Source organism: Alosa alosa, chromosome 9 (assembly GCF_017589495.1).
Source record: "Alosa alosa isolate M-15738 ecotype Scorff River chromosome 9, AALO_Geno_1.1, whole genome shotgun sequence".
NCBI lineage: Eukaryota > Metazoa > Chordata > Actinopteri > Clupeiformes > Clupeidae > Alosa > Alosa alosa.
Genome location: NC_063197.1, coordinates 18,316,086 through 18,433,173, shown reverse-complemented (window position 1 = coordinate 18,433,173; position 117,088 = coordinate 18,316,086). Strand labels below are relative to the sequence as shown.

Genomic DNA, 117,088 nt, shown 5'->3' with positions numbered 1-117,088 from the left:
TTTGGATATTATAAAATAAAATCTAAAATTCAACATTTCACATAAAAGTCAACATGAATCACTCTTGCTTACGCATGAACAGTATTATGGAATGGAACTACAATCACAATGAACACATATACAATAGCAAACCTTGTATGCTACATTGCCCCCACCTGACCAATCAATTAGGCATTCCAAAGTTGCTCACTGACGTTAATGTTTTCACTGACGTTGAGAGTGTTCCATTCTGGTCTTTAAAGCATACACGGAAGCGGTCAACCCACTTGCACACTACAGTCTATAAGGTGGTAGTGGTACTATTGCATGATTTAGATTTATTTGTGTGAGGTTTTGCTGTCCTCGGACACTTTAGTCACTTTAGACAAATCAGTCCTCAACATCTGATAGTGATTTTTCACACAGAGTTCAGGAAGTTACTGTGTACCGAGACAGTGAGCATTTTGTTTACTGCAGATCAGCACCCAAATGTGTAAGAGTACTATTAACCTGATGTTAACCCTGATATTGATTGTCTCACTACACCCCAGAGAATAAAAAGGAAGTATTTTTACCCCCATTCTTTAATGGCCAAAGTGTGGTTATTGTTAAGTGTAACACTAGAGATGATGTCACCTCCCTCTTAGTCTGAATGTCAGCCTGCACCTAAGCAGCGCACTCTTTCCTCCAATTGTGTGTGTGGTGATTAATCTCAAGACTCCGTGCTATAACAACTGATTTGCTGATTAGGAAGACGAAGGCTAATTGAGCATGGACATTATCAACAGGTGTGTCTGAGACTGATGCTAGGTCGTGTCGTGTCATGTCCTAGGTAGAGTGACCACAGCCATGGCACTGAAAATAAGGACACTTGTGCCCAAAAGTTAGGACAAAGGTCCAAAAGTGAGGACACACACAGAATCGGGGGAACATTAGAGGGGAATAACATTACAAAAGAAACCGTTGTGCTTTTTTCACTGTAGTCTACAATTTCCAACATTTGCATACAAGGCAACTTTTTGTTATAACAACATAGTGACGTAGTTTTTGTTTGTGTGTAACAAACCCACCTTTATGACACAATACCTTTTTAGTCACTTAAGAACTTAGTGACCTCTGCAGCTGTGGTTATCATCCGTTATTGCTGCTGGAACAAAAAACGATGCCACAGAGGATTGCCTGGCAGATCTAGCTTTCTCCTTGCACCTGTCTGTGAAAGCTTGTGCCTGCCCCATGGAACTGACATCAATGCCTGTTTAGCACAGTTTACAAAATGCATGGTATGCATCTGTCCATCTAAAACATCTTTCATTTCGGCATATGCAACTTGCTTAAGTAGTGCAGCAACGGTATTGATTCATTCAATCACGAGGGGTGTTGATCGACTACTTTGCGAAAAGGAAATCAGAGTTTTGTGATGTTCCGTGCTACGGAAATTATGACATGTAACAGCGGTGAGTGAGTACAGGCCTTGAAATGTGTGCCCATGAAATGCGGACAGGTGGCCACTCATGCCAAAAATCCCATCAAAAATATCCCAAAAGGAGGACACACCCTCTCTGTCCGGACAGAGGGCTCAAAAACTGGACTGTCCGGACGAAATCCGGACGGATGGCCACCCTAGTCCTAAACCACCTCCAAGCTGCTGGGGCTGCTGTGGTGGGGTATAGCCTCACGGTGCCTGTGAATGAAACATGGGGGAGACCAGGCATCTGAAACCTGACTATCCCTACTGCTCTGGAAACAGCTTCATGGCTACTTTGCACACTACTGGTATCATCCTAACCATCTTCATGAGAGGGTCATCTTCTAATACTTCTTGATTAACACAAGTAAACAAAAGGCAGCCAACAAGTGCTCAGTGTGTATGGGAACACCTACAGAACTGTTTTAAAACCATTCCCAGTGTCTAATTTGGTGGTTGAGAGAATTCCAAGAGTGTGAAATGCTGTCATCACAGCAAAAGTTGGCTGCTTTGAATAGCCTAAAATAGAACAGATCGAATGTGTGACTTCCAGGGAGTTCTTTGTCAAAACTAACTCTCACACACACACATTTACAGTATGCCTTGGGTGTTCCCATTTCTGAAGTAATTAAAACAAAACAAATATTCTTCTCCCTGTGAGGTTCACAGAGACGCAAGCTGGCTTCGCTTGTCAGTCAGGCCCTGGCTTATCATCTCTGTCATGTATACAGGTCTCTAGAAACAGATGTCAGACAGGCCAAACTGAATCAGATCATAGAAAAAATATGCAAAAACATCCACACATACATACACTCACGCACACCCACACACACACACAACACACACACACACACACACACACACACACACACACACACACACACACACACACACATGCACGCACACACACACACACACATTGTTTGTCTTTTCTACAGTCTGCATTTATGCGTACATTTAACTTTTCTGTAAATAACATGAATCTTATTTGCATTGTGTAGGCATGTATTGGGTGAATACATCGTAATTGACGTTTCATATTGGGTTTTTACTGTAAAGCTGCCATCATGTGAAATGGTATTTATTATTAAGTTTTATGTATCATTGGCCCTTGCTTGACACAGAAAAATGTCAATTCATCTTTAGCTATGTACTTCGTTGTGCTGTGGTCAGAATTTGGAGGATGACCATAGTGTCAATAATGCTCGATAATGTCAATAATGTTTGCTGTGGTCAATTAGTCTCAGTATTAGAATTAATAAGAACTGTGATTGATAAGAATTGTGAATTGTGAACAACTGTGTGAATGAGCCCACATTTCAAAGCCTTATGGCTTTATCATCATATAGATGAGCTTGGTGTGTAACCTCTGTGCACACAATAGCAGGAAAGACTGTGACTCAGAGGTGCTCAGAATCTCAGAAGAAGAGGGAGGTAATCTCAAGTAAAACATGACTGTATGTTTGGCCAAAAACACTTTCACTTTGCTCTCTTCTGAGTATTAAACAATACATTTTATCGCTGGGGTGATATAAAAAGCCTAAACGTGCATGCACGCGTGCGCACACACGCACACGCACACGCACACATACACACACACACTCATTTACAGGTGCCTTGGGTGTTGGATAACGGTGATGTCCGTAAATGTTTTGATGTAGGCAATGTGTGGTATGTGGATGGGGTAGGATGCCCTGCATATCTGTCTTTAAACATCAATGTATTTTTGAGCTGGAACTGTAATTGTGGAGACAGACAATATTTTGCTAAATGTTTCAAACACAGCCATAATTGCCGCATGCAAGTCAATCTGACACAATGTAATGCTTACATTAAGTGCAATGGTTTAAAAATCAATATGAAATACCTATTCAAATGACCTACCACATAATTTGAGCTTGGCTAGTAATTATGCAATATATCAACAATCCAATGAATATAAATTCCTAGTCATTATATTGTGTGTGGGGTTGTGTGTGTGTGTGTGTGTGTGTGTGTGTGTGTGTGGGTGGGTTGGGGGCGGGTCTAGGATCCGCCCTGAGCTGGAGCCAGTGAGTTCATATAAAAATGGTCCAGTAGTCTACCTTTCCAAAATAGTATAGGAGAGAAGTGCGCTTACAATCTATCGCTACTTGACTGTAATAATTTGCGCCGATATGCGTTGATTTGCGGTCAGTAGCAAAACTGCGTTATGCAAACCTGTTCGCGAACTTGCCGTTTCCACTATCTTTGATAATTTGTCATACTTCCTCGGATCTGCAATGGCAAATGGATGTGTCCAAATTGTCGGCTGCATGTCAGCGTTTGCGGGACTTATCTGCCTGATGGTAGCAACTTATGCGAGCGAATGGAAAATCCTCAGCCACTCAACAGAAGGTATGGTGAAGTCAGTAGTGGTCCGCATCGGGCTGTGGATGGCGTGCTCAGTGCCCGTCTCCAAGAGATGGGAATGCACTGTGTATGACTCAGTTCTCCATGTACCGTGTAAGTGTTTTAACCTATGCTTACTGCTGCGTTTGAAAGTAACCTTAATTCTCTCTGGTTTAGTCATGTCAACCTCATCATTCCCTAAAACACTCTACCCTCTCACTCCTTTCTCCCAAACTGGTTTTCTTTTTCGCCCCCCTCAAAAAAAAAAGCAATGGACACTCTATTACCACTTCAAAAACGTTTGCCTTGTTTTATCCCTACAACCCGTTTTGCCTCAATACGCTAACCTGCTTCCATCTAACTCTCAGAACGCCGAATTTTCACTCTCTAAATGGATTCATCCATCCCAGAAAATTGCATTCCCTCCCAAATAACTGTAGAATCAATGAGGTCAACTGATTTTAACATTTAGCATTTAATCCCTGCAGTGGACATCCAAGTGACCAGAGCCATTATGATCATCAGCATCATTCTATCAGCGTGTGGCCTGGCAGTGGTTGTATTGGGCATGAAATACACACTGTGCCTAGACAAAGACAAGCATGTGAAAAACAAGGTGGCATTTGTTGGAGGGATCCTTATCACTGTGGCAGGTAGCATGACATCTTACATTTCATCAGATTTCTGAAATGCCATTTAGATGCTCAATTTTCTAGCTCACTAGGCATTGGTGAGATGATATCTGTGAAAAATAATGCAAATTCATTCATTACCATGGTTCTGATATCTCTGCAGTGTTGTTATCGTATAACTTATCTGAATCTGTCTTTCTGAATTATCATCTGACATCACTACAGAACATTACAGGTCTTTGGTATTTTTGGTATTGAGCTCATGTGCTTTGAAAGTGACATGATAGAAGCTTGTGAGTGAAACAGTGAATTACAGTCAACGAATACTTTCTTTCCCCCACTATTTTACAGGTGTCTGTTCCTTGGGAATAGTGTCTTGGTATGCCCATGCTGTGGTCAACACACAGAAACCCAGGTGGAAAATTATTGAATTTTACCCATGTTTAACTGTAATTTCAGTGTCTATCATTATATTCCTCTTAAAGGCCAATGTGTTTCCATATTTTGGGAGATGTACACGCATCTCTGAGATAGAAATTGTGCTGAATGTTTGAGTCACTGACTAACTGCCTGTGTGTTGTCATGACACAGACCCTTCCTGGGCAAGTGCCTGTTTCTGGGTTGGGGTGGAGCTCTGCTGTCCATCACGGGAGGTGTGCTCCTCTCATGCTGTGGCTTGTCACAGTCCACACCACGCAGAGGCTACACATCGCCGCATTCAGTCCAGTTGGCCTCCAGCAAGGTCTACGTGTAGGAATCCTATAGAAGATCCATAAAGCAAGTTGGTGCCATGCTCTGCAGACAGAGAAGGAGTACTGTAAAGGGAGACCATGTCCTACCAGCTTGCTGCATGGTGTCTGGTATGCATGTATGAGATTCAAGAACAGAGATTCTCCATCAACTCACTGACACAAAGGCTGAAAGACGAGTCTAAAATTAAGCCATTAATAATGATTAATATGTGGAATGATTTAGGTGTACTTTTTTCTACTGAGATTATTTTTTCATATTTCAGCACATTTTTTTTCATATTTCATCTATCAAGGACTGCTCATCCTTGAGTTGCTATCCTTAATAATGAGTCCTTTCCTCAACTTGTATCTTTCTGTGATGTCCCTTGATGATGAGCAGACTGAAACAAAAAAGGTCATTGCGATAACTATTTGATTAGGTTTATAACTTTGATCATATTGTTGCAGCTGAAAGAGTTTATAGTTCTTAGGGTCCTGAAAATCATCTGCATCTTTGCAGAGTATGCTTGCACTTTTTTGCTGATGTTTATTAATGAGTTGTTGAGGTGTAATGAGGTGTAGAAATTACTATTGTATTATGTAAATAGAATGGGTGGGACATGCAGTCTCATGTCAGCCAGTGGCACTCGGTCACTAGGCATGCTAAACTTGGAGAATAAATCGTCTTCAAATCAACTGCACCAGAGCATGCATTGTGCTACAATGATGTGGTCATCATAAGTATAAGTATATATACTTTTTTGATCCCGTGAGGGAAATTTGGTCTCTGCATTTATCCCAATCCGTGAATTAGCGAAACACACTCAGCACATAGTGAACACACAGTGAGGTGAAGCACACACTAATCCCCGGCGCAGTGAGCTGCCTGCAACAACAGCGGCGCTCGGGGAGCAGTGAGGGGTTAGGTGCCTTGCTCAAGGGCACTTCAGCCATGCCTACTGGTCAGGGTTCGAACCGGCAACCCTCCAGTTACAAGTCCGAAGCGCTAACCAGTAGGCCACGGCTGCCCCAAATGTAGGTTTCCATCTTAGACTGTCTGCCATATCTTGATGATGCATAAAAATACTGACACTGAATGGAACACACATAAGGGAAAACTAATCAAACTAATCTACATAACACAATTGGTAAAAGTGGAGAAAAATGCTAATGCACACAGAAATAAACAGGCAAATGCATTTCAGACAGACTTTAAATGATTACAGAATTACAGATAAACATTAATACAAGAAGGAAAACGCAAACTACATTGTACATTTGGACACAGAATTACACATCAACCATTCTCATTTTCAAAATGCACTATGGAAAAAATGACTTCTCACACACTCACATGCACAACCTCCCTGCACAATACATAGCCTCAGCCCCACCTGACTGGTCAATTGTCCCCAATGACCGAGATATTCTAGATAGGCTAATGTCTCTCAAGTGCTTGGGAAGTTGCTGCTGACGTCGAGAGGGCTCCATGTCCGGGTGATAACCCAGTCAGTAGAAGTGGGACCGGAGCCAAGGAAGTGACAAGGTGATTCCATTCTGGGTGCCCTTGGGTTTGAGTCCGGCCAGGGTCATTCCCAATCCCACCCCGTCTCTTACTTCACTTGCTTCCTGTCATTCTTCACTTTCGTGTATCAATAATAACAAAAATATATTAAAAAAGAAACAAACATAATATTTCTTAAGCATTATGGATCCTGTCTTATTCCCAGTGCATTGTAGCACCATGCAGGTGTGACATCTTTGCTAGTTTGTGGCCAATGCAGTTATCATTATCTCGCCAGGCACATAAGTTGTCTTAATAGCAAATGAACCTTGTGAACAAGGTGTGATGAGCCACATGTTCACAAATTGCAAATTTTGGTTCCACCGAAAATTATGAAGTGTTGCTTTTTTAGGCTATATTGCTTTTTTCAGGTTATGTTTTCAATTGTAACCCCTGGCAAAAGTAAAAAACCTATTGTAAGACTTTGTTTTGTTGTTGCCTACGACTTCAATTACTAGGCGAGTACAGATGTGTGTGTACTCTTCTTGTTTCATACACACACACAAACACACACACACACACACACACAACCTGTTTTAACAATGTTACCTCCAAAACACACCTATGACACCGATGATTCATTAAGAAACATACTGTAATAACAATCCTTTTGAACCATGCACCTGGCTTCTGAGTAATTATGCTGCCATCAAACTAGCAAAAGTGGACTAGACACACCTTAAATGCACTCAAACCATAGGCTTCGGAGTGGGACCATGCATTTTACATCATCAGCATATGGCTCAATATCTTATTATAATCATAAATATTAATATTAAACATGATACATTATTGAAACTTAGCTAGTCAAGGTCTTTATGAAAAGTTGGTAATGCTGGTAAAAATCTTATCTGGTATAGTCAATCAGGGGATCATGTTTGCACATGACATGACACACTTGATATCCCCTGGGTAGCAAAAAAATGCTGCTTAAATGTTCTAATTAGAGTATTATCATTTCATCTCAAGAATTAAATGTGAAGAATTAAACATTTGTTAACCGGTGTTGAGATTAAAAGTGGATTGAATACATCCATATGCATACTGTATAACACATTTGATAAAACATTTGTTTCTTTCAATTTGATCTGTGATATGCAACCTGCAGCCATTTTTGCCTTTTCCGGCCAGGATGTATTTTCACAAGTGGCCAAAAAAATGTGGTTCACTACCTGTCTTATCTCCACCCTCGCTTCAGTTTTTGAGGGGGACATAGAACTGGTGTACCGTCACTTCCTCACCCGTATTCCTTCGAATACAATTGCATTCTTCCCCCTATGAACTGACAAATGTGTCCCTGGAGGTGTACACAAATTGATTGTTTCGTAGGATTAGTTCATAACAACAAATGTGTCTCATGAAGGTTACATCTCACAAAATATTTATTTTGTGATTAACTTTTTTATTGGGAACTGACATCTCATAACGGGAAGTGTTGTATTGTCTTAACAGATTTACAAATTCTGTTAAATAACAAAAAAACATGAATATAGAATTACAATGTACATATTATTACTCATTGTTTTTACACATATTTTACACATTTTTTTAAATATGAATGTCAGAGTGATAAAAATTATCATAGCTACCTATCCAGGTGATCAAGGGAGGTGAAACCTGTGTTAAGGGTATGACTAGTGTTGTTGGTTTTATGAAGTGGTATTTCTATTATTACTGCTATTTTTTGCTAATGACAATGTCTGTGCAAGTGTGTGTGTGTGTGTGTGTGTGTGTGTGTGTGTGTGTGTGTGTGTGAGAGAGAGAGAGAGAGAGAGAGAAAGAGAGAGAGAGAGAGAGAACCCTACCTTGTGGCAGTGAAAAGTAGATAAGATTGTTGGTGTAAGCAAAGGTTTTGTTAAGAAACACCAAGATTTTTTTAATTAAGTCAGTTAGTGCAACTAAATTTCTTCATAGGGAGAACTTGATACGATCTATGCTTTGTGTATCTTGTACGCCGAGGGCCTCCATAGAATCAGCATGAGATTTCACAATGAGAGCTTGTTTACCTTGTATCTTCAATGACATATCTCACCAAGATATCGAGAAAAGTGTATAGTATAGTATAAGTAAGTATACTCTTTTGATCCCGTGAGGGAAATTCGGTCTCTGCATTTATCCCAATCGGTGAATTAGTGAAACAAACTCAGCACACAGTGAACACACAGTGAGGTGAAGCACACACTAATCCCGGCGCAGTCAGCTGCCTGCTACAACAGCGGCGCTCAGGGAGCAGTGAGGGGTTAGGTGCCTTGCTCAAGGGCACTTCAGCCGTTCGTACTGGTCGGGGTTCGAACCGGCAACCCTCCGGTTACAAGTCCGAAGTGCTAACCAGTAGGCCACGGCTGCCCCCGAAAGATGAATGCCATATAGGTCCTGCCTAAGTAGACAGCGGTCATAGCAAACACTGTGTGGGACTGCTGTGGAGACTGCAATGAGACAAGTCTAAACTGAGCAAGTACTGTGGTAACTTTTCCGGTGACCACCCACCCAACTCATGTCTGATCTCCTGAAACAATAGAAACATGAACTTTGTAACTAGAAACGCAATTCCCAAGGAATTACCAGTGCATGCAATGCAAAAGTTGTGATGTAAAATATCATGTATAGTTAAAATAGATAATACAGAGCTGGTTACTGCGGTGATGCTAGGACAGACATGGTGGTTGCATAGCTTAATAAAAGTTGATAGTTTAAAAGTGTACCATTTAAAAGTTGAATGTAGATAGCTTTAAAGTTTAAAAGTTGAATGTATATAGTTAAAGTTTAAAAGTTGAATGTAGATAGTTTAAAAGTTGTTGATATACAACTATTTTAATAGATAGATAGTTTAATGGTAGTTTAAAAGTAGACTGTTTAAAAGTTGAAGGTAAATAGTTTAAAAGTTGTTGACAGACTGGAAGTTTAATGAATGTTGATATTCAAATAGTTTAATGGCTGTGTATAGGTAGATATTTGACGATAACTGAAAGTTAGAATGGCTCTAATGTTTGCTAGCAGTTATGCTAACATTTTTAACTATGCTAACCATGGTACTTAGCTAATGTTTTCTAGCAGTTTTGCTAAAAATGCTAACTTTGTTAGCAATGCTAACATGCTAACCATGCTACTTAGCCAGCTTAGCTAATGTTTTCTAGCAGTTTTGCTAAACATGCTAACTATGTTAGCAATGCTAACATGCTAACTATGTTAACCATACTACTTAGCTAACTTAGCTAATGTTTTCTAGCAGTTTTAATAAAAAATGCTAACTATGTTAGCAATGCTAACATGCTAACCATGCTACTTAGCTAATGTTTTCTAGCAGTTTTCCTATGGCAGGTGTTCAGGCCACCTGGATCAACTGCCAGTCTCAGGCTTTAAGCATACAAACTGGCCCTATTAAGACTACACATCCTGTTCAACTGCTTCATCTACCAAAACCAGTTTCAAAATAAAAGTCCTCACTACAATATTTCACTGTTAAACAATTTAACCCTTTAAACTACTGAACTTATTAACTGTTCAGCCATTGTAACTGTTACTTGTCATCAACTATGACTCCTACCCACTGTAGCTAGTTAGCATGGTTAGCATTGTTAACATGTTTAGCAAAACTGCTAAAAATGATTAGCTAGGTTAGCTAAGCACTGGTAGTTTACTTACAAGACGATTTATACAGACAGTATCTTCACGAAGTTTAACGTTTGCAGCCATCTTGAATTTAGTCACGATAAGTCGAGCGACAAGTAAGAATGAACAGGTATGATAAGGGATCAGATTCCAAAAATAATTCTGTGGAAATACATGGATTCCAGTTGCTGTTACTGGAAGAAACTGGAATCCATGCATTTCCACTGAATTATGTTCATTCTACTGTTCATTCTAAATCGTCTTGTAAGTAAACTACCAGTGCTTTTTCACAGTTCTCAATGTCTCGTTTTAAATGTCAGGGCCCTCGGAAGTCTACCAATGAAGTGTGGAGATACATTGAGCCTCGTAAATGGTGTAAAACAGTGATTTATTTGCATGGCTAGCCCGATGCCGAAGCACCACCATTGAAAAAGCTGTTGGTAGCATCGGCTAACTAGCGCCAGATTTTGGAGTGCAGGGGAAAAGCCGAGATGGGCTATGAGACATACGTTCACACTCGGTCTCATGTTTCAACACACTTTAGGTCAATATCACACCGGAATTCTCCTTTAATAGGGCCAGTTTGTATGCTTAAAGCCTGAGACTGTCAGTTGATCCAGGTGGCCTGAACACCTGCCATAGGATTCTAATTGCTTAACGGCCGTATTATGATGTCACAATCGGCAATGTTAAGTCTATGGGGATTTTTAAAAAGTTTTTCTTTAATAGTTTAAAAAGTATAAAAGTTTCAAAGTTAAAAAGACATAGCAGCTTGGTCCCTTTGAAGACCTACGTTACAAAGTTTGAATGAAGTTAAACTGTTCAAGAGAAATTGCATACGGAAAAAGTGGTAAGCGGAACAATAAGAAGAAGAAGTTGCCTAGGAAGAACAGTACAGTGCATTTTCATGCACTGTAATAAGAAAAAGTTGTTGTTGCCTAGGAAGAACAGTGCAGTGCAATTTCATGCACTGTAATAAACTGAATCTGTGTTCATGGCTATGACTTCAATCAATATCCATATGGAATTATTGAGTGTCATTATTACCATTACTCATTCTTTGTTGGTACTAATATCTAATGATCATGTAGCTCCCTCAGGTTAACTGACAACGTGAAAAGTTATTTTTACTGGCTGTTTATTTAACACACACAGTAGAAATAGGCCTTGAGAATTAAAAACAAAGTGAATATATACAATATTCAAAGAAGCACATAAGGGACACAAAGAAACACATATAGAAACTTAAATGACATTACACATACCTCATTGGCCGCATAATCAAAGGGAGTAAAACCAACTTTTTTGCACTTAAATCCTTCTTAAAAACTGAATTAATTTTTTATTTGAAACTTTACTACATGCTTCTCATGAGTGGCGGGGCTGCAATTAATTGTCCCACTAATAAAATCCCCCCTTGCAACCCATACCAAATTCCCACTTCCCACTATACATTTGTACAGGGGTAATGGGAAGAGTAATGTCACTGAAGAAAAAAGGCACAAAAAAATGCAAAAAAACACAAAACTGACTGGCAGTTACAGATCTTTTTAACGCACATGCATGTACTCAGAGTATAGGTGGTAAACCTTCTAATAGAAGAACTGTATGGCTTCATTCTCTAACAAAACAATACCATAGGGCTCTTGTTGTAGGAGGTTTACCACTTACTCTGAGTTAACTTACCCAGGTTTGTCACTAAACCACATACTTGGAATACCCCCCTGGTGTAGAGAGGGGTCAATGGGTAATGTTTATACTGTGTTATAGCTGCATCTCCTGTTGGGGCATTTGGGTATTTTATGTGGGATGGTTTAGAAAATTATGATGATGAAAAATCCGAATCACTGGTCCTACCTGTTTATCAATCATAGATAGATTAAATAGTTGATCGGGTTAATAGTGTTTGTTTTGTTCTCCTGTACTCCTTTATATTATTATTATTATTGTTGTTGCTGCTGCTGTTGTTGTTGTTATCAAGCCTATTGGTAGTAGTAGTGGTAGTATAGTAGTAGTAGTAGTGGTACCTAGTAGAATCTCTCCGTAAAACGCAAGAGCCATTGTATCAATATATTTCACAGCCGGGGGGGTAAATAGTAGGCTACCAGTAGAGGGAGCTGTCTTCTATACTATAAAGAAGTTGGTTCATCCCAGTGCATGGTGCTCTGTTTGTTGTGATTAGTAGTCACGTGAATAGCATATTCTACTTCAACCAGTTTAATTCTGGTACAAATTATATTTTCCTTTCTGTCCTGGTTTCCCATGAATAATTCACACGTGTCCGGAAACTGTAATTAGTTTGTTCGTATAATTCGCAAAAACATTGGATTTATCATAGGCTACAACACAGGAGTAACTAGCCTAACTCATGGGCTGCTGCGCAAGAGAAGGACATTGGATTCGGTTAGATAATATATCATCGCTTCAATTACAGTGACCTACCTACCTGTAACAGGTGCACAGCCCACATGAAGTAATTTTACACTTGTAAATAGGTGGGCTTTCTCTTCTTGTCGTTTGACTGGGGGCTGACCTACAAGCGTGAAGTTGTCACGGCCATTCATTTCCTCGTTGGATCTGACGGGGGAGGAGTTTGAGGAGAGGGGAGGGGGTCACTGCCGAAATGTGTCTCTGGTCATCGTCATCAAATACAAATAGCTCCCATTATTGCCATCAACACTCCAGTGATCGGACGACAAACTTGTTGAGATCACTTGTTAAATTGCTTTTAATGGTCACTTATCCAACTTGTTTCAGGTTTGCCTCAGGATCATTCTGGAAACGGGGATCGCACATTGTGACCGACCGCTGAAACGTGAGAGCAGTAACGCAGACTCAAGCTGTTGAAGATGGATATGATCAGTTCCTTCAGTAGCACATTACTACTAATCTTCCACTCAATTATCTTGTCGTCATCCGCATTAGAGCCTTATGATCTGCTATATGACAACGCAATTGACGCTTTCCACAGCGGTGACTATGCGAATGTAGCGCGATATATGGAGGGAGCGCTCAGCAGCTTCTCGGAGCTGCGTCAGACTAAAGTGCGATGTCGGCTCAAATGTAAGGAACATCGTTTCGAAGCCGACCCATTATCGGACCTTAACTTTTTTGACGTGGTACTGCGGAGAGCGTCCTGTCTGAACGACTGTATGGAGAAACAATTGGGACCGCAGTCAATGCACAAAGTCAGCGAGGATGTCATCCAGGACTTCAATAGACGGATACCTTACAACTACCTGCAGATGGCTTATCTCAAGGTAAATGAACGTTTTAGAAGTAGCCTACGTTAAGCATGGGACTTGTCAGCAGCCAGGTCACTGACTCTTGGCCAAATCAGCTGTGCATAACCCAATAGGTTACAAGTGTTTGAGGTGCAAAATAACGCAGAGGTAGGCTAGCTATCATGTGTCGGCCAGGTAATTGCGAGATATGATTCAAGAAAAGTTCCATAAAAGCAGGCTTCTCTGTTCGGAGTCGGCCACCTCCCAGGACACCAGATGTTTTGCTAATTTTGTAGACTGTAGACCAGCTCCTGTAATTGGTGGCAAACAACACGGTCCCAACGTTGTGTCTGACAAAAGCCCAGGATTCAGTTCACGGCAGTGTCAGACATTAATAGTTAGACTACTAGTCAGTATTTTTAAAGGTCCTTTAGGAGATGGCCTCGCGTCAGGCAGATATGAGACAAATAGGCTGCGCGCTGATTACAGCTGTCATGAAACACCGCAGGGATTGGGTGATATTTCTATGCCACTCCCTCCATTCATAATAGCACGAGACAAAGCCGCTTGCGCGCCAATCTCTTCAGGTAGCCTATCTGATTCTTAATTGAATGGAAACTGTCCTTTCTCATCTTAAAGGGACAATTCTACCCTTAGCATTAGCCTACCCTACACATAGGCTACTCACTATAATCCGTGGAGTAGTGCTTGCGGTTTGTCAGTTGGTTTACAATTACAAGTCTTCCGAGACGCTGCTTCTAAACAATATCTTAAATTTTATAAGCCACGTGATGCATTGTGAATGTGTTGTTCTATAATTATATAGAGAACTTATCCCCGTTTTCAAATGTTTGGTCTCAACCAAAAACGAATATTAAGGACTAAATTAAAAGATGCTGTGTAATGAACTTCACAGACAAAGGTTTGGGCAACCTCTTGAGATAGCTTTGTGTTTTGCTTTTAGTTGTCTGTCCATGATGGTACTCAGTGAGCAAACTCTTTAAACTGGAATGTGTCCAATGGATATAATTGTTATGTAATGTCCTCTGTTTAAACTAATCAGGTAATTATGATGCACTCACGACATCCAATCTTTATCAGATGTTTTTATCCACTAATGTCTAGATGTCCCCCTACTTCATGTGACACTTATGTGTATACAGCTCTGGAAAGTAAGAGACCACTGCACATTTTCTGACGTCATCTGACTGTCAACTCATTTGAATGTCACTCAGCATCAGAAAAAATTGCAGTTTTCTTTTTCAATTATCAAGACTGGCGGTCTAGTTCAAAATGCTAAAAAGAGCAGAAAGACAGTTTACCACTGTTTACCACTGTCAAATTGTTCTCTCCATGGGAAGAATTGAGAATGTTTGTATCAGTTAGCCTACTGTAACTTGACTCAATAAGGATTACCAAGTTAAAGCATCACATTAAGGATGATGCATGAGGATGCTGCCCTGCTTTCTCTCTCTCTCTCTCTCTCTGTCTCTCTGTGTGCCCATTGCAACTGCCATCATGTATCATTTTCACAGCAGTATTAAATGTACCCATGACTGTCAAAGCTGTATTTCATCTTTAAAAATATTTGAATCCTTTCTCTAAGAAATATGATCGGTGGATTCAAATAAATAATTTGTATGTGTGTTGCGGGGATGGGGGTTCTGTGGTTGAAATATTACCTGAGTGACACATCTCTTAAAGTGAATTCTTTTCTGGAAGTGTGAGTAATCATCCTTCATATCTCAAGGTCAAGATGTTCTGTTCCTACTAAATTGGGTGTAGATGTTTGGGTGGGTTTATCATGTCTGCAGATCGCAGTCATGCACTAGACTTTCTTTTTACTTACTTACTTTCTTTCTTTCATTGTTTCTGTCTTTTCTTTTCTCTCCTTTTTGTCTGGATTTGAAGGGCTTATATAGATTAGAAATAATTATCGTTCATTTGATGGGGGAATCGTAAGTGTAAGAAAGGGATTTTTCAGTTTCTCGACATGCAACTCTCAATATCCCACACTTACACCTGGGTCAATAGCCTCAGATAGGTGCCTTACTGACCTTAAGTCAGGTGTGGAGATCAGACACAATCCTTCATTCACTTTTATTCCCCGCATAAAAAATAGAACTAGAAAGAGCTGCCTATGAGGCATGTGTTGGTAGTTGAACATTTATAAAAATAAACAGCATTCCACTCCTATTTAACATTCCGCTTTTACACACGCTTCCCTCAAACTCACCTCTGGCATAATGCAGCCTTCAGGCCTTCGGCTGCGGGTCCCACAGGGCTTGACTGTTCACTTTCGTTCTGACGTCCAGCACACGTGTGTGTGTGTGTGTGTGTGTGTGTGTGTGTGTGTGCGTATATGTATGTATGTATGTATGTATGTGCCCACACATGTCCTGAGTTCACTCAGTCTTTATCTCTGTCAATATTTTGTTTTCCTGTTGTAGCCTGCATGCCATTTTAGCAAGGAGCAAAAACGTTGGGGGGAGAGAGAGAGAGAGAGAGAGAGAGAGAGAGAGAGAGACGCCACCTAGATTGCCGGGTTTTTAGAAGCAACATGCCTGGAGGAGCTCCAAGTTGCATTGGCCATTCCTCTCTGTTAGTCCGACTCCTCTTAGATCCAATGGCCTAAAACCACCACAGGATCAAAGAGGCTTTCCAGGGCAGTGTGGTTCACCTTGCCTTGGGGAGAGACGCCAGGCCTGGAGCTGTTTGGATGGGTGTGTGTGTGTGTGTGTGTGGTTGTGGGTGTGGGTGGGCGGAGGGGATAAGAGCAGTACAAGACCAAAGCTAACCAGGACATTCTCAACCCGGTCGGAGAAGCTAGGTCTTAATCAACAGGTTAGAAGATTTAGGAATAAATTAAACTGATGGAATCTGTATACAACACGTGAAATTTACATGAGCTGTGCAGTTGAGGGGACATAAACAGGCACTTCAATTCCTCTTGGAATAATGTTGATAGCTAGGATACTGAAGTGAATTAACTGCCCCATGTAAAAAATGGGATCATAATACTTTGTGTAAGTGTGTGAACTTGATCTAATATCTGTTCAGTTTTGTAATACTTATTGAATGTTTGTTCACATTGGGATAAAACAGTCATGTCAAGAGGACTTTGTGGGCATTTACTATGGGCATTGTCTCAAGGAACACAAGATTAGCTTTATAGATTTAAAATTCCATTTCAGAGGAACTGAAGACTGTCGATTCTCGGCATCCACAACGCTTGGTAAATATTTGGGGGTGTTTCGTCGCCCCCAGGAATGTGGCTCAGACTGCCCAGTATCTGTTTACCTCATTGTAGTGGAGGCGTAAGACAATAGAGCAGTTACTCAGCTGGCTGCACTGTAAAGCGCAGTCATAATGAATCCCACACCAACTGGTGGATCGCGGCCACAGAGGCCTTGGATAGACAGTGAGGCCTTGGCATGCGGTTCATCACTAGAAGGATTCCAGTGAGTGGAACTATGCTCTTGCAGGGGACTGGCACAGGCGGCGTTGCAGGAGGTGAAAGCTTAGAGTCTGTCGTTTTACTATTGAGTTTGGCCCAAATTGTCGCATCTGTTTGGTTCAAAGTGCCGTCATACTGTTATAATTAGTCAGCCAGGAGGGAGAGAGGGAGGAGGGAGAGATGCATGTTTCCAGTTTAGGATTAGAATTAAATTACCAAATTAAATCTTGGATAAAGAATGTTAGAAGGTGATTGTGTGTGTGTGTGTGTGTGTGTGTGTGTGTGTGTGTGTGTGTGTGTGTGTGTGTGTGTGTGTGTGGAAGTAACCACCATTACTCATGATATTCCATCTCTTTGGCTCTGCATCCTCAGCTCAAGGATCTTTTTCCCCAGTGCACAACTTCAAAGAGATGTCTGTGTCATGAATGATGATGCCCCATCTGTGTGGTAAGGTGAAGTTAGGTGACCAATGTTACTGTTACACTTCCTCCATACAGAAGCAACATGCAGTGTGGAAGTGAGGAGAATGTGTGTGTGTGTGTTTAATGCATCAGTCTCCCCACCTCACCATAAACCACCAGAATTTGACATGAATCCCAAGTCGAAGGAAGTTAGCAGGTAGTTAGAAGTTAGAAGGGAAATGTAGGGCATCAAGGCTATTCAACTGAGGGCCGACTGACTGGCTTCCGAGTCTCCTGTCTTTTGTTGTCGTCTGTGTCTGAGTGTGCCGACCGCAAGACACCTGCAGTTGGAGTGGCGTGCGTGTGTGCTGACCCCCTGGCCCTGCCCCCACCCCTTGTGAGTATGCTTGGCCAGACAGCATGGCATGGCCCCTGCCAAACATTTTCTGGATGATTGGGCATAAGCGGATAACAGCACAGCAGGAATGCAAGGGCACGTATTCATTTATTTCATTCAGTTTAAAAGCGTCCAGCAGCACCCACCCCTTTAACAAGCAGAGGAATCTCCCCATTGCAGGGCTTCTGTGCTGTAATGTGTATCCGATGTGCTTCCTCATGTCGGACAGCCACCCCTAGGAGTCCATAATCTTTCCTCAGAGTCTAGCCAGCTAAGATGGACTTGAATGTTGTTGTTCCCTAAAAGAACCTGTATTTTGTGAAGAGGAATTTGGAGAAGCCAAAAGCGGCATTTTTGTTAGAGTTTAATTTACGACACTTCTCAACCCTTAAGGGGCCAATAACATTAAAAGCACATCTTGGGGCTAGTAAGACATACCATCACCACGTACCAATGGATGACATACGAGATGGGAAGATCAATAGAGAAGGAGAGAGTGAGATCGGGAGTGCATTGAGCTCTTTTATTGCTCCAGCAAGTTCTCACAGCACACTGGCCGGCCGCACAGGGGAGGTGAACCCCAGGGTTGCTCTTGGCCAGGCCAGGGAAGGGGATTCTGCGAGTGGAAAAAGGCAGATGCCCCTGCCAAGCAAACATCTGTTTGGTGTGATGAATGGTTTGTCTGGAGCTTGGAACTGCCGCATGTCACATTCTGCCTTGCTCGGCTCTCACTCACTAGAAGATTCATTACCTCCAACCCCATACACATGTGCACGTGCACATACACACACACACCTTTCCAGTTTGTCATGCTATCGAGCTGTGACCATGTCTTGAGGGCAGATTTAAAATATGTATCACCACAGATAAAAAAAGATCCAAGTACTTTATTTCACACCAGCATGTTTCAGGACCTGTAAATAACTAAGTTGCATTGGCCTGTTGCATTGACATAGATGGAAAGCTAAAATGATAGCTAACATCATTTTCCCTATGTCGGGGGGCAGGAAATGATGTATGGCTATTTTGTTCCTTGCGGTGGAGCTATTCCAGGGCGTATCTGTTTAGGCTTTGGTTTACCATGCTGGTGCGAGGAGTGGGTGGATGGCCGTGCGTCCAGGTGATGAGTAATGGAAAGGAGAGCCAGACGTAGACAGCAGCGTACCCACGGTGGGCGTCATGGCGGGTGAGAATTGTGCCCTGGAGGCAGGGAGGGAGTGAGAGAGATGCCAGTGTCCACAACTTGATTCAACTTGATTTTATGGAAGAGCTTTATCTAACAACCAAAGCAGGTTTGTTGTTTAAACAGAGGACATGCAGATGTTTGTCAAACTAGAAAAGCACACATTTGTTGGCTCTTCCTCTCATTTTTTTGAAATCTTATTTTCGTCTAATGGTCCCCCTTGTGCTCCTCCTACTACACAGACACACACACCCACAGACACACCTTGCCCTCTGTGGTATGTAGCTCATTGGTGCGATCACTGTAATATCTAATGTTCTTACAGTGTCACTACTCTTCTGCCCAAATCCTGATGCAGACATCAGCTCAGCCCCCCCCCCAGCCCCTTCCTCCACCCCCACACACAGCGCTTCCAGGAAGCCCAGCGCTGCACGGCCTCAGAGGGGGGCCGGTAATGTGGGAGAGGAGGGGGTAAGGTGGAGACCCACAGGAAGCAGTTTCTATTTTCGGACAGTTTAGGACAAAAAAGGTTCCCAACAAAGGGTGAAATGGGAGCTTGTTTTGGGCGTAATAACATTGAAGGGCATTGAAGGATTGCTTTATTCATAGAGTAGCAATCAAAGTAACACGCTTTTTGTGTGTGGGCCCTGTTCTGTTAGCAGGCTTTTAAAATTGGAGGGAGTCACATATAAATAAAAATAGTTCGGAGCAGGATAGATGAGCCCAGATAGCATCTGGTTCCAAAACCCAGATAGTGCCATCTGGTTCTGTAACCCAGATAGTGTCGCCTGGTTCTGTAACCCAGATTGTGCCGTCTAGATTGTGCCGTCTGGTTCTGTAACCCAGATTGTGCCGTCTGGTTCTGTAACCCAGGTAGTGCTGTCTGGTTCCGGCACCCAGATATTGCCGTCTGGTTCCGAAACCCAGATATTGCCGTCTGGTTCTGAAACCCAGGTAGTACCATCTGGTTCTGAAACCCAGTGCATCACATCAAATCACTAAGCACAGTATGGCCACGTCCGATTTCAACTAGTGTTTAAACACCTCTGCATGACATAAACTGGGTCCCCAGCGAATGTGTCAACACCAAAGCCAGCCCCCCTCTTTCATGAAACATGCCAACACACAGAGGCCATTGTTACAAGCTCCCGAGTTTTTGCAGTGGAAACGTTTCCAAGCGTTTGGGAAATAATCTTTCAGTGGTGGGCAAAGGGGAGTAGGGGTGTGTGTGTGTGTGTGTGTGTGTGTGTGTGTGTGTGTGCAAAGGGAAAGTTCTGAATGAACTTAATGTGTTAAAGTAAGAGACCACAGCAGACCTCTATATGCAAGTTTTCTTAAAATGGAAAAGGCTATGAGGCCATACTAAAAGTGTGTGTTAAAATGCAGCATTGTCGTGTATGTGCATGTGTGTGCTGCTGGAGTCTGGTAAATTCGGCTTGAGGTGTGTTTTTACAAGTTTTACATGTCAAGATGAGGAATCAGGTGAGCTGCCTAAATTGAGTGTGAGCATGCAATCCTGGATGGGGGTTACAGTGGAAGTGTTCGTCTTTCAGTTCCCCCCCCCGTTTCAGTGTCCTCCTTTTCCCATACCTCCCCCTCTCTTGCTTTTTCCCCACACCCTCTCTCTGTCTCCCTCTTCCCTTCCCGGGACTCTTTCTTCATACTTTTTACTGGGAGAAATCTTTACTTTTTTTTTTCTCATACAAACGGTCATATCCCCCTCAGCTTTGTCTCAGTCTGTCGGGATCCCTTCTTCTCCCTCCCTCCCCCCCTCTCTCTCTTATCCTCATAGTGAGTGGCGAGTGCCTTGTTTGCTGACCTGGCTCTGACCCCTGCACACACTTCAGTGTGCCTCCACATGTGTATCCAATAGTGAGCCACCTCTCTAAATTGCCCCAAATGTCGACGTTGGACAACACTCCACTCTCGGTTCTGTGGCCGTCCAGCGAGCTTGGGACGATGACGGCGGCCTTGAGCATGCTGGAATGCGCCTGTGGAGACAACAAACACCAGCTTTGTTCACAGGCCCATATCAGGAGGATATTTGTCCAGTTGACTTCTCTCTCTCTCTCACTCACACACACACACACTCTCTCGTCCTTTTGTCTCTCCATGTCTCTCGACCAATTGCTGTATAACGCACAGTAATCTTAATTTCCCCCAAAATTGCACCCTGTAATGTGTTCACACTGCCTGTGAGGCCGATAAATGCCTTCATTTGGAAACAGACCCTTATTTCTTCCTCTTAATTCTCTTAACTTTGAAATACTCCTAATTATTCCATAATTATTAACCTTAGGCACATGTCGTTTTATTACATCGTTGAGGTGTTGTAATGTCTGCAGGGGTTTAAATGTGGTTAAATTGTGGGTCATTTTACGGGTCAAAAGAAAAAACTCCATGCACAGCAATGCAATTATTCCTTCTTATCACCCTAAATTCTGTTTCATTGTATGAATCACTTTTTCACTCTTCATCCTTTCTAACAGGCTGTTTCCTTAGCACCCCTCTCTTCCTCTCTTCCTCCTTGATAATCTAACTCTCCTTTCTCTCTCTGTTGATAGTTGGTCTTTGACAGGCATTGTGACACTGAACTGATGTATGAATGGAGTATGACAAATGGAACCTTACACAAGGCATGACCATATATACAGTATATTTGCATCCTTCATTGCATCATACCAATGCTTCAGCACTCCAAAGTGCATGGCATGATGACAGATGGTGTCAGTGGAGGACAGAGAAAATAGATTCAAGCTGGTGTTAGTTAATAGGCCCCTTCTGAAGGAAAATGGGGAGGGGGGTGCTAGTGTTGCCATGTGTTCTGCTGTGACACTGGTCCAGATCGAAATAGAACAGATGGAAAATTTGCTGGTGCCATGGTAGATGTCCCTGCCAGCACAACTTGAGGCACAAGAAGAGCAGAGTCCAAGGGGGAGCAGCGATCAGATCTTCGCTGAACACCATGCCACATTGGTTAAGCAGCACTACAAATACCTTTATTGTTGTCTTAATAATCCCTATGTATGGCCGTGTGTATGCTCTGTGTATGCTATCTTGATGTCATGGTTGAGCGACCACTCATTGCCCTGTTTTTCCAAAGGCTGAAGACTAAATGGAGGGCTGAGTTGATCCCATCTTAACGCGACTGCCTGAAACATGAGCTCGCAGCCTCCCTCCAAAGACTCTCACTTGAATGACTGCACTAAGCACACTGTTCCATTGTTAGAGGAAGATTAAAGTTAGACTAATCTCCTGGTATGCTCCTTTACAATTCTGACACCCACAGAAATGTTTGTTATGTAAGGACAATAGTTTGCAGCATAACATTTTGTCACATAAAATGGCATGCATCTACTTTCATTGTGCATGTTTCTATTAAGTTGCCTGAAATTGTGGCAATGTATCTGTAATATACAGTGTGCCAGACCATTAAGTCTTTAGCCAGTTTAACTAGCTTGTTAATTTACTATTTAGGAGTATGTGAGGATATGTGAGCTTACTTTACTTGAGTAAAGGTTTTCCAGCAGCTACCTTAATCACAAAGGTGAATAAATGAAGCATGTAAGTATTTGAGATGTGCTTTACTGTAATGAGAGAAAGGGCTTGAGACTTACATATTCCAGTATAATGTAGTCAAACGGAGACATACACCTTAATGAACAATCTTCCTTTGCTCAGGAAGTGAGTGAATGAGAGAGAGAGAGAGAGATGGGAAGTGTTTAACTTGTGAAGAGTGCTCTTATGACCATATCCACCTTGTGTCATGGGTCATCAGTTGTCTGATGGATTTGACCCCTCTGGGCCTGATGCTTAGGTTCCGGCTGTCAGGATCAGTCTGACCAGCCGTGCCTGACCTGACGGGGCCTGCCTCTCGCACGCTGCTTCCCAGGATGGTAGATCCCGGAACCCCGCAAGGCTGAGCAGACAGTCTGTGGGTATTAGATTTCCTCCTGAAGAGATGGGATCTTTACTTTACAGCTTCCTTCCCAGCCTTAGTTTTTTTAGTTTGTCTGGTAGACTGTTAATGTGTCGTAAGTCTACTAGTCTGTAAACAGAAGAGGAAAGCAAAGTACTATATGTGCCCCCCCCCACCACCACCACCACCACCTTCTCCCTCTGCACCCTTAATGTCTCTTTCATCCTATCATTACCCCACATCAAGAGGAATGTTATGGCAAGGCACCAATTGTTGGCATTTGTACCAGATCACTAAGTCGAACATTTCAAAGACACTCTGGGAAAGGGATGACTCAAGCCATTGCAGATGACTTCACAAGGACATCAGAGTAAAAGGAATGGTGAAAATAAACAAAATGTGGGTCTCCACAGAGCAAAGTCACAAATATATTGGCACCATGACCATTCCATAGAAAAAAAGCCCCTGAAGGACCCATGTTGTGACGGAGGACCTGCATGTAGTGACAGGCTTGGGGTTTCACTGGAACAAACACGGCAAGTCAGCGAGAGCTTCTTGTAAACAGGCCTCAGTGATGTTGCATACCCCTCTGCACTCCGCTTAAGAGGAAGAGATTTATTGTTGTGGTTGTCTTGGACTGTTTTTTCTTTGTTTTTTTCCCCCTCTTCATTTGAGACATCTGGTCCCAATTTGTATTTTTTTACGGTGCTGTTGTGAATCACATAGATTAAGGAACAGGCTACCCCCTACTTGCAATAGGCAGGCTTTGTTGATTATCGTCACGTCTGCTAGACTTTAAGATTAAGAAGCTTCAAACTTCATCAGAAGCATGTTATGTAAAACAACACACTATAAATGTCTAAGGTGAGATTCTTAGATGCACATTTATGAGACACTGTCAATACAGTAAATGTGCTGTGTATGTTGTTCCTAGGAATGGTATAAATATATTGGGAATGTGAAAGCTTGGCCAGAAGAGTTCCAGTAGGGCTCTCTGCTAATCATCCTGAAATGAGCCTGTTGAGCGGCCGTGTGAACACGCGCACCGTTTCACGCTGTTTACTCACGCAGTCCAATCAATCTGCCATCGGCATTTGCAGCTGCCTCCGTATCATGTTCAGAGATGTCAGGCATACTGCAGCAGATCAGCTGGAATCACAAGCTATTATAAACAACACCCCAGCTTCTTCTACAGGTACAGGCTGTAATTGTCATGGAGATTTCCATGCTATGAGCATGCCTTCTGGCTTCACTTATTGTACGTGCAAATGCATGACAAATGTAGAGCGTTGAGAGCTCATGTAAAAGAGAAGGAATATGTACCTGACAGTGATGGGGTCTTCAAAATATCCATGAGTCCTGATAAGATCTTCAAATGGCAAAGACAGGAAGAGGTGTGCCAGGGGATGAACAACCAATGTCTTGACTTGGAGTTTGGCGTTGCTTTCCTGGGATCTTTTTTGTCTATTTCAAAATCCTTTTTTATTTAGATAATTAAGGGAGGTTGAGAATTGTGTGTGAGTGTGTGTGTCTGTGTGTGTGTATGTTAATGTTATTCTTTATTCGGTGGTCTTCTCAAACTTATAAAACCACTGTCGGGACACATGAATATTTATAACAATTTACCCCTCCCCTTTTCAGAAAGTCATCTGTTGCTTGTTGCATCTTCATTCTCTCTCTGTCTCTGTCTCTCTTTCTCTCTCTTTCTTATGGGAGACACAGAGCCCCCCTCCTATTTGTTTTCCCTCAAAATACTCTCCCCCACATGGAGAGACACCCAGGCAGGGGGGTTGCATCATGTCTGAGAACCACTCACAAAGAGTGCCGGAGTCCTCTCAAACGCTTTCAGCTGATTTGTGCCTTTGAAGCTTGCGAGTGTATTGTTTTCCAGATTCCCCTCCCCCACCACCCACTTTCAAACAAAAACAAAACTGAGGGTTGGATTAATTCCTGCTGGCCTGAAGCTAATAAGTGATCTCTGCATGTGATCAATAGCAAGACTGCATGCGGAGGAAGATTTGTATCTGTAAGGAAAACAATGCTTCCTCTCTTCCTCTCTTTCGATTCTATCCACTTCAACAGTGATATCAGATCTCACGGAAAATCTCTGGGCTTTTTCCTCCTGGCCTCAACGTTCAAACAATCACTCAGGCTTTTACTTTGAAAAGCAGACACATGGAAAGCCTATCTGCTAACATGGAAACATTCTCCTGCGATTGCCTAGCTCTCTACAGTTCTCTTTTTGGGCGCCATGACATGAACCACAGGGTTTTTTTCAGGTAGATACTGAATTTTGGGGCCTGTAATGTGGTTGCTTCCCTCAGTGGCTTCCACTGACATGTTCATCACATTGTTTTAGGTTGAATGACTGATGTTCACTGGAAGAATGTAATGCTATTCGTCTAGTCATTATCAACTCCAGAAACATTGAGTCTCTAACTGTAGTCAATTGAAGCCATTAAGCATCCAAAGCTTAAACACATTGTGGTGTGAATGTTAATGTGCGGTGTGGCTATACACATTGTAATTAAGAGTTAAATAAAGTCTTTCATGAGGTATTCATCATTCATTTATTCTGCTTGGTGGAGATATGACGTGATGTGAGGTAGGACAACTGACGCCTGTGAACATGTGCAAGCAAACCCAAACTGACCTAGAAAACAGGGTAGTATAACCTTTCAGGAAACGGTAGGTCTGTCGGAAAGAGCAATATGAGTCTCTCACATACAGTAGCCCTTTATGTCTTTGAGGAGACCGCTTGCAGAAACGTTAAATTAATATCTATATATATCCTGTTTTCTTTAGACGGTTGCTAAGTGATGGAGATACAAACAGTGAGAGCCAATAAGGACGTTGATGTCTCCCGGCATCTCTTCATCATGGTGGAATTTTTATGAGCTAAGTGGGTACAGTCAGTATAACAGTCTGCGAGTGGTGTGCTGAGCAAAAGGAGGCATTGCGCTGATAGATGACTGCATTCCAGGGAGCACAGTAGATGGGGAAATGTCAGTGATACTGGGAGGCTCAAAGGTAGCCAATTCCAGTGGCGTCTAGGATTTTGAGGGAATGAGATGGTGCAGAAATATGGTAGAGTCTTTGGATGAGTGCGACATGTGGATGCCATTACAGCTGATGTTGCTTAGCTCAAGGGGCCGAGACGTGTTTAGCATGAAGTCATTTTACCTCAGAAGTGTGATGTAGTAGCCTAATTAAGTGAAGGCATGAGATCACAACTTCTCATGAACTTCTTAACTTTTTTTCTCTCATGAACTTCTTGAACTGTAGAATTAAAAATGATGTCCATAGTGAATAGGTAAGCTTTAAAATGTTGGTCCTTGCCTTATTTCTGTTAGAAATGTGTAAGTAGGCCTACTATATGTGTAGTGGATGAAGAATGTTCTGATGAAGCCAATAACAATAGCTGATACCACATTCTGGTCCACACAGAATGATGCTGTGGTCAGCGTCCTACGTGTGGGCATGTAGCACCACGAAGAGACCTCAAGAGAAACCCTCGAGCATTAGTTACACGTGCACTTTTTAAGCCCCTTAAGAGATGTCGATGGAAAACACACGTCTTTGTCCATATCCTTGTGCTTACCCAGCAAAAAATGTTCTTCAAGTGGAAAATGAGATTTCAAGGTGAGTGTAATTCTTCGGAAATATGTTTCTTTTAAATCTGCTGTGCTAATCAAATTTTCAATGAGAAGCAGCCATCTCCAGTGCTTTGAAGCCCAGTCAAGCCAGAGGTCTGGTAAAAAGAAAGGATGCACAAAAATAGTATGCTATCCCTTCAGTGTGTTCATAAACTGTGTGTCACACAATATAATGACCCAGAATAGAAGTGTGTCAGTGTGTGTGATGCTCCTGGGCCAGGGTTGACCTCACTGGTGCAGGCCTTGAGCCAGGCTGGCTTTGGGACGGGACAGAGCAGAGCAGTGGACCAGACGGCACAGCTGTTATGGGGGGAAAAAGGGAGAAGAAAGAAAAAATGACATCATTTCCTGGTGTCATCTTCCTCAGGGCCCTGGTCAGGAAGACTCCCACCATAACAGTTTTAATCAACAGTTTCTCACTTTTTCCAACCTCCATTTAACCTCATTCTCTATACCCCCCCCCACACACACACACATAGACACACACAGATTCCTACCCCCCAGCTTTCTTTCCTTCTCCATGTGGCTGTCTAGACCTCACTGGTTGCCTGTTTGGTTTTCATTTAGTGGAGTGAATGGCCCCTGCTCCTATGTCTGTATCCTCATTTGACTTTCATTACGGCTCGGTGAGTATTTTCCCTGCTGCTCCCAGGAGGTCTGTGTGTGTGTGTGTGTGTGTGTGTGTGTATGACTGAGAATTCATGTGGGTGTGAGTCACAGCAGGAGTGTGTGTGTGTGCGTGCGTGCGTGTGTGCGCGCGCCTTTCTAAGGGAAATGTCCTTCTGTGCTGACTAAAGCCATGACTGTGCTCAGCTCTTTCCAGACACTAATGGCTCTTCCTCAGCAGTTGAACAGCTAGACTCTTTCATGAACCAGTTTACAAACTCAAATCAAAAGACTTGTGACACACTAGAGCTCCTCCAAAAACATTTACTCAGTTTTTTTTCATCCTCATGAGATGGCACCAATGCTCATGGTATTCCGCCATTGCAACTGATGTTATGACTGAACTATGACGCTATTTCTTATCCATTTCTCCATCGGTACTGGCTACACAACAGATGTGCAGACCAGCGAAGTCCCTATGTGTTTTTAATGACCACTCTCTCTTCCATAGGGATTGGTTTAAGCTTCCATAATGGCAGTCACCTCAAACTTTACCTGACCACCAAAAGGCCCCATTCTTAGTGTGCTCTGACACGTGCAAGTAATGGACAACATTAGCCACTGCCCAAGCTTTATAGAGGGCCAGTAACTGTCCCTTAAGGCTAAAAAGCAGTATTAATGGCAGTTTAAGAAAAAAAGGGCCAACATTGTCTTCCCTGTGGAATGAGTTTGAACTTACAAGAAATAGTTAAATTGTCATCAGCCAGTTAGTCAAAGCACATTTGTGTTATGGCTATTTGCCTGTTATCAAATGACACTAAAGGGCATTTGTATTTTTCCCCACAGCTCTGCAGCCATTTATGTCTGTCATGAATGTTTTTTGAGAAATCTGCTTTCATAGTTAACCTTCCCCTGTTGGCCTGAGGCAGGGAACAGAAGCCAGGTATTATGAAGGGGCCTGTAAGTCTATTTCTCTGGCACAGAACACCGTGTGCATGGTGGCCCCATGAAAGTGGAGCCTCGCTGATCAAGCATTTTGCTTGTCAACTGCTCTGTAATTAAATTTGGCCTTCTGGAATTACTCATGATTCCGGAGCTTGTCCTGAAAACCCACCCTGCCCGTGGCATTCCATCGTTAGGCGTTCGGCTTACATCATCTTTCACCTTTCTAAGTCATGCTGGCCAACCCATTTTTCCTCCAGGCTGTCCAGACAAGGGCAAGGTTTGAGTCAGCTGAAATCGAAACTTCAGAATTAATCTTTTCAAAACAGTCTGTATACCACGGACTAATCTCGGTGATAACTCCCATAAAGAGAGGCAGGGGTGCATGTGCCACTGTTTTGGCAAAAGGCAGCTGCCTGTTATTCACTTAAGCTGCACGCATGATGGTAATGATATTGCCAGAGTTTGTGTCCAGAGCATAGGTCCAGAGCTGTCAAGTAAGGTCATGCCCTCCTGGTTTTTGGAGACTGTGCGTGCGTGAGTGTGTGCATGTGTGCGTGCGCGTGTGTGTGTTTGTGTGTGTGTATGTGGAGAGACTGCTGTTTACTACTTTTTGGGCCCTCATTTTGTCCTGCATAAATGGAGGAAGTAAATGCTGTCAGTTGTTCATGTCAGCTGTTCGGAACTGAATTGTGGGTAAGACATTTTCACTGCAGGCATCATCACTTCAGCTGGGGTCCCCCTAAAGCTGAATGTCAGATGGTGGCAACACATTCCCAGGTTGAATAGACTTTCTCTCTCTCTCTATCTCTCTCACACACACTCTCTCCCTCTTTCTATCTCTCTCTCTCACTCTATCTCACTCTCTCTCTCTCTCTCTCACTTTCTCTCCCACTTTATTCCTCTCTCACTCACTCCTTTCTGCTGCGGGTGGTTTAGAATGACAGCCATGATTCAAGTGCTCCTCTGTGTCCAGGGTGAGTGGATACGGAGTGTCCCCCCCCCCTCCTCCTCTCCACTTCCTGTCACCCTTCAGCACAGCAGGGTAGCTGATGTGATTCTCCCATCTGTCTTCTGCCTCTCTGCACGCGGTCACAGCTTTCACTTGGTGGGAGGCTTAATTCAGGATCATCCTCAACCAACAACACACACACACACACACACACACACACACACACACACTCCCTACACTACAACTACACACATACACTCCCTACTACAACTACACACATACCGACACACACACACGCACACACACATACAACAGCAACAACTACTGTACACACACACACACACACTCCTCACTCACACACACTACTAGTTGCTTTAGTCATTAGTCATGTTATTCATGGCAGAGTGCTTCCACAAAAAGAAATGTGATGTTACTTGGGGCAAGGAGGAATTAGAGGAGCTAAACCACAGGAATGACAATGTTGTTGCTGAGACATGTTACTTAAATATTACTGCTACGAATGTGAGAAATTGTTGTTTTATTTATTTTTCCTGTCAAAGGACAAGCCCTCACCAGTGTAGAAACTGTATATTGGCTGTATTGTGTAACTTGAAGAGCACATAGCTGTTTTAAAGACCTTGTCACACGCCTGTTGTGTGTGTCCAGAGTGATCTATGCAGCTCCGTATTTGTTCCTGTCAACTTATGAACCTGAACCCCCACCCTCCCGTGGCTCACCTTGACTTTTGGTCGATTACTTAAGCGTGGGCCTCTGCCGCTCCAGTCCACTTCAAGCCCTCCCTCTGCTCCAGCAGCACGTTTCCAGATGGCCATTAAGACCGCACCGGTGATTTAAGCTGCACTTCTCTGTAGCCCGATGTCCAAGTCATCCATTACCTCTATTAAACTGTTTCTAGACCAGGCTCCACGGTGTGACATGAGTCAGGTTATGACTATCAGGCACCGTTTGTCTGTGTTGTCCCTGTAAATAGGAGCTACCCACTGGTCCACACGTGATGGAGAGGTTGCGAGGTGTCAGCACAGGTTGCCTTGCGTCACCCGCACGCTTCCACATGAGTAATTAACCTCCCTGATCCCACTGCAGAGAGCTGAAGTTCCAATGTGAAACAGCTGGGGAGTATAAACTCTACTGCATTTCTAGTATAGGCCCTTATTTCCCATACCGTACAGTTCTCATGGATGTGTTTTTTCCTGTCTTTAACAGCTACCGTTTAATACTGCTTATTGTAATACCTGCAAATGTTACGGTCAATTATGTGTAATCACAATCGCTCTGAGGGCTTAGACGGCTGTTGGAGGATGGAACATTGGTATAGCGTAGCATTGTCGCATTTACAAGCATTCCTGTGGTGTGTGTTAACGGAACATTGTAAGGAGGAAAATATCTTTCCAGGCTCTGTCTGGTCGTCTCGACTGAATCATCATGTTACCCAGACGCTAGAGGAAGGGGCCTTTTTTTCTCCCCCCACCATTATTGCCTTGTGCTTTGGGGTTTAGAGTCGACTGCTTGTCAGCAGTGAGTAAAGTTAACTGTATAGCCTCACATGCTTTTCTCTCTGTAATGCACATCAGGCTGTACCTTGAGCAGGCTAAAGGCCAGGTCCACCGCCACTTCCCACTCATCGCCGGGTCGGCACGTGCCTGAGATGTTCTGCTTTGTTACGAGGTCCTCCAGAGCCTGACCAAAGTCGGAAATCGCACAGGGGCAATGTTTGGAGTTCCAGTCTGGATCGCACCTTGTAGACAGACAGTATCAGGAAGGGAGGGTGTGTGTGGGTGCGTGGGTGGGTCTAGGAGGAAGTGGGCCACAAGCCGTGGGATTATGGGATCGTGCGAGCTGCCTGCCTCTGAGTCTGTGCCGACATGTGCTTTAGTCATTGGACTGTTTACCGTCACCATTGCACTTGAAATGCATCTCCTCTCCCAGAAAAGCAGCTCACAGTGAAGATGATATATAGTTCACGTCACGTGTGATGTCACATGAAAGAGGCTTTTGGTTTTGCAATCCATGCGTAGCACTCTGGCTGACTGAAGCACTGGATGCCCCAGCAGCCAATCTGCCATCGCCATTATAAGCAGCAAGTCTGCGATAGTAATCGGACACAGACGTCTTAAGGCCTCGGGTCACTGCGTTGAGGTATTTAAGCAGACAAGTGCCCCTGGTGGTCCTGTTAGTATGGTTAACATTCTCCTCCGATTGAGTGAGATGTCTATTCGCAAAGCCGCTCATCAAGTTTTATTGAGCCCCTCCTGTTTTACAAGGTGAAACTGGGCTATACATTTCCCTCAACCACTGCACTTGACTCCTGAGCAAGTGTGCCTGAGTTAGAAATGAGAGTGAAATTCAGGCTCAGAATGTGAAGTATTTAAAGGGGTCTGAAAATGTACGAGATTTTGACAAGGCTCAGAGAGAGAGAGAGAAAGAGAGTGTAAAAGAAAGAAATAGAGGGAGGGAGATCAGGGGGGCATTCGGAAATGGACCTTTAATGACGAATCTGTCTCAGTGGTCCATTGCATTTTTTGGCTGCCAGATTTTTATCATGAAAGCAGCCCATTCAGTCGAGCTTGCCCCCTCAGACCTGGCAGTGCTTCACAGTCTGCCAGTGACGTCCAACACACCCCTAAATGCTTTTAAATAGCCCTGGCAGCTCCCTGCAACCATTTCACTTTCAGAAAGAGTATATATATATATATATATATTTAAACTTTTACAAGAGCCCCTTTGCATTTCTCAGATATGGGAGGGGGCAGTGGGGATAGGAGTTTCTAAGAAAAGGGTGGACACACACTGTGAAGTCAGATCAGGTGAGGGAACATGCTGGTTGTTTTCTCAAGGTACACCGCGTGTGCGAAGACCTGGTCAACGCCCTTTTTTTCCAGGATTTAATTTGTAGTGAGCGGGGTGGGGCCAAAGGAAAACAGCTGGCTCACTGTTAGATGAACAAAATATTTCTCATCCCCGCTGAAACGGCCCAAACATTCGCCCACCACCTTCCAATTCATGCAGCCTCTGCCGGGTTCGCACGCGCCCTGTTTGGTTTATTCTTTAAATAAAACATGAACTGGTGTGTAAATGGTTCCAAATGTTATGGAGGTGATAAAGTCACCACACTGCTGGCTGTGCACAGGGCCCTCAGCTTACCTTCAAAAGAAGGAGCCGGTTGTTTAAGGCGCCGCAGATGTCTGACTGTAAACCTCCTCCCTGCGCCCTCCGGTGCCAGCCAGGCCACATCCTGACAGATGTACACTCTATGGATATAGACAGGCACAATTCTACTGTACATACTATAACAAACTCTGCTTTCATTCATTCCTGCCTCAAATAATGCGAGCCATTATTTTAACTCACTTAGGTTGACACCAGCCAACAGAACTGTATTAATCCATTTTTTTGTCTTTAGCTTAATTGGTTCCTGGAATGCTCTTCATCCAGCATAAACATATCTGATTGACCATTACCTGCATTGTTTTAGTGTGCCTGTTTACACAGACCCAGTTGGGTGATACACCTAGTGAATGAGCATGTTAAAATGCTGAAAGAGTTATGTGTGTTTCAAAGTTGAATAAAGAGTTGCACTGTTGAGCATAAACAAGATGTTTAGTGTCGGAGTGATCATGGAAGGAGCAGAATATAACAGAAGATGCCATTGCTGATGCTCCAGCGGAAATAAATGTGCTCGCTGAAACAGTCTTCCGTGGCATAGTCCACTGACCAACCAGTAAAGGAAGGTGGGGAGTGGGGTAGGCTATGTGACAGATAGGGAGAGGATGTTTGGAATTGTTGGAGACTTAATCCCTGGGATTTTTGGAGGGGACAAACACTTAGAAACCTTGCACCGTTTGAGCTGGAAACCCCCCCCTGAGATTTGTTGCACCGGAGAGGGACGTTTGAGGAGAGAATGTCCAAATATTTATGAAGCGCTGGCCCTCTCACTGAGGGTCATTGATGGTGTTGTTTGTTCTGCCCGTTCAATTAGTACATAGAGTCCGTAACTTCTCGTCGGATGGGCTCCTTCAGCCGAGCCCAGTGTGTGTCGATAATAGGTTTTCTGTCGGACAAAGTCCCAAAGCATTAACTCAGACCAGGGGCAGAACTAAATCATGCAACACGAGCTGAGCTTTTACTCCTTCCCCTGCTGTGATGAGGGATTGTGCCCTGTGCTATGGCCATGCTTTAAAGAGCTTGGATGTTTGCTTTTCTCTATCCCTGAGGGTTTTGCTATTTTGTTTAGCTCGCCTTGTACAATATGCAGAAGAAAAAAGTGACTTGTCATTATGAGTTTGGCATCTGGTGATAACATCTGGTGGATTTTTTTATTATGCTGAAAGACTTTTTATCGTTTTTTTTTAATTTGATGTGCTTAAATGAGAAGTGAGTTTTCAAATGAAACCTTTGCTTTGCTGGTATTTGGGTGATGCTATTAGAGGGGTGAAAACATGATCCCTTTCTTTTACTGCTGACCCCAATCGATGTGCTGCGTGTAGTGTGAAATTACACAGTCCCTTCACTGGCAGCCCATCAACAAGCCTTAATCAAAATGTGCCTTTGTGCCACACTGCCAATCTCTTAACAGCTTACCCCATACACTGCCAGGCTTTACTGACCTAGGAAACAATTTTCACAAGAGAGATAAAAGGTACAGATGACTATTTGAAATGTTTTAGGGGGTCCATTGAATCTCTAGCTGTGCATGAAAACCATTTCAGTGTCAGCTCATAACCACTAAGAACCAAGCTGAAAGAATGTTGAGTGTAGGGCACATGAGGAAAGGGTTAGCATACAAAATCTCTTCTTACAGACTGTTATATATGTTATAGTTTAGGGGAGTAAAGTATTTGTAAGTACTCTAGTCACATTTTAGGAGTTCCAATGTGGAAGAGCTGGCAGCCCTGGATTTTTTTGAAAATAAACACAATTAGGTTGTATAGACCTTATCTCAGATTACACCTGGAAACTCGAATGTATACTGTAATTGTGATATTATAAGTTGAACGCTCTGCCAACCGTCTTCTACAAGACATAGATCCCTGTATTTACCCCAGAGCATGTAAGCATGCCAGTCTGTCAAGGATGTGTAACGTCAGTATCACTCTCTCCTCTTTACCTCCATTGTTTCTCTTGTTGGTGTTTGGGAGCAGTGGATCGAAGGAAATGACACTCCTGGTTTACTGTTGCGGTCACCAGTTGTTGGTGGCTGAAGGCCTCAATTTCACCCGGTAATGGGTTTAATCTGAAGAGAACAGCCCCATATCTGTTTCCCTCTTCGGCTGCAATGACAACCAAATGTACGGTGCAAACCATGACCAATTGACTGCCATTAGGAAATGTCAACGTTTGGTCTCTGTTATATTTCTACTGGTTTTTGTTTATATATTTATTCATGCAAGGATTTGTTCCTCATAAGAGAAGGCTTTGTTGGCATTGACAATGAACAATAGAGGGAGGACGTTGGAAGTAGTGGAAATTGGAAGCAGACAATGTTTGTCAAAATAGTACATTAAATGGAGGATTGCATTGTTATTGAAATCCGTCTGTGTTCTCATTAAAAGTGCAGTGTATTCCAAATAGGGCTGTCAAAATAACTGATTAATTTCGATTAATTAATTTGAGAAAAAATAACTGATTAAAAAAATTAGTGCAGATTAATTGATTCCATATGACCTTTGACCCCGAGTCGTTCTAGTCAGTAAAAATTAGATTGTAAAATGAAGGAGAGAGAAGAAAACGTGCTGCCTGGATCATTGATTGGAACATTTATCAATGGCCTGATGGTGTTGATAAAAAATAAAGTGTTGAAAATAAAGTCCTCTGCAATGTCTGCAGCAAGGAATTTGCATATCACTGTCATCAACTCTATAGTCGCACATCAATGCAAAGAAATAAGTGTTGACATTGAGGGGAGTGTTAATTCATTTTCATTGTGTCCCCTAGGTTATATCTGTGGCCTGAAATGCCTTGTATGTGAAAAAAAAAACTTCTTCCCGAAGCACATTGAATTTATTTTCTCAGCATATTGGGTCATATCATAGATTATAATGGCAATTATGTGAACAGTGAAAATAATAATAAAAGAGTTTTTGAACTTTAATGTCAATAATGCTGATTATTTAATGATTCATTTGAATTTGAAAAATGTCAAAAATTATATATGCGATTAATTTAGATTAATTAATCACAGAGTATGTAATTAATTAGATTAATGTTTTTAATCGATTGACAGCCCTTATTCCAAACAGACTGTTCAGATCCCTGTAACTCTCCAAGATCAGTTAAGGTGACGTAACTGCTTTTCGTATTTCTCAGACCTTCACATAACCCCTAAGTAGCGAAAGACAAATGACAGTAAAAGTAAAAGTGTTGTGCTGTAATTACAAGCAATCAACATATGGTTTCATCAGTCCCTTGGCTGTTTTTTTCCTGCGACCAATTTAAAATGTTCTGATAGTAAAAAATTACAAGCCTGAAGCCACACACATCCCTGCACCATGTGCTCTTACATCTTAATTACAGAGAGTTAATATTGGCCCACATTATTGACTTTGAAGTGCCATTCTCAAACAGACCGAGAGGGAAAAATTATCTCTGGCTTTTGGGGGCTGTTAGGGGGCCTTTAAGAGGGCTTAGGAAAAGCAACCTGCCACCAGGCTATGGAGAACTGCGGACCATGACTGCATTATAACTGAGAGAGTAATCAAGACAGGGTTGACTCAAAGAAGCTGAATGAAGAGAAGAGACCAATCACAAATATGTGTAAGAATGTTTAGCAGAAGGGTTTTAAGCATTGTGAGATCCATAAACCATGTGGATTTCCTACATCCAATTTGCATGAAACTGAATTAAGTAAATGCATATGTGCAGAACAATAGCCCTCAAAGGCACCCAGCTACACATTGAGTACACATTGACATGTTTCACATACAGAATGGCATGAAGGCAAAAGATGACATCTGGACAGAGTTTAGACAAAACACAGGCTTAACAGTCTCATCTCAATGTTGAATGTCCAATCGTAGAAGGACTTCACCTAATCAGTTGAGGTGATCAATTACTTCCAGATAATATTTCATGTTTACAGTAGTGCTCTTGGCAAATATACAACAAAGACAAGGGACATAATTGCCACCGGTGGTTAGTAGGCCAGATCTTTCCATGACAGGAGTAAAGGAGCAGGGAGGCCTCAGTAGAGGCGCTCGCAGTGGCCTGCAGAGCCTCAGCTCCCCCATTTGTTTTTGTAAGGGGAAGCATGTCAGATCCCAGCGGATTTTGACCTCTGACCCCACCCCGAACGACACCGCTCAGGTATCCCAGGAATCCCAGCTACCGCCAGCTTGAGGAAGAAACAGTGGGGGGCTGGCCGCTGATGAGGTCATCATCAGGCAAGCAAGGTCACAACCCTTATCTGGCACACAACAGGAGAGGGTCACCCTCCCCCACCCCTGCCTGGGTGAGGTCACAGAGCCTAGAGACAAAAAGGTTATTTCATTATCCACATTATCCACAGTACATCACCACCGTCCCCTCTCCACCTCTTTCTCTCTTTCACATGTCATCTTGGAGTGTTGTTGCTACAGAAGAACGACCTCTGCCCTGAATAATTTGATTCATATAAGTGTTTTGTTATTGTGGAGAAAGAACATCTGCTACTTGTGCCTCCCTTGGATCCAGCCCAGTAATTATTCTTGCAAATTTGATTTGCAAGAGCTGGTGTTAGCCTGCTGATGGGAGCATATGTTTGTTCGTGTGTAGTGTGTACTGAGAGGACGTGGAAGTGACCGTTTCAGCCTTAAGTAAATTGGGCAAAGTAGGGGGTTCTTTCTACCCCCTTTGCACCTTGAGTAAGCATTGCTAAGAAGAATGAGGCCTGGTGGAAGGATCTGGACTTCTGGATCAGAGCTGTGTTGGCTTGAATCAGTGTCAGCAGCATTGCCTCGTGAGGGAACTTGGCTGAAAGTGTGTGTCTTTGCTTTCAGTATCCTCAGGCTGCATAAGGAGATGACTGGGATGCTTGGACAGCAATCCCTTTCCCACAGACACAACCTGTGCAGAATTAAAAGTACATAATTAAAAGGTGTCCTGGCTTGAAAGGTCATTGATTCAGAGTATGCTTTCTGTTAAAAACATCATGATTGACAGGAAGACCTGCTCAGTGAGATGCCCGGTGCTGGTTCTCTGTTTTTGTGCTGGGGGATGATTTCAGGGCTCATTCAAGGGGCTTTCCTTTATCCTCAAAAAGTGTGTCCGGCAATGTCTACTGACAAGTCCAGTGACCCGTGCCATATGACCTTCCCCAATGCTGCAACGCTGATTCACCTGTTATTAACATTCATGTTGGCATTATGTGGTTAGATCAGTAATTTGCTTTCATCCATCTGTAGTTCTGTTTGTGAAATAGTTATGTTAAAGGCACCCTTAAAAAGATTTGCTCTCGGAGTCCCCCTACAGTTGAGAAGCACAATAATAAACTAAATATGTGTCTTTTATAACAAAGTATGGACAAAACTCCAATATAATATGGAGGGAATGCTGTCTGTAGAAAAAGATCTCCGAATTCCTGTAGCATAGCAGCTCTTTGTTAAAGAAGCCCTATGGTCTGGTTATTCCTTCGCTGCTAAAATGGTCGAGCAAACACATTGTTCAAGAGACTATCAAATCACATTACAAAAACGAAGTTCACCCAAGGGTAGGCTACTTACAATTTCAACAGCAACAAAGCCAAGTCAGAGTCCGTTTTGCAGTCTTCTTAGAAACTAGATTCTGACTACATTTTCGAGGCGTGATTGGATACTTCCGCTGAGTTACATCTGAGTGTGTTCGGACCGCGACCAGAAAGTTGCATATTCGTTTTTTCCGCGGAGAAGCACTAGGGGGAGACGAACCACGACCCAAAAAGTGTTGTAGAACCATCAGAACGACCTGCATAATTAAGGTCATTTTTGCTAAAATTGTTGCATAGGGCTTCTTTAAGAGTGCCTTTAATCCAGTTATGAATTGGATTGTTATGAATTGGATATGAATGGGATCTACCGCCTCACAAATAGCATCTTAACAGCAAATAAAATTCTACATGTTTTGAGTACCATGCATTCCCAGCATGTAACCATTTAGGCATTATGAATTCATCATTATTCATGCTGAGAACAAACTGAGAATCTCTTAATGAAATGTCTGTTGAGCAACAGGAAGTTAGTAGGCTATGGGGTTATGGTTATGAGATTTGGCAGACACTTTTGTCCAAAGCAACATACAAATACAAAACCGTATAATATTAAATTTAACAAGGAACAATTTCAAATGTTGGTCAGACTACATTAAGGAGAATAGCAATAATAAACCACAATATCAATTCAATAATAGCCTAATGAAATAAACAATGAAATTGAAGGACAATATCAATAATAAACAACAATGTCAAATTAATCAACAGCCTAATGAAAATAGACAATACTATAATTTACAAACCATAGTATGGAGGTTATGATAGAAAAAAGAAAATTAAGCTACACAATAACTCTTTCCTGACATTGCCCCTGCAGTCCCTGAGAAAACGGACCTTGATAGGTATGGTCTCTCTTTCAGCGTTTTTTCTTTCTTTCTTTCTTTCTTTTCTCTCTTTCTTCCTCTTGCTCCTCGTCCCTCTGTTTTGTTCCAGCTCTGTGTCTCCAATAAAAGTAATAGTAGATATTTGTCTGGCACATTCCAAAATTCCATGACCGTGTCAGTCCTTTTTATGGCTCTATTGGCGTCATGATGAATGTGCTCAATTAGTTTGGGCAGCTCTGTAATGAAGACCTTTGTTCGGTCATAGATGGATTGCTGTTCACTGTTCCTCGGTTTGATTTTACAGCATGTCTGTTCAATGATGGTTACTGTCACTCAACATACACAGGTTGTAGTTATAGTATTTGTGTTGGATGTTTTGGACAAGGCCCCCACGGTTTGCCTCCTCAGACCGAGTCCATGTAAGTTCAGGCCAGCGTGCGCAGAAGCGAGTACATTTCTATTCATAAATCAACAGGAAATCAAAGGGGGCGTGGTCCAAGATGAGATACGATTTGTGCCATGTTGAACTCCAGTGCCATGAAATAGGATTAGCGGTGTGTGCTGATGGCTTATGTCAGCGTAGGTGCCAGAGATTCCTGATAGGTGACTTCAAAAGACTCTTAGCAACAAGCCGCTTTGCATGCCACTGATAGATTTGCAACATTTCCCTCTCTGTTTCCTCTCCTCAATGTCCTCTTTTGTTGACTTGTACTAGATTTTTTCACTTTACATGACATGTCATGAACATTTTACCAAGTCATAAGTAATCCTATGCTCATCACTTATAGATACATATTGTTGCATATTAGTATCAACCATAAGCATAAGCATAACCCAGACCCTAATACCCATAACCCTAACCTTAACCCTAAGTGAAGTTCATGAGGAATTGCACTAGGCCTACTAGAAGTGCATTGCATTTACCAATGTTTTATTAAATATATTAGGACACTTAAAGACCTTAATCAACTACACATAAGTCAAGGCCAATTGTTAAAAAAAAAATAGTGTGTTATGTTGTGTGGTGTTATGCTGAGTCATGTGCTATGGGATTTTGAAAAATATCCCCAACTCCCACATAAATGAGTTTTCACCAAGTCATTTTTTTATGATTAACCTCTCGCGTCTCCATGTGATCCATGTCTCCCGCATTGTGGGTGTGTGTGGGGGGTGTCTCCTGGCTCTGCTTCCCTGAGCCGGACTGTTCCTCCATGGGGCCTCATCATGGGATCCCGCCTGTGGCCTGAGCCAAACCAGCAGCCTGCCTGCCAGGCTACTGTCAAAACCCCAGCGCTCCACTCGTCCAAAAATAACAGCCCCCTCCCCCCTCTCTCTTGCCCCCTAGTCTGTTTTCCCCTCAATATGTCTTTCTGTTTATCCCAATATATCTAGGTCTCTAGATCTCATGCATTTTTCACCACATTCTATCCTCTATCCTATCCATAACTCTTTGTGTTACAAACTCTTTTTTATATATTTACTGCTTTGTGTCTGCACACTAAGGACAGAGAATATCAGCCAGGTAAATAACTGCCTTTGATTGGTCGGTCCTCTGAGGTCTTGCATCCTAGGCCCTGAGCAGTGTATCCAGTTGTCTGAAATGCAGGATTAGTGTGGTGATAAACACATAGTCTGATTATGGAGCTTGGCGTGTGCTGCTGCTATGTCTCTGTAGATTTTAAGACACATTTACAAATTTGAAAGAATTCACAAATCATCTTTCCCCCCACCCTGGACCCCTTCCAGTTTGCATTCTGAGCCAAAAAAAGGGAGTCTCTGGAAAAAAGAGACTCATATGTGAGATTGCTGTTTATAGACTTCAGTTCTGCATTCAACACCATAATACCACAACAACTCATCTGCAAACTTGACAAACTGGGACTCAGTACCTACCTCTGCAACTGGCTACTGGACTTCCTCTGTCAGAGGCCTCAAGTAGTACGTGTTAGCAACAATATCTCAAGCAGCATCACACTGAGCACGGGGCCCCCCAAGGCTGCGTGCTCAGTCCACTGCTCTTCACCCTGCTGACGCATGACTGCACTGCAACCTACAGCAACAATCACATAGTGAAATTTGCTGACGACACAACTCTGGTGGCGACGAGACTCAATACAGGTTGGAGGTCGACCTTCTGACCATGTGGTGCAGGGACAACAACCTCCTGCTGAACGTCAGCAAGACCAAGGAGATTGTTGTTGACTTCCGGAGAGGTCACACCCAACACCTGCCACTGACCATCAACGGTGCTGTGGTGGAGAGAGTGAGCAGCACCAAATTCCTGGGGGTGCACATCAGTGAAGACCTCTCCTGGACCACCAACACTGCATCACTGGTGAAGAAAGCTCAGCGCCGCCTCTACTTCCTGCGGAAACTCAGGCGAGCAAGTGCTCCACCAGCCATCATGACCACATTCTACCGAGGCACCATTGAGGGCATCCTCTCCAGCTGTATCGCTGGAAAGCCCTGCAGCGCATAGTGAACACAGCTGGAAGGATTATTGGTGCTTCACTCTCCTCCCTGAACGACCTTTACACCACCCACCTCACCCGCAAGGCGACTACAATTGTGAGTGATGCAAGTCATCCCGCTCACAATTTATTTGATCTACTGCCCTCTGGGGTGCAGATCCTGCTGCGGCTGCGCTCCTGCACCACCAGACTCACCAACAGCTTCATACACCAGGCTGTTAGGATGCTGAAATCTCTCCCCCCTCTCCCCCCTCCACCCTCAGCTACATAACATCCTGGACTTTGGACCCACAATGGCTGCCTTGCACTACTCCACTTGTACACTTGCACACTTTGCAACTTGTTGTTGTTGTCCTGTTGTCCTGAAAACACAACACTTCTGCTGCTCTTACATAACTTGCACCACTATGCCACTTGCTTACTTAGGTCAAACAGAACTACCTCAGCCATTTATTGCCCTGACTTTGCACTATTATATTGACTGTCTATGCACAATTTCAACCCAATTTTGCTGCTCTTATTTCTTCATTGTATGTGCCTTCTTATTTACTCATTTATTGTTTACTTGAATGTTATGTTTGTCTGTGGACTTAATTGGTAAAATATGTCTCGTCTTCACCGTGGGATAGTGAGAAACGTAATTTCGATCTCTTTGTATGTCTGGGTATGTGAAGAAATTGACAATAAAGCAGACTTTGGCTTTGATCTTTTTTTTTATTTTTACACAGATTTAAATTGAAGAAAGTGGTAGCTAAGACCAAAAGTAAAAGGATTTTTCTTCAAGATTTAGTGTGCCTAATTTACACTGAGTTAGAAGATAATTGTTACATTATGTGGGAAAATATAAGTCATAACTATTTAGACAGTTTGTCTATTTTATTTTTGTAGCCCCCCCATTTTTCCTCCCCCAAGAACAGTAGCTCAGAAAGAAAGCAGTAGATGAGAGCCAATCACACATCTGCAGCCGACAAGAATTGACGCACAAATTTGGAGGAATTTTCCTGATGGATTACTCAGTGATGAAGCCTTCGCTTATCTTTGCCATTGGAGGCAGAACTATCACCTAAATCAGAGAGAGGGATCACACATGATGACTGATAAGCCTGAGCTTAATTACTGTCATCAAAGGTCAACTCTTAATCATGGCCGTATTACGCTGACAACAGACATCCATCATATAACAGGAATTCAGTTTTCCCTGCTGAAAATCTTTGATTGCTTAATATCAGGTCCAAGGGCTGAAGTTCTGGCCTGACTATGCCAAGACATTGTTCATTTAAATCTGCCATAAAATTCTGAATATCTAGGATCTAGGATTTTGTTTTCACGAGGTGTTGGCGCCTTTCCACGGGAAAGGATTTGGACGGAGTCGACATGCCTGATGCATTTTTTCAGATGGTTTGTATTATGGTGAACGGTGCGTGTCAATAGATTAAGACATGAAATCAGGGCGCTTTTCCGTGCAGTACAGTAGGCTATGAATCTCCAGAGAGGGCAAGCGCCTGAATAGCATCATTGTGTGGACTGGGAGACAAAACTGCCATCTCGGAGAGTTTAAAAGGCTCTGTTGTGTGCGTGAACAAAGTACAGGGCCACCAACTGTTTAACACTTGAATGAGATGGTGAACCCACGGCTGTTCTATTCACCCCCTTCGTTTCAAGGCCACAATGGTAAAAATCGGATCATGTCCAGCCTAGTCACACACAGTGAGGAACTCTGTGACCCCAATGAAGAGCTCCGAACTTTTAAACCAGTGGAAAGTTTTACTTACAGTATTTCCTTTAATTGGCTCACAAAGCTAATGTAATTTCAAAGGCTGCCTTGTGATGTGACCCTGTCACACTGTGTCCTTGGTTTTTATGTAAGCCAACCAAAATGGAAAGAGTTGATGGTGACCAATGAAAATTGAAGCTGAGAGATTTTCTGGATGCTTCTCTGTGGGATTGTGGGAACAGCAGGACTGGGACATTGAGGGAGGGAGTGTGTGAGATGGTACTGATTCATAAAACATGACTGAAGAGTTTGTGAGTGTGTGTGTGTGTGTGTGTGGGGGTGGGGACCCCGCTTCTGAATTTCTGAGGGTGTGGAGGAATGTGAGGGGAGGGGTGGGGGTGCCCTGTAAAAGCCATGCTATGTTTAGCTCCTCTCTTCTCTCTCTATTTTCTGCCCCCTTTTTCCCCATTCTCGTTCTCTTGTCAAGGAGCCTCACAATGCAACACCAGAAGTGAGCGTGATTTGGGCATGGTGGTTGTGGGAGGGGGGGTGCCTGGGGGCACATGTCTGAAGCAGATTACTAATTTACTCTGATTTTTTTCACAGCGCCTAGCAGAAAGGTCCCCTTCATATGAGTGGAAACCACAGGTGTTTTAAAAGGAGACGTAGGGGTGTGAGGGGCGTCCACACAGGGCCATGTTGTCAGAGGCCACTGGGGGAGGGAGAGCAGGGGTGCAAAGCGCCGTTTTGACAGGAGCATGTTTTTAGTGCGCTTCTCAACTCAGCACGCATCTGACGCAAGCGGCACGGTTTTCCCAGCAGAGGAGACATGCCTCGTATAATTTTTCTATTCCTTTTGAGCAGCTGGGGTGGGGCGGGGTGGTGGGGGTACGGTGATGAGAAAGTGTTTCATTCCCAACTGTGTCTTTTTCTCCCACTGTGATCCTACCATTTTATCCTGCTGTCAAGTAGATCCTTCTAGAATTTTCCGAGATCTCTGGCCGAGGAGCTGACAGGGCTTTTCAGCTGTGCCTCGCCACGGAGTGACTTCCTCACGCCACCCCAGAGTCTCCGCCTGCGGCTCTCCCAGGCACAGGGCTGGAGGGAGGGTAACTGATGGTGATCAAAGCTAGCGGGAATCCCCCGGTTGAAAGGCCGACTGTGCCCATCCCACACCTCACGTTTCCCACACAGAGAACCCCATTCATTCAACGCATGGCAGTCGGTTCTGTCGGCGTACAGTGGCAAGATTATTCCAGCGCCACTTTGCCTTTGCACCCCGTGTCGTCTGGTGTCTTCACAGCTCATAGACGCCTATGAAAGCGGGCTGTGTGTGTGTGTGTGTGTGTTGCCTCCAAAAGCATTCCTCAGACGTTACCTTACTGGATCAACATGTGTGTGGTGAGAGGGTGGGGTGCAAGGGGCACAGCTAAGAGACCCCAGTGTGCCGAGCTGTCATCAGGCCCAGGGGGGAGAGAGGCAAGGCACAGTCAAATATGGGCACGCTGAATGACGACATCGTGGGTATGGTGATGAGTTCCCATCATCCCCTACCCAACCGGAGGGTCAGGAGGTGAGACGCCATCATGCCGCCTGGGCTCTGCAGCTGTTCCCAGGCTTTCTAGCTGTGAGGCATACGTGTGTGTGTGTGTGTGTGTGTGTGTGTGTGTGTGAGTGAGCTATATACATATTATGTGTATTCGCATATTAGCTTGTATGTTTATCACTTATTATAGGGGTGTGTAATGTGTAGTTAGCATGTGTGCATGTGCCTGTAGGCAAGGGACTCGTGAAGTTAAAAGAAGACCCTTTCAAGGCCATGACTGATGACATACACTCTGTAAGTGACAGCTGGCTGAGGTGTCAGCTGATCTGTATGGGGGTGATAATTAGTTTGACATTCTGTGTATCTGAATTGGAAGGACAAGTGATAATGTTTTCACAGGATTATCCGCTTGCTGAAATGTTGTCCGAAAACAAAAATTGGCAGGTATTGTGGTCAGTGCCACAGTCTGGATTGAGTGAGGAAAATGTGTGATGTTGGCAGTGGGTGGGAAAGGTAGAGGTAACTAGGAGGTGAAAATTGAAAAGGGTAAAGTTTTTTTTTTTCAGAATTTTGTAGAACTGAGAAAAATTTTTCTCTGTATCCATGGAGACTATCTGTGTAACTAGTGGAACAAACTTTCTTGCCATGCCATCTGTTTGTGTGTGAACATGTTTGTATGTGCACATGTGTATGTTTGTGTGTGAGTATTTGTCAATTCAGCTCATGCTAAACTCCTCAAGTTTTAGGGAGATCAGCAATCTGCATAAGAGCACTCAGCACTCTGCATTTGCATTTGTACTTACCAAACATATCAAAACTGAGACAGTTTTAGCCAAGTAGCTTTTGTTTATTTACACAGAGGAAAATTGTTACAATTGTAAATTGTAAATATACAGCAATCCCTCCTCTGCTAACATGCTTGGCTCAATCTCAAACATCTTTTTTAATTCTCTTAATGCACTCAATGTGTTCATGACACTGTCTGAAAACTTTAATGCCCAATTTATTTTAACAAAGTAGTGAATATGCAAAACCTGATATCCAACCTTGTTACCCAATTTCATCTGCTATGTAAAGCTTCACCAAAAACGTATCTGCCATTCTTACTGAGTTTTAGATGGAAAATGTAAACTGAAATCTGTTGAGGTGAACACATCACCCTTATCCTAATGCCAGAACTGATGGTGTAAGACCTACTGTTTCACAGCAAGCGGGAAAAGGCCCAAACATACGCCCACCATAAACCGTATTACTTACACTTTGGCTCAAGTAAACTTTCAAAATGAGGCTTGAGGCTTTTTCGAAGAGCTCATACAGTATACCTATCTCGTTGTCACACAGACCACTCAAGCACCCAAGTACAGGGAATGAAATCCAGACAGCAAGTGTGGGCAGCAGCCAGTTTAAATGAGCGCTAATGGGGAAAACAAGCTATGTGTCACAGACTCCTTGAGGTAACACAGGCTTACATACAGGCCACCCTCACCGTTTTTGACAGTTTCAACACTGTTTTTTTTTTTTTTTTTTTTTAGCAGATTTCTCTCTGAAAACGACAATTAACAGAAATGCGTGGACAGCGTTTCCGCGTTTGTTTATCTTAACAGCTTTGGCATTTCCCAGATGTTTAGTCTATTTGTGCTCCGAGGTCTGACGACCATCTCTTGCGTGCTGCGGATAGGAGTTGACATGGTGCGCCACGTTTGTTTTAGTTACAGATGCCTTCACCATAAATAAAGCTCATAAACTAAATATTGGGGCCAGCAACAGTGAAGGTGTTCTTGTGGCCAGTGGTGTCAACCAAGTGTGGTGTTTATAATGCTGAGGTTAAGGCAACAATAAAAAAGGCTCTTGAATTTCCCGTAGAAAAATCATCACTGTGCACAGTAGACTCCATGGTGAGTTTGTATTCTGATTGAGTACAGTCCAAGGTGTCAAAGCAGCTTTATTGATAAATCTGTGTGTATACAGGATTAAGATTTGTTATGATTTGATAATGTTCTGTGCACACAAAAATGGTCAGCGATTCCAAGATATGATGCAATTATGACTGTATCAAAGCCTTGACAGCTTTGAGACAGTGTTTTGCAAGCTCACATATTCCCCTGTGTGGTCTAATGCTATTTCTGGCCTGTTGTTATCTTACAGATGTTTGCACTCAGGGAGGCAACAGAAATGCCAAGAGCTTGAAGGTGTTTAGGAGGCCGTATATCCTTTAGCAAACAAGTAAAAGTGAGGCACCTGTTAAGTGATGAAACAGATGAAATGTTTTGGAACCACGCCACCATCATTTCAACTGTGGTCTGACATGCTTTGCTTGACACATAAATCAGCATGATTGTATGCAAAAGCCATCATTCTGAACCATTTTGTGATCACTGTGCACCATCTTGAGTTACTGGTAGCAACCCCAACATTAGCACTCTAAATATGTGAACTTCTGCTCGTTGGAGTGGAGTTGAATTTGAGTGGAGTTGCTACTCAGAGTTCAGGTGTTGCTTAACCCCCCCACCCCCTCCAATCTGCTGCTTTTTGAGCTTATACAGAGCTGGGAAACCTCTGGCCCCTTAGGTAAACAGTATGACCATGATGGCTGTGCCCAGGCAATTCAACTAATTCAACTCATTAGGCCCATTCCATCAGGGCTCCATTGGGCTACTGTAATCAGCCACTCCAGATGGTCTTCTACTTTCTAAATATGAGGAAACTTATCTTGCTCCAGTGGGATTTCTCTGGGATGCCTGAACCATTCAGCCCACAGACTAAACTGAGTCTCAAGTTTTGAACACAATGGTTTTTATTAAATCAAAACAACTCAAAGCTTAGACAAAGCATTCATTTTATCAAGTCTTCTACTCTGAGAATTACCCATATTATCCCATTGCAGGGCTGCCAACTCTATAGACTTGTAGCCTCTCTCACACCATCAAATTCCATACCAGAACAAAGGCCGTAGCCAATGGCAATATAGTTTTGCTAGAGAGGACAAGTAACAGGATAACTAGGCCCCCAAACACCTGTGAATGGTCTCTAATCTCCTAGAAATGTCAGTCACTCAAGTGAGAGAGATCTCTTGCCAAATCTTCCCTTGGAGGCTGGCACGTCTTCCGTCATTGCCAGCACCCTCCGCTTGCAGCTGAAGCGGCAGCTGAGGAACAGTGTGACCTTGGAGCTCTGTTGTGGAGGAATGTCTGTATGTCTTGCTGTGCATGATATCTGACATCCATTATCAGTCTCGGAGCTTCTATCTCATCCAGTGCCCCTCCGAGACAGACACCTGTGCGCGGCATTAATATCCTGTCAGTGGCCTTGGTAGGCCTCACACCACCCTCTGCTCTGAGGGCTCCAATATGCCTGTCAGTCTTCTGACAATACTGACAGAGACGGTGAAGTTGGGTTAATATTACCTTCAACAAATGCCTGTTAAATCCTCTTTAAAAAGGGCAGAGAAGACTTTTCCTACAGGCAAAGGGGAACAGTGTATTAGTTGTTCACCCTGTTGCCCTAAATCTTCGCTTTCTTGTCAGAGCCCTAGGCTTCTAACTCACACAGGGGACCCTTCCTTTCTCAACCTGGAATACCTTCTGTGTCCTCACCTATGATCTCATACAGTTGCAATGCTGCAGGATATTGAATTCTGAGGGTATATTGAATCAGCAGAAGGTCTTTTTCCATATTAATGTGCCCTTCTGAAGTTGTGCTTTGTGTAGTGAGTGTAGGGCTTAAAACCAGCATAGAGCAAAGCCAGACGTTATCTGAATTCACTCCCTATTCCATGATGGAGATGTTAATTTGTCTGGTCAGTCTTGGCAGGTGGCTAAAAGATATGAACCAGTAGTAGGAAGTCTACTGAGGCAGCCTTTAGAAGCTACAGAGTGAAGCTGTGTGGGCACCTTTTAATGTTTCCTCTCCAGGATCGAGCGGGCGCCATCATTTTCATGTCCAGCACCCATTCTTGAGATGGGCGCCGAGGAAAGTAAATATGCAAATGTTGCGGCTTTGCCTTGGCTCAGGCCGGGCGCCACATCAAAGGTTGTGTTATTTTTGCTTCAAGAGCCACTGGGCAGTCTGACACAGGTCTCTCTGTGGTGCAACTGGCACGAACCACATCGCAAAGGAGGCTACAGGTGCTCACTTCAGACATGCCGAGGGAAGGGAAAACATTTGAAATGTTCATGGCTCTCAGGAACTCGGCTATGATTATCTTCCATGCCTGGAGTCCTTTACAGAAAAGTCATATGAATAAAATGTTTAAGCAGTAGAACAAGAGGGAGTGTGTTTGAACCCACAAATAATATTACTGCTGCTTTATTATTACAACTTAAGCAGGGTTTCATATCAAAATATTCCTGGGGGTCTCTCACTACAGTATGATAATTAATAGCTTTTAAGATCAGATTGTTATGTAATCTAAGAATTAGGCTGCATTTTTCCATCAACACCATGTGTATTCTAAGCTAATTATTTGGACAGTGATAAATATTGTCATTCTTATCACATCACACTCAATTAACGACTTGATGGAAAAGAATCTTCATGTTCCCCCAAGACCTCCTTAAAAAGAAATAGGGATTAGTTTAGGCATTAATGTTATTTATTTATTTTCTGACTGGAGATCGGGAAAGCACAGAAAAATAGATGTCCTTACATGTCCCTTTTGAATCTGCTGATGAAGTCACTCTGTTTTGTGTAACCGTAGAAACCTAACACAGCTGCTCTTAGTGTAGGCTGCTGAAATACAATAATGCTAATTCAACCCTATCCAAATTGAGGTAGCCTAGAGGTAGAAAAAATATAGTGGTAATAATATAGAGGATTATATATTTTGGTAGTTAACTTTTAAATATTTGCTTAAGGATCATTAACCCTCATCAAAATCTGATTAATCTTTAATTAATTACATGGTACTTCCTCTAGAAATAATTTCCTGCATGAGTGGTCGTGAGTGAGTGGTGATTCTCCACTGGTACGCACCACAGAAGGATGGACTCAGTTGATTTTATGAGCTCAGCGCAGTGGGACAGGGCTGTAAATCAATCATCATGACCAAATTAGTCACTGCGCATGCAAAAGTGCCTCCAAGATCAATATATCAAAGTTGAATGTCTTCCTTTATTACTCGAGTGAATCATTTTTCTAACAACAGTCAGCTGCATGGGGGAGTGCGGCTGTGTTGTTTTTATTTGCTCATTCTGGAAAGAACACCAGAATGAAAATGTGAGTGACACCATGCTGATCAGTCTCTGTGGATGTGGACTCATTAACTGTAAACCAAATGTACCTAATGGGTAACCTGAACCTCCACCCGAATATGACGTAGGACGGGGTGGTGAAATATGTTTGTATTGTGTACACAGTTAGTTTTTCAGTGCCAGGGCCCAGGTTGGTCTTGTGTGGTGCTGCATGGGCTGCAGTCTGACTCTTGTCCAGTCAGTGTGCATTCTGTCAGTGGTTATGAGCACAGGGTGCCACAGAGGAGCAGGTGGAGTGGGCAAAAGACGTCTTACCCAGGTGTTCCAGTCCCAGCAACTCTCCCTTTCCCTCTCTTCTTTTTTTCTATATTTTTTCTCTGTGTCTCTCCCTGTTACTCTTTTCCCCTCCGAGACGCCACTACAGTTCCCGGAATTTGACGCGTTTTGAAGAAAACTGAAGAGGTCAGCATTTGGATGGGACACAAAAATGTCCAGTCCCCCCCAACACCACCACCACGGCCCCCAATACACCCCCAACTTAGCCTTTTAGTCCAGTGCCAGTGGAGGGAAAGTGAGAGAGACAGAGACGGAGAGAGAGAGAGAGGCAGAATGAGAGAGACAGAGAGAGGCGGCCTGTGCAGGAATGCAGTCGACGCCAGCTTGCTCTTTGGCCTTTCAGGGGTAACCAAGCATGTCCCTCTCAGCTTTTCATCCTCTACTCCTCTCTACTGGAGATAAAAGAGCCAAACCTTGGCTGTATTACAGAAAAACAGGAAAGGGGGAGAAAGTGAGGGTGTGTGTGTGTGTGTTGTGGGGGTTGGGTTAGGTGCTGGGGTGAGTATGTTTGTTTCAGTACCCTCTAGCCAAGGGGCAGTAATCAGTAGCCAGATGACATCTGGGAAATAAGTGAGAGCTCAGAGCAGACAAAGAGCCTCGTTCTCTCTCAAGGACTCATGCTCTAGCTGTCACAGATGACCTTTACAACACATCAGCCACCCTTAAACATTGGGGACTAACGTCATTATGCATCCGAAGATTTAGTCAAAGGTTAGACGAGGGTTACGGTGCAGAAAAAACAGTTGCAGGTCCCTGGTATTTAGTATTTTGTCTAGGTTAAAAAAGTTTTTGTGATCATTTCTTGCTTTTCAGCCCGCATATAGATAGGCAGGGAGAAGTGTCTGCCTGGAAAGTGAAATCTAAGACATATCTGTCCTGTGCCATATCTTTTGGAATCATGTTTTTTCATCTGATACAGGCGGCCACATGTTATAAGCTTTTGTTATCAGCTAGTTAAAAGTACATTCACATCATGGCAGTGCCTGCATGATATCTTCAAATAAACAAGCCAAAAGAGCTTTCAGCCCTTCGTATTTTTAAGACCCTCTACTTGATAACAATGAGTGGTTACACCCTGGAAAATAAACATCATGAATCCTCATTCAGACTGCTTTTACAGTTCTCCACCTGTTTAAGCTTAGATGATGATACACACATGAGCTTGTCCTTTCCCTCAGCAGCCAGCACATACAAATATGATTCCAAATGGCATCCATCATGTGAAGGTAAACTGTTTTTGTTCAGTTTCACCCAAATAAGGGCTTCTGACATCAACAGCAACCACATGCTGAAGCCTGGTTCAGCTGTTTGTTCCTCATACTGTATGTGCACATTTGTATTCATTTGCACTTTCACCTTTCTGTGTTGATGTGACTTTTTAGTGTTGTTATGTTGCTAGACCAAATGCTTACTTTAGTCAAGCTAAGCAGAATATGTTTGAGGTCAACATACACGTTAGAACATCCCAGCTGCAGGCTTACTGTTTATTCAAAGGATGTTATTCTCATAATGTCTTTCAGAACCCAAAACTAAATAGTAGAAGATATGTTTTCCCTCTTTTTTGCTTTAAAAGGAAAGGTATATCAGTTTCAACACCAAGAAGTGTACAAAGGCAAAGCAGCACAGATGTTCTTTTGTAATGCGCATGAGGGTTAATTAAAATACTCCGCCACTGATTTCATTAGTAACTCAAGAAAGACACAGATGATCAAAAGACTATTTTTGTCTGTGTCACATCATGTCTATCTGTCAATGGTTCTTTAGATTTTACCATCATTGTGCCTCCTCTCCTTTACTGCGCTGAGTTAAGGACTTCCCCTCTGTGTTTATGAGTGACCTTTGTGGTCTCTTCCGTAGTTTAGTGACCTCATTTCTGAAAGCCATCACCAGCACCAGCCGGCCAAGTGACCTCCTCTTTCACCCTGTTGTGTGATTGGCAGTTTTAGGGTCACTGTTCCTGTAAGGGGCAGGACCTGCCTTGTTGGACTCCTTTCCCCCCTGAAGGGACCCTATAGTTGAGAAGAATGCTGTTATTATGACCGCCGCGCAGCGAAGCGGCGGTCATATAGGTTTAGTCAGATTTTTATTTTTATTTATTTATTTTTTTTTTTGTTTTGTTTTTCTTTTTAGCATGTCCAAATTTCCGTCAATGATTCCCGGGACACTGAAAGACCGGGGGGTAGACAAAACTTGGTGGGCATGTAACCCCATATGGATAGCATGGAACCATCGTTTTTCGTTTTGATCTGTAGCCCCCAGCTGGACTGGACCCCGAAGGAGGAGGGTAGGGCAGACACAGTTTTCTGTGAATATCTCGAAAACCGTAGGGTTTAGGAGGACCATTTTTTTTTTGTATGTTGATCTCAAGGGGCCATGTCAACCCATTCCATAACCACTCATTTCATGTATAGCCACCTAGTTAAACACAAAAAAAGTAAAAATGAGGTGTTGTAATTGAAGGTATCTGTGACCTAACATAGTCAAAACTGCACGAAATTGGAATTGTAGGATCATTATGACACCCTCTGTATGCACGCCAAGTTTTGTGGAATTCCGTTCATGGGGGCCACACAATAAATTAATTTATGTTACTATACACCAACTGGCCTGTAGGTGGCCGGAGACAGTTTTCTGTGAATATCTCGATAACCGTGGGGCCTAGGAGGTCCACCTTTTTATGTATGTTGGTCTTAAGGGGGCATGTCAACCCATCCCATTACCACTTATTTCATGTATAGCCACCTAGTTAAAAATTAAAAAGCAAAAATTAGGTGTTTTCATCACAATATCTCTGGCTGACAAGGTCAAAACTGCACGAAATTAAAAGTGTAGGATCATTATGACACCCTCCGAATGCATGCCACGTTTTGTGTACTTTCGTTCATGGGGGGCCTTACAATAAAATAATTTATGTGTACATTTAGTGGACGTACACCAACAAAGGATTCCCGGGACACTGAAAGACCGGGGTACACAAAACTTGGTGGGCATGTACCCCACATGGATAGCATGGAACCGTCATTCTTCGTTTTGATCTGTAGCCCCCCCGGCTGGACTGGACCCCGAAAGGAGGGTAGGGCAGACACAGTTCTCTGTGAATATCTTGAGAACTGTAGGGATGACCGATTTTTTTCCATATGTTTGCCTCCAGGGTCATGTTAACCCATTCCATGTGCACACATGTGCATAAACAGATACACACGCACACACATACATTTACAGTAATCATCATTATGACACATACTCACACAGTAGACATATATGCGCATGCATGCACATGCACAAACACACATCACGCAGGCAAACACACAAGCACGCACATACACACACACACACACACCCACACACATAAACATAAATTTGTACATGCACACATGCACATAATTCAAGAATTTTTCCCGTCATCTACTCCCTGAATTTTTGGTCATTGATACCCGGGACACCGAACCACCGGGGTACATGAAATTTGGTGGGTATGTAGCCCCACTAGACTTTTACGGAAAAATTTAATTTCGTCCCCGGGGACCACCACCAGCGGACATCTAATAAGGATAGGACGATGTTCACATGAAGTGTAATTCCCATTTCTTCTTGAAGCCGAAATAAATCTGAGGATGTTTATCGGACATGCCTGGTTTTTACTGCAGGTACGTTAATCTTGTAATATCAATAAGGACCTAGGTAATGTTACCGTTAGCGTTAGTTGAGTGATGGAGGCATTTGATTGATTGCATTTGTAGAAAACTATAAATGCGGTTATACCAAGCAAATTGATAGCAGCACTGTTTGTATCTTTCGACTGTCATTTATTGCACGTGCTACAAAATCATTCTGTGCAATGGAAGATTTACCAACGTTACACCGGTCTGATACAGTTTTGCCTATACATGCGTGAGACTGAGGCGCCTGTTTATTTTGTTTTAAGTCGTGCATGGTGTGAGAGGGGAATCGATGTGCTTTGATTACAGCTTGGTAGTTGTAGTCTTGTGAAATTAAAAAGCACGTGTGTGTGAAGTATACAAACAATGACACCTTCATTTCATTATGGCTGCTTTAGCAACACACCTTAAGCTACTGTGTAGTGGGTCCCATCTAGAAGTGGCTACTTCATTGGCGCTTTCCTTGACTCATGGAGCTGCTTGAATGTTATTACAATTTTTAAGCCCGCGATATGGCAGTTTAAGTCCGCTTGATACTGTAAAGCGAAGCCATTGGTTTCAAAGGAGATTTTATTTTGTGTAAGCCAGCATAGCCTATTGACAATTTATGTTGTTAATAGGCCTACCTTATAATCCTACCTGTAGCTTAGGGAAGCTAACAGCTTTCTATTAGGATCTAGTTTGTTAGTTACCGTTTTGTCATAACTCCCTGTTGCATTTTTGCATTTAGAATAGCCAGAGCGTGTATATCTCAATCGGAAAATTAAACAATATCGGGTGCCTATGGACTAGGCTGGGTGAACCCAGCCTGATCTGCCCGCTATTTATTTTTTGATTTCTTAAAAGATTGAGCTTGGTCTGATGAAAGCCAGACTAGCCATGGACCTCAGTTACACAATGCAAGGGAACATGAATCAGCCTATATTTCCACTAACAATAACGGACAAAAGCTCTTCAACTTTGGCCCGTTAAAATGTGTATGAACAGTCTAGCGACGCATTTCATCAAGGCCCATTTGGACATGTCAGTTATTTGCACCACTGGTTAGATGTAAAACAGCATTTCGTTTCAGACTAGGCTACTGTTACTTAATTTGTGCATTAACAATAACGTTTCAGACTACTGTTACTTAATTTGTGCATTGCCAATAAAGTATTACATGAACTAAAGATGACTAAAATCTTATGTAGAAGAAGAAACATTCACAAAAAATCCATCCATCCAAAAATGACCTTTGTTTTTGATAGCTGTTGAAAACGGCATGGAACTGACAGAGATGTTTTTGTTTATAAAAACACAAAAAAAATAAATAAATAAATAAATAACATTATGCTGATACCTTTTGCTTTTCCCAAACACAATGTAGCCTACAGGTGTAAGTGACCTTTCATCAATCCAGTTGCAATGGATGAACTGTGATTAACTGCCCTACTTGTGATTGTTTAGAGATTTTAAAGGTTTTATAACAATGCTACATCTTCTTTGGCTATTCTACAATCTATTCACCTTTTCAGCACCAGTAGGCTACTTTCTGTGCAGCCGCACACACACACTCAGGCATGCCAAACAAGCATACACAAAAGTTTCAAGAGTGGGGGATGGAGTAAAATATGGAGACAAATTGAAGTGTGATTTATTTTCGCGGAACGGATGTACAGGACTGAGCGGCGGTCATATTTTGTACCGCTATGCGGTACATCTAGTTAGCATACTAAACTTGCGGCATTGTGCTTGACAAGCGTCGGATTACTTAGTGCAAATGCCTGATCTCTACTCAGTTCACCTTCCTGTGCAGTAAAAATCCATCCATAAGATCAAATCAGAGTGTTGAACTCTGCAGCCGACACATATCCAGAACTTTTGTAATGCAATGCTTTAGTGAGGAGACAGTGCAAGGAATGTGTTTGTGTTGGTGCAGTATTGGGCCAGGGTCTTAAGAGTCAGGACTGCTATTCAGCAAGCAGAACCGGAACCTGCTGCTCGCAGCTGGAGTGCGGGGGTCCGGCTTGCTGGGAGGTTGGGGCCTGGATGTGTGTGTGTGTGTGTGTGTGTGTGTGTGCGGGAGGGGGCGTAGGAATAAGAATAAGATTTTCCCCTAACAGCCGCAGCCCCTCTGGTAGAATGAGGGGATAATCTTCAATTCTCACATTCCCTATCTCCTCTAATCGCAGTGGACATCTTGAATGTCCATGTTGTGTTATTCCAAGGGCACATGTTGCAGCTGGTCTCTGTAATGGAGCAAGTCCAGCAAAAGGGTTGCTTTGTTTGGCAATTGTATGTGTATCAGTAAACTTTCTGATGATGTTCTCTGCTCACTGATTGAATGTAATGAGGTCTTTTGTCAAGGTCATGTGTTTACAGTACTCTCTCTCTCTCTCTCTCTCTCTCTCTCTCTCTCTCTCTCTCTCTCTCTCTCTCTCTCTCTCTCTCTCTCTCTGTAGTTAAAGGATCTGGATAAGGCCGCTTCAGCAGCACACACATACTTCCAGGCCAACCCGGAACATGTGGAGATGGGCCGCAACCTGGAGCAGTACAAGAGCCTGCAGGGAGTGGACTCTAAGCATTTCATTGACAGAGAAGCCCGGCCACATCAGGTATTCACTACCAAAGCAAAACAAAAAAGCTGACTTGTCATTCAAATTCTCTTATGGATAATATCATAGCACACAATGTCATTCATAGAAATGTAATTAAAATGCCCTTCATCCAGGCCTCTGAAATTGAATTTTAAAGTCACTCTGTCCATGCTTGCAGTTATTGGGTGAAGTTATGTGGTCATTATCTTTCCAGGTCAAACAACAGACACCACTTGCTCTGTGGTGTTTAAGCATTAGGCTGCAGTCAGGAATGTCCCAAGGCCACCGGCACCCATTGAAATTCCTATGTGTAGATCAGGTTGTTATGAGAGCAGAAAATGAGGAAAAGGCATCTCTTCCAAAAATAGATTACTTGTACTCATAGTGTCCGCTTCTCAAGCCCTGCAGAAACTGTTTTGTTTGAGATGAAATGTGCCAAAAATTCCATTCCTGTTGTGTTTACAGAAAGCCTTTGCAGAAGGGGTGAAGCTGTACGAGCAGGGCGAGTATGGGAAGGCTATTCCGTTCTTCGAGGAGGCCCTGACACAGTACTTTAAGGCCGACGTGGAGTGCCGAGCGCTCTGTGAGGGCCCTCAGAGGTTCGTGGAGCAGGACCACGTGCTGTACCGCTACAGCCTCTACGAGCTCATCTCAGGTGAGGCACTGAGGGGGCACCCCAGGTGGAATGTGTTTACACAGTTTCTGTTTATTCTCGGCAGAAAGACATAAACCACTTGACTTAGTGTAAATGTGAATGCTAGTTAAAAGCTTAGGTGAGTCAACGAGTGAAAGAGTTTGAATAAATAAATAAATAAATAAATAAATATGGCATATTTAGATACTCAAGATGAAGGTTGAGATACTTCGAGGTTGAGGTATTGATAGCTGTCGATTCATTTTGGTTAAGGAATATTTTGTAATGATTCTGTGTATGATATATTACTGAAAATAGCACTTTATTCTGGTGCTGTCACTGGTTGAAAACACTACTATCTGCATGTGGTTGTTGAGATATTGTGGACGGATCAGAAAATTTCTCCTACACAGAACTCCTCCAAAAAGCCTAAGCCTGAGCCGTAAGGGTTGACATCTGAATTCAGACCCGAAAGGGGAAAAGAAGTCCTGCGTAAAGTTTCGAAACACCAGTAATGAGATTCTCCTGGTAATTACCAGTCATCCATCTTCAGAGTAAGAACATGAAACATCTTCATCACCGTGGATATGTTGAGGGACATTTTTAACAGGTCACACTGTACAATACATTTCAATGGAACTAAAAACGTCACTCGGTTCTGTATTGTCATTCACAGTAAGTGATTTAACAGACCACAGAATCTTGGAGGGAAAAAGATGAAACTTGTTTTTGGAACGACTTAGCAATTGCTGCTAATTTTCACTACTTGTAGCCATTTTGTAATCACCCTAATTATTTGAAATTGCTGATTACTGTAGAACAGTACTTTGAACAAATAAATGATGCAGTGGTATAGAGGATCATTGAATTACAAACAAACAAATGAAAAATGTTTTAAATTGGTTTGTTTAGTTGTGGGACACATAGCAATTTCTGCAAAAGTTCTGCAGAATTTCTGATACTCCAATCCAAGCAGTGCAGTCTGAGTCCCTACCATAGTAGAGAGAGGCCTTAGCAGGACAGCCACAATACACTGGCAGAATGACTTCACTGCTCGGAGTTGAAGTTCGCCATACTGTACAGTACCTCCTCTGCTGTCTGCCTTTCTCTCTCTGTCCATAAACCAACTCTATAAAACCCATTCTTTCTTAAGCCCAGTCTTCATGACCAGGGCAGTGGCCGAGAATTTAGAGCAACATAAGTTTAATACCCTCAAATATTTTAGTCTACTCAAGGCCGTACACACACATATTTTTGGAATAAAGCAAATCTGTACAAAAATGCTCCAACTGAACCATTATGGAATCTAATCAGACTCAAAAGTTTGTATCACAACTTGAAACTGTAGAAATTATTTGTAACTGTGTAAATGATTTCTACAAGTTATTGCCAATATTAAACACATGCCCTACACTTTCTACTATTCTACTGGTACGGATCTATTTTACAGCTACAGATCATACGTCAGTTACAAACACATAAAATGGTGATAGACATTTTTAAACAAAGAGAGATGTTGCATCTGTCTAATGAAACCATGAGCACATTTTTGCCAATACAGTTCAGCCAGGGGAGGTCTCTGTGATGGCGATGCATTTCAGACGAAAACAGTTATCTGCACATGTTAGCCAACCCTGCTCTGAAGTGTGATTTAATCCTGGTGGAGGAATGGGAAGGGGTGCAATTAAGGTGAACTTACACTTGGCAATGTCTTTGTGGAGGGAAAAATGAGGGAAGTCATTGATGTATCTGTTCTGTATGTGTGTGTGTGTGTCCACGTGTTCATTCGTGTGTGTTCATCCGTGTGATCAAGGGCCCTGTTTTGTCTCAAAGTCAGACGCCCCCCTGAACCTTCCAAATTTCTCAACTTCATAAAAAGAAAGCACCTTCCAGAAATTCATCAGCCATTAATGCACCACAATATCAGCCATTTTAGCCATTTGTAATAGAGGGTTGACTGTAATTTACAGAATGCTAAATGTATCTGCTGTAAAGGAACTCCACCGGCCAGCTGGTCGCACTCCTCAAATCCACCAGTTACTCACTGAAGGCATGTTAGGATCATCATCATCCCTATACAAGACGACTCTGAGAACTAGGATTTCTTGGAATCACACCATCCCTTTTAGGCCAAGAGCAGGATCTGCTGTGGCTGTATCTGAAGCTGAGATTTCCACTATTTTGCTTGTCACACATGGGATGTGTGGGATGCGGGAACGTGTGCACAGCAACAGATAGAGCCCCTCTGTCCTGTCTCCTCCTCCTCCTCCTCCTTCTCTTCCTCAACCTCTCTGCTATCTGTGATCTGAACTGTTAAAGGAGTTTTGCGAAAACCGTCGTCTGGGTCTGGGCCTGGCAGCACCGCGGTCAGCCACATCAAAAGCAGGCTGATGCGGCAGCACTCCTTCCATCAGCAGCTCTGATGAGCTCATGGAGATGATCTCATCGGAGTGGGGAACCTCATTTCCCTTTTCCCATTTGACTCCCTCAGCATTAATGACTGCAGGTGAACCTGCTGGCAGTGGTCATCCGTCAGTGCACAATCACTCACACCAAACTCTCCTTAATGAGAATCAAAAGACCAGCTTTGGAGGGCCATTCATTTATTTGCAAAGGGAGGAAGACGTTTTTGTCCCTTTTACCTGAATTTACTCCAGTTATTCAGCTGGCACAGGGTCCACAGAGTGGGGATCATGAAAAGTCCAAAGTATTTGGTTCAGTTTGCATTTCATGAGCTCACCACCATAAACAGACTCAGGTGTTTACTGTACTCATTTGTCTGTGCTTTGCAAATTTGGATAAAATTATTTAGCAGATGATTGCAAAATGTCCAATGTAATCTGTCTGCAAGATGTAGTGACACACCAAGGAATGTTTTCATCCTTCAGACAGTCCAAGACTTAATCATGGCCTGAGCAGATTGCCATAACTCTGTTGTTGTGTCATACCCTGGACGTTGTTGCATGTTGCAACATGTTTATTTAAATGTTGAATCCCCCTTGATAATCACTCTTGTATCGTTTGTTGAAATTGAAGGATGCGGAAAGGTGCCAGAGTATGTGATTGCACGCAGAGAACTCACAGCCTGGTCCCTCGCCTATCTGTGTTTCAGATCACTATACGCAAGTCCTGCACTGTGAACATGAGTGTGTGCGGGATTTGGCCACTCGCCCTGGACGTCTCTCACCCATGGAGAACTATCTGCCCCTGCATTATGACTACCTGCAGTTCGCCTACTTCAAAGGTAAGCTGCATCAGCTGTCATATCATGACACAAACATGCCCTTGGTTTCTCAGACAAGACAAGTTGTAAAACTATCCTGAGGATAACTTAAAAACCTTTTTCATTTAGTTATTTGCAATGTTGTGTAAAAAAGTTTGGCCGATAAAATGTTGTGAGTTTGGCCGATAAAATGACTTTTGGCCGATAAAATGACTTTCGATAAAGAAGTCAACCGATGTAATGTAAAGTAATATAATCCCATTCCAATGTCTTGTTCAAAGACACTTGAATCTTGAACCATACCTCCACTTTATCTGTCTACCTACCTACCTACCTACCTACCTTCCGTTTCTTCCTAGCTCCTCCTAGAGCTCAATTCACACTGATTACCTGCAACAGATGTCTCTACTCACACTAAGTGGATAACTTTTATTTGTCCAAAAAGTTAATCCTGTTTGATAGCACTTGTACATGGGTTGCCATGGATCTGTTAGTGCCTGGGGTGAGCATGCAATCCTTTGGGCTGTTAGATTACAGCTGGAATTTGCGATGGGGGAGGATGGTGGATCATCTCCATCCATGATGGGTCAAACAGAAGAATTTCTATTGAGCTGGCTGATATGTGCTCACAGCCTCAGCCCTCAGTCTTCACTATGCCTCAAGAACATTCAGTACACAGCCCTACCTTAACATGCCACTAGCCTACTTATCATGTGAAGGGATTTAGAATTTTATCATCTAAATACCTCTTTGACCAACTTTGAATGCCGTATGTTTCAACTGAAGATAATTGTGTGTGGAAAAAATGGAAAGATAATACATTTGTCTGATGTTGTACATATTCAGTCATTCCACATATCTGCACGTGGAACATTATTTGTCGTAATGATATAAGGCCTATTTGTATCCAGAAACACATTTCGTATGGTACACACAAACACAGACATACTGTATGGTCCCTTTCAAGAGAGTTCCATTATCAGCATCATATTTGGCCCCACAAGATTTCCTTTTTAACATTCCATATGTTATCTTAATGCAGAGGAAGTAGATTGGGGCCCAAATAGAATGTTCAAGCATTGTTTTTGTTTACCTTGTTGAAAGGGTCTATATAGTGCACAAAAGAAGTGAGTAGGCTACACCCCTGTGCAATATCACTTAAATGTCAAATGATTCAAAATGGCTTCACCTCACGATAATTGCAGTATTTTTTAAATTGACAAATAGAGTATCAAGGTCCCCCCACCCTGTCGTTTAGTAGTACAAGCTGTAATCGAAAAGTCAGCTCTGCTTTCTCCCCTTGGCCTTTCACAGCTCGGCAGGAAATGTTCTCTGACCTAGCCTGTCTGAGTAACATGTAGGATTTTACAGGCCGAAACGCATAGAACCCCTCTTTGTTAAAGGGCCTGGAAAAGTAATGAGGATTGACTGGGAATGTGTAAACGCTCCTCATAGTTCACCAGAAGGAAGTGATTTGAAGGTTTAGAGGCTCCTAGTTCTCACGGGGGACGTATTGTTCTGGGGTGTGGAGGCACAGTCATGTGCCATGGTGTAATATATTCCTCAACATGCCTTCTGGGTGCTGATTCATTGAAACGGCTCAAAAACAACCCCTGGATGTGGTGCTTTTGGAATATGCCCAAACAAAGTCCCCAAGCCCTTGTGTATGCAAACACCCACAACAACCCCGCTAGGCTTGTTTTGACTTATCCAATCAAGTCAAATCATGCAATTAAAGGAGAATTCCGGTGTGATATTGACCTAAAGTGTGTTGAAACATGACACCGAGTGTGAACGTATGTCTCATAGCCCACCTCGGCTTGTCCCCTGCACTCCAAAATCTGGCGCTAGTTAGCCGATGCTACCAACAGCTTTTTCAATGGTGGTGCTTCGGCATCGGGCTAGCCATGCAAATAAATCACTGTTTTACACCATTTACGAGGCTCAATGTATCTCCACACTTCATTGGTAGACTTCCGAGGGCCCTGACATTTAAAACGAGACATTGAGAACTTTGAAAAAGCACTGGTAGTTTACTTACAAGACGATTTATACAGACAGTATCTTCATGAAGTTTAGTGTTTGCAGCCATCTTGAATTTAGTCACAATAAGTCGAGCGACGAGTAAGAATGAAAAGGTATGATAAGGGATCAGATTCCAAAAATAATTCTGTGGAAATGCATGGATTCCAGTTGCTGCTACTGGGGACTACTTAAGGGGACTACTTGCTCCATTGTGGCCATGGACTTGGAATGTTGTATACGATAGCTTTCCAATACTTGGACATTTTGATTAATCCGAAGTCTTTAACAAATTTGTCTAAGGTGTTTCCAGTAGTGCTGACAACTGAGATATCCGCCGTGTTTTATGCCTCCCAGAGAAATGTGACCTTGACCCTTAACTTAAGCTTTACATGGCACAGGAACGTTTTACTGATGAATTTTCCCCTCTGTCTGTTGTCTCCTCATCCCTCTTTCTCACATTCTCTTTCTCACTGTTCTATTTGTGGATGTCTTTGAATTGATCTTCCCCTTTTACTGACCATATTATCTTTCTCTCTTTCTTCTTCTGCCTCTTCTCCAAACCACTCTCTCCCCCATTTATTGATTTATTTCCCTCTCCCTCTCTCTTTCCCCTGTCATACACCCTCCATCCCCCCATTCCTGTCTTTCAGAGAGCCGTTTCCAGGAGGCCTTGGCATGCGCTCACTCCTACCTGCTGTTCCATGCGGGGGACGAGTTCATGACTACTAACGTGGAGTATTACCAGGAGGAGCTGGGCCACGACACAGCCCCCCGAGAGGTGAGGGCTGGCCCACACTGGCCAGCACACTTGTGATCATCATTCATAAAGTACAGGAGAAGATGACGACGTCTGGCCAATTCCCCCTGTCGGAGGTTGACCCGGCTGGAACGTTTTGCACTCTATAGCTCTTAGCACGGTCTCTGGTGGGGTTTAACGGCTGGTAGGATTTCACTGGCGTGGTCAGACAGTTTCCAGGCTCTTGAGCATGTCAGAACGGAGAGTGAGGCCAGAGGCTCTAAGGTGTTTGTGAGGAGCTATGAGTCTGATCATGGCTTGATGCTTGTGGATTTCAACACGCCTGTGAAACTGTTCAAGAGCACTCCCTGTTCACAGATGACCTGTGGAGGAATTCACAAACTCCCGAATCCGTTCTCACCTTATCACGGGAGTGCACAGCAGCCATTAACATGGAGATTGTTTATGGTTCCACAATAAGAACCATATGTTATGGCATGGCTGTAAATTCTTTAAGTTTCTCTTCTGAAGCTTCTCTTATATCCACATTAATGGGCCTTACAGTATGGGGGAAAAGAGAACAACCCCACACAGCTTTGCTGGTACGCGGGAAGCCAAGCCTGGATCCCATTAGTGAGGAGGATGCACGTGAGTGCCAAAATCTCCCCCTGCTTCTCTCCCTCTCTCCACTAGCCAGCTCCAGCTCTTCCACAAGTGGATACGTGTGGACTTATTTATGAGCGTGTGCGTACGTGCGTGTGTGTGTTGTTTGTGTGTGCACACTGCATGCGTGGGTGTGCATGCACGTGTGTGTCTGTGTGTGTGTGTGTGTGCGTGTGTGTGTGTGTGTGTGTGTGTGTGTTCAAGGGTTATTGAAGCAGCTCCTCTCTCCTCTCCTGGCTCAAGCTCTCTTCCCCAGATTCATTCTCCCCCTAACCACCCCCTCATATTGGCCAAGCACTTACAGCTCTGGGCCAAAGACGTCTCATTTACCTCACAGAAAGAGAAAGAGCAGCAGAGGGGGAGACAGACAGAGGCACCGAGAGAGAGAGAGAGAGAGAGAGAGAGAAAGAAAGAGAGAGATGGAGAGAGAGACCCAGAGGAACCAGGCCATGCCAAGGCACCCCTTGTATTTCATGAACTGGTAGGAGTGGTACACGCTCTGTGGGAGGGGCAGGGGGAATATGTTGACATGCCAGAGCTGGGCTGAAACAATCTGTGTGCTGTTTGCATGACGGCCTGGGAGGAGGGCATTTTCCCCTTTTCCCTCCCCCCCCCCCCTTTCTCTGCCACTGTAGCTGCAAACGCTACTGACTTCTCCAGTTTCAAAACATTCCCAATCGCTGCCCCACTCCAGCCCACTGGCCCACCCCTCCTGTGCTCCGCGTGCACTGCTGCTGAGGGGCTCTAGTGCCGTGCGCTCTGTATTTCGTCTGGGACTGGAGACACGGTGGGCCGCGCTCCAGTTCAAACATCTCCTTTGAGCGCCCGCCAGGACCGACTAATAAAAAGTGCTTTCGAGACATTCGCCAAGAGAAGGATCAAGAGTAAAATAGAAAGAGAGAGAAAGTAAGAGAAGAGATGGCACCACACTTCATTAAGTTCCGCACTGAAGCAAGGAAATGTTTGGTTTCGCTCTCTGGGTCGATCAACAGCCATATTGTGAACACAGTGCAACTGCCTAATCCCTGAACACAATTGTCATGCAAATAAAACCAGACAATATAAAAAACATTGTCAAGTGATGATTTCCTATTCACTTTACTAAGGATAGGTGGGACAAACCTCCCATCTTTTTCAGCCATTGATGGTTTAGGGTTCTTTATTGATGCTGCATCTACTGAATACTTTATGGGTTTGACTTGTCTTTGTTTATTGTTTCATTGTTTATCATTGTTTATCATTGCTTATCATTGTTTGTCTTATCAGTTGTCATTACTGTCCCACTGTGTTGCCAGGAGGCAGACTGGTACGTCAGACGCCACAAGCAGGAGCTAGAGTTACTGACGGTGGGCAGCCAAAACATGGGAGTGGAATATACAGAAGGGGTAGGTCACATTTGGAATATACAGAAGGGGTAGGTCACATTTGGAATATAGAGAATGGGTAGGTCACATTTGGAATATACAGAATGGGTAGGTCACATTTGGAATATACAGAACGGGCAAGTCACATTTTGTGTGATAGTGCTGATGGGAGTGGAATATACAAAAGGGCTAGGTCGCATTTTGTGTGATAGTGCTGCTTTTGGTTTGAAAATGCTACCTGCTCACGAGGTCTGAAAACACAAGTATTGCTGACATTTCCAGTCAACTGAAGCATTCCTAACAGGATTCTTGTGTTATGTCCCTTTAAATGTGTTCTTGTGTCTCCTAGACTTAATGTGTTGCATATTTTCTAGATTTTCTATTGAAAGTATTTCAGAAAGCACAGTTCTGAGTGAGACATATAGGAGGGTATGTACAGAATGTTGTCGATGTAAGTCTTCAGCTGCAGCTGAACTGACACAGGCCCAGGCATAGGCACAGGTGCCTGCACAAGTTTTGGAGCTGCAGTGTAGGCTTACTTGCTCCCTCTAGTGTTGAGACCAGCATAGTTATCTTTGCACAATGTCGTGCCAAATCTGTTACCATGTAATTAATGTTCATGGTACATGGTAATGTTCATCAACTGTGTTTTTACACAGTTCTAATTATGTATTGCTTATTTTTGTGCTTATGAGAATGACTTTCTAAAATATGTTTGTAATTATTATGTGTATATTATGTATATTATGAGTGTTTTTAGGTTACATTGGTTTGGAAATCAATTTGACATATGGAATTTCTCAAGTCAGTTTTTTTGCTTCAGTAGGCAGAGCCACTCTTATAGAGAGTCTGTATTATGTAAGAAAGCAATACATAATTACTGCACAATGTACTGTGGTGGACAAACAGATTATGGCCAACCACAGATAGCCACATCTGTGTCAGTGGCACTATAATGTAAAACCTGCATTGTCTTCCATACAAACAAAGAGTAAGAATAACACATTCAGGGGCGCTGCTAGGCCCTATGACAGATAATATATAGTATTATTGGGGGGCTCTCTGGGAGCCCCCTGTCAGTGCTGGGCCATTAGACTCGTCCTAACTCCCCCCCCACACCCCCCACCCCAGCAACGCGCCCTCATGTGTAAAATGAATAATTTTCACTATTGTGCTTCTGCAGCATTACTGGAGCAGCTCAGGCGGGAGGGAAGATGCCAACAGGTAAGCAGGCATTCAGATATCATCTCAATTTTCAACCCAACCCACTGAGTCAACAAGTGTCTAACACTACAATCACTGCGTCTCAATGCAATTAAAGCAATCAAATGCTTGACTTGCTCACGGTGCACTGGTTTGGCTTCCTGCTGCTCGCCTAAGATGCAGATTAAGCTGATAAGTGTATCATGATATGACTCATGAAACAAAGTTTAATGTAAAACAATAACATACTGTAGTTGGTTAGTCCGTGATGAATTAATGTTGTTGATTGATTTGTTCGGTTTAGGCAGAGACGGTATATTAAGGATCTTTGGTTTAGGTTTTTCTGTGATGTAGTATTAGTGTGTTTGACTCTTTCGGGGGTTGCTCTCACACTCCTAGAATCCCCTCTGGTACTGATGGCTGGATGGACTATGTCCCAATTTCAGAGAAGAAAAACACCACAGTCACTGTGGTGCAGGAACTCAAAGAAGGTAGGCAAACGTCTTAACCACACATGTAGGCCCAATGACGTGAGTGTAGTGCTAAATTATCATTGCCTCCTTGAAGAGCTTCCCAATACTGTACAGCTGGTGTCAGCATAACCCGTCATAATTTCTTTTTCTTTCAATTCTGTTCTTTTGCCCCCTCCCCCTTTGTCTTTCTCTGTGTGTGTGTGTGTGTGTGTGTGTGTGCGTGCGTGCGTGTGTGTGTGTGTGTGTGCGTATGTACAGGAGGACCACTGTTGTATGAGAAGGTGAAACTGGTCCAGACATCTGAGTCTCTCAACGGGACCCAGCGTGTCCTGCTGGATGATGTAATCTCCGATGACGAGTGCACAGAGTTGAAGAGCCTTGCGCACGTAAGACCACACTAGCCCACACTGGCCAGCTCAGTTTAGTTCAGCTTGGTAAACTTGTAAACTGCGGACTCAAACTGTTTTGGGTTACATGAATTAGTCATGTATATATTTTACAGTGGTGAATATGCTAAATCCCTTTTATGGCTCTTCAATATTTTCTCATATTTCAAGTCAATGCCTTATCTTTTAAAAGGTTAACTTCATTCCGTAGACTCAATAGCTCACAACCATGTTGAGTTGAGTTCAAAACAACACAGCCTGGTGTGTCAACTGGAGTCTGATTCTGAGACTGTGTTTGTCTGACTGCCTCCCCTCAGGCGGTGACCATTGCAGGAGACGGCTACAGAGGGAAAATGTCCCCCCACACACCCAACGAGAAGTTTGAGGGGGCCACCGTGCTGAAGACTCTGCAGGTGTGTGTGCACGGCAAAGTGCTATTAGCTCTAACCTCTGTGATGCATTCTGAACGTGATTGAGGCGCTCATCATCTGAGGCACAAAGGTTAAATTTATGTAAAATAAAAAAAAAGGTGCTAGACAGGAAGACATGGTTATATGGAGATACGGGGGGTAGAGTGTATATTTAAGCATGCATAAATGTGTAAATGTGAAGGCTTTATGCATGTTTGTGTATGGGTTTTTTTTCAGTTTGGCTACGAGGGACGCGTGTCTCTAAAAAGTGCACGCTTGTTCTATGATGTCAGCGAGAAAGCACGGAAAATAATTGAGTCGTACTTCATGCTCAACTCCACTTTGCACTTCTCCTATACACACCTGGTGTGTAGGACAGCAATCACAGGTACCTGCCAACTTGATACCACCTCAGTACACAACCTTAGAGCAAATGCATGCTTTTCCCTTACAGAGACAGAGGTCATCAGCAAATGCCCATAGACAGATTCATTTCTGAACAGCTTTACGATAAACATTTTTCACCATAAATAATTAGTTACTTTTTTTTGCCCTTAAAAGGAAATTCCTATACACAGACCAATGTAAGCAACACCATACAGTATATTCTACTAAACAGTTTGTTCCTTGTTCGATTAACCTTAACTTGACAGTATCAACATAGAGTGACATGACACCATCATGAACATGTCAGGAACAAGTCATAAATGTTTATGACATAACGCTTCTGTTATTAAGTGACATTCGGGTTTTGTCATAACAAGTTAAGGTTAGGATTAAGGGCTCAACATGCTTCTGCATCAACTCCACGGCGTAGCAATGCCGGCACTCCTACGGCGTCTTGACCCTTTTATGGTTCTGCGTCAGGTTGCTTTGCATCGCGGTGCATTTCACCGCCATAAGATGGGGATCACATTAGCCAGCGACAAGCGGCAGGTTTCCTATTGTTCTCTATGATTCGACAGTGGAACGGCGGCAATGCTGGCGTAATGCTAGCGTTGAGCAAGCTGAGCGTTGAACTTGGTTCAACTTTCAAAGCGCAACGCTAGCGTATTCAATTGACAAACCGTTTGTGTTGCTTAGGAACGAGATACAACTTATTATGGTCTGAGTGTTGCGTTACGTTTGCCACTGCCACTTGCCGCTGGCTAATGTGATCCCCACCTAATGCTCGGTGTCGCCTGTGTCTGCGTCGGCCAATACTTTAATTCAATCAGATTCATAGCCTACATCCTGATATGTTGATATTGAGGCAGTGATTCCATGCAAAGGCTTGGGCTTCAGGGCCCCCTGACCCGGTAGGCCCGTGCAGTAATCCATCCCTGGCTTAGATTTTATACAAAGTATCGAGAAATAGTAAACCAGCAAAATAAGTCTGAGGTTATTTGCGAGGTGTCTGCCAGCCAGTTATGTTAGCAGGCGAACTTCAGCACAACTGCCCACAAAGTACTGCTTGCTGGCGAAGTGCTAATTTTAAAACGTTACTGATAAACACTATACAAACGGATAACCCCGTCATTGTAACCAAAATATGTCTGAGTTTATTTGCAAAGCTTATGTCAGTGAACTAGCACAGTAGGCTGCTTGAAACACCGACTATCAACACACAGGACCAATCAAGTTGACCAATCACAGTCCTTGCGGTCTGCGTCGCCTCAACGCGAAGTTAAACATTTTTGGAGGTGCACATCGAGTTACGGCGGAGGGGTCAGAGAGGGGTTTGCGGCGACGCAGAGGGGTCTGCGGGGGTACGCCATCGATTTGATGCAGAAGAAACCTAGGGCTAGGTTTAGGGTTAGAGTTAGTGTTAGAGGTTAGGATTAGGGTTAGAGTTAGGGTTCATGTGACTCTTATGTCGATGCTGTCAAGTAAAGTGTTACAAGTTCTCCTGGAGACTTGTTGTGTGTGGGTGAGTGTGGGTGACTTGCTGAGACTATAGTGGCTTAACACGTAATTTAGTGAATAGTATCAGAATCTTGCCTTTGTCCTTTTGAAGACATCCTCTGTAGCACATACTGCATGCATCACTGCTTTGAAGGTGTGAAACCTAACCAAGATGTGAAACCAAACACCTTAGCCATCAAATTTGTGCATACATTCACTTAGAGCTGCTGTAGATTACTGTAATACAAAAACATATACTCTAAGAAAACAACACTTGAACTTGTATATGAAGCCCTCCTGGCCTCTGTAATGTCCAACTTCAATTTCAGTATGGTCGATTTCCAAAGCGCAAAGGTATTCCCATGTGTACACTGCACATTAAAATGAAGGGGGGTTGCAACAGTTGTCAAGGCTGGCAAGGCAAGAAATGTAGACACATTGTGAACTGGACTGGATTTGCTGTGCTTGTGTCCTCAGGTCAGCAAGACCACAGACATGACCTCAGTCACCCCATCCATGCTGACAACTGCTTACTAGACCCAGAGGCCAATGAGTGTTGGAAGGAGCCACCTGCATACACCTGTAGAGACTACAGGTAAGAGTACAATATAGTACTGTACAGACATTCTAAACATTACATTTAGGAACCATTCTACTTGTCCATGGTTGCAAATAAGATGTGTAGAGCGCACACAGTCCATATTTTAAATGACACTGATTTTAGTAATTTGTTTACAAAGTATGTAGAATGTATCCCATCTGCAGTGACTGTATTGACCGAATTCTACTTCAAGCAAGTCCATCTAAATTAAAGGCACGATTCAGGCAAAAGGTTGATGAAATTTAAGTGAATACAATCAGATTGTACCCTTTTTTTCTTCTGTGCTCACAAAGCAACTTTTTGATTGGCTAGAATAGCGCAGACTGAGCCTCTATCTGTTTGTGCGCCAGATAAGGAGCCAGGAGTTTGTCTTTCTGATTTTTTCTGGACGCAGAATGGACAGCTTGTGGACCATGAACAGAAATTTGATCAAATCTGTACTGAATTGAATAATTCTGGACACTACATTTAAATCTATATACATCTCTTTGTAAATAATGAATTAAAAGATGAGTAATTTATTTCCAGCGAGATTTGTTGGGTTATGTGTATATGTGGATTCGGCTTTCTATAGATTTCTATGACGGTTTAGGCTTTTTTTTTCGTTTAGGCTCACTGAAGTATTGGTGGAAATTAAATGAATATTAGGCGCCCTTTTAACTATTCTTTGACTATATTGCCCTTCTATGCTTTTCTTTGTTATTATTGTTTGGTTTTGTTTATGTAAAGCACATTGAATGACCTCTGTGTATGAAATGTGCTATATAAATAAACTTGACTTGACTTGACTTGACTTGACTTGACGTTGACATTCATCAGCGAGACATGCAGGCACGGTCATTTCCTGAGCAGCATGCACTGCAAAAGTGCTCGTGGAGTGACGAGGGGTTTGCTAAACAGAGATGTGGTCTTCTGTCTCATCTGGTCTGAATTCTTGGTTCAGTATCAAAATGTGTGTGTGCAAAGGTCATAGGGCCATGCCTCAGTACTGCGCTACTTGTTGTCTGACCTGTGTTGACCTGTCGCAGCGCTCTCCTGTACCTTAATGGAGACTTTGAAGGAGGAGAATTCATCTTCACAGAGATGGATGCCAAAACAGTCACAGTAAGGACCATGTTCATACTATCCTCTGCAATACACTTGAGCACACTCTTCATGTACTAATCTGCCTGTGGAGCAGATACTTTGATTTTTTCTTTGAGTAATATATAATAATGATAATAATAATAATAATAGTAATGATAATCTATAATCTAATACTACTACTACTACTAATAATACTAATACTACTAGGCTACTACTACTACTACTACTACTACTACTACTACTACTAATAATAATAATAATAATAATAATAATAATAATAAAGAAGTTGATTAATAATTAATAGTTGTTATTGTTATTCTCTAGGCTCAGGTGAAGCCTCGGTGTGGCCGTATGGTTGGCTTCTCATCAGGAGGAGAGAACCCCCATGGAGTGCGTGCGGTCACCAAAGGCCAAAGGTGTGCTGTGGCCCTGTGGTTCACACTGGATCCCCTGTTCAGAGAGCTGGTGAGCAGTTTGGAAACATGGCACTGGTCTTGGCACTGAAGTTTAGTCAACTGGCTGGTGATGAATTAAATGACAGCAATAAGGGTACAACATGACGAGATAAGAATCAGCCATTCAGAACTCTTCCCTTCCCTTTAACAAGGGAGCTTGTTAAAACCACCTTATTTTTACCTGTCCTTTCTGGACTACGTCTCTGCTTATGACTCAACTCAGGAACAAAAGTATGAAAGTTTGCTTTTATTCCGCAAGCTCTGGCCCTTTTACCAAAATGTTGAAGCAAAGCCAGTGTGCAAGGCACACAAACATGGTGCTCTGAATAGGGCTAGTCTGACAGAGTTGAACATGGTGTTGTGGTGCTCCTTCATTTTGATATTTGAACTAAAGTATGTCACAGATGTCTTCAAGAAACTATTAAAAGTTTGGAAAAATGGATTAAAATATGTGACCTTCAAATTCTATTTTTCAAAATCTGCTGAAAGTGTTTTAGTTATTGCGAATCCCTTTCATAATTCTATTCTCTGTGTAAAAGAGTAATACTATATGTAAGGCTTAGAATAAAGGACACATCTTGCATAACTTAACCTTGAGCTACAAAAAGCATACAAATAAAACAACACATTATTATTATTATTATTATTATTATTATTATTATTATTAATAATAATAATAATAATAATAATAATAATAATAATATTATATTATTATTGAAAGTGCTGTAGGCTAAGTGTAAAGAGATAAACAAAAAAATACATTTGTTTTACAATTGTACAAATAGGGAAAAGGTGTAATTGTTTTGTGGTAGTGAAAAAATCCATCTAAAGTCATTTTCTTTCTCCCCTGGCTTTCTGTCGACCTCTTTGCAGGAGAGACTTCAGGCAGATGAGGTTATGGAGGCTCTCAACAACATGCAACAGTGGAAGTTGGACAGTGATATTCAAATCAACCCCAAAGACGAGTTGTAGCACCGAAAATTGGCCTCGAATCATTATCTATTTATTTAATGATGGTGTGATGAGAACAATTCTATTTTTGTATTGCTTGAGAGGGAAAGTCTGTTTTATTGTGTGTGTCTGTGTGTTCGTGTGTGTGTGTGTGTGTTTGTTCTGAAGTGTATGTTAAAAATGTATGTTTTTTGGGCTTTTTTAAAATGTGCACAGCAGTTTTTCAAGTTTTTCAGTCATTTTTCAAGTTTCATCCCGCTGTTGTGCCTGACTAGTCACTGTCAATCCACAAAGTTCTGTGACTTTGTAGAAACACTGAAATGAAAGATAAAAATCCTTAACACTGTGCCTAGATTTCATGTTAATCTTAGAGCTAGACTAGTGTGTAAGCAAACAATTTAGGGCACTGCATTTCCAATAGTGAGCTTTCAGCTTTTACATTTCAAGTATAGTCTGCATTATGTCAGAAAACGAGCCACACTTCATAGTATCAGTCAGTCAAGGCCAAGGCTATGTCACAGATATATATAGAACAGCTATGTGTAGGTTGCCTCTCAGCTACATTTCAGTACAAGTACTGAATTCCATTAGCAGATAGTTTAGCCACTGTGTGTTTTATTGACAAGCAGAAGCAACGCTGGCATTATCAAGTTTCCTCACACTGTAATGTACATATTCACCCACTGAGCCTTGAAGACATGCTTTTCACTTTAACTTGAATGGTTGATATGCTATGTAATCAATGTGTTATGTAGTCAGACATCAACAGTGTCTTTCCATGGATATCAGCAGACCGTTGTTTCGGTCAAGGGATTTGGCTGAATCTTTAAGGACATGCCATTGTGTGACTGAGACCCTAAAAAGGACAGGCAGTCATGACAGCACAGTAATGGTTGTAATGATTTATTGTGTTGTTTTATTTTGTTTGTTTGTTTGTAAGTTTATTTACAGATTTCACAGTCCTTTGTCTGTTTCTAAGTAATTTTATGTATAAGTAATATTAAGTAATATTACGTGCCTGTCTGCCTGCCTGTGTGTGTGTGTGTGAAAGCGTTTGAGTGAGTGTGTGTGCAACTTGAGTGTGTGGCCAGCAGGAAATCCAGTAAGTCTGTTCATGTCGTCGTCATTTTGTACTTCTCCTTTTAACTGTGTGGAATCAGGGGTAGGTGACTGCACAGTAGTTGGTAAAACGGTACAGTACGTGAGTGAATGAGAACATCTGCTTTTGCAGCTGTCAGCATTTGATATAAGGAGCTTTTTAAATAAAAGAGGTTATTTATTCCTGTTTCAAGGAATTTTAAATATGATGTGGCATGTAATTGTCCTTTCTTTTCAAACATGTCTAGTCACCTGGTCAATTTAAGTGCACTGTGCTCTTTAAGTAAGGCCTTCATGATAAGTTTTCAGTATTAAGCTTGTAATCATTTTCCACAGATCATGCCTCAGTTTTGACAAGGAGGATGGCCACTTTTGTCTCTAAAATATTTAAGTATGAGTATTTAAGTATTCAATATCTCACTGAAAATTCACCTTTGTTATAAAAAACATATATAAATTAAAGATATAAATCAATATATTTTTGCTTTGTATTCCTTCTGCTTGTTTGGGCAAACTACATGTCTGGGCTGAGGGGCATTTCGTGTGAAATAACATAACAAGGACAAGTAGGTTAATGATCTAAAAATCAAATGATTTTAAAACAGTTTACTTAAAAATGGAAAGCAACAGCAAAAGGAAAAAAGTCTTTCATTTAGTCATTTGATATAACAAATAGGTAGCATTTCCCGTATAATTGCTGGGAAACTGGAGACAAATTACTCAGAGGGCACCAAACCACAAACCATAATAAGGTGTTCCCACCACATTCGTTCTGTCACGATCGTGAGAATTGACTTAATCATTTTAAATACATCATTGACAAATCAACAAATGTGACAGATGATCTTAGGAGCTTGTGCAAGTTCACCACGCTTTAGCTTCACAGGTGCATCATGGTCCCAGACCATGTCTCTATTCAAACGCATTCACATGCAGAGACCGAGAGAGCCTTGCTCTTGCTGGCCTGTTTGTGGTTGACCCTTTTCCTCTTGGTTGCATGCTGATGATCTTCAGAAATATCAACATCTCTAACTGAAAGAGACTCAGATCGTTGTCTACAGATTTATTTTAAGACATAGGCCTATCATCATTACCATGTGTATTCTCAGGAATGACCTTGGTGTTGGTAGTGTCTTGATCCACCTGTTGAGATACAACAACAGTATTTTACACAAACAAAACTGTCGAGAGAACCTAGGTTGCTACTATCATGCTTTGCATAAAACATCAAACAAAATAGCAATATGCTTATACTTGTATATGAGACAAACACACACACACACACACACACACAACCTAGATTGCTACTATCATGCTTTGCATAAAACATCAAACAAAATAGCAATATGCTTATACTTGTATAAGAGACAAGCACACCCACACACACACACACACACACATTATGAGAGACTTTCATGAGCTCTTTATAGTTTCCATAGAGACTGTCTGTTTAGTTGTGGTCAGCGCTAACTCTGTTTTTTTCCCCTCTTCTTTAGCAGAAAAAAAAAACAGAACAAAACCACATGCTTAATGACTAGCCCACGTGTGTTTCCCTCACACTTTAACACATGACCATGATCATGATACTCAAACCAAATGTTGTTTCTGGTGCAAGAAGCTTAACAGTTTTCACAGGTCACAAATTTTGTCCGATCCCCACCAAAATTGTCACAGCAGATCGTCAGATTAAACATAACAAAAGTTTAATTTGTGAAAGCATTTGTCTGTCACAACCAGAGGTGGGTAGCCTGACGAGCCAGACCCACATTAAAATGTAGGGTCTGGGCACTCACAGTTCGCAGTGCTCAGTCCGAGGGGCGGGATAATCATTTGTCTTTCAAATTCCCTCTGCACGCAATAGGACAGCGGCAGAGCTATGAGTCCCATGCGTTTCCCACCAGCGGAGCTAGTTGGCTAGTTCAAACATTTGCCAACTTAATAAAAGCTTAACTCGTGTCACACTGTTCGCCAGCAGCAACATCCATCTTATTTGTTTTCAAGTAGCAGGGAATTCAAGCCAAACCGTTGCAACTCTGCCATCAATCATTACGTTAAGCCCACCTAAGGACTCTATACGAGATTTCATTGGCCTCATTAAGTTTCGATTTCTGGAGCTCACAAGCCAACGGAGAGTTGCTAGACTAGCCCTGGCTGCCTAGGGGCGCGTCTAGATTTCTAGGCTAAGAGGTGGGAAGTTGGAACTAACGAAGCATAAATGAGTCCCAAAGCCATGACGTACCGTTGCTGTATTTAAGTGGCATTTTCAGGTATCTTTACTGGCAACCGAACCTGGCTCCAATGCAAAAAAACACTACGATACGATAAAACAGATAAGACAAAAAGTGCAACAGAGGACATTTTTTAACACTAAACAATAAATAACAACAATATCACAAGACAAAAACACCAGAATGTAAACGTTGCATTATGGGGCGGTTCGTCTAACGGAAAACCAAAAACCAGAAGTTAGAGTTCTTTTTTGTCCGTGGGTTCGGGTGTTTCTCCCCCGAGAGATTTTGAAAATCGTGCTGATGAACATGCAATTTTAACCTACTTTGAGAATGAAAAGGAAGGCCAATCGTAATGACTCACGTCAAGGCATTCTGAATATTTAGATGTTTAAAGACCGTGTAAGGAGAACCAGGCGCGCCTGCAGGTGTACGTCCGTACACACTGTGCGTACCATCAGGCTACTCAACAGCGAGAGAAAATGTCCCTTGTGTGTGTGTGTATTCACACCAAATTGGCCTACCATACCTTCCCAACTATGTACAGTATCCCATTAGCTGCATGCCATCAGGCTATTTACCATTTTCTATTACGTAAAGTTAGTGTAAACATTATGTTTGAGCAGGAGAGAGAATACGCATGCAGCCACGCAATAGGCTACTTGTTGTTTTCTTTTACTCGGCTATCTATATGGTTATCAGCACACAATGTTGAGCTAAGTCACGAACTCAATACTCATCATGGATATCACAAGTTTTAAACAACGAAAACAGAAAGGATGGAGGCAGCAACGCTAGGAGTTATTCCAGATGGACAAGAACAAGGTAGGCAATTGGTGTGCTTGTCAGAACGTTAGACTGCACTAAAGCCAGACGTCACGTTACGCTAGAACAAAACTAAAGGTAACTTTAGCCTGTATAGGGCTGTATCAAGTTGTCCAAATGAATAGGTCATTGTAGACGTTGTCGTTGTATTATTGCATGTGGATGTTGTTATGCTATGTAGGCTACTTTTTTGCTGACTGATAATGATTACTGATAACTGATAACTGACTGACCAATGCACGGACCTAAAACGGACAAATATTGTTCACGAGTGATTTTTTTTTTGCGGGGGTGCGTACCATAGCATTAATTCCTGCAGGCGCCCCTGAGGAGAACGTCTCTTCTGCCAAAGTGCACCACATACAACACCCCAAATATCACATTAAAATAGCCTGTAGAATAAACATCGTCATGCACCTCTGTCGTGCACTTGACAGGTGTGAGCGTTCGTCTCGGGATAAACATTTCGGACGTCATCCCCTTCAATTAATGGGCTATGGGTGCCTTGAAAGCAATGCATTTGGGTTGTATATCACGAACTTTTGCCCAAAGAAAAAGTTCCATTCTGTCAAAATCAAGCCCAACATGCATTGCTTGGAAGCCCCCTCAAACGAGGTCAGGTTTATTTACTGCGCATGTGATTCAATAGTAAATCACGATATATTGAAACTGAGCTGATCGAAATGTCCTCCTGGGTTGCGGGAGATGATGACACACTGAAGAGTTTCCACTTCTTGTCCCTGCTCTGCCATTTTTTTTTCTCTAAATAAACTTCTAATATCCATTTGTCCTTATACACGTATTTCGCTAAGGCTAGTTAGTAGAAGCACGAAACAGCAATGCGTAATAGCGTAGAGGAGAATTGAAATTGCAACATTTTGCAACAAATGATTCTAAACCTGCCCAGATCACGTCAGATTGTCTTGCGCTGCTGTTAATGCACACAATGGACACAAAACACAAAAGTCTCTTCTACGGGGCTATTTATTTCATTCACGATTAGAGTTTTTGTTGTTGTTGACGGCCCATAGATCCGGGGCTATAGCCCCGAATGCCCAGGTCTAACGACGCCACTGCAAGTTACTGCAGTGGAAACGGCCCAAATGTAAAAAGAAAAGCGAAAAGGAGAAAGCGAGTGAAATGAAAGAAAAGAGTGGAATAATGATTACAGGTATCCTGAGAAGGCTAGGATACTTTTTACTTTCACACTTGTAAAGATAACTCAATTGACATATCAGATCCATTCTGAGGTTTTAGCTTCATCATTCCAACTCCAAGCAGTGTAATATTTTTATCAGCTGATAGATTTGGCCCACATACATTTTCCAACACTCAAATGAAAACAATAGAAGGCATTTTTAAAGAAGGAACACAATTTGTCCCAAATCCCTAACACAACTCGGCAAATAGTGACAGAAACAACTGGAATGTAAATTAAAAACAAAATACAAGTGAAGGTGTACTGTATACAATACTAGTCAGTGCTGGGATGAAGCATTGTGTCCGTTTTTTTTAACCCTTTAGGCGCCAGAGGTTTTTTTTTTCGAAACGTTCGATTTTGACATCTTCATTTCAAAAGGCTATATCTTAACAGTGTTGAGGAGCTTAACCCATCTGCATCTGGATGCTTGCAGGATCTGGGTTACTGACAGTTCTCCACTGTGCTACAACCACGCAACCCCATCTTTTTCATGACATAGCAGTCATTATAATTTAACCTTTTAACAGTTTATTGTTAAATGGTTAATTATGACATAACATTATTTGGCCAGCAGTTTGGACTATGCTCTAAAGGGTCCATTTGGCAGATGTGGACCAGATGATCTGACCAGAGTGACCAGATCTGCCCCAGTGCATTTTTGCTATCTAAGCATGCCCTGGTGAGCTACTGGTTTCCCACATTACAACTTGCGGTGTAGTGCAAAAGGTCTTGGCATGCTTTTAGGCAAACATCTTGTTTTGTTTTAGACTAAAACTACATAAAGCTTCTTTATTTTTGGGTTAGTTACTTATACACCAGTCACTATGCTGAAGTGAAGGTTATGATGAAATGAAGTTTAAAGCTTAAACTATTGTGTCTTTCTGTGGAAACTTCAGAGGATGTGCTTTCGTAGATTCTTTTCAAGTCACTGCCCATCAAGCAACTGTTTTTGCCCCCAATGACTCCTCCCCCAGCCCACTCTTCTCTGTCATCTCAGTCATTCTGGTTTTCACAGGAAGACACCTCTTATTTTCACAAAGACAGAGCACAGCACTCGCCACTGCTTTAAGAGGAATGGATCATATTTATTACAGAGTAACTAGTTTTCTCCTTATTGCAGGTAAGAGCTTCACAAATCTGTCAAGACACATCAAAATATAGCATCTTATTGATAGTTTCTTTCTGAATTTACAATTGCATAAAACATCATGAGTATCATGTTGTTCATTTTGTCTTCTTTTCTGTCTGTCTCTCTTCCTCCCCCCCTCTTCCTCCATCCCTCCATCTCCGGCAGCTGGACAGATGAAATACTCTGGACAGATGAAATACCCTGTCATGGAGGTAAACCTGAGCCCAGTGATTGTAACGGACATCCCAATGTCTAACATAACTCTTAATTGCAGTGTCTCTACGCAAAATAATACCAATTTCAAGATCAAGGTTAATTGGACATTTAACTTCAATAATACACACCACAACTCACTGCCAACATCTGGAAATAATATTCGTATCCATCTGGAAAAAGAAAAGTACTGGTCCACTCTGACAGTGACAGATGCACAAGTGAATAACAGTGGATGGTACTTTTGCAAAGCGATTGTAGATATTCCTAAACTCGAAACAGTCTGGAGCAGTGGGAGTCGAGTTTTCGTCGGTAAGTGTTTATCAGCATAATCAAAGAAAGATGTCCAACGTCTAATTTGATAATTAACTTGACAAAGTAATGATAGAAATAGACAAACCATAGAGCATATATTCTTTTCTTAACTGAATAACTGATTTTGGCCTTTATTTTGAAGGCCTATTCCTTGTTTAGTCTTTAGCCTGTGGCATACTGTAGAGAATAAATGCATATGGTCATCAGTGTCAGTCCTATGTCCATCTCTGATTCTCAATCCTTTTCTACAGGTGGCAACACAACTCTTCCTTCCACTATGATGGGTAAATATTTTGCATTTACAATGCTATATATTCTGTGAGGGAAGACGGCACAAATACTCTCCCAAAAAAAATCAGAAAAGACAAATGGAAGAATGGTTGAAAGGAAAGTTCACTCAGGCCTCTAATCCAGAAGTTTATATCAGATGTTTATCCATTCAGATTATTAAGTCATCTGAATTGATAAACTTTAGTTAATGAATAATGCAACTTTAGTCAATGACATGTCAGGAAGCAGATATATATAAGTATATAAGAAATATAAATCATAAAGTGTCTGATGTGTGAGCCTGTCATATTCAATAATAGATTTGCATTTGAAATATGTGGCAACATCCAACTAACCTGACCCTAGCCAGATGAATTTCGTTTAGCTTAGCTCCGCCTAGCTTCACTCACATCCATCTGGGACCTCTTCCATTGAGAGTGATTTCTGCAACCGACTTTATGGTTCAGCCAATCAGGACGCAGGGCGGGAGTTTCATAGATGTGACATAAGCGTAGAAGGCGACTGTGAGACTGTTATTAGCGCCACGGGTTGGCTTCGATGTGAGTGGTTGAAGTAGCACGTCAATAGATGACGGACAAGTGGCTTATTCAATCATATGCAAGCATTTTTTGATTAGGCCCAGCCTTCTGAAACAACACTTCAATGGATCGGTTCCAGATGGATGAGTGGAGCTAGGCGGAGCGAAATTCATCTGGCTAGGGTCAGGTTAACATCCAACTATATACCCTCAAAATATGCTGCATAGAATGTACCCTGGAGTATTTGGGATAAACAAGAGGGACACATGTTGCAATGAATAACTGGGATAAAAGTTTATATGCATCCGTTCCATGTTCTATGTCCAAACATGGTTTTTAAAGGCAGTGTACACTTTTGACATTATTGTAGCCACTTGTAGCTCAATTGTAAGGAAATCACACATCGCACACACTCACTACTTAAAGGTGCCATGTGTAATGTCCGCCAAAAAATAAATTCATACTCCACATTCCATAAAAGATGGGGGCAGTATACCTCCAGAAAGTGAGTTGATCTACCCTATAGTAACAACCGAGACATGTGTATTGCAGTTTGGCTGGTGGTTATGTTGCCCGCATACTGTCTCCCATGGCCGAAAATGGTATTATGACACCTGTCGGGCTGTGGCTAGTAATTTAGCATGCTAATTCAGGTTGATATCTCTGCAGCACTATACCTTGTCATTTTTTAAATTACATCATCGTCCTAATTTCTTCTCATTCTTTTGATGCGTGTAGCTCATTTTTTGGATATTTTTACCTCAATTCTTACACATGGCACCTTTAATGCAGAATGTGAGCATGTGTGTGAGGTGTTTGTATTGGTATGTTCAATGTGTGTGTGTCAATGTGATTATTTTTTGTACCGGTAATCAAACTGAACTGTACTGTGCCAACATGAAAAGCAAATGTATTATTATGAAGGATTACATAACCTTTTCACTTATGTCCATTTAGTCTCGACACCAACATCCATATTATCTCCCCCTCTCTCAGGGGTAAGGGTATGGATGTGGGTTGGTGCAGGTGCAGGAGGTGCAGTCGTCATTGTGCTGATATTGTTCTGGATTCTATGGAGGCGAAAGAGATACAGAGAGACAGGTAAGGCAGCCCTTTCTGTCATTTCCCCATCCGCTGGACTGTTAAATTCAGTTCTCTAAATCAGAATCATGTCATTAAAAAGGAATTTTCATGATACAGCTGGTCATCAAAAGCTTATATCAGCATCACACATTTGTGACACAAAACCCATGAGTTATATTTTATGATTGTTAGGGAGCATTTACACTATAGCACAGATGCACAGTGGGTCTGTGAAATACACCTACATACTGTATCACACCACTGAAGAAGATCAAGGCCAAAAACATCAGAAAATGTGTAATACAGAGAGGAGCTTGCACACAACTTGTGAAACTAGCTCTGTGCATGCTTCATCAGAGGGGCCATACAAACAGCCTTCAAGGTCAGGCTGGGGTGTCTTCCTGGCCCCGGTGGTGTGCTGTGAGTGAGCGTGGAGGTGGCATGTGGTTAAGTGCACTGAGGCACGCTCTGTCTTAAAGCTGCAGATTACATGAGCAGAAACACAACAGTCTGCCATGTGGTTTCAGCTCAGCACACTGACACCATGGTGGGGTCGCACACTTCATCTCTCAGATCTGAACTCTGTGGGACTGCGCTTAAAATGACGCGACGGACAACTGTAATAATGTGCTTGTCTGCTGTTATTCCCCCAGAGATTTTATGATTTACATTTACATTGTGGACCAGAACATTGATAATGATGCCTTTGGTATGTTTTGTATTGCCAGAGAATCCTGTGTACGAAAACACACAGCCAAAGCTGCAGAGTGTGGGTCCCAAACAGCCCTCGCCAAGGCCCTGTGTGCAGACTGACCAGAGTAAGAGAATCCTGACTGCGAGCACAACACCAATGCCAGCTCGAGCCTGTGAAAGTAAATCAAGAACAAAGCCTTAGACATCTCCTCTTTAAGAGATCACCTCCTGCCACTTTTTTCTGTTTGGATAGGATGTGACTTGTATATAAAACAGACAAACTGCAAATGTGAATTGCAATAGTTTAACAACTTTAGCCTTGAATAAACTAGAGTAACAGCAACCTATATGGAAAGAACTTAAAAGTGTCAAAAGGGTTTTGTAAACCCATGTTTACCTAACATTATTTGTTTTGTAATCAAATGAAGTGGTATACAACGAGCTGAACCATGCAGTATTTTCTGCATACAACTTGTAAAAGCCTGAGATCATTTATAGCCTATTTATTTTCTGTCACTGCACTGCGGTCACTGTCTTTGTTGATCTATACAGAAACTCTTATATATCAGAACATGCACCCAACAACACGGAGCGGCGCACAGAAAGTGGTGGCCCAAACCAAATTGAAGACAACTGCTTATGAAAATGTGAGAGCTACAAAACCAGCGAGGAAACACCCAAACAAAGTCAGATCGAGGGTGTAGAGTCCCCCACATTCAAATATTTCACAACATTAATTCCATCTATTTTGTTAATTGAGAGTATTTTTTTTCAATTCAAAAGGACATTTTCCGTCTGCTAAATGCAGTATACGTCTTTCCCACTAGATGGCAAACTTGGCATTAGAAATAATTGAACTAATCTGTTTTTACTGTTACTACTAATTATGTTAATTTATTTGCTACTGTGACTGTTGTTATGTATTTGTAAGCTTGTAATCATCTGTTAAGTGTAACAGTATGATAAATGTGAATATTAAACAATATGGTGTTGCAGAGAGTGTGTCTCCTCTGTAATACATTTTGTTCATTTGAATCCTTTGAACTTTGTCTCAAAATAGCCCCTGCCCTAATTGGGGCTGTTTACAGAAGGACAGAGCTATATTTGTGAACCAGGAAATTAACTGTTTCAATACTGTTTGAGTAGCTCCTAGAAACTCACAAGTTATAGAATAGTCTGATGAAGTTTATTTTGATGACCTCCTTTTATGTCCAGGTCACAGAGCAATTCTAATTTCTAGCAACTCTAATTTCAAATTCCGCTCAACAAGTGCAAAAGAGGTATTGAATATTCAGCTTTCTACACCATGACACCTGGCCTTCTTATCAGATGCTTTTATCCAAAGCATCAGAGTAGGAAACATACACATATTCATCAGTGTGTGTCTTCTGGATGTCAAACCTTGATCCACTTAAGCTGTTTACAAACATACATAAACAGAAAATGGTGTTCCATATCATGTGCAGTATACCATACAATACACAGCAACAGCACATACATGGAAATACAGACCATGGCCATCTCTCATAAGCTCTGTTTACTTTCCATAAGGACTGCCTAACCTCGGCTGTTCTTCTAGAAAAGGAAAACCACATGCTGTGTTTCCCCACCTCATATTTAAACGTTTCTTTTTTTTTTGCCATGCAGTTATTGTGCCACTAACACAGAACCCAAACAGTTTCATCTCAGGTGCTGGTGACTCATAAAGACCCACACCTAATGATCTTTCTGACTATAGGTTCAGTTCTGCACATGACATATAACCAATGAAAGTCTATGAAAATAGGATCTTATTGGCTACTGCAAGTCATTGATAGTTGTAGATACAGTACATACCTAAATAAGTTCAAAATCTAAATATTTTTATATTGTTTATGATTGTTTATCAAAGTGCATCTCTGCCTGATTCAGCAGAAGTGTCTCAAAATATACACACCCTGTAGGTTAGGTGCCTTCCCATCTCCCCAGTGATGGGAACGACGGAAGAGTTGAGGCAGCCTGTGGTCGGCTACAATCAAGAGAAACAACATGAGCAAACACCCCCCCCCCACACACACACACACACACACACATGCATTTCTTACTGTTGTGTAGCATTATTTTGTGTTTGCAGTGCTGTCACTCCCACAGTGGCGTTGTTCCTAAAATGACAAATTTGACATATAATTTCTTATACCCACCTCTCCACTCTAAATTGTGCCCATCCAAAATACAGCCAAAATACCCAAAAGCTACTCAGCTATCACTTGCTCTAAGTTATCAAGTCAAATTGTCCATTACAGACACAGAACCAATCATTAAGTAAGAAGTTATGTTCACTTTGCCAGTTTAAAACAATGCACAGATCCTGGTAAGTAGGTTTTAGTTTTAGTGTAAACCATGAAAAACTCTAGCAGATTGTTTTAAAGATTGTTTAAAAGTAAGCAGCAATGACCACACGTTGATGCAAGTGTTAGCGTTCTGATTTGAAAGTCCTTTTGCTTTCTGTATATTTTCATTTCCATGTAACTCTACATGGACACCAGAATTAAGGTCTCATTTTGGTTAATGCCAGTTAATGCAGGGCTACCAAAATATTCTTTACCATGTAATGTCACACTTCATATCCTGTCCATCAAACATCTTTTATTATCTGACTCCTCCTCCCAGCCCAGTCATCTCAACCACTATGGTGTTCACAGGAAGTCTTTCAAAAGACACAGCAAAGTACACACTGCTTCATCAAGAAAGATGGATTATATTCATAAAATTGTTCTTCTTTTGTTAATCACAGGTAGATTTTCAAATCGCGCAAATATCTAAGACTGCCTATAATGCTTTTAGATGCCAGAATTCATGTCTTCCCCAGGTGAAAGACTGGACATAATCTGAGTATCATTTCATTGCTCTCTCTCTCTTTCTTTCTTTCTTTCTTTCTTTCTTTCTTTCTTTTCTTTCTTTCTCTCTCTCCTTTCACAGCAAAACACATGCAGAGGATGAAGCATTACGCCTGAACCCAGAGTTTGTAACGCTCCCATCTGGCTCTTCAGTCTGTCTTACTTGTAATTTCCACAAACTCAATGGTTCCAAAGTCAAAGTTAACTGGATGTTTAACAATATTAATGACACATCTGACCTTGAAAAGCTGCCAGTGTCCCAAAATGAGGAAGACTACTTTCATCAGACAGATGGGGAATACTGGTCCAGTCTGACAGTGCAAAACACACATCTGAATGACAGCAGATGGTACTTTTGTGAAGCCATAATCGATATTCCTAAACTTCAGAAAATCTTGAGCAATGGGAGTCAAGTAATTATAGGTAAGTAACTTACCAGCAAAATCTACAAAAGAGGACTTGAAGTATTTCATTTCACAATACCTGCTAAATAATTACATCAAATGAGGTTTAATGATGAGCCTTAATAAATACAGGCTACCTCTCCTCCAACATCATTCGCATAATTGATTTTGCAGAAAACTTGTAATTTTGTAGTCTTATAATAGTAGAATTCAAAATAGAAATATTACATTCCAAGCTACGTTTTCAGATTATGTTCCACCCATTTTCTCACTTATGTTTCACCCAACAACTTATCTACCTCAGCCTATCGTTTGTTTCCCTCAGTCAGTAGTTTGATCAATGTTTGACATTATTTGATTTCCTTGATGCACAATAATCTCTCATTTGTTGCAGGCGCAGGTGAGTATTTCAAGCCTCCAGGTCTCGGCTGCAAGCAGAGTTGGAACTGCCACTTCATCATCTTCATCATAGGAACATTCTCCTATTTTTATGATATGTTCATTATGTTGCCAAGGCTGGGGGGTGTAGGCTATGCCGTGGTGACCTATGCAGTCTTTAGTCCATGTCAGACTACATTTAAACACGCAAATGTGTATACTGTGGACGCAACACATTTGAAACGCGATACGAAAACGATCATATGGACGACACCATTTCCACTTCAAATATTCGTATGTAGACTGACTCAATGTGGACATAGTATGCTAGTGTTGCAGTATAGTCAGACATGGGCAGTATTTTAATTATATGTATTTTAAATACGTATTTAATTACTTTAGCGTATTTTATAATTTGTATTTTGCAGGATTGGAACAAATCTAATGTATAGCAGCCTACTTCCCTTTACCACTAAAATGATCTCTAACATGACCTGTCACATAGGCTAAACATTGTCTATGTCCATGACAATGACTGATATGTAGCCTAGGCTACAAATAAAGTTTATCAAAAAAATAAAGGTCCAATATTTGATCTGATAAGGTATCATTTTAAATTGCTGATTTTTAAAAATTATTTTTAACCACAAGCTCTGCGACCCACCCAGAACGGTTCCGCGACACACTTTTGGGTCCCGACCCACCAGTTAAGAAACACTGTGCTATGTTACAGTTGATTCCACTGTTGCGAAGTTTGCTTCTTGTCAGTTCAATCATCAATATGGGATGCTGTTTACATTTTTGTTTACCAGATCTTCTTCATAGGAGCACCCATGTACAGAATTAATAGCCCTCTGCCAGCCAATCAGAAAATAGTATTTCTTGTCTCTTGGGGAAACGTTTTCAATAATATGCCTTGTAGTTTCTTTTTAAGAAGTTGGTATAACATGATTATTGTGTGGATATTTTTGTATTTTCAAACGACTAATTACTTGTATTTTAATTTTTCACATCAGTATTTTGTATTTTATTTTGTTACATTTTATGAGCCAGTATTTGTAGTTTGTAACAAAATATTTTTTGATGTATTTGTGCCCACCTCCTCTGGCAGTAGTAGGCCTACACTAACTGTTTTTGTTTTGTTGGACCATGGTGCTGTAGGCTAATTATTATTTACCGTAGCCGTATATAGGCTCTGGATAAAGGCTGTGCGCCGAAATGTCATTAATAAATATATATCAAATGATCAGAGTGTGCGGCTACTCTGCTTTTAAATTGTAGTGTTGCAGTAGACTGTTTTTGATTTGTTGGACCGTGGTGCTGTAGTTATTATTTACCGCTAGATGGCACGCTAGGCATGATACAGGAAAATGAAATGATCAGAGTGTGCGGCTACTCTGCTTTTAAATTGATAACGTCCTGGGCAGCACTTTGAGAGCAGAGGCAGAGGAAGCCTGCATCTAATAATAGGTAGGCTACGTCCAATCTATTAAAATTAGTATTGGAGTATTAAAATTTCGTCTATTTGTGCATGCGCCTTTCTAATCAGATCTATGAATTCTGATTCAACATGAGCGGACGCCTATCACAGGTGAGCGAAAGCCCCCCCAAAGCTATTTTAAAATTCCCTCCCATTCCCTTAGATGAATGCTTCAAGATAAGTGGGCAAATCCATGGGAAAAATTACGTTAGAAAACAACTACACACCTGCAGATTTCGTCACGTGATTCCAGACGCTTAGCCCTCCCTCCTTCCCTCCTTCAGTCAGTCAGTCAGGTGTGGTAACGTAACTTACAGTCAACAACATCGGTCAGTATGGAGAAACGTTTAAAAGGTCGCTTGAAGTTGGTTGCAAACTGGTGACATTATCTAAACTTCACGGAGTACTTCACTTTGTCAAGAAAGGTAAGTACATTTAGTCAATGTCATGGTTGCTATAAATATAGCGACCGACAACGTAACTTGGCTCTGTGGATGACAACCCATTGGTTAGTCTAGGTTAAAGACAACGTAAGTTAACGTATACTTAACGAGCTAAAGTTGCCAAACAAGCTAACGTTAACGTTCAGATGACGAGTTAAAAATGGCAACAAACAACCTAGGAATGTGTAACATTGATCAATGTTGATTCGAATTGTTCACCTTAGTTTTTGGTAACATTAGAAACGTTGGGATTTGCTTAATTATAGTCTACTTAAACGTCGTAAAATATAACACGTCTACCTTAACTTTCGTTTTAGCTATGGTGGCTAATAATTGAAGCTGGTTTATGTTACGTTATTCGTTCAAATGTGTTTACTACAACGACAACGTAAATCTGTAGTTTGTGTAACGTTGACGTTAGTGTATCAGTGTTGTCCTTGCACATTCTGCCAAAGAGAAGCAACTCGCTGTCCCCAATTTGGCTAGAACTCTAGTCGGGTCAGTGATAAATCTTTGTGGTCGGTAACGCTAACGTTACTGCTAATAAGATTACTGTGTTATCTTACACCTTAGCCTAGTTAGCCTTGCTAATAACTTGTTTGTGATTCAGTCATTTTGGCTTTGAGTTAGAAGGTGGCAAACTAGGTCAAGGTAATGTTAGTAAATTGGCGCACGTAACGTACATTTTCTCCATTCATATAGGAGGACGAAAAAAATAGTAGCCTCTGTTTCAGCGGTGTCTAGCATACACTGGTTCATTAACGTTAATTAAATGCATTGAGACACACTGAAATTGGTGCATAACGGATGACTAATAAGTTGCGTTACTAGAGAAAGTGCTCCTCCCTGTACTTCACATGTTTCTCAAGTTATTCATGTTTTCTTTTGTCTTTATACCCTCAGCCACTCATGTTATGACTTGCCTTTTACCATGAGAGTACACACCCTCACACTACACATTTTACCTCATTTCAACCACATACAGGCTTAGCACTACCACACACATTATTTTCACAGAAGTCATGTGCCCATCATGGCTATCTGAGCACACAAACCCAAAACCTTTTCCTGTGTAGGGTGTGTTTCCACCACCAAGTCTAATAACAATAGTGGATAATGACACAAGGGATGTCAGAGGTGAGCAGCCTCCTGCTACCAACTTCCTGCCCAAGCCCACTGTTGAACAGCTTAGTGTAGTTCTCTTGCTTCATCCATTGGTTGATCATTTACAGGAAAAACTCTCACAGTGTTCTACTTTAGGCTATGTCCTTCAGTGAGCATTCTTTAAAAATCAGACCAGCTCCATTCTTTTGTTTGCATCTGTGAAGTGGAGTTTTCTGTCGGCTGCCTTTTTTGCGATAGGCTTATGGTCATTCTGTTGTCATAAGTTAATGCCTAGAAAATAATGTCTAAAGTAGGCCCTATAGGTGTAGGGGTCCTCGATCAGGATGGAACAGGGAGAGATCAGAGGTAGCAAGATTACTAATTTGTGTTTTCAGTGTGTTGCAACTTGATCCACCTTTAAGTCCAGGTTTGAGTGTGTTTGTTTTGTTTTTTGTTTTTATTTTGTACAGACATAGCACATTATTGTTGGCTGTATAAATTTGCAGGTGTACATTTTGGTTATCTTACTATTGGTGAGGACTGTGTATTTTTTGTTCTTTCTATTGTTTCTTAACATTTTCCTATTGATGTATTTAACCACAATCTTTTACCCCTGCTTAACATTGCTGAACATTTTCACCACAAAACAGGCACCATACATATTCCGGATTACCTAATCATAGCACTTCCATGTTTTTACATGATACTGCCACCTTTTCTCGAACTTCCCATAAGCTCAGGGGGGTATTCCAAGTACGTGGTTTAGAGACAAACCTGGGTAGGTTAACTCAGAGTAAGGGGTAAACCTCCTAATAGAAAAGCTGTATGGCTTCATTCTCCTAACAAAACAATGCCATATGGTTCTTGTTGTAGGAGGTTTACACTTACTCTGAGTTAACTTACCCAGGTTTGTCACCTACATTAGGTAAACATTATACTTGGAATACCCCCCAGGTTACCTGACAGCTCTCCTGTGCTCAGCAAAATGGCTTATATTCATTTGTGTGGCCATGTTTACATACTATAACAATGCCATGTTTTAGGTGCAAGATCTGCCCTAAGCATGAAACAGGTGCGTCTTAGTACCTGTCTTAGTACCTCAGCTCCTCAGTCTATTCCCCAAATATCCAGGTTTCTCATCATACCATTTTAATTCTGCTATGCCCCTCAGTGACTGATGTGGTACCTGTTGCTAAAATATATTTGACCACTCTGCTAATGTACTCTTTAACAGTGATAAATAAAATACATATTGCTTATGAAATGGCACTCTTTGTGTCAAGCTATTGTTAAAGTCTCTGATTATTGTAGCTTGTGTAATAGCCTTGGCCTAAATGATTAACATAATGAGTCTTCATTCAGGTGACCTGAACTGTAGGAGGTTCGATGCTGTGTTTCCTTTGACATGCATGGCAACATTGATAAATAAGGGTGGTTTTTCTTGCAAGTTCATGTTCAGTAATTTGTTAGACCTTTCCCTATTTTACTTTCAAGCTGGTCTTGCTGGCTGTACAGGTACTTGAGCAGGACTCTGTACGATTGAATGAGGGCACTCTGTTTAAAATTATGCATTGTGGTGTGTAATCATTCAACCATTTCTCACCCACAAGGGATATTAATACATCACTGATAGGGTTGGGCACCGAAACACGGTTCTAATATGGCACCGGTGCCGACGCAAACGGTAGTAACTGCATCGAATAACAACGTGGATTTCGGTGCCTCATTTCGGTGCTTAAATAGCGTTTTTTTTTGTTTTTTTTTATACGAGGCATCACTGCATGTCATGCGCCATCTCTAACGTCTTGCTCTGATAGGAACACATTCAGATACAGTTAGCTAACATAAACACTGGATGTATAAACCAGAGGGGTGCACCACACACAAGTAGACAGTGTTTGACAGCTTTGCGTGAGCCCAGGTAGCTTACTTTTAAAGCGATATTGCGAGCTCCTGTCAAAATCTAGTAGTGGACCTAACAGCAAAAGGCTATGAAACAACATCAACAGTAGCCTATATGTTACACAATATCCTTGCTAATGTGCTAACTGGCATTTATTTGAAATGTTATCAGCAAAGTTGTAAGGTGAAAACTTTATTTCACGATTGTGTTATAAACAACATGATGGCATGATATTAATCTTTCATGTGCATGAGGCCCATATAGCATCACAATGAATATGAAGATCATGTTAAAAGTTAGCTGGCAAAAACATAAATATGAAGGTTACATACCTGATGTCATTGAGCTGTCAAAGAGGCTCTGAAACCATCTCCAGTAGCCCTACGTTATCGCCTAATTAAACTCAGCTGACTGGTTTTAGCGCATAGTTGCTGTTAAAATGCCTACTAGGCTAGCGCTGGGAATCTAAACACTTCAACACCGACATGTAGCCTAACATGTTAAAAACTATTGCGTGTTATGGGTTAAGACATGAAATTTCTTGAAGCATTTGGGAACACACTGAATTAACTGGAAAGTAGAGTCCCTGTTAGATTATCTTGCTTGCAAATGCCGTTGTCCATGACCTGGCAGTTCTATGGCAAGCGGTTTTAACATACCTTATGGCAAACCGCCTACACTGGGTAAACTTGAAAGCAGAGCTTACCATTGTGTGTGCATGCGTGGCAAGCTGTTTTAACATTTAAATGTATTATTTGTAGGAGCAATGAGATATTGATAGTAAATATAACAGTTCAATTTCATGTTCAAATTTGTCTTATCAATAAAAAAAGCAATTCATGCTTTAGACTATTTTAATTTAAAACATTTTAAAAACAAAGTACCGGTTCAGGCACCGTTTCGGCACCGGCACCGTTTTAAAAGTATCGATTTAGCACCGGTATCGGATAAAACCCAAACGATACCCAACCCTAATCACTGATGATGTATTTTACAGTGCATGCTGCTGTACTTTCGTTTTCCATGGACCTGCTCAGGTTTCTTGTCTGACTTTTAGTGAAGTTGCTTTTCAATGTGTGTGCAAGCGGCTGTGATAGAGTGTGATAGAGATAGAGAGTTAGTTATTGGAGTTGAGTGAGTAACTTGGTAAGCTGTGTATTTCTGTCCTGAGTTATTAGACAGTGTTGATTGTGACAGCTGACCGTTTATTTGTTCCATGCCATGGGCCATTTGTGCATAACAACAGCATTAGTCCTCCTCCCTTTGGGTGAATGACATGACATCACTCCATGTATTATGTTGGTCTTGTGTTTTGAAGAGCAATCTGCTCTGCCAGTCATTTCACACAACAGAGCACTGGCATGACGCGTGTTGTAAAGAAGCATGAAAGGCTGGAATTGAAATGAAACTTGTGTACGTATGTTCCTTGTGTGGGCCTATTGTGTATATGTTCCTTGTGGGTGCCTATTAGGGCTGCAAGATTTGGAGAAAATATCTACTTGTGATTTTCTTTGGACAGACATTGCTATATTTGATTTGCGATATCATTTTTGTCAAAGTCACATTTCACTTGAAGTTTGGTGAGCATGCCTAATGCATGAGAAACACAAGAAAAGCACTGATGAGAATTTGCACTCCTGTTTGGTTAGATTCACTGTCTGTACCACATGGAGGATAGCATGAATAAAAATAATAGATAGTGATAAGACCATTGAGTTCAGTTGCGAGCAGCACAATTACATGCAGCCTTTACAATTAGCTAATTAGTTCAAATTGTGATTCCAATTAAAAGTTGTTTACTTTTGCTACCCATTTGCCTATAAATACATTTAATGTAGGCCAACTGATTGAACATATCAAGAGGTCATGTTTGGGAATACACATGTTTAAAGATATGTTTACCATTTGAAGAATATCTATCAGTATGATATGACTGACACAATATGACTGTCTTTTCTTTGACTCTTTTTGTCCCCTTTTATTCTGTCTTTCCTGCCTTCCTTCCTGTCTTACTTCCTTCTTTCTGTCCCTCCCTCTGTCCATCTATCCCTCCCTCCCTTCCTCTCTTCATCTCCTCCCTTTTGTTTTGAACAATGTTCTTGCCAAGCATTGGCAGTAAAAACATGAAATAATAGGATGTTGTAGTGGCGTGTAACTTTGTGCCTCAGGTGCAAGCTATGCCCGGCATTCCCATCCTTCTCCAGAGTTGCAGACAGCAACGGGTTGGAGCTTGTCTTTGGCGCGAGTCTGAACCTGAGGTGGGGGGGGGGGTCTGAGGAGTTGGAGTTGAGCATTGGAACTGCTCCACGTGCAGGTGAAAAGTCATCTGTTAACAAGGACTTATGCTCACCTCTGTCTCAAACACAGAATCTAAGACTCCAAACATTCCACTTTGTGGTTTCTTTTCTTTCTCTTGGTGTTTTTTTTTTTTTTCTGTTTTTTTTCCCCATAGGTTGGAATATTTGTGAGAAAGTTGGCCTATATCCTATATGTAAATAGGCTACTTCTAAAGTAGATTATTGTTTGTGGTAGTGTATGTGTGTGTGCAGTAATCCCCATTCCATTGCCTTCCAAAGAACCAAATGGAAGATGTCGTTATTCTGTCCTCTAACAAAAACCACAGCTTTTGTCTCAGGTTGGTCTTGGCTGAACGGTGTTGACAGTGAAGAGTACCTCATACCGCATGTGTAAATGCCACAGTTTCCATTTGTTAGCTTTGATACCAGTGTTCAATTTCAGAGTCTCATCCATTTTTGTCTTTCTTTAGGTCCAAATGACAGCCCTCACATGAGCTCTTCTGGATAGAAAACCTTCATTAACCTTATTGCTGGGAGGTCTCTGCACCATCGCCGCAATGGTTCAGCGCTGCACTCACGAGCCAATCAGCCGTACCAATTCACACTGGAGCCTTATCCCAACCTAGCTGTGGATGCTAACAAGACTAAACCATCAGAACTAGACTGTGTGGGAGTCGTGTGGATCGTTGGACGTGCAAGTTGTCTTCCCTCTGTGCTGAAGCTGATCGCGCACAGGACTAAATGTGGGGCTGAGAGCCATGCCTTTTCTTCCTCTGCTGGCTTTACTGTGTGCACCTCTTCTCACCATTGCACATGGTCAGCCCACCACTGACACCCTTGTGCCTCGGAAGAGCATCCTCCACCAGGGTAAGGGGTGGCCCCTTTAGATTGATTTGGCATTTTTGACTATGTTTTCATATTCTCACTTCTGAAGTGCTATGGAAATGAGATTAAAAGCTGATTGGGTTTATGAATTGGTTCTTCAGATGCACATGCCAAGTTGTTCCAAGAGGCTGGCGTGTGGAACTACACAACCATGCTGCTGAGGGAAGACCTGGGCCTGCTGATGCTTGGGGCCAGGGAAGCCATCTACGCCCTCAACATTAGCGACATCTCTGAGATGAAATCTGCTGTATGATTCTCCCTTCACTCTTATGTTTTACAAACTAGGGACTTGCATTGAAGCTTTCTTGCAGTGTTCTTTGAATAAATGACAGTACAGAACAGTGCATTTGTAGAAATTGGTAGTATTTCTTCTTTCAAATTCAGATTTGATTTGTTTTTTAAGTCCAATTTTGATTCGATCGATTGTCGGTCAAGTAGGCGGGATATAACTACATCAGTATGTCATCCATAGTGATTTGCTTATTGTGTTTTTTTTTTTTTTTTTAATCGGGCGGTGCATTGTCTACCTGCCAGTCTTGCTTGGGCTCTTACTTTAAACAAATCTGTTTGTTTGTGGGTGCACCCAATTGTGGTAGTGATGGGGCTGAGGGAATGTAGCAGTAGCCCAATATGCCTGCCCTTGTGCCTCTGTGAATATTCTTTTCGTTACTGCAGGTACATTGGGGTGTTCCAGAGGATAAACAGAAAGAGTGCACCTACAAGGGAAAGAATGCTGATGTAAGTTTACTTTCTGCTCTCCCTGGATCACTGCAAACAAAGAATCCCAAAAAATCATGTCTTCATGCATCTGCACGAGCCATTATTTATGTCTTTGGTCCTTGTCTTCGCTAAACTTGGCAATGCACAGAGAAATTGCAAGGGCATGTTGGTTGTTCCAGGTGTGCTTATTTGGAGTTCAGGTCAATTAACTGTGCCGAAATCAACCAACTCCAGCCAAATTTCACTCTGCAGCCCACAGATTTGAGTAGATCAACTGGAGTCAGTATTTCAACACAAGCTTGACGTGTGCATCCTTTTACAGATTGAGTGTCGAAACTATATCCGGACTCTTCATAAAATCAACACCACCAGTATGTATGTGTGTGGGACCAATGCCTTCAGCCCCACTTGTGACTACCTGGTAAGAAAGAACAGGTTTTGGCTGATCTCAACATCAGGGTTGTATTAAGACTGAACTGGTACTTCTTTTACACTGTGTGTGTTTGTGTTGACAGACATTTGCTGATGGACAGCTGAAACTAAGGGACATGCCTGAAGAGGGGAAAGGGAAGTGTCCTTTCGATCCCTTCCAGAGATACTCCTCCCTTATGGTCGGTACGTGCTTCCTCATGTTCTCTGCCTTTTTGGCACATAGTGCTGAAACGCCCATTGCAAGGAGGTGAAGAAGAGATCTGTATTGTTGATCTGGGTTTATTGCACAGGTGTGAAAAGTAAAAAAAAAAAAAAAAAAAGTATGGAATTACAAATCACTGCTCTCTCGAAATCTGGAAAGTGTGGCTCAGTCATATGTACACAGAAATGCAGATAGTGTGCAAAGCTCAAGGGTTAAAATTCAAACAAAATAGGGCTGGGACATGGCGTCTCACATGTCGATGGCGTCGGCGCTTAAAAAAAAATACGTTGACGCAAAAAAAATATGGCGTCGATTCGTCAAGCATAACGTGTGCTGCTAAATATTTTTAATTTTACACCTTCAGTGTTTTCCATACGTTGACTAATCTGTGGCTGGGCACCACAAAATCAAAACCGGCCACCACACATTGATGTTCTATATTGTAGGCCTACTATTTAAATTAAAGAGAAGATAAAATAATTTCATTGAGCTGCACTTTTTACTCATACTCACAGCCTTTCCTCGCCCCGCCCTCTCTCTCTTGTAACGAGCCCGCTGCTCCTCCTCTGCATGTGCATTTAACAAAATATTCACGGTTGTTGAAGGATTGTTGTTGCCACATAGAAGCACTGTATAGAACACAGTGGTCTACATTGCTATTAAATCCGCTTAGCATCGTGACCATGCTGCGCAAATTTGCAGCATTAAAACTGCTGCATTAAAGTTAAAGTAAACTCTGCTAAGGTCTTATCACAACATAGTTTAGTCTCCTCAATGTACTAAGTTAAGTTACAGTATGCAATCAAGCTCAAAGCTAACGTTAGAATACTGTTTGGGTGTCAAGTTTAGCATGCTTACTTGCAGCTGCTTATTCGTTACTCATGCAGGGCTCATTTTATTGACTCTGAATGTTTGCAAAATCCCGATGTAAATGGAAAAGTGTTTTCCAAGACTCAAAAGTGCTTGTCCAAAGGAGAAGTACGAACCGTTATTTGAACTAACTACGTTATGAATTGCATCCACACATCAGCAGCCTTTTAACTGTGTTAATGTTAATTGCAAGGATTCCCACTCGAACGTCTTAAAATGACGTTAGACATATTAGACATACACTAGCCTACTGAACTTTGCATCTTTGCACTAGTATAGTCTTTTATTTTGGAATCTTAAGAGCAATAAACCTATTGCAATGTTAAAGAATTCATGTTTTTTTCATTCAGATGTGTAAATAAACATGTATAAGTTGCTATTAGTGAATTAATGGGGAGAGAATCAAATCGAATCGGACTGAAAAAAAAGAAGAAGAAAAAATGAATCGTTAGATTAATCGATGCATCGAAAAAATAATCGCTAGATTAATTGTTAAAAATAATCGTTTATCCCAGCCCTAAAACAAAAATACATTTGTTTACAAAACTGCAAAATGTACTTAAACTCGTATTTGAAGAACAGATAATCAATTTACTAAGTATTGTTTGTTGTCTCATGTTGTGCTCATATGTCCAAATATGTTCTCCTTTCTTTATTTCCTCCTCTCTTTCTCTCTCTCTCTCTTTCTCTCTCTCTCTTTCTCTCTCTCTCTCTCGGTCTCTTTCTCTCGCTCTCTCTGTGTTTCTGTCTCTCTCTGTCTGTCTCTCTCTGTATCTGTCTTTCTCTCTATCTGTCTGTCTCTCTCTCTCTCTCTGTTATTTATTTTCATCATGCCATGTTGTCCTTCAGGTAATGACCTTTACTCTGCCACTTCAATCAACTTCCTGGGCTCTGAGCCAGTGGTGCTGCGCAGCTCCCAGACAACACTCCGCACCGAGTTCAAAAGCTCCTGGCTCAACGGTGAGCCTCTTTTTTTACTTTCATTACTTCGGCCGTCCATGAATACACAACACAAGTCTATTCAATGTTTAAAACACTTGCATATTCTGTTTTGTCTTTTTATTTTAAAACACTATTATAGAGCCTATATTTACAACATTATATTGCAGTGAACTTATCTCACTTTTTATGTAGTTTAGAATGGTACACCAACAGCAGGCAAAGTATGCAGCCTTTTTGTTGCAATGTTTGTCATGGCATAGCTACACTGAAAGTATTTGACCAGGAAGAGGTAGGAATTATTCAGCTTCCCACACGGTAGCTTTAATTAGTCACCAATTTAACTATTGAGCTCTAAACCCTATGGAGTAAACAGTCTCCTACTGAGGGTGGAATGCCTGGCATGTCTCTCCCCTGCAATAAATTAACACTGTGGTCGGTAGCCTCAGAAATGTTCTGCAGTGTGGCTTCCACAAACAGGCCAGCTCTGTTGCACTAGTCTACATGAATATACTTGCCCATGATGTATGTCATGCAGTGTACCGTGGTCCAAAGAATGCCATCTAATGTATGTGTCCCTGGAAAAGAACACAGGGGTATCTCAGGTATGCTAACAGCTCCTGTTACCTGGAGCCCTTTTCAGTAGCATGCAGTGAATACACCCCCCATTTCCCCTCCAGAACCCAACTTTGTGTACATGGACCTGATCCCTGAGAGTGAAGACAGCACAGATGGGGATGACGATAAGGTCTACCTGTTCTTTAGCGAGAACGCCGTGGAGTACGACTTCTACAACAAGCTCATGGTGTCTCGAGTGGCCCGAGTCTGCAAGGTAAGCTCACTGGAGCACATCTTTTGATGTTGTGTTTGTTGTGTTTTTATATATCTCTCTTGTGTAATATACATAGATTTGTACAAAGTTTCAAGTGTGATTGTATTTTGTCATGCCACATGTTGGAAATGTACGTAGCAGTGGGCGACAGTCTTAGCCTGGCTAACACCAGACCAGGCCGCTTTTCGAATATGAATTGAGATTGAGAATGGTTCTGGGGACATTTCATTCACTTCCAATTTCCAAAGGGGTTGTAACCAGCAGTGAAATTAAAATGAAATTTGTTACATTGAATTCTTACTATTGAATTCTTTGCTAACAACTTTATCTGGGTTCACCAGACATCAGTCTGAATATAATCAGTAAAGCTGGACTATCTGTGTTTGTACTCGGTCTGCAGGAGGACATGGGCGGCCAGCGAACGCTGCAAAGGAAGTGGACGTCCTTCCTGAAGGCGCGTCTGGACTGCTCTGTGCCTGAACCCAGCCTGCCCTACATCGTCCAGGACGTCTTCCTGCTCAGCGGAGAAAACTGGGAGTCTGGCGTCTTTTACGCAGTCTTCACCCCCCAGTCGTGAGTGTCACCAGCATTCCGACCTCCACACACGCCACTGTGAAAATAAGAGGCCTCAGAGCAATTTGGAGATGTCTGTGTTGTTGTTGTTTGTCACTTTTGCGGCACACTGGTAGAGCTGTATTTTGTCGCTCTTTGTTACCGGGGGGGTTGTAGCTTTGCAGCTTTGCAGCTTTGCAGCCACAAAGAGTAGCTTAGATCATGCACACAGCGTGCCTTGTAATTACTACAGTAATGTTGCGAGTCTGGGTTTTGTGTTTCTTTGATGCAGCGAATCATCTGACCTGTCTGCTGTGTGCGCGTACAGCATCTCGGCCATCAAAAAGGTGTTCTCCACGGGCAAATACAAGACCCCGGTGTCTGTCGAGACGTCCCACATTAAGTGGGTGATGTTCAGCGGGGACGTGCCCTCCCCCCGGCCAGGCGCGGTGAGTGCCCTGTAATTCCCCCTTGGCCTCTTAAGAAGGCTGTCAGCCTGTGTTACTTCACAGTTGTAATCTTGCTCGTGAGCATTTTGCCGGTAAAATCCTTGGCGAAATCCCCGCCGACCTCCTTTAGTTTCTTCATGTTTTAGTGCCCTAAGCAAAATCCCACCCCCCTGTCCAACTTCCCCACCCACCAGAATATGAAATCTCACCTTCATCTCTTTGTTCCTTGTCATCATCTTTATCATGTTTGAGAATGCTTCAGACAACTACTTTATCCTTCTAAACATTAAACTTCAGACATTCGAACTTCTAAACCACAGTGAAGTGAAGTGTTTTATTATACTCATTACCACCAAGCCAGTTCTTCTTGTTCTCTCTATACCACCCATGCACTAGCAGTCAAGGCTATTGTCTGTCACCTATACCACAAAAAATCGACGAGGAGATTGAATTCCTCAGAAGCATTATTGCAAGTCACAACATTGATTGTCTCTCTATGCAGTACAGTAGCTCCATCTGTTGAACAGATTCATTAGTGTGATGTTGTGAAGCTTTGTCAAGCATCTGCATTTTCAAAGACTCTCACTTCCTTCCCTAAATGTCCCTCCTTCATTGTAATCATGCATTACCCTTTCCCCTCAGTGCATAAATGATGCAGCCAGAAGCCAGGGCATGACCCGCTCACTGGACCTGCCGGACAAGACGCTGCAGTTCATCCGGGACCGGCCGCTGATGGACGACGCTGTGCGGCCCCTGACCGGGACCCCTCTGCTGCTAAAGAGAGGGGCAGCTTTCACCCGCATCGTGGTAGACAACGTGGTCGCACTGGACGGCCAAACGCACCCTGTGATGTTTATCGGCACTGGTATGTTTCTCTGACTGAGTCTCCGTTTGAGCATCAGGCTCAGTGTATGCTCAAGCAGCATTAACAAATCAGCATTCCGGAACATTGTAATTATGTCACTCAAGCATGGTGACGAGGAGTATTTGAAGTGTGTTTGTGTCTTGGAAAGATCCCTAGTTAAGCCTCATTGATGCTGCCCTGCCTAGTAGTATTTATATTTTTAGTTAAAGTTGCCAGTCAGAATAAGAAGGTTGAAGAAATCCCACTTCTTTTAAAAAGACTCTTCACTTGTCTGATGATTGGCGAGCTTGTCGTTAAGAGCCTTCCCTCTCTCCTCCCCCCAGAGAATGGCTTTGTTCAGAAAGCTGTGAACTACGACGGGGAGATGCATATCATTGAGGAGGTGCAGCTGTTTGAGACGTCAAAAGCCATTAGGGTCCTCCGTCTGTCGTTGAGTACGGTAAGAGACGGGATGCAACCCATCAAACAGAAAATCCACAAACACAACCATATTACAAGGTGCCTTCAATAAGCACAACTTTTCACAGGAGTACCGCAGCAGCAGTCATCACACGTGCACACTGCACATACATAAACAAATTTACATGCTTCAAAAACTACAAGTCCTGCCCATGAAAAGGTTCTGGTGGCACTCTTTACGCATGATGGATCTTACACACATGCCCGTGCCACTTCCCTGCCCCTCTGGATATCTCTCCAGTTTCACTGTAGCCTCTGTTTTGTCTGTGACCAGAAGGCAGTACATTTACATTTATGCTTTACATTTTACATTTATAGCCACTCTCTATGGCACTTTTAGTGCCTCATTTTAACGCAACTGCATTTTAACGCAAACTAAGTGTTGCATTTGAGTACAGAGGTCAAAGACAGCCCTGACCTGGTGGTAAGATTTGGGTATAATCTCCTAATTATTTCTTTAGGGAAGTCGTGGTTGGTGGAGTTACTCTCAATGCAAAATCTATAAGCTGCTAAAGCCTTTGTGACCAAACTGTGTGAGTGTGTGTGTGTCAGGGTAAACTACTGCTAATTTTCTAACTAAAGCTCACAGTGCCATGGTTAGGGGCTTCTGGTTCCTAGTTCATAGGCTCCAAGTCAACTCAGGTGAAATTTAGTTTGAGTAGGTATACAATTGTTCTCTCATTCATCTGTAATACAATAAGTATTCTTGAATTTCCCCTGGGGATCAATAAAGTATCTATCTATCTGTCTCTCTGTCTCTCGAAAGTCAAGTTTTTATTTCAATGCAGTTTAGCTCAGTTTAGGAGCATGACACAAGAAGAGATTTATCTAAATAAAATCTTTAGAATCGAACATAGTGTTTTTCATATTATTTCAGAGGAATTTTGGTGCGCAAATGCAAGCCTCATGGGAAAGATTACCTTTTCTTGATCATCAGTCCAAAACATACCAGTCAAAAAGCCTTGTCAATGTTTAAGTTTTAATTTGATACGTATTGTAAATTAGGCTACACTACAAATAGACGTTTGATGTCTCATTATAGGTCCTGTTTTTGTGCAGTCTGTAATACTTCAGAAATACAATGTCAGTAATTCGTCATCAATATTTTTCCTCTGTGTCATGTGATGAATGCCCACGTGCATGTTTGTTGTGGTCAGGGCCAGCTGTATGCGGGCACGGAGTCCGGTGCTGTGCAGATGCCCCTGAGTGATTGCGGCCGCTACATCTCCTGTCTGGACTGCGTGCTGGCCAGAGACCCCTACTGCGCCTGGAGCCTCACAACTTCCCTCTGCTCCACCCTGCTCCGCTCACCAGACACAGACGACAGGTATCCTGCCCTCTCTCTATGCCCACATGAACAGACAGTTCTTTCTTCTGTTCCCATTCCCAGAGTACACCGGAACTCATTACATATGTGCTACTATGTTTAATCCCATGCAAGGTCCCCTCTTTGGTCACATGAATTCACGTCTGAATTGACTAGCTTTAGTGAGTTCACTGTCTAGTAACAGAAATGCTGCAGAAATTGACCTGCTTCTCTTCATTTTCCAGGAATTTGATTCAGAGCCTGAAAGAGGGAGATGCGTCCTCTTGTCCAAAGTCAGGTAGGTTCAATTTCTGATGAATGAATGGCTGATATTCTAAAACTGATAGTTCCGGTCCTTGATTGTGATTGACTGAAAAGCAGGCAAATCCTCAGCTATGAACTGATTAATGTGGAATGTCCAGTAGTGATCACTGCAAAAACTGCTCATTCAACACTGGTAATAGATGCTCAAGATATAGTTATGTCTTTAGGACACCCATCTGACTGCAGCACATTTAAGAAGTATGCAGGAAAGTTTGTAAGAAACTTTTGTATTGTTATTTGGTATTTGTTATGTGGTAGCAAATGATGTTGACTATCAAAGAAATAGACCTAATGTAGGAATGCACACAGATATTGCGCTCCGGCCAATCCAAACTTTTCTCATCTGTTGTTCCTCGTTGGTGGAACACACTGCCAGTTCCTACAAGGGCAGGGTCATCCCTCTCCATTTTCAAAAACTCTTGAAGACCCACCCCCTAACTCATTGAATGCCAAGGCTGCACAGAAAGTAGCCTACTGGTGCTGAAAAGGTGAATAGATTGTAGAATAGCCAAAGAAGATGTAGCATTGTTATAAAACCTTTAAAATCTCCAAACAATCACAAGTAGGACAGTTCATCCATTGCAACTGGATTGATGAAAGGTCACGTACACCTGTAGGCTACATTGTATTTGGGAAAAGCAAAAGGTATCAGCATAATGTTTGTTTGTTTGTTTGTTTATTTATTTATTTATTTTTATTTATTTATTTATTTATTTATTTGTTTGTTTATAAACAAAAACATCTGTCAGTGCCATGCCGTTTTCAACAGCTATCAAAAACAAAGGTCATTTTTGGATGGATGGATTTTTTTGTGAATGTTTCTTCTTCTACATAAGATTTTAGTCATCTTTAGTTCATGTGATACTTTATTGTCAATGCACAAATTAAGTAACAGTAGTCTGAAACAAAATGCTGTTTTACATCTAACCAGTAGTGCAAATAACTGACATGTCCAAATGGGCCTTGATGAAATGCGTCGCTAGACTGTTCATACACATTTTAACGGGCCAAAGTTGAAGAGCTGTCGTCCGTTATTGTTCGTGCAAATATAGGCTGATTCATGTTCCCTTGCATTGTGTAACTGAGGTCCATGGCGAGTCTGGCTTTCACCAGACCAAGCTCAATCTTTTAAGAAATCAAAAAATAAATAGCGGGCAGATCAGGCTGGGTTCACCCAGCCTAGTCCATAGGCACCCGATATTTTTTAATTTTCCAATTGAGATATCCACGCTCTGGCTATTTTAAATGCAAAAATGCATCAGGGAGTTATGACAAAACTGTAACTAACAAACTAGATCCTAATAGAAAGCTGTTAGCTTCCCTAAGCTACAGTTAGGCCTATTTACAACATAAATTGTCAATAGGCTATGCTGGCGACACAAATAAAATCTCCTTTGGAAACCAATGGCGTACACCTTACAGTATCAAGCGGACTTAAATTGCCATATCGTGGCAAAGTTGTAATAAAATTCACGCAGCTCCATGAGTCAAGGAAAGCGTGAATTAAGTAGCCACTTCTAAATGGGACCCACTACACAGTAGCTTAAAGGAGAATTCCGGTGTGATATTGACCTAAAGTGTGTTGAAACATGATACCGAGTGTGAACGTATGTCTGATAGCCCATCTCGGCTTGTCCCCTGCACTCCAAAATCTGGGCTAGTTAGCCGATGCTACCAACAGCTTTTTTTCAATGGTGGTGCTTCGCATCGGGCTAGCCATGCAAATAAATCACTGTTTTACACCATTTACGAGGCTCAATGTATCTCCACACTTCATTGGTAGACTTCGAGGGCCCTGACATTTAAAAGCGAGACATTGAGAACTTTGAAAAAGCACTGGTAGTTTACTTACAAGGCGATTTATGCAGACAGTATCTTCCACGAAGTTTAGCGTTTGCAGCCATCTTGAATTTAGTCGCGATAAATTCGGCGACGCAGTAAGAATGAACAGGTATGATAAAGGGATCAGATTCAAAAAATAATTCAGTGGAAATGCATGGATTTCAGCTTCTTCCAGTAGCAGCAACTGGAATCCATGCGTTTCCACTGAATTAATTTTGGAATTGGAAATGAAGGTGTCTGTTTGGAAACTTCACACACACACGTGCTTTTTAATTTCACAGACTACAACTACCAAGCTGGAATCAAAGCACATCGATTCCCCTCACACCCTGCACGCACTTAAAACAAAATAAACAGGCGTCTCAGTCTCACGCATGTATAGGCAAAACTGTATCAGACCCGGTTAGCGTTGGTAAATCTTCCATTGCACAGAATGATTTTTGTAGCACGTGCAACAAATGACAGTCGAAAGATACAATTACAGTGCTGCTATCAATTTGCTTGGTATAACCGCATTTATAGTTTTCTACAAATGCAATCAATCAAATTGGCCTCCATCACTCAACCAACGCTAACGGTAACATTACCTAGGTCCTTATTGATATTATAAGATTAACGTACCTGCAGTAAAAACCAAGCATGTCCGATAAACATCCTCAGATTTATTTCGGCTTCAAGAAGAAATGGGAATTACATTTCATGTGAACATCGTCCTATCCTTATTAGATGTTCTCTGCGGTAAACTACAGTCCTTGTAAGAAGCGTCCATTGTTTTTCCAACCCACTCCGATGCGCCATCTAGTGGACAAACGACTACTTATCGCCAATACTGGAAATGCAGCCATGATGATAAATTTATTTTTGGCTTTCTTTTAATCCTACTGAATTTGTAATTATGTATCTGGCCGTTCTAATACCGATAGTATGTGGGTGCCTGTGTGTGTGTGCATGTGTATATGTGTGCACCGCCATCTACAGGCCAATGAGTGTACAGTCACTAAATGTACACATAACCTAATTTTTTTTAGACCCCCCCCCCCCTCCATGGATGAAATTCTACGAAACTTGGCATACCCCCAGAGAATGCCTGGTCAATCATACACATAAAATTTGGTGCAGTTCTGAACATCTTAACTGAAGATTGGGGCGATTAAAGCAGAATAATATTGCATTTTCATTTTTTACCGGGGGGGTGCAAATCACAAATGTGATTATGGTGTGATTATGGGCCAGGTTGATGTGGGCCCTTGAGACCAACATACCATAAAAGATTCTTCATCCTCAGTGCCACGGTTCAGGAAGTTATTTAGGAAAAACTGTTTTTTTGCGGTTCGGGGGGCCCAGCACGGGGGGAGTGGTCCCCGGGGACGAAACGGTGCACCGGTGTTTCGGTGTCCTGGGTATCGTTGACCAAAAATTCAGGAAGTAGATGACGGGGGGACGGGGAGGGGGGGGGGTGTAGGCAGTCTTTATATGACCGCTTCGCTAGCGGCGGTCATAATAATTATGTAGGAAGTTTAAAACCCAGAATTGACCAAAAGTGCACCAAATTCAACACAAATGACTCAATACACTTGGAGGAGGCCTGCGTCCTTTCTTTTACAGATATTTTAGAATTTGGATATCGTTTCAGTATCGAGTATCAAGATATTTATGGCAGGTATTGTATCGAAGTCATAATTTTGGTATCGTGACAACACTATGCCAGAGCCACTTCTAGATGTCGAGGATCGGAGGGTCTACCACCAACAAGTGACAGTGTTTCCCATACATTGACTAATCTGTGGCGGTGCGCCATTATGTTTAATTTAATTTATTTTAAATTAAATTAAATATAAGATCAAATCCTTGCATTGCCATTGAGCTGCGCTATTTACGCACGCAGCCTTTCCTTACCCCGCCCCGCTCTCTCTCGTAGCCTGCTGCCGCTCCTCTGCATGTGCATTTAACAAAATATTCACTATTGTTGAAGGATTGTTGTTGCCACATAAAAGCATTGCATAGAAGACATCTGGCTAAATTGCTATTAAATCCGCTTAGCATCGTGACCATGCTGCGCAAATTTGTTCAAAACTGCTGCATTGAAGTGAACTCTGCTAAGGTCTTATCACAACATAGTAGGCTACATTGAAGAGACTAAACTAAGTTAAGTTATGCAATCAAGCAGTATCTCAAAGCTAACGTTAGAATACTGTTTGGATGTCGAATTTAGCATGCGTAGCCTACTTACAGCTGCTTGTCGAAGGGCTCATTTTATTGACTGACACTGAATGTTTACAAAATCCCGACGTAAATGGAAAAGTGTTTTCCAAAATTCAAAAGTGCTTGTCCCAAGGAAAAGTACAACCTTTATTATTTTAACTATGTAGAAAACGTTATGAATTGCATCCACACATCAGCAGCCTTTTAACTGTGTTACTCACGAACGTCTTATGTGAGGCACTCAATTAGACCTATACACTACCAAGACTATCTTAATAGATGCAGTTCTGCATTAGGCTTATTCCCGCTATCTAAGTAGGATATATTCTGAGTTGAAGGTTATCTGTGCAATTTGTTATTGTGATGAAATGCATTAAACACCACGAGTGACTCACTATGTTAGCAATAAAAATATGGTTGTGTTTTGAATAGAATTTCCGAGTTTATTACATGTTAACTGTAATCCTGTTCCCATTAAATACGTTAATAAATTATAGTATGGCTAATGCTCAAACATGTATTTAGAGAACACTTTTATTTGGTTTTAGTGATTTACTTTTGAAATCAACCCAATTTAGGGAAAAATAAGTAAAAAGAATCGCTATTTTATGTTAAAATGCTGATTATGCGGCTTAGAACTCAGAATTGAGCTTGGTAAACAAAATATTCAGAATCGGCACCCTCAAATTAGGTAAGAATGGTGGTTTACCAACTTTTCCTCAAATTTGCCGTCAGAAGTTCGCTTATGTGAAGCTGCTCTCCCTCTAATGAAAAAATCGTTACATTTCTTTTTGCGGTGCCTTTACTTTATAAAACTCCACCAGGAATTTATAGTAACAGTTTTAGAAAACCTACGGCCTCTCGGGGATTATTGCTTAATTGCACCTTAATTTCATGGATTGAATCATCATTTAAATCACTATATATTAGGCAGGTCTTCACTATGAACTTTTTTTTTTTAAATCACATTTTTAGCTTTTGCGTGTGGTCAAATGTTCGAATAAAACTTATGTACTGAAATTGTCCTTTTATGTATTTCTGTCTGTAGCCCCTATGAGGGCCAGAGCTGTACATGTGTCCCCCGGGAACAACATCCAACTGGACTGCCAGGTGGACTTAAACCTAGCCCAAGTGAACTGGCACTTCAACGGGCAGCTACTTCAGACGTCTGCGAAGCACTACCTCTACAGCCAGGGCCTTCTCATCTTCAGTGTCTCCGCCAGCGACATGGGGGAGTACACTTGCCAAGCCACCGAGCATGTGGGCGTGCACGAGTACCCTCAGGTAATGGCCGCCTATAAACTGCTGCCCCCTCAGACAGTGACTTCTCAGCCTGGCGAGGAGAATCTGGGCGATCCTGAGCCGGAACCAAGCGTTACTGAACCCACTGTCAGCCAGATCACGGCACCCAAAAACACCCCGTCAGTCGGCAAAGGCGAAGTAACTCCAGATCGGCCCCAACCCAATGCAAAAGTTGGCCAGATTACAGGACTGCAGGTGGCGGTGGTGGTGCTCACCTTGATACTGGTGGCTGTGGTCGGGGCGGTCATGTACTACAGAAAGCGGCTAATACGACATCAATCGGCAGGTGGTACCACCAGCAACGGTGCTGCCTACCAGCCGGCCTCCCAAGGCAAGACGGACGATCCTAGAACTGATCAGAACTTCAACAATTCCACTACTGTGACTTTCAGTGGGAAAGGCACCAGTAACGGCCCTGTTATAGCAATATCCAGGATTGAAGGGGAATCAGAGATTTGATGCTGAATTCAGACAATCCAGAGATGTACAACTACACTTAGTTTTATAAAATCCCAGGGAAATTTGAGTCATGCTACACAAACCATTTCAGTTCACTTATTTAATAAATCAAGGTAAGTGAGATGGATCTGTATGTACATGTGTAATTACATTTTGTACCATTAGCAGGACATTTTTTTATTTTTTTTTTGTATAATATTTTTTGTTGAGCCTCAAAATGTAGGCTCTGTAGCATATGTATAATGTTGTATTTCAGCTGCTGAAATTAAACCCTGGGCCCAGTACTCTCATTGCCAAACTTGCACTTTGTATAAAGGGCCGAGACATACACACATCTTTCTGGAAATTCTACTACAGTCAAATTAACCAAAAATAAATTGCCATATCAACGTATACATTAGTATATATGGAGTCCCTAAGGGGACATGATATTAAAAAAAATGAGTTTCATGTGCGCACGTAAAAAAGAATCCTGCAACTACTAGCAGCTGGTATTTTAGTATCTTGCAACACACATCAAAGACCATGAATCAACATTTAAAAAGTAATAAAGATACATAGTCATGACTTCAGAGAAAGTGCTTATTGTGTTGATATTTAATACACCTGGGGGGTATTCCATCAACCTCGCTAAAGGCCAAACCTGGCTTATTTTGATAAGTCTCGCTAATTTTAGTGAGAATTCCGTTCTATTAATGAGGTTAACGTGAATCCCAGTTTGGTAACCATGGGAATTTATGCCACAGAACTAACCTGCTCCGTAGCAGGTTAACTTTCAAGCTAAATTAAGCTGTGTTGCAAAAAAAAAACAATCAGTCGGAAAACGAGTCCAAAAAGATGGTTCCGTCAACTGTGCTCTCGTCACCTGTAGCCTACAACTTCAAAAATAGAAGTAGGCCTATAGAAATGTTTTTTTCCGACAGTGCACCAAGCATGGATTTACACATTCACTACTTCCAAAGAATGTATGAAGATTATACGATTAAAAACGTTTTAACTTCACATGCGTGTGGTTCTAGGAATCATGCTACTCAGCGTCACTTACGTTCGTGGTGGTGGGTGTAGCGTGCAGGCGGTATAGGAAAAGGAATTAAATTCTTGCGTGTTCCCAGGTTCGCTTCCCATACGAAGTATTAAGGCTACATTGTTTATCACCTTGATAATGGCATTTTTAGTTATATTCTTTGATGAAAGACATATGTCTACTGCTGATAAAGAGTCATGCACATTTAGTAGGCTGTTCAGTGACAGCTTTGCCAGTGGGCTATATTATATCTGATGCAAGCCAAAGGATAATTATTCTGTAGCCTAGGCAGCTAATAATTAAAACTGCTTCATGTGTCGACGATTGTTCATGAATGTCAAATCAACTGTGTGCTACACAGATCAAAAACTAGGCATAGATTGAATTGAAAGCCATTGCATTTCAGATAATTTTATTATTATTAATTTTATATTCCGATTATTTCAACACTTTGGGACTTATGGGAGACAATAGGCTATTATGTTGATACTAATTTATTTTATGACCAACTACACCTAGACAATAATTTGGAGTGAACTCTTTTAATATAAGAACGTAGGCTATAGATAGTTTTGAATATAGCCTATGGCAAAGTTGTTTTTGAGTTTATACTATTTTTTTCATTCACTCGTTTTGTTCAAGCATAGACTGTAGGCTATAGTGAAGCCTATCAAACTTGCAATTGATTTCAAACCATTAGCATTGTTGTTTTAAATGTATGCTTTCATTATTCTCCAATTTCTGTAGGCAATCTATTTTTTTTTTTTTTTCTCTCAATGTTAAATTTGATGACTTTCGATGAAAATCCTGTAGATGGCACTTGCCTATCGAACAGAAATCTAGTATTGTCTTAATTTTACGACATATCGTCTTTTCGTCAATCTACTGTTTTGGTCTACTTTTCTACCTCGTGCACGAGCAGAGATGAAGCTGAACTAAACCTCGCTTGAATAAACGAGGCCAAGATGCCGCTAACTTGAGTTAATGGAACGGCTTCAGCCCCAAGTGAAAGTCTACGCTAGTTCAAGCCAGGCTATTTCTGTTAAGCGCCGCCTTCATTAGCGAGGTTGATGGAATACACCCCAGGTTTAAGTGTTCTTGCATTGTATGTAAACTAGCAACCTCCCTCAGCCTAGAAATCTAGACGCACCCTAGCGGCGGCAAATTAATTTGCTCAGCCTGTACGTCTAGTATCAAACCATAGGGATTTCTATTGGCTGACGCCGTGGACTTCATCCAATCACAGCGCTCTATTTTGTTAGAGAGTCTTAAGGCGGGCTTAACAGGATAACGACAGTCCTGCGACGGTGAACAACAAGGAAGGTGGCTATGGCGAACGAAGAGTGGTTGTTTGAATCGGCGTTGGCGTCAACTTTGGAGGAGTTGGACTTGTGCTTTTCTTTGAAAGTTGAGCAACACAATGCACTTAAGTCATTACTTTCGAAGAAGGATGTATTTGCAGTTTTGCCGACCGGATATGGATATGGTCGTAGCGCTGGCCTATTGCATGCCTAGGCAGTTTGAAAGACCATTCTCTGCCCGTCCCTTGGATTAAGCGAGGTGAATGGTTCGATTCCAGACTATACATTAGCCTCCCTGTGTCTGGAGGGGTATTCCATCAACCTCGCTAAAGGCTAAACCTGGCTTATTTCGATAGGTCTTGCTAATTATAGTGAGTTCCGTTCCATTTAGTGGTTTATGTGAATCCCAGCTTGGTAACTATGGGAAATTATGCCACAGAACTAACCTGGTCCGTATCAGGTTAACTTTCAAGCTTAATAAAGTTGTGGCATCAGTCGGAAAATGAGTCCAAAAAGATGGTTCCGTCAACCTGTGCTTTCATGTTCTGTAATAGATGTAGAAACTTTTTTCTGATGGTGTCACCAAGCATTGATTTACATATTCACTAGTTCCCAAGAATTTATGAAAATTATGCAACTTAAAATGTTTTAAAACTTGACATGTGGTTTTAGCAATTTTGCTACTCTGCGTCATTTGCGTTCTACGATAGTGTAAGTCGGCGGCGGTGTGTACGTACAGTAAGTGGTTCTGAAAGTGTGGGGCAGGCCCCACTAGTTGGGAATAGAGACATGTCAGGTGGGGCGCGATGAACAGGAGGATTTTTTTTATTCTGATCAGACTGATACCCTCAATATCACACTTAATGCACATTGCACATTTTACCGAAATCTAGGGACCTTTTGAAAGTCAGGAAACATTTAGTACAGACTTTAAATTGTTTACACACACTTTTTATGAGTTGGTCTTCCACCCTAGAAAATTTGAGGAGGCTAGGGAAAATATTTGTCAAGGTCTGAAAAAGATATGAAGGCATAAGATTTGCACAGAAATATTTCGCAGGCCTTGGTTTTAGGACCCAATGATTATGTAGACCAATGTTTGAACAAAATCTGAGACGATGCAGCAATAACCTTATCTGATTTGACACGGAATGACCCTCTTGTAAATCAAACAAAAATCCTCTAGTATTGCCTTAATTTTACGACATGTATCCTCTTTTTGTAAATCTACTGTTTTAGTCTACTTTTCTACCTCATGCACGAGCAGACATGAAGCTAACCTAAACCTCGCTTGAATAAACGAATGCAAGATGCAGCTAACTTGAGTTAATGAAACGGCTTCAGACCCTGGTGAAAGTCTAGCTAGTTCAAGCCAGGCTATTTCTGTTAAGCGCTGCCGAGGTTGATGGAATACCCCTCTGTGGCGGTAAAGCTTATGAAATCCAAGACATGCCTGTGTTTAGGTTTAATGTGACCTCCCTGTGCAGATGTGATCAAGTAAAACCATTTAGATTCCCTACTGTGAGTGACTGCAACTGTGTGGCCTCTTATGTGTAACTGGCTGGTGAAAGTCCCTTGATCCATCTTTGTGTGCTTTCAGGAAAACAGGTGTGATGTAGATTCACAAGGACGGGCCTCTGTGCTTAATTTGATTTGAAAAGGAATGTTTATTGAAATGTCAATTATTAGTCAAGTCATTGCAGGAAAAAATGCAATCTCATCACATCAAATGCTGATTACCATTGCATTTTAACAGACAAGTGGAAAGAGTATTAAACTGCCATGGTAAATTTAAATTGAGCAGAAAACAACAAAAAATAAATGCAAATAAAAACATCATTGTGAAAATATGTGGCTGATGCTGAGCCACACTGTAAACACAACGCTATGAAATGGATAACACTCGCACACACACTCTGTCTGTCTCTCTCTCTCTCTCACACACACACACACACACACACACACACACACAAGTATGTAAGAACAGTTCATAAAACTGCCATTCCAATCATAAAACTATGACAGACAAAATAAACATTGCAAAATGTAGTTACATTTTGGAATAGGCATCTAAGCGTGGTCAGGCACATAGCTTGTAGCTAAAGAGGCAGCAGTGAAGCAAATCATTTTCTAGCTCTGCAGTACAGCAAACAGAAATAAGGCCAAGCTTGGTCAATTCCGTGTCAATTTGTCAATGCACAGACAAGTCACTCTCCAGCAGCTGTCAGATGACCTAGTGCTGAAGGTGCTTTTATCATAACATCAGTTTAAACACAAAATAACCCCCTCACATCATATTTTGGAAATCCTCTGAACTGGTACGCGGGCAAGAGATAATTGCCCTAACATTAAAACCAGTCTATTCATTGTCTCTCTTAAGACGTGCATCTGTTTCATTTCATCCAATATATGGATTGCTGAAGGTGATCAAAAATATTTAGGGTATTTAACCGTATCATAAGGTATTTAACCAGACTTATTCTACAAACGATAAAAACAAAAGGCTGCCATTACAGATGGGTAAATGACTATTGTATGAAATCCATAGACCTATTACTTCATTTGCTTTATCAAAGTAATATAAATATCAACATGAAACTTAATATATCTGTACAGGTCACCTTAAACTGTGCTGTCTGGCTAGTGTTTTGTTTTATAAATCATCAACATTTCAGTTTTTCCATCAAAGATAGATCCTATCCAGTCAATCCAATACGGCTTTCTATGTAAACAAGATGATATAAGCAAGACTCGACTCCCCATGTCGCTCATGCAAGGGAGGAGTGTGTGAGATGGTGCATTGGCAAGAGCGCCATCTACTGTCCATTTCAGATTATCACCATGGTCTGTTGTCTGGGTAGCTTGGCACAGAAGTGGGATACTGAGGAAAGCTTGCACCTGACTCGGCGACGGCATTAAAGCCCGCTTCCCTGACTGGCGCAGACTTCCAGGCCCCGGAGCTCCACTCCTCCTGGGCACGAGCCATGCTGCCCCCTCCCCCACGGTACAGCCGGTGGACCTGGAGCAGACACGCAAGAGGTGTGGTCACCTTCAGTCAGAAATATCTAACATATGACAGTGATATTTGTTCAAGAAAGTGATAGTGGGGAAAATGGCTGCGTTGGGTGTTTTTTTTTTTTCTGACATGATTCAGATAACTTGCACACAGCTTGAAAGTTTGCAGGTACCTATTCCACAGACATTAGATGGTGTAATGTGTTGTAAAAGTGTGCAATGCACATTGAGATGTATCTTCTGTCCTCTGAGGGGAAATCAACTCCAGTTTCCAAAATGTTTTCATATAGATGCAGTCCACAATTCTATTTTGATTTTGCAAAAGTACGAGCTATTATGTTTATTTTCTAGTTACAGAGCCTGAGGGGTGTACGCAAGTTATACATACAGTAATGAGACTTTCTTTGTGTAAGCTGGCTGAACAAACCCTGCACTAGCGATAAGAGGTAATGGCAGAGGTGGGAGTAAGTTACACATGTGCAAGTCACAAGCAACTGAACTGCTAGAGTTTTATTTGCAACAAACAAATAGGCATTGCATTCAAGCCACATACATCTGAACGGTTAATAAAATAGGATGAAATGTATACGAATAAATGTATTTCAAGTAGACCTATTATTGTTTCAATATGCCTCAATACATCAAATCATGTTTGAAAAGTTACACCTGTCATCTCCAAGGACCCAATAATGTTGAAAAAATTAACTAATCAACCAATTAAACGCTGCCGTCGATGTCCCTGCCAAACTGACAAACCTGACAGCGCAACATTGGGTTTTAGAAGGGTTTAGAACCCTCAACGCTATATATTATACATAAGCCTAACGTGAAGTAAGCTGAAACTTTTCTATGCTGATTGCTGGCAGTTTAGTTACTGACTGTTGTTACTACTAGGCTGTAACGAATGGGACAGGGACGTGGGAAGAGGGAGGAAGAAATGTTAGATTACATTGCCAACATTTTTGCTAGCATAGATTAAACTTAAGAAAATGTTTCACTTTGCCATTTCACACATTTTAACCTAATATCTTGTTCACTAAACATCATGCCTCAAACTTGACATTAGGTTTCTAACACGATTAACTTCTGACAGATGAAAATCGACATGGTGGTGGTTATGTCGCTAATTTGCGCACTGCACACCTTGCAGACTGCTGTTAATTTTTTCTTTGAGTTGTCAGATACATCATCTGTGTAGCCAAACATTATGTTTTGGTATAAAAGTAGAGCCATCCATATTTGCAAGTTAAGCCCTCCTTACACTGAAAGACTTTGCAAAGATTTGGAATTTGTTTTTGAAAGACTAGTGTCAGACCATCTCACATCAAAAAACAAGTCATCGAGTTTTTCATCGAGAAGTCACAGACACAGACTAGTCAAAGACTATGATTTTGCAATGAATAGGGATCTTGCAGGGTCACTGATTTACAAGACTGCAACTAGATTCCTTTAAATTGTTTCCTATCGTGCACTAGATAACAGGAACTTAAACGATAGTCTACTATAGCATGGCTACTCCATTGTCCAAGCTAGTTGATTGGTCAGTAGGCAATGCTTAAACCTTTTGAGCTCTTACCTCGAACATAACCCGCGCTGCAGCAGATTATATTTGCAACATGACTTACCATGTGATCTAGTCAGATTAAAAGAGCCACCTTCATGTCATTGCAAAACCTGGCTTTTGGTGCAACATACCTTGCTAACCTACTAATCTTGCTTCATAGCATATCCCACTCTGTGTGGGATAAGTGTATGAGATTAGAATTGCGGACCACACCTTTAACTGATATTTGTATAGATGCGTGAGTGTGTTCTGGACTCACCCGGATCAGCACCAGTCCCATGAGAACAGTAACGACAGTGAAGAGAATTGCTGAGAACAGCATGATCACAGCAGAGCCCACATTAGTGCTGAAGAACAACACTGTGGCTATCCAACCACTGGTAAATATGACAAGAGAGATAAAGCGATCAGAGTGAACAGCTATCAGATTTACCTACTAATGTATCATCACATATCTGAATTCATTCTAACATTAAGTTAAATGAATAACACTAATCCTTGCCTTCAACATATCTGAATCACAACCATATTGAGGGACATCCGCTGACATCACAGCACTAGATTTATTGAGTTATTACATTGCTATTATAAATCCTTCCTCAATACACTCACCAGGCTCCCCAGCCTACAATTCCAATGCTCTGAATGAGGGCAAGGACACACTGAAGGAAGAAGATGAAGAAGAACATCATAAAGTTGAAGGAGCTGTCGGCCCTACAAAAACAGAGAGCGATGGCAAGTTAGAATCTAAGCCAGGTTTCAATGGCATTGCATGTTCGAAATCAGATTTCATGGTGTGATCTTACAGCCAAGCGTGCAATTGAAGTGTTCCATTTGCAGAGCGTAAAAATAGTTTTAGAAGTTAGAATTTGGTCATTTTTTGTCACATCTGGTGTAGCCAGTTCCATTGATTATAATGGGAACTACAGTAATAGTTGCAGCATATGCTCCACTAACAAAACGCTTCAGTTACGTGCCTGTCTGTTATGCCCAGATCCGGGCTAACCCTTACCGGAAGGCCTTGTAGAGTGGCCTAAACCAGCATGTGTAGCTGCAGGGACTGAAGAGGATGAGCCATAGTAGCGCGAATCCAAAGTTGACCGCGCCGCCTCCTCCTGCCCACCACGCAATGCAGGACACCACATTCACACAAAGCGTGATGGAGTATACTGCATAAGCACAGAAAAAAAGAGGTAGATATGGTATCTTGCTTATGATGGTGTCATAATGATTTCTTCAAAAGATATTACTTACATATCCACAGGTTGTACACTCTGCGCACTAACTGACGATGTGTTGGTGGAATCTCCTCTTCCACATCCTGATAGAAGCAAGGTTTTATGCGGAAAAATTGAGGTAAAGGTGGGAAGTTGTTGACTCTCTCTGTGAGAAAAAAATACAGTTGTGAAGGGCAAATAGGATGAAAATATGTCCATCAAAGCAATCAAAAAATGTAATCTCTCTAATTCAGTATAACTGGTTGAGAATTGGTTCAATAATATATAATATATGAAAACTTGTCACCGCACACTCTTTCTTTTTTTTTTTACTTTGACTGTTACATGAAATTAAGACAATCAATTTTAGTACACCAATAAATGTCTTAGCTATTAAATAAACTTGGTTCATTGTTGTCATTTAATTATCAGTAGTCATTCGCCTGTGCCTTTTTTGCTATAGCACACAGGATGTGATGTGACACCTTCTCTACATTTCAGCTGGACAAAGCCGAATCAACACAAAAAAAAACACTTTTGTTTTATTGTTAGAGGCTGGATACAAAACAAAAAACAACGATATGGATATGTGCCATTATGAAGGTCACAACAGGGTTCCACTTCCCACTGCTTGCTACTAGACAGCCAACCATATGACAGGGTCAGTTGTGAGTTCATTTCACAAATGTTACAGTCCAACCACATGCAAATGTGATGTTCTTACCGGTCATTATTTTTGTTCAGTCTTCAAGGGTAAAAGTATCTGTAAAAGTAAGAGATACATTGCAATGTTATATATTCAGCGTAAAATAAGAATCCGTGGTCTTCAAGGAAACTGAATCTTGTCTGAGGGAACTGAAACACAGAACGTTAACGTTAGCTACCCAATCAATGGATACAAAAGTCTCTGAAATGGTGAACCTGAAGTTGAGCCTCTGCGGACAACATCATTGTTTTTCTTTATAATCTCCTAAAAAGACGTTACTTGAAAAGGCTAATTTGTCCCTTCAAAATGCGCACAAACCGAAAATGAATGCAGTTGTTTTGGCGACTACCTTTGACAGTGAACTTAGCGCTTTTACTTAGCCTACTTGCTAGCGACAACTATTCAGGCTAACATAATTCAACAACGTTTAAAGAGGATTTCAGTCCCATTAAATATGATCAAACCAACCAGCAAATGGTGTATCGGGAGACAACAGGATAAAGTCACACAGCAAAGACTTAAAGATACAATTTGTTTCCGTTTAAGTTTATGACCGCATCCTACCTGTCTGCTAACTTCCAAAGATGCATCCACCAGTCCTGCCCTGATCATGAATCTCGTGGATCTGGCAAAACCTTTATATTGCATTGTGGGAAGGGTAGTTCTAAACCTATCCTGTAATTATTTTTTGCTTGACTGTGTGCACTTCATAAAACTACAGGTCCAGAAGAGGCATCAGGGGGTGGATGCTACAATCATGTGACTTAACTTGCTGCTCTTTAAAATTTTTAATTTAACCATATTGTGAATGTATTTTACAGGCTCGAATTTGCAAGTCACTAATGTTCCCCCATTAGCTAGTACAAAGTAAAATTCAGGATGTAATAGATAAGATAACTGGTTGTTATC

At 41.9% G+C, this 117,088-nt stretch overlaps 5 protein-coding genes and 1 long non-coding RNA gene across 10 annotated transcripts; 5 read left to right on the top strand and 1 right to left on the bottom strand.

The window, feature by feature from the left end:
• Window positions 1-3,562: 3,562 nt before the first annotated feature.
• LOC125301036 (claudin-7-A-like) lies at window positions 3,563-5,894 on the top strand. The gene is made up of 4 exons (XM_048253287.1): window positions 3,563-3,928; window positions 4,303-4,467; window positions 4,798-4,861; window positions 5,038-5,894. The coding sequence occupies exons 1-4, from the start codon at window positions 3,706-3,708 to the stop codon at window positions 5,198-5,200; spliced, it is 615 nt and encodes a 204-aa protein (XP_048109244.1). The 5' UTR covers window positions 3,563-3,705; the 3' UTR covers window positions 5,201-5,894.
• A 7,071-nt stretch (window positions 5,895-12,965) lies between these two features.
• On the top strand, window positions 12,966-73,805 carry p3h2 (prolyl 3-hydroxylase 2). Its single transcript, XM_048253303.1, has 15 exons — window positions 12,966-13,610; window positions 56,005-56,157; window positions 56,605-56,794; window positions 59,886-60,017; window positions 62,672-62,799; window positions 64,716-64,805; window positions 65,968-66,008; window positions 66,387-66,478; window positions 66,719-66,846; window positions 67,164-67,259; window positions 67,494-67,644; window positions 69,618-69,735; window positions 70,770-70,845; window positions 71,152-71,292; window positions 72,156-73,805. Exons 1-15 carry the CDS (start codon window positions 13,200-13,202, stop codon window positions 72,252-72,254), a joined length of 2,046 nt encoding a protein of 681 aa, XP_048109260.1. The 5' UTR covers window positions 12,966-13,199; the 3' UTR covers window positions 72,255-73,805.
• Window positions 21,755-22,271, top strand: LOC125301051. The gene is made up of 2 exons (XR_007194661.1): window positions 21,755-21,988; window positions 22,116-22,271. It is a non-coding gene; the product is annotated as an uncharacterized LOC125301051 (long non-coding RNA).
• Window positions 73,806-78,616: 4,811 nt separating the features above from the next.
• LOC125300949 lies at window positions 78,617-82,854 on the top strand. Of its 3 annotated transcripts, none has more exons than XM_048253145.1 (6): window positions 78,617-78,705; window positions 78,880-79,239; window positions 79,494-79,526; window positions 81,048-81,152; window positions 81,863-82,006; window positions 82,380-82,854. In XM_048253145.1, the coding sequence occupies exons 1-6, from the start codon at window positions 78,660-78,662 to the stop codon at window positions 82,529-82,531; spliced, it is 840 nt and encodes a 279-aa protein (XP_048109102.1). In that variant the 5' UTR covers window positions 78,617-78,659; the 3' UTR covers window positions 82,532-82,854. The 3 variants fall into 3 exon arrangements, with proteins under 3 accessions (XP_048109102.1, XP_048109103.1, XP_048109100.1); XM_048253146.1 differs by having other exon boundaries at window positions 81,009-81,152; window positions 81,863-81,952; XM_048253143.1 differs by having other exon boundaries at window positions 81,009-81,152.
• Window positions 82,855-87,237: 4,383 nt separating this feature from the next.
• Window positions 87,238-107,636, top strand: si:ch211-129c21.1 (uncharacterized protein LOC563087 homolog). 2 transcript variants are annotated; one of them, XM_048253482.1, is made up of 15 exons: window positions 87,238-87,390; window positions 93,183-93,579; window positions 93,699-93,844; window positions 94,273-94,335; window positions 94,640-94,738; window positions 94,833-94,932; window positions 96,671-96,781; window positions 97,441-97,592; window positions 97,993-98,165; window positions 98,437-98,593; window positions 99,236-99,458; window positions 99,782-99,897; window positions 101,075-101,244; window positions 101,469-101,521; window positions 106,640-107,636. In XM_048253482.1, the coding sequence occupies exons 2-15, from the start codon at window positions 93,471-93,473 to the stop codon at window positions 107,350-107,352; spliced, it is 2,385 nt and encodes a 794-aa protein (XP_048109439.1). In that variant the 5' UTR covers window positions 87,238-87,390; window positions 93,183-93,470; the 3' UTR covers window positions 107,353-107,636. The 2 variants fall into 2 exon arrangements, with proteins under 2 accessions (XP_048109439.1, XP_048109440.1); XM_048253483.1 differs by lacking the exon at window positions 87,238-87,390 and adding an exon at window positions 92,947-93,050.
• A 3,688-nt stretch (window positions 107,637-111,324) lies between these two features.
• Window positions 111,325-116,810, bottom strand: scamp4 (secretory carrier membrane protein 4). 2 transcript variants are annotated; one of them, XM_048253691.1, is made up of 7 exons: window positions 116,744-116,810; window positions 116,198-116,236; window positions 115,511-115,639; window positions 115,269-115,425; window positions 114,869-114,970; window positions 114,516-114,633; window positions 111,325-112,696 (listed from the first exon to the last, which is right to left on the bottom strand). In XM_048253691.1, exons 2-7 carry the CDS (start codon window positions 116,202-116,204, stop codon window positions 112,514-112,516), a joined length of 696 nt encoding a protein of 231 aa, XP_048109648.1. In that variant the 5' UTR covers window positions 116,205-116,236; window positions 116,744-116,810; the 3' UTR covers window positions 111,325-112,513. The 2 variants fall into 2 exon arrangements, with proteins under 2 accessions (XP_048109648.1, XP_048109649.1); XM_048253692.1 differs by lacking the exon at window positions 116,744-116,810 and adding an exon at window positions 116,648-116,729.
• Between the last annotated feature and the right edge of the window lie 278 nt (window positions 116,811-117,088).

What these genes read in the sequence shown, in the direction of transcription:
- p3h2 (XM_048253303.1), top strand. Translation starts at nt 13,200, where the DNA reads ATGGATATGATCAGTTCCTTCAGTAGCACATTACTACTAATCTTCCAC. An exon ending in GAGAAGCCCGGCCACATCAG is followed by an intron (nt 56,158 to 56,604) that starts GTATTCACTACC and finishes TTGTGTTTACAG; the next exon opens with AAAGCCTTTGCAGAAGGGGT. An exon ending in TGGATGCCAAAACAGTCACA is followed by an intron (nt 70,846 to 71,151) that starts GTAAGGACCATG and finishes GTTATTCTCTAG; the next exon opens with GCTCAGGTGAAGCCTCGGTG.
- LOC125301036 (XM_048253287.1), top strand. Translation starts at nt 3,706, where the DNA reads ATGGCAAATGGATGTGTCCAAATTGTCGGCTGCATGTCAGCGTTTGCG. An exon ending in CTCAGTTCTCCATGTACCGT is followed by an intron (nt 3,929 to 4,302) that starts GTAAGTGTTTTA and finishes TAATCCCTGCAG; the next exon opens with TGGACATCCAAGTGACCAGA. An exon ending in GTCAACACACAGAAACCCAG is followed by an intron (nt 4,862 to 5,037) that starts GTGGAAAATTAT and finishes GTCATGACACAG; the next exon opens with ACCCTTCCTGGGCAAGTGCC.
- scamp4 (XM_048253691.1), bottom strand. An exon ending in AGTGTACAACCTGTGGATAT is followed by an intron (nt 115,426 to 115,510) that starts GTAAGTAATATC and finishes GTGCTTATGCAG; the next exon opens with TATACTCCATCACGCTTTGT. An exon ending in CCACTCTACAAGGCCTTCCG is followed by an intron (nt 114,971 to 115,268) that starts GTAAGGGTTAGC and finishes CTGTTTTTGTAG; the next exon opens with GGCCGACAGCTCCTTCAACT.
- LOC125300949 (XM_048253143.1), top strand. Translation starts at nt 78,660, where the DNA reads ATGGATCATATTTATTACAGAGTAACTAGTTTTCTCCTTATTGCAG. An exon ending in TAGTTTTCTCCTTATTGCAG is followed by an intron (nt 78,706 to 78,879) that starts GTAAGAGCTTCA and finishes CATCTCCGGCAG; the next exon opens with CTGGACAGATGAAATACTCT. An exon ending in TGGGAGTCGAGTTTTCGTCG is followed by an intron (nt 79,240 to 79,493) that starts GTAAGTGTTTAT and finishes CCTTTTCTACAG; the next exon opens with GTGGCAACACAACTCTTCCT.
- si:ch211-129c21.1 (XM_048253482.1), top strand. Translation starts at nt 93,471, where the DNA reads ATGCCTTTTCTTCCTCTGCTGGCTTTACTGTGTGCACCTCTTCTCACC. An exon ending in CAAAAGCTCCTGGCTCAACG is followed by an intron (nt 96,782 to 97,440) that starts GTGAGCCTCTTT and finishes TTTCCCCTCCAG; the next exon opens with AACCCAACTTTGTGTACATG. An exon ending in TCCGTCTGTCGTTGAGTACG is followed by an intron (nt 99,898 to 101,074) that starts GTAAGAGACGGG and finishes TGTTGTGGTCAG; the next exon opens with GGCCAGCTGTATGCGGGCAC.